This window comes from Brachycentrus maculatus, unplaced genomic scaffold (assembly GCF_059751285.1).
Source record: "Brachycentrus maculatus isolate JH-2025_06_01 unplaced genomic scaffold, ASM5975128v1 h1tg000026l, whole genome shotgun sequence".
Taxonomy (NCBI): Eukaryota; Metazoa; Arthropoda; class Insecta; order Trichoptera; family Brachycentridae; genus Brachycentrus; species Brachycentrus maculatus.
Genome location: NW_028280780.1, coordinates 1,259,635 through 1,403,813, shown reverse-complemented (window position 1 = coordinate 1,403,813; position 144,179 = coordinate 1,259,635). Strand labels below are relative to the sequence as shown.

Here is a 144,179-nt window from a genome sequence, read left to right as displayed (position 1 = left end):
GGCCATTTAATATTACTTATTTAAAATACTGAAAACTTTGATGAAACGAAAATAATATAATATTTAAAGCACAAAATTATTATCAACCTAGTCTGCTGTATTTGGTATAAATAAATTTAAACAAATTATATTATAATGTATAATTTATACATAATTTGATCCAGTATAACATATTTATGTAAGAGTGTTATTTATTACACTGCAAACTACCAAAGCAACTTGCTGAAAATCAATTTTCGATAGACGAATTTTATTATATCGTTTTATACAATCTACGATACTTATTTTTTGACCAGATTATTTATACAATTACATTTTCTACCACCGTATACGATATTTAATAATGAAATTGAATATATAAAAATTCGTGTCATGATAAAAGTGTATAAGTAGTTATATTTACCAAGTATGAGTTAAAAAATTCGATAAATAGTAGGACAAAGTAGGAAAATAATCAATCAATGAAAATATGAAGTAACTTTATAAAATAATGTTGAATAATTTTTACGTCCTAACGAATTTTTTATTTTATTTTTAGGGGGAAAATATCGTCTCCGAAAGACTTCAGATTCACCATAGATGGTGTGATTGACAGCCTCAAGCTTATAGGACAATACAGTATGAATGGGAAAATACTTGTCTTACCAGTGAAAGGCGCTGGAGCTTGCAACCTTACATTAGGTATGTATTTTTTAATTTTATTATTGTTTACTTGTGATTTCATTGTTTCTAGACTTCCTAAAAAGTAAAATATTAAAAATAGTAACGAACCACCCTGTAGTTAGTATAAAAATAAAATAGGTCAACATTTAATGAACTAAAATTATTTACAATTGCCTAGATAGATTTTTAAAGTAAAAAAATGGGTTTAAACATCATATAAAATTTAACCTTATTTATAATTTAACAGCCGAAGAAAGATAAAATCTATTTCAACTAAATCATAAACGAAAAACGTAATAGGTATCAACTTAACCCTTACACGCTGACACTCAATCTAGAATGAATATTTCGTTGAAATTCATTTTATCTTCTATTTTTTTTCTTCCTAAAAACATAAGTACAATAGCGCAAATACTAAAATTTAGTTTAATAAATAAAATAATAAGTGATGATAATTAATATTATTTTTTGATTCGGCATAAACTTTGTGGAATGACATTTGATTATATAAAAAAAAACACTTGTAATGAACCACTTAATGAGTTAATTAATAATATACTGTTTCAAAATATGTCACCATTATTATCTGTTTCCTTTTACTGAAAATCTGTTCCTTAACCCCCCCCCCCTTCTCTTTATTTATCACCCTATCAACCTCTATAAATAGTTTTAATTTTCACCTGTTTTCAAAACCAATCGTGTATAATAAAAAATAAAACTCATTAAGTGGTTTATTACATTTTTTTTAAATAATCATATAATCATCATGTCAAATAAACCTACGTAATATCATCTTAAATTCCTGTTATTTGTTCATTCAACAAGTAATGTATCCCTGGTATTTAAATAGTTGTTAAAATAAAAAATAATAAGCGATGGTCATTAATAATTCAATGGTTAAACATATCGTACACTCCTTTCAAGAACGTCATAAATCAAAAATCGTAAATTTTCAGTTGTGCATGTTTTCCGAATGCCCAGAAAATGTACTATATACCAGCAAAAGAGACATATTTTTAACTTCATATATACCCGCTACAGGGCAGAAAGTGTTGTTTTTGCATTTTGAAGAAAAGGTATTGTTTAATTATTTTTTTAAATATACTAAATATTTTTCAAAAGGAGAAAGAACCTTCAGGTTTAGTCTAAAAAAATCTGTTCCACAGTAAAAAGTTCAATAAGTGGCTTCATATTTATTTTTAATACATTGTATTACATTTTTAAACTTTAAAAACGTTCTCCTGAAAAATCAAGTTTTTTTTTATTTAAGACGTTCTTGAAAGGAGTGAGCGATATGTAATATCATTTTGAATTCCGGTTATTTGTTTATTCACCAAGTTATGTACTCCTGGTATTGAAATAGTTCATAAAATAAAATAATAAGCGATGCTCGTTAATTATAATAGTTAATATACATAATATCATTTTAAATTCCAGCTATTTGTTCATTATCTTGTCAGGATCAGATTTTTTTGCGATTCAATTATTATTATGTATTGTAGCTATCTGTAAACTGTTATCTGTACAAGTCCGGTTGAGGAAGTTCGCCGATCTAAAGAAAAATATGCTAACTATTCGTGTTTATATTTTCCAGAGGGTGTAAGAGCAGGAGGGACAATAACTGGCGAACCACTCATAAGGAATGGAAAGGAATATCTCAAAATAAAGGATTTCAAAATGTCCATTGACTTACAAAGGTAAAAATATAGCTGATTTTTTTATTTTAGTTTTACTAAGTAAATATCACAATATGTTGAGTGTGTCCAAATATTTGTTCACAAAATCTGGATAATCTCCAATTACATCTCACCAATAGATGTCTCTAGTGAAGTTCTAGTGATTCAAGAACAAGGTTTATAAATTGGTTCATATACATAGAACTTCCAAGAATTTGAGTAGTGTGGTTGTCAATAATGGGTAGAATTGGTGAATGTTACACGTGTGTAAAGTGATCACTTAAACCAGCCTATGACGGTCGTCAGCCCCGTAAATGCCCAGACTTCCATATTCTTCTTCATCTTTGATGAGATGTCAAAAAATAATATCAGAATATGTTAATTAAAATCTTTTGTTCCACGTGTTTTGATGCATACTGCATCATTTTTAAACTTCGTATGTGAAACTAAATTTTAGAGTTATGTCCTTGGGACGTTGAGGGATGGAGAAAAATCAATACCACCACATGTGAGATTGATTCTTTATAACCAATTAACTTAAAATTGAGTTATACAATTTTCTAAGTTGGTCTTATACAAGGGATTTATTTTTGCATTTCAAAAAAACATACATGAGTTGTAAAACTGTCTATTTATAATGAACAACCAATTAACTCAAAACAGAGTTGGCCACTTATAGAAAGTGGTCTTAAATATAAATAAACATCTAAATGTTTAAAAAGTTTTTAAAAAAACCGCCTTTGCACCATTTATTTTACAAAAAATTGACTACACATTGAGTAAGATATCCTAAAAAGAGAAATGAAACACAGCTATATTTTGAAATGAAAATGAAATAAAAATATACAAAATTATCAAGTTAATATGTTATTTTTTTCAGGACCCATTTGTATTTCGAGAAACTGTTCAGAGACAAAAGCATAGCCGACAGCATGAATCATTTCCTGAACGATAATTGGAGAGAAATCTACAGCGATTTGAGACCATCTATTGAAGAAGCAATTAGTCAGCTCTTCGAACTGTACACGAGACGAATTTTAGAAAGAATTCAGTTTAAAAACATATTTATTCTCGAATAAGGATCTCAATAGGATTAACATAGAAACGTAACTATAGGTATATTTAGGTCTTACGAATTAATAATTATGAAAATATTTATATACTTACTGTATAATTTATCGATTTGGAAATAACATAAAAATTAAACACTTTTTTAATACCACTTTTTGAGTTTATTAATGTAAACATGTTTTGTATTTTCAACGATTGATGAGAACATCTGTAATTCTCAAAACTGGTCGTGTTTACACTAATAAGCTAAAAAAGAGGTCTTATAAAAGTATTTTTAAATTCTGTACAGTTTGTAAAATTTTAAACGGATTTATTTGTAACAGAAAGCCAGTATCAAAGACGATTTATATAAATTAGTATTTTTATTATATAATTAAAATGTAACTTTGTTATGTTAAAGTTTAAGTGATTTTATAGTGATTTTAAAACAAAGTTTCATTTTAATCATAAAACGGAAAATCATAAAGTTAGTGCTTCAAATATAAATTATATTTTTAATTTATATTTTTACGAGCAATTAAATTATGTCACTCGCTCGGAGAAAACTGGCGAATGTTGTTAATATCACAAAGAAAATAAATATGCTTGAACTAGAAACAAATAATACACACAAATAATTTCCGATAGATTTCTATTCGAACAATAATAGAAAAATAAAATCTAAATATGCAACGTATAAAAAAAAAATACTGTGAGATCGTTTTTTCAAGGATATTTCACCATGTAGAATTTTTAAATGTAACGAAAATGTATTTTTTAAAACTTTATACAATAATACTTCGTGTTAATCATCCTTTAAAAAAAACAGTGTGTTAGAAAAATATTATATCTTGCATAAAATACATATAAGTATATAAGTTATGTTAAGTTTAGAAAGAAAAAGTATACTTATTTTCGTAGGTAGTTTAAACCAAAAATATGAAACCGGCAGTTTTATACGTTCACTATTTATTAAGAAAATTTTCTCGAGGGACTTTGTACGATACGGGTATGCAACCCCGAGTGCCCTAGCCATTACTGTTATTCTACTTTTCCCACCTAACATTCGAATCCATTTACTTTTCTATATAGCAGTAATGTCCTTCATCCTGATCTCCTTCACTTACGTTATCTGTATCCCATATATTCCACTCCTTAATCCAAGAACCTGGAGAAAAGGACTGATAGCCTTGCCTCCATATATAGTTAAGGATCGCTTCGACGCCATACCTTATGCACCATTTGTGTGCGTGTAGGATAGAATATAATATTTTATTTAAGAATGTATTGTGATAAAAATGTAAATATTATTATAAATAAATATTTATTATATTAATAATATTTTATTATATTTCTTCACCCATTTGTAATTCCCTAACTTTCTCCGTGGTGTAGCAGTTACGGTTTTCATCTCCCATGGATGATTATTCGGGTTCGATTCCAGTCTAGGTCATCATGAAGAAAAACAATTGACAATTTATCAAATGATTTCACTTGTTAAAAACGAAAAATGTAAAATGGGCCCTCAGAACGAATAATAAAACAGTAAGGTCACATTATCAAAAGATTGAAATTATAAATGTGTGGAGGATGAAAAAAAATAAAAAATACATCGCTCACTCCTTTCAAGAACGTCATAAATCAAAAATCGCCAATTTTCAGTTTTGCATGTTTTCGGAATGCTCAGAAAATGTACTATATTCCAACAAAAGAGGCATATTTTTAACTTAATATTTACCCGCTACAGGGCAGAAAGTATTGTTGCATTTTGAAAAAAGGTATTGTTTAATTATTTTTTTTTAAATAAACTAAATATTTTTCAAATGGCGAAAAGGCCTTCAGGTTTTACCAAAAAGATCTGTTGCACAGTAAAAAGTTTAATAAGTGGCTTGATATTTATTTTTAATACTTTGTATTTAATTTTGAAACTTTAAAAACGTTCTCCTGAAAAATCAAGTTTTTTGATATATGACGTTGTTGAAAGGAGTGAGCGATATATGCAATATACATATCTTCCTGCGTACTAAAAATACTTGTTTATTGTAGTTTTATACTGGTATTAAATAATAATAATTAATAATTTGCATTCCAAGTAACTACAAAGGAGCAAATTATAATGAATAAAGTCGATAAGACAGCGACAATTTATTTCATTATACTAACTAACATATAAAAAGGAAACTCCGAGATTTGCTCTTCATTTATTTATTACTCGAGGCATTGTGCAGTCGAAGTTAACTAAAGACGGAGTATTATAATAATTATGAACACAATGTCAAATTGGATAGCGTCAATTATTTTAATAGCTGTGATTAGTGACATTGGATACTCAATCAAATTTCGTAAGTGGGATAATTGTTTTTTTTTTAAATACTGATTTAGTCTGCCTCCATAGTGTAGTGGTTAGCACATTTGGCTACCGTGCTCCAGCACCTCCAGGTTAAGGAGTTCGCTTCCCAGGGATAATGGAAGCAGGTTATAAAATTTTATTGCATAGTATTAAATTTATTTTTCCAAACGTAGTAAGTTTTAGATTCTATGTGATGGCTTCTATGTTTTGAATCTTGTGGTTCTATGTTTGTTTTCATAATACACTTGGGTCTCTTTTTATGCGATAGATACGTTCCACGGGGAGTAACATAAAAATATTCGCAAACAAAAAAAGACTTAAACAACATACAAAACAAAGGTTCTATTATTTTAAAAAACGCATAACTTCAAATCAAAATGAAAGAATGTACCAAAAGACGCATTAAAAAAGTTTATAAAATAATCATAAAAATGAAAACAGAGGAGCTTTTTCCTTAATTAAATATCTACATATGGGAAATCGTTTTTGAGATAAATCTTCAATACGAACCACAAGTGCTTTTTCTGTTTTTTTTCTTTCAATAAAGCGTCTCTTAAATACGATGTAAGATTTGAGCTTAACTTTGTGCAAGTGACACAATAACACTTTAAGGGCAGTAACCTGCACTAGTCTAAATTTTAGATTTTTTAATACGAATTCACATAAAAAAAGAACTACATACAAAAATTAGGGATAGGTACCATTAAATTTGAAAATCGCATTACTTCAAAATCGCATAAAAAAGATCCGCATAAAAACAGACCCAAGTGTCTTTGTTAATGGTAATTTTTTGTGTTTTTTTTGGAAGTTAATTTCTTGTGTTACGTAAGTAAATCTTAGGTTCATATGGAAGGATAGTTTAAGCATATGGATGTTTGACAGTCGTAAGTTGTAATTCGTTGAATATTTTCACTGTGGGATTCCGTCTCGAAACTTTAAGGCCCTATAAACGATAAATCGCAATAAATCATTTTTATGTAATTGAAATTTTTGCTTAAAATACCATTTTGGTATTAAAAAATAAGTTTTTATTCGAAATAAGTATTTGGTTTTGAAATGAAAAGAGTTATTGAAAGGCGAGGAGACACGAAAAAATGATAAAATATTTTTCAATATAAAATAATATAAAATTTAAGAAAAGTCAGGCTTCTTGCGCCACCGATCACATACCGAATCATCCTGATAACGAGTTACCCTTTAAGCATTATTTTAAAATTTTGTGATTGGGATTTTAAAATAAAACGCTTTTTCAGCGGACTCCTTCAAACGATGCAAGGTTTCCCCTGAAACCGATGGCACGGTGAACCAATGCCTGACAGAGGCGGTCGGTAACGCTGTCAACCAGCTGACCGACGGGGGCAATGCAGAGCTCGGCGCTACAGACATGGACCCCATGACCATCAAGAGGATATTCATCGACAAGGGGACCGGTGCAGTGGCTGTCAAGCTCGATCTGACTGACAACATCCTCGAGGGGCTGTCTGGAGTAGTAACTGAGTCGATAAGGTCAGTGTATTTTTATATATATAAATATATATATATATATATATATATATATATATATATATATATATATATATATATATATATATATATATATATATATATATATATATATATATATATATATATATATATATATATATATATATAACGTGGTAATATTTTTCTTTATAAATTGGGTGTAAATAATATGTAAAGTGGGTGTATAATAATAAAATAAACAATGTGTTGCTTTGTAATTAAAGTTTATTCTTAATTTATCTTTATAATAATTTTTATATCTATCTATCTATCTATCTATCTGATTCTGACAGTTAATAATATTATCGGAAGTCTTTTGTTTTATTCTGAGCGACGCATGCGGCATCTGGTGGTAGAACTGTTTTATGTAGGTACTTTTTGTAAGTACTTAATAAAATGTATAGGTAGGTACCTAGGTATTTTATTACACATATATATATATATATATATATATATATATATATATATATATATATAAATATATATATATATATATATATATATATATATATATATATATATATATATATATATATATATATATATATATATATATATATATATATATATTTATATATATATATATATATAAATATATATCTATTTGTCCTTTCGCCTGTCGTTTTGACATGACATTCTGTTTGTGTGCTCATTTATTAAATATATTTAAAGTTCATGTACAGAAAAGAAATAAGTACATTGGTTGGCTTATTCCTAAAAAGCAATATCTTCCAACGAACCAAAAACAGACCAGTGATATTGATCAAAACGTTCGATACCATATATAGCTGTTTGCAATCAGAGGGTACATAGTACTTACAAAAACTTAAATTACAAATTGATGATAGTAAGGAAGGCAAAGGAAAAAGGGAGTTTATTAAAAAAATATAAAGGTTTACATGAATTTATTATTAATGATTTCAGTGGAAAGCTTTCGAGTCCTAAGGATTTCGTACTTCATATGAATATTCAAGCACCTAGAATTAACTTGGCAGGACCTTACAATGTACGAGGGAAGGTCCTTATTCTGCCAATTCAAGGGGATGGATTTAGCAACATGACTATGGGTATACTTCAAACATATATAAATATTTTTCAATTTATACAATTATAGAGCATATCTACATTACGGTTATATATGGAGAGAACTATGTAACATACATATAAGCTCTTTAAATACCGATTTCAGTATAAAAAAACACATTTTTTTATCATATTGTATAGTGCATTACATCGTATCCGTACCGTAAATGAATGCATAGACTATGAAATATTAAGATGTGAAATGTAAACAAAAATATAAAAAATAAATAAAATACAAGTGATATTTTATCCCTGATTTGATCATTACGTGCTGCTAATTTATTTTGCAATACACTTTAAATCATTGTTTTAATTTTTCAGTTAACCTGATAGCGAACATCACCATTAAAGGAGAACAGCTGATGAAAAATGACAAAGAATATTTGAAAATTAAAAATTTCAAAATCAAACTTCATCCAGGCAGGTGAGTGAATTCTTTAACCACACAAAAAATCACAATAATTATTTTTTTAACACCGTTTTAGGATTAAAACATTTATTTTTCTTCGAAATAATTATATGGTTTATTGAAAGATTTTTTCTACATATATTCTAAAATAGGCAGAGGGGCACTGTTCTAGATTCATATAAAAACACTTTTAAAACACTTTTTTTAAGTAAGGCAGGTAATCAAAAAATCAATTTTCATTCAATATTTTAACTCTCTTTTATAATATAATTATTCTTATATATATAATTCTTTTATATATAATTCTCCTATTCATATATAATTCTTCTTATATAATATGTCCGCCTCCGTAGTGTAATGGTCAGCACGCTCGGCTACCTTTCTGGAGGTCCCGGGTTCGATTGCAAGGGGGGTCAAATAAATATAAGTGATTTTTTCACTCTAATATTTATTCAATATCACCCTGGACTGGTACCTGAAGCGGAGGGCTGATCACCTTTCCTTCTCGTGTTAACGATCAAGATAACACTGCGTTTATATGACGCAGTGCCCTATGCACCATTGGATTGCGGATAAGGATTCGATTTTTTTTTATAATATAAACCATATTCGCATCTACATTTTGTTTTAAATATTATTTATTATTAGTATAAATCTGACATATCGCTCACTCCTTTCAAGAACGTCATAAATCAAAAAACTTTGTTTTTCAGGAGAACGTTTTTAAAGTGTAAAAATATAATACAATGTTTTAAAAATAAATATCAAGCCACTTATTTAACTTTTTACTGTGCAACAGATCTTTTTAGGTAAAACCTGAATATTTTTTCTCCATTTGAAAAATATTTACTTTATTCAAAAAAATTATTAAACAATACCTTTTCTTCAAAATGCAAAAATAACACTTTCTGCCCTGTAGCGGGTAAATATTAAGTTAAAAATATGCCGCTTTTGCTGGGATATAGTACATTTTCTGGGCATTACGAAAACATGCACAACTCAAAATTGACGATTTTTGATTTATGACGTTCTTGAAAGGAGTGAGCGATATGCGAGTCTTGAGATAATTAATGACACCAGCTTGAATTTCATTACCGTTTCATAAATTAAATTGGATTCCCTTGCGTGCAAATGATTTCTTAGTGGTCTGATAAATGCTGAGACCAATATGATTTAATGGAATACATAATTAAAGACTCGACATTTAAATATCAATTAAATCAATTATAAATGATGGAGAAATTATGCAATTTATTACAAGTTACAAATATATATTTACATGATTTTTCAAATGAAATGTTTAAATGTAGCAATATACGATAGACTTTTTTACATTAATTTATACTAATGTAAATTATCGAAAGATGATCTTAGGGTGAGGTTCTTAGGATGATCTTTAGCCTTTCTGGTCCAAATATGATGAAAATTTTGTATCGGGCCACAAATAAAATTCCACAAAAATAACAGAAACTGATATCGTTGAAAACACAATTTTGCATTTTTAAGAAATCAGAAATTAATATATTAATGTAAGCCTTATTAAGAAACAAAAAAAAAAATAGCCATATGAAATAAATAACAAACTTATTATTGAAAAACTTATACTAATTAAAACTGATATTTGACATATTACAGTAACGTAGAAGTAATAATGATTTTTTAAAAAATCAACTAATCAACTAACCATTTCACCGTTTTTCCGGTTACGCAGAGAGAATAGAATACCACACCAATCAGGCTTTCCAAACAATCGTCACCACTTCCACATTCATACGCTCCTTATACAAACCCGTCAATAATTTCGACTCCTGATCTGACCACTTTTAAGTACCTGATTATGCCAAGTTTTCCTCAGTCTTCCTCTGATTTTATTTCCAACCACATTCGCCTCATAAATTTGTTTTACAATTCTTTCTTCCCTCATTCGATTCACATGCCCAAACCATCTCAACACACGTTCTCAATTTTATCGATAATGTTTATATCAGCCTTGCATTTTTTTCTTATGTCGCAATGGAATTGAATTAGTTTTGTTTTATTATTGGCAAAATGGTGCACATTACACAAGTGTATAAAGAAACCGATAAGCTCTGGAATGCTCAATGATCTTACTTACTTCGTAATTAAAACAATAGATGATTTATCTTATTTGACAATCCTTTAATATGTATAATGATATGTCATCATTCGGGTGAAAAATCCAGTATTTAAATTTTTTTTTTCGTTTAATTTCAGAATATACATGAATTTTGGTAACCTTTTCAAAGGGGACAAAGCTTTGGGGGATAATATGAATAAATTCCTGAACGCCAATTGGCAGGAAATCTTCCAGGAGCTTCAATCCGCTATCGAGGGAGCTTTTGGTGCCATTTTCGAAGAATATTCTAGAAGAATCCTCGAGAGGATACAGTTCAAAAACATTTTCATAATCGAGTAATATGTTTCTCGTTTGTTTTATTTATATCAGAGTATTTTTCACAAAATATAATTAAAAGTTTTTAAAATATGTGCTTGTGTTATCAAAATGATTTCATTCATTATTGGTTTCATATTTGTACTGAAATAAAAACTTGATTTTCATGTTATCTTTATATTTTAAGCTCTAACGTGATTTTCGATTTTATGATTAAAATGTAACTTTATTTTAAAATTATTAAAAAAACACTTGTTTTTATAGCACTTGAGTTTATTTATGACTACTAGTTTCGGAATCTAAGCTTCCATCCTCAAAAATCATTCAAATAATTTTTAGTATTAATCAGTCTTGATAAAGAAGAGGTTAGCTTTGAAACCGTTAGACATTATAATGAAGTTATAATAAAATATTTACAGTGATTTTAAAACTAATTTATATTTTAATAATATCTTATTCTTAATTAAAGTTTTAACATTTAATTTATTTGTGTATTTAAAGATCAAAATAATAGAGCTTTTATATGATGCAGTGCCCAAAGCACAATTTGGTGCAGACAAAGGTTAGAAAAAGATAATTTAATGCATGCACTACGCACCATTTTAATTTTTGAGATTTGCTGTTAGGTTCATCCTTATGTTTTGTAAAAGTTTTTCTTAAATGCATACGTAAGAACAGTTTTAGCTTATATGTACACTGAAACCTTGATATTACGGACCTCTGTTTAACGAACTTTGGATATAACGGACGAAAAATCCAATCAAATGTTAACAAATTAAAAGAGGTCCTGTTAGTATTATACATGCTCAAATTCAAGTGTCACCGCATGAAAACAATTTTTAGCGGCTAATCACGTCGAACGTCTTACACTAGAATTTGAGGCAATGCTGTCTTGTTGTCGACTGTACCTAGCCGGAGTAATAGCACTTCCAAAAAAAGTTCACATAAAGTCAGTGGTAAGATCACATAAAACGATATAATAAAATTAATTGACGTAATTCAACTACATCATAACCTTTTCGTAATCTTAGAGAGTAGAATATAAATAATATATAAAAAACAGAAAATTTCAAAAGTGTAAACAAAACTTGATTCCTTTTTCAAAGCAGGTTTACCGAAAGCAAGCGCGTCGACATCAAACAGAAACGCCCATCACGAGTCTCCGACGACAATCGATAGAATTTGTTTTTGTTTTGTATTGTTTATTTACATATTATAAATACAGTGTTCATATATTCATCTCTAAAAACATACAAGTACTTCGCAAATATATGTAATCATCAACCTGTTCTATAATTTCCCCATTTACCAATATTTCACACCCAGATCTATGTATCCTTCTCTTTCAAAACCCAAAATGTTGGATTTGATAACATTCATCAGTAAATCACTTTCCTTGCATACATTATACATTTTTGTCATTAACGCCTGCAGGTGTTCTCTACTATCGGCAAGAAGAATATAGTAATTCCTGTAGTCGCTGTATTTTTGGATTAGTTATTACATCGTCTACTGCGAGAGAATTATGGCAGTATAATGTGGTTATCGGATGTTGGGCAATCGGATCCATAAAACATACAATAATTACAAGAATCAGCGTGCGGCGTGAGTGGACCTTGGTGTAACCGGATCGATGTTGGCGCCTTGCAGTAGTGGACTTGACCTCCGTAAATTCGGTCACTACCTACGACTATTTGCTACACAGCAAGTGTACACATAGATGTGATAAAATCTGTACGCAGCCATGGAGAATTTTTGACACGCGTATCACAATATGAAACTAAAACATTTTTGGTACCTATACAAATGATAATAATCTGTGTGCATACTAGTATGATCTATTTGCAGGGAAAAAAAACCTTTGACACGCGTATCACAATATAAATCTAGGAACATTTTGGGTACCTACCTATACAAAATGATAATAATCTGGATGCATACTAGTATGATCTATATGCAGGCAAAGAAAACCTTTGACACGCGTGTCATAATATGAATCTAGAATAATATTTGGTACATAAATGATAATGATCTTTACGCAGACATCGAGAACCTTTGACACGCGAGCCACAATATGAATCTTAAAATATTTTTAGTTTGTACTGACTTACTTAATTACCTTGGCCTTTTTCTTGTGTCCAGTACTGCACAATGGCCTCCCTCTTGGACTTGCACAGTTCTCTATTGGTGCGCGACTCTCTTTCAGTGCAGACCCGCCACTTTTTTGATATCATCGGACCATCTTGTCTGGGGCCTAATCACGTTTTTGCATCCTGTTATAAGCTCCCAGTCAATCACCTTTTTAGTCGATATATCCTCAGACATTCGTGCCACATGACCTGCCCAGTTTCACTTTTGTTCCTCGACCCTTTGAGCTACTTCATCTTGGTCTTATCTCTTATCCAAATTTAATAACTTGCAGGAAAAAAAGTTAAGGTATATGAGTCAATAAAAATCATTTATGTCTTCACAAAATTTAGATTGTATCCAAATACTTGTTCACAAATCCGGATTTTTTCCACTTATCTGGAGTTATTTTTACATTTTGATATCTCAACATAGATGAAGAAAAACATGGTTGTCCTCAGTTCTGAGTATTTAAAATTAGATTTCTTAGATTGAAAATGTCTACTTTTATTTTTACCCCCCCCCCCCTCTGAAATTAAATACTGTGCTAAGAAGGCTTTCTTTGAGTTTATTTAATATTATCATTTAAAACATGATAATTAAAAAAAGTTTTAAAACAACTGACGAATTGTCGACTAAAAAAGAATATAAATTTTTGTTTCTTTTATTTTATATTTTGATGAAAATGTATAAAAAATGGACTAATTAAAACACAATAAAAATACAATAAAAACTAAATCATAATCATATTTTTAAAAACGGTTTGCCATCTCTGATCTATGAAGAAGTCGAGTTATTAATGGTGCCAAGATCTTCTTCCTCACCTGCATCTATGTATTATCTATCGCACACTTGCCTTTTCACGCCTTAACCTCTTCACGCCTTTCCTTTTATTTCCTCTCAATTATCAAAACTCTAAAGCCAATGGCCTCTACAGTATGCTGTTTTTAATGCCACAATTATTTTAGTACTAGTTATTATTTAAGCTTTTATCCTTTCTTCTTCCTATATGGGAATAATGTGAATACTGTAATAATGTAATAACACTCTGAGCTCGCAACATGAGTGTGTCCAAATACTTATTCACAAATCTGGGTTTTCTCGATTTAGAAGTTATTTTTATAACATACATACATAGATTAAGAACGAGGACGACCGAAAAAGACTTGGCACGATCAGATCACCCAGAACCTAAAATCTGGCGGTGTCAAAAGTCTGCGTAATCGGAGGGCATGTGTGACTAGATGTATGGATGTGAAGGAGGCGAGGAGTGTATGTCAGGAGAGAAGAGTGTGGCGTTACATCCTCGCTGCCTACCCCTGCGGAGAAACGGCGTGATGGTAGTTGTAGTAGTAGTACATAGATAAAGAAGACTATGGTAGTCTGGGTATTAACAGGGCTTACGACTTATCATTGGCTAGTTGAGTGATCACTTCAACATTCACCATTCTACCCATGATTGACAAAGCATACTACTCAAATTTTGAAAGTTATATCATTTCTTACAAAAAATGTATTATTCTATAATGTATAAAATAATACAAAGGCGCATCTAGCGAAATTTTCCGAAAGCTTGGTTACGCGAACTAAATACTCTTTTAAGCTTTGAGAAAATGGTAACATAATGGTTGTGTTCTCCGCTAAAGTTATAAAGTGGTCAAATTCCATTTTGCATTGTATCGATGGCAAAAAGTATGTTTTGTTATATTTGTCAATAATTTAAAACATGTTTTCTATCATTTACACAATACATAATAATACACAATACATTTTTACAATAATGTAAAACATCAATGAAACGAAGTGCATAAAATATGATTTTTTTATGTACAGTGTTTTAGCAAAACGCGTTTTCCCATACCAATACATTTAAAAAATTATTTGTATAGCATAAAATGTGCTTCTGTAACATAAAAAAAGATACTCCCATTTTTTAGCTTAGTTAAAGAAGCCCTGCGCACCATTTATCAGTCCAGAATGGTTAAATAAATAAAATGTTTTTAAAAATAACTTTCATTTATTTTGACCCCTTTGGGATTGGAACCCCAGACCTCTTGTACAATAGACAATCGCGGACTTGAGTTAACTTACAAAAAATATTTCTTATTTATGTAGGTATCATAAATTCAACATTTTTTTTAGTGCAAGCCACATTACAAAGAAATTTTCTTTGATTTTTTTCTTCAAAAGAAAAAATTAAGCACATCGCTGATGGAAAATAGCTAGGGGTAGGTCAAGAAAAGGTTATTTTCAGCAAAGGATAGTATAAGTTGTGTCCTATACAAGTTTTAATATCATAGCAAACACAAGTGACTAAAAATTTATCATAATAATGTATTATATGTTATTTTAAGTCAATCTTATTGCCTTATAGGGAATAAGTTCAATTGAACATCAGAATATCTGCTAGAAGATAATATAGCATTTGATATTAAATTCAGAAATATCTGAATTTAATATCAAATGCTTTTTTTACATATTAATCAATTTTGAAATAAAGAAACGAGAAATAATGGTTAATTTTTTGCTGTTTGTTTTTTTTTATATTGTAGGAAAGTTTACAATTTTGATATAATAATTCAACTACTAATAAAATGTTATACACTTTTGCAGACGATCAATTTGTGAGGTCGTGAAGGACAGAATTGAAAAAAGGGTGAGATGTAACACATTTTAAAGGGAAACACCCTTAAATTCGGCCAAGGTGGAGAAATATATATAATTCCATAAATTGTGTAGAATCAGTAATGTTTTTAGTTTTAGTAAAGCCATTTCAAGGGTATTAGAAATTGGTGTTTCCGACCTACAAGTAGTTCAAGTACAGAGTTTAGTAATCTTGAACTAGTTTGGGCGTTTTCACAATATAATGCCCGCACAATGGTCTGACACTATTTAGTGCTATCGAACTCCTTTGGGGGAATCTCCCTTCGCACTAATGTATTATGCACGAGTATGTGTCTTCTGTCAGGTGTATAGAAGTATAAATAATCTCGTAACGAATGAAGTCCTGAATTAATTATCAGTTTTTCTTCATCGTTATAGGAGGTAGATTTTTTCTATTTCTTTAGAATTCACAATTATAACTAACCAAACAGATTTATTAATTTATTTATTCTTAGGTAAATGTCAAATTTTACATAAAAGGGCTGTCATCATCAGTTGAAAATGTATATAGTATAAAGCTTTCTCCAATTACACGTACGTGAGATTCATTGCGAATTATTTAACATGTATTTATTAAAAGAAAAAGAGCCTGAAATAATATTACACCTCTATTTCGACTAACAACAGCACATACACATAAAACAAATTTTAAAACAACATTTTTGGTGTGTCCAAATACTTTTGTATCAAATACTTGTACTTTTGTGTCAAATATCAAATTTTAAAAAATTGAGTACCCTATGGATATTCAATAACAAGTAGAATGGTGAAAAGGCAGAAAGCCATTCATAAGTCAAGTCTTAGTCAAAAAATGTTCAGACTTAATTTTTATTTCGTATGAAAAAATAGATGTTTCATATCAAAGATGCTAAATATCGAAATCTTCTAGTACACAATCATGATACACGATTTACCCATAACGACGGTTTGATAGTCCCAAGAATTAATTATAAATATGGGAGTTGAACACTGCAATATATCGTCCCAAACGTTTTTGATTTGTTGCCGACGGAGGTTAGAGGTCAAAATAAAATATGGAACAAAGGCAAAATAAAGGAATGAGTAAATGATTAAAAGTTAATTCCATAAAAATTGTAAAATAGTTCATATTCTCAATTTTTTTCTCTTTTTTTGTGTGTATATTAGATTTAAATGGATAAAAACAATAAAAATGTATGTAAAAAGGACCCCACCGACAAGACACAGAAAGTGGCTTGGTGGGTCTCAGCAATTTAAAAAAATATATGTTTATAATTGTCATATAAATAAATGTATACAATTTATGTAAATAAAAAATTAAATAAAAAAAACAAACAAAAATAAAATATCAAGTTCAGACATCTGTAATATTGTTAATAATTTTTTATCTGATATAATAAATAATATTTTAAATTATGATTATATTCGAAAATATCATACTATGATTATACAGATAAAATAATAAAATATTTTTTCAATTAATATTAATATTTTTACGTGTCTATTTAAACCCGTAATAAAACATAAAACACATCTGTTCATGTTTATTTAATTTTTTTTTATTATTTATTTAGTAAATCAAAATACGATATTATAATAAACAAGGAAATATGTTTTTAAGGAATAAAAAAATACTTATACTGAAATGTAAATGATATAATATTCAAAATATAATATAGCTAATCTTAATTTACGAATATTTTATTTAAATAAATTTGAAGATATTGTACAATAATGTATAATATGTACATAAATTGATCCAGTTTGACATATCCTGTGTTTTATTAAAACTTCAATCTTCGTTGGTCTAAAAACGAAAATGTTGGGTAACCCTGAATCAGTCAAAAGAAAGTAGGTCGATATAGGAAATTTTAAACGCATTATCATTGTGTTGCAACTGATTTTTAATCCTTTTATCAACACAATATTATGATGGTAGCATTACAAAACTTTAGAATGAAAATATTATAAACTTATTCCCGGCCACGCGTTGCTGTGGTTAAATGGAAAAGAAAGAAAAAGAAAGCATGTATTTCTAATATGTTTAATTTCATAATGCTTGTGGGTATTGAATATTTTAGCAGCTATCAAGAAGTACGCTTTTCACCAAGATCAATGTTTAGTTTAGAGTGCGATGCTTTTACATTGAAATAGATGACGTTGCCATCACGGTAAATAACTGTTTTATAATTTTTTTTAAATATGTTTTTTTGTCACGTGGAAAACTTTCGTTAAATGTATGTAAGACTATTCCTGAAATATTTTAAGTACTAAGATATGCCTGAAAACATGATTTTGAAATTTTATAAAACGTCAAATATGACCAGTTATATATTGAATAATTGTCAAATTTTACGTTTTATAAAAATTCAAAAGTATGTATGTTTGAAGTTATTTAATTTAAATTAGTAATTTTATAAATTCCTGATCAAAAGAAAAAAAACCGTTACTATGCCTGTCATGGATTTATAAATATCTTGTTCAGAATCAACCTTTTTTCACCGATCTGGGATTGTCCACATATAAGTTATTTGTATTGACATCTCGTCAAAGATGAAGAAAAATATATAAGCCAAGATATTTATAGGGCATACGTGATCACATAAACTAGCCAGTTATAATATCATAATAACCTGATATAATAACCAATCGTAAACCCTTTAAATACCCAGACTTCCATATTAATCTTTATTTAAGTTAATGTCAATAAAAATATTACGTCATACAAGTAAGTAATAAAGCAAAGACGTATATTTTCCGTCCCATTTTCTTGTATCGCTGAAATGAATAATAAATACAACAACTACTATTAAGGAACTTTTTCAGCAAAATGTCCACCCTCATTATAATAGCAATCAATATATCAGAACCCTTAGACCAATAAAGTACACATGACCTTCCATTTCATGCGACAAATTGTTTCCCAAATTTAATACATTAGAGCTGTATTCTCTTTCGAAGCAATAAATTATAATATCGTCCAAACCTCGAACATTGAACCGACCTACTGAACTCTTCACCGTTTTACCGAATTTTCAAGAGATATTGTAACACTTTCCGCGTAAACTAGACTCACACGTTTTCATTTTCAAAGTCAAACAAATAATGGTATTCAAGGGTGATGGGGTTTTTTGAATTATTTTCCAAGGCGATCTCGACTGGGGTCGATGATTTCCGGACTATTTTTCATGTGAATAATTTATCAAGGTTTTTTACTAAGAGATAAAACTATGTTAACAATTACCTTGAAAATGGGGATGATTATAGGGGCTGATCTATACCATCCACATCATCGAAGAATTTTTCTTTAAAAGAAAAACCCGTAAAGCCTGTATTTTAAAGGCTTGTCTGCAGGTAGGATAGTAAGGATAAGGAAGATAGGTATATAAAAATATATCAAAAACACCCAGGCTAATTGAAAATAAATTAACATTTAAGTTTTGCAATGATATTTCTCGTCGAACTGCATTGTATTACCACAGGTTTATTTGACCAGCGACCGGGTTTTTGTCGTAACCAAAATTATCAGACTGGTGTCGTAACCGACATCATTAGACCAGTATGATGATGTCGGTTACGACGAAACCCGGTCGCTGGTCAAATAAAATTCAGGTCATAGTTGTTATTTTATTCTATGTAGAAAAAACTTTACTTTACTCGAATTGACGTGATATTCTATTGATTCAATGTTTAAAAAATTGGTTCAAATATATAGAACTTCCAAGAATTTGATTAGTGTAGTATGAATAATGGGTAGAATTGGTGAATGTTACACGTGTCTAAAGTGATCACTTAACCCAGCCTATGACGGTCGTCAGCCCCGTAAATGCCCAGACTTCCATATTCTTCTTCATCTTTGATGAGATGTCAAAGAATGATATGATAAGGAGTCTGTTATATGTATTACCATACCACAGAGTTAACAATGCTTTTAATATACAAAATAGAAAAAGAAGAAATCAAACGTACACTTTGAGATTAAATTAACATTTCTGCATTTCAAAGGATAAATTTATTAAAAGACTGAGTAAACTGAAGGTAATAAAAATAAAATTTAATGAAAATAGCCTTAATTCTCGTATTGTAATTTCAGGCAATGATTTTAATCACCTAATGAGGTGACATTTTTGGATGAGTGTTTTATATGCTTTACGATGTAATGACCACTTGCGCAGCAGAAATAATTACAGAGCAGTGCTCTCTTGACACACATCCCGGGAACAGAGGGTTTCATGGTCACCTTGTTCAGTAATGATCAAAATATGTGACCCAATTTTTCCACAATTTGGTCAGCCCCTGAAAACGCTCAGATCTTTGGAGAAGAAGGAGGAATCCAAAAAAAATGATCGAGATAAAAATATTGCAAATAAATATTTTGCTACCCAGCCACGCGTTGCTGTGACTCAGTCGGCTCAAATGGAAAAATTTCACACCTTTCAAATATGCCTCAATTTATAATACAGTGCTTGTAAAGCAACGTAAATATATCGTAGTCGTACAGGAGAAAGTGACCAACTACCAAAACGTAAAATGTTCAGGAAGGCCATTTAAGTCACTTTTGCTTTGGAAGAAAATACAAATAAATGCAGTTAGTCATTTTAAACGAGCCAATATATTATACTTCCAAGTTTAAAATCCTATTGATTTTTTTCCAGGGCAATATTAAGCTAGTAAGATATCAAATAGTCAATGATCACTTTTTTGTAAAAAATGCACTTGGTCACTTTCTCCTGTATGACTACGATAAACAAAAAAATCTATAAAACAAAAATATAACCAAAAACATCAAAAATGCTTCGAAAAAGACAGCACCTGTCAAGAAGCATACTATCCGCCACGAGCAACGTTAAATATAGTGTGTTTTGACGTTCAACAGATGGCGCTGGCATTGCGATCGAAAAACTTATTTTTTCCTATCACCGATATATCAGAATACCAAAGTTTTCAATTGCAACGTAGTGTCAATATTTCAAAGCAATCGGTGAATTACTTAAGATAATTTAGATTTTTAAGAGACAAAATGTACATTTTTAATAATATACATAAATAGATAAAATACGTGCGAATTCGAATGAAACATACTAAAATCTCGAAGCAATCGATTAAAAAGTTTATGAGATTTAAGATTTTTCACTGACGGTAATTTATGTTACATATTCATTCACGTAGATTAAAATACTTTGACCGACTTTTTTAGCGGTCCTCCTGAAATAATGAAATACACTTGTGACGTGAGGCAACGTAGAAAATGGCCCCGGAACGTTAACTCCTCACAGTGTTATATTGCCACCCCGTAGGAACGGACGTCGATCAGTTAAATCGAGTACAGCCTTACGAACGAACTAACGGAAAACCTCGTATATTTTACACACGAGTCATACAAACTATAATATGAGCAGTTTCAAAAAGTGTTTGACTTAAGTTTTCTAAGTTGCAAACTATAATATTAGCAGTTTCAAAAAGTGATTGAACTGTGCTTTTTTAAACTGTATGAGGTGCTTTCATTATTTTTGGCTACAATTTAAAAACCAACCCTCGTTTGCACCCAATTGTGCATAATTGTATTTAAGCAGTATTATCCTCGTTGTAAAATAACGTATAAGATTAAAATCGAGTACAGATTACGAACGAACTAACGGAAAACCTCGTGTATATTTTTTTACACACGAGTTTCTTTCATACAAACAAATAAACAATTTTAAAAAGTGATTGAACTAAGTTGTGCTTTTTTAAACTGTATGAGAGTGAATTCAATAGTTTTGGTTGCAAATTGCCAAGTTTACCCTTATTTGCACCCAATTGTGCATAGGACACTACATCGTATATAAACAGTGTTATTCCGGTCGTTAAATATAATATAGAAAGTGATCAGCCATGCGCAAATAAATAATTTTGTTGAAATATTACTCATTTTTAATTAATTTTAACTCTTTGAGCTAAATACATCAATTTAAAAGTAATAATAATAATGCGAGAGTTTTGAGGATTTTTATGTTATAACAAAAGAATCAAAGTTTAAAAGTATTTGCAAGAAGTGTGGACAAATTTGGGTTAGGGGTGAACATTTGATGAGGTCAGAATGCGTCATGAAGAGGTGATTAGGGAGCACATGGAGTTCAGGAGTGGAGGGCTGCTTCTACCACCAGTAGCGTGAGTATATTTCAATTAAATGTATTTTCAATTGTATTAAATAAGGTTACCTAGTTATAGAATATGAGAGTCCAAAATTGTATGATGTATGAGGGTTTGAAAATGTATGAGGATATGCCTGAATGTATGAAGAATGAAAAAGGTCTGAAAGAATTGAATAAAAAATGTTTTGTTTGCTGTAAGAGGACGTAAAAAAGTAAATTATGTGTAAAAAATAGTTTGTATTAAATGAAACATAAGCTAACCAAAGAAAAAAAAATTGTATATGGGCATAAATGTACTTAAGGCTCTCTTTATCATTCATTGTTCACTTTGAGTAAAACCACTTAAAAACTTTACTTTACAACTACCAGTTTCACAATATCCATTTCTCGTCAGGTTTACTATAGATTGGTGAGAGAATGGTTTTAATTATAACGTTTGAATGAAATAATAGATACTCATGTTTAAAAAAATGAGAGGTGTGTCGGAATACACTGATACACATACAAATGTGTATCAGTGTATTAAGTGATTATTATACCAGCCTGTGACATGTACAAAGCTCTGTAAATGTCCAGACTTTCATATGCTATTTTTATCTATGTTAGATGTCAATTTTTAAATATCGTAAAATGTACCCTCAGCTCGAGAAAACCAATTCCAACAGACCTTCAAATATTTGAGAACCAATTATTTCAAAAACCTTGCTTCGGATATAAAAAAATAGAAAATATTATATTTCTTAAAAAATAAATTCAACGCCTTGTATACATACATGTCAATCGAAAATACAAATTAATACAAAATGAATACTATACATAACAAAAATAAAAATTAATTATATCATTAATACACAATAAACAATGAGTGTAAGTCCCTCTCCAAGCACAAGAGCTTAGTCTCTTTATTGTAGGGAACAGCATAACTAATATTAAGATATTTTGTATTTTAAAAGCATAGATAATTTAGTGGTATATTAACAAAACACCATCAGTATCATCCATTGTTTACTTTGTTTAAAACCATTTTTATAAACAATTATTCCTGACTCAAAATTCAATCATCAAAATTTTATTTTTATACAACTACTAAATCGTAATAATTTTTTTTAATGACCTGATGATGGAATGATTTTCAGAATCCGGTAGTCACGAATAAGTATTTATAAAAGTGGAATTACACAAAGTAAACAATGGATGATAAGGATAATATAATATTAAGATATTATATATTAAAAGTAGAAATTTCTAGCAAATTAATGAATTCATAACAATTATTGTAGTAAAATAAATAAATAAAAATGAAAAATGAAAAACTAGTTTGTATGATCCGTGCTACTTCCTCACTAAGCATCAAAAGTACGTTTTCTTTTTTTATAACCCTTACGTAGCATACTTTTCTTGAGTCATTAAAAGTACGACATTTGGTCAGTCCATATTTCCTGGAGGTACATTAATCACAATTCAGTTACAACTTCTTGCGTGCGACCCACTTCAGAACCGACCACTGCCCCTACATTCACGACCCCTCATCAAGGGCTGAACTGGAGGCTCTATTTGCATTTAAGGACAATTAACTCTAATTTAAAGAACAATACGTCAACTGATAGCGCCGCAATCAGCCGTATTTCTGAACCTATTGAAATGCTACACGCGCGTGAAAGGGATCCAAGACTATTGCATTTATGAGTATGTACACATATATACAATATATATATAAATATATATATATATATATATATATATATATATATATATATATATATATATATATATATATATATATACACATATATATATATATATATATATATATATATATATATATATATATATATATATATATATATATATATATATATATATATATATATATATATATATATATATATATATATATATATATATATATATATATATATATATATATATATATATATATATATATATATATATATATATATATATATATATATATATATATATATATATATATATATATATATATATATATATATATATATATATATATATATATATATATATATATATATATATATATATATATATATATATATATATATATATATATATATATATATATATATATATATATATACATATATTATATTTATATATTTATATGTATATAAATTTTAAAAATCGATGCAATTCAGATACAACATACTACCTTTGAAGATTTTAACTTTGAAATTTTATATTTTGAAATATAAATTATATTTTATATATTGTTGTAAAGATTAAGTATTTTATTATATCGTTTTAAATTTCAAAATTACTGTATATTGTCAAGCACCTTGAAGTGATTTCTCACGAAAAGGGCGATATGTAAATTATCCAATAAACAAATAACCAACTTACAGGGTTAGGCATGGAGTCTGTCTTTGTTAACAAAATTCGCCTCATCTACATTCATGCATCTCCTGACCTGACCACTGACCACAGCATTTGAAATATTTTCGCAATATGGATGTTCAACAATTGGCAAATGATGAACGTTACATAAGTATATAAAACGATCGCTTAAGCTAGCCAAATGCCAGGTGGTAAGCGCTGGAATGTTTAGACTTATAGTAAAAAGAGAATCCAAACATTTCTATCATAATATCTACAAGAAATATCATATGATTCACTGGTTTTTTAAAACAATAATATGTTTACTTTTGATTTTGAGTTACCAATTTGAGTTACTTATTACTGCACCCACCTTTTTCAGTTTTTATTAAATTCCTTGTCAGTTTATATTTTCTCTTGTTGATGAGAACATCTGTAGTTTTTAAAACTAGTCGTGCTTACATTAATAAACTCAAAAAGTGGTATCATACGAGTGTTTTATTTTAATTTGAAATATTTTAAGTGAATTTATCGGTTTATTTGATTTAATTCAGCTCTGTTGCAAAGCTGTCATTGTGCTGAATAAATATGGAGAACTAGTAATAAAAATACGTAAAACTTTATTTTCCTTGTACCGTGTCTGGATAGCTATGACTGAGAAAGCGAATTTTCTCTTGAATTATAAAACATCCAGACTTCAGACTCCAATTGAATTCAAATATTTAACATGGTATGCAGGTGTCATAGTAGCTATGTGTACTATGATGACATCGTTCTAAATAACGTCATTAGGTTTTACCGATAAATTTTTATAAATTCTCTTTTTTTTCAATAAAAAAGTTTGGGAAACGAAATTCTTTCTAAAAAAATTATTCAAAATATCGAAAATAAAGTATAATGAAACAACAACTTTCTATCTTTTTTCACTTTTTATTTATTTGACCAGTGACCGGGTTTCGTTGTTACTATTTGATTAGTATTATACGATCATATAGAGGCAGTCAGTAGTAATGCATTGAAAATGCTAGGATTTGTTCTGCGTACTGCCAGGGTTTTCGAAAATACCCGCGTGCTGAGAACTCTTTATAACTCCTTGGTGCGAAGTAGACTCGAGAGTGGCTCGATGATTTGGGGGCCACACGAGCTGTACTCTCTTATGGTAGAGAAAGTCCAAAAGAAGTTTTTGAGGTATCTCTACATGAGAGAGTACGGCTATTATCCTTGGCTCTACCCGACCCAGTTTCTCCAGGGTATGCTTGGCTACAATAGTTTAGAGACTAGAAGGAATGTGTATTTGATTACGCATTTTTATCGATTGTTGCGCGGTATGATCGATAATCCTGAAATTATCCAGAGCATTGGTCTGTATGTTCCCGATAGTTACCTAAGACAGCGTCGGCATAGATTGTTTCACATTCCTATACACAGGACCAACCTGCCGATGGTTATGCCTGTAGGAAGAGCTACCGCTATGTTGAACAATATCACATTGGATATTGATCTGTTCCATGTGTCCGAAGGAGTTTTCCGAAGCGAGATTCTTCTACACATTTAACAAGAGTCTTCTTGCGTAATTTTTAATTTGTTTTTTTTTTTAATGTATACGCCTTAAATGTTTGTTTGTAATGTATATATTAATTATTGAATAAAATTAATTGAATTGAATTGAATTGAATAGTGGAGAACATTACAGCTTAACAAAATTCTTTGTTATATACACAACAAGGCAAGGGCTGGTAAATATACATAGATTTGTAAAAACTTTCTGAGAAAAAGAAAAAGAATTTAATTTAATTCAATATTTATTACAGTATTTGAGCGATTAAAATGTTCCTTGGCGATTGCAGTGTTACATTAAAAATTGTATACTACCCCCATGAAAGAGAACTAACAATGCATAAAGTATAATATGGATGCAATATTTCGTGTAACTCCATAACAGTGTACCCTTAAACAAAGGTAGTTCCAACCCGTCAAAAATGCCATGTATTTTTCTTCGTTTTCCTCACGGCATGCGGTCATTTTCTGAAAATATCATGTTGCCTGTTCCGGTTGTTAAAAGAAACTCGTGGATTTTAATGTGTGTGATTACTTGCAAGTCACACTCTCAATAAAAATACGATCAAAACATGGCAACGTTTGAAGGCACCGAATCATTCATCTATGACATATATATCGTAGTCATACAGGAGAAAGTGACCAAGTGCATTTTGTACAAAAACGTGATTATTGACTATTTGATATCTTACTAGCTTTATATTACCCTTAAAGAAACCCAAAGCGATTTTAAACATGGAAGAACAATATATTGACTTCTTAAAAATGACCAACTGTATTGATTTTTATTTTCTTGCCAAGCAAAAGTGACGTAAATGGCCCTTCTGAACATTTTACATTTTATTAGTTGGTCACTTTCTCCTGTAAGACTACGATATACATACACACACACACACACACACACACACACACACACACACACACACACACACACACACACACACACACACACACACACATATATATATATATATATATATATATTATCTATTTTCATCTTCTGTATTTCACTCACATAATCTGTATCTTAGCAAACATATTCCTCTCTTAAAATAATAAATCTGAATTAAAGTACTTTTTAAATGAAAGTTGCATTTATTATTTACCTTGCATATTTCGTACAAGATTTATTGACTTTAGTGGATTTTTGTTTCTTCTAACTTAAAAAAAATGTTATTAGTGACTGCTGACTGTCTTCAACAGAACTTCCGTTTCACTAGAAGAGGGTCGACAATATTTGTCCTAGCTTGGTTTATGAAGAATAATACTGGTCTTCTTGCATTAATATAATTACCATCAAGGTAATACTGCATCGATTCGTTACACTACCCGATGCATCATTTTACTGCGGGTAGTGAAATATTCAGGATAGTGATCAAGAGAGAGAATATTTTCTTTTTACAATTTTTTCAAAGAATAAAATTAATATCTATAAAAACACACCGTTGCGACGGCCCTTAATTGATCGCCACATCGGCGTCGAATAAAAAGCATTTAACCCTTAATTAATTATATCGCTAATATTTTTTTCAGGAAAATTACAAGAACTCATCGTTATTCCAATTAAAACGTTTTTGACATGAAATACCAACTCACTGAAATATTACTGAAAAGTAAAAACTGAATTTCAGTTTCTGCGAAGAGCTTGTAAAAAGCTTCGCCTGTAATCCGCTAGAGTACCTTTAACTACCCACAACGGTGCGGTCAGACAGTCAACAGCCAACACTGACCGCCAATTATGTTTCTCCAAATAGTCGATAGGGCAAAGAACCGTAGGGTGACCATTGATTCATAAAATTAAAGATTTAAAATAAAGCATTTTGGTCATCTGTGATATTTTTGTAAATCATTATCTGTAATGAGAATGACTAAGAAAGTATACTTGGTAAACAAGAACTGGAAAACAGAACGAGGACGGCCGAAAAAAACTTGGCTCGACCAGATCAATTGAAACCAAAAATTTGATGATGTCAAAAGTCTACGTAATCGGAGAGCATGTATGACTAGATGTATGAATGTGTAGGAAGGTAGAAGTGTATCTTAGGACAGGAGAGTATGGAGTTCCATCCTCTCTGCCTACCCCCGCAGAGAAAAGGCGTGTTGTTCGTAATAGTAGAAATCATCTGTAACATTTTGTAAAAAATTCAAAGCAATTGGTGATTTTTTTATACCTTTAGGAAACTTTGAGAAAAGATTTTGATCAAGCGAACATTTATTACAGGATTTGTTACAGTATTACACTGCATCAATCGAGTGCAGTGCCATAATCACATGTTTTTACGACTTCAGTCCTGTAAACGTTAATACTGACATTCTCAATCATCCTTCTATGAGTTCCCCTAGGATAACAAAATTTCCTATATTACACTTATTAGTATTAACTCACATGCCCCGCTGAGAGTGAAAAGAAATCTGAACGCATAAATAACATTTTTTAATTATTTGTCTTTGACCGCGAAATTTTTTGCATGATTGATTAACCCTTTCAATGCCGGAAGGTATTAATATGGCCGTACCCAGCAGGCCGTGTTTTTTCAACAAAAATAAAACCTATAAAAAGTATATTTTTTTATATACAGATTTAAAAGATATTTTGAAAAATTACCAAATATATACACCGTGTGGCGTTTGAGCTGCCGTTTACTCAGAAAAACACAATATAAATATTCAAAAAATGTCAGGGTTGTCAAAATTCGATACAGGAAATATATCCACTTGTAAACATAGCGGAATATAACTGTGTTTATAAAAAAAGGTTTATTCATTTATGTATTTGTGTTAACTGAAAAAATATTCTAATTCAATTCGATATTGGCTTGCGACAAGCTAAACGCGTTTACACGTTCGTTTTGTATGGCCGGCCTGGCGAGTAAGGAATTAGAGAGCGCGTAAACGCGCTCGTGGCAGCAAACCTGTTAAATACCGTAAAAAGATCAAAAAAAGTTTTTTTTTTAATGGATGGGTCCGAATGGAAACCAAGAGTTTCTATACCGGATCTGGGAATATGGCGGAAGCTTACAGAGAGTATCAGAAAGTATAAAGCTATGGTCACAATAATACGCACCCCCCACGCTGTCCGGCAGTGGCATTGTCCACTAGCAGTGGTGGCTGGCCATACCGCCAGTAGCCATGGGACCTCCTAGCGGACAGGAGCAAGCCGAGCGGGGGCCGAGGGGGGCCCAGAGCGAGGACTCGGGGCAGAGCCTCCAGTTCGACTTCAGGCTCACCGTGCCCCTCAACTCCCAGCCACCCTTCCAGTCCTTGTGGGACCTCTCCTGGTGAGAACTTGATACCACATTTGGAATATATATGTCTCGTTGAGAATTTGATACCACAATTAAAATCTGTATAAGTCTTGTTGAGAATTCGATGCTACATTTGGAGTTTGTATTTCTTGTTGAGAATTTGATACCACAATTGATATTTGAATATGTCTTGTTGAGAATTTGATACTACATTTGGAATTTGTATTTCTTGTTGAGAATTTGATACCATAATTGAACTTTGTTTATGTCTTATTGAGAACTTGATACCACATTTGAAATTTGTATGTCTTATTGAGAATTTGATAAATCATTTGGAATTTGTGAATATTCATACATCGTTTGTGAGGATTTGATACCACATTTGAAATTCATATTTACTTTTTCATTTATTTCATTATACGTATATTGTACAAATAAAAGATGACAATTTTACTAACTCGTTGAGTTTTCCCGTGCCGAGGACACATTTTACAATATGTATAAAATATAATGTAACAAAATGGTTTGTGCAATCAAATACGACATGTATATATTTCAGATCTGCCCATTTTTATTATCCACTATTCATTAAAATGTACCATGACACGTGTTCAACATCACATGCATCGAAATATGTGTCACAACGGATTTTAGAAAACAGTAAAATATAAAAACGTAGATAGTTATTACCAAAATTTATCAATTAATGAAATCTTAAAAAAAAATTCAAACAACTCACGACTTTGAATTATATTAAGTGCCTACCCATATGAATTATGTTAACTGAAATATCAACCCTTATTCCATTGCCAAGCAAAACGGTCAATAATGTTTTTCACTTGGATTTTTCGCTGCTCGTGATATTAAAAAATATGAATGACCTTAGGAGTCATTGATTTTCAGTACCTCGTGAAAAATGTACAAAAAATTGTAATACAGGTTACTTGTTTTCAAACGAACATTTGGTATTTTAAAACAACAGTATTTTTTTACAATCGTTGACATTTTTTAAAATTTTGACGTCTTTTTTTACACATATGTATACAAATCGGGAAACTTTTACTGCATTTAAAAAATAATGATATAGTTTAGCTATCAGATGTTTATTATTTTAGTTTTAATGATATTAGGTTTATTTCAATTGACTTAAAATTGTACATAACGTTCAATACATAAATAATAAGTCTTCATTTTATTTATTTTCAATTACTAGTAATTTTAAGTATGAGTTAATTATCACTTAAGTTAAAATTGTTTTGAGTGAGTACCTACTTCTGATAGCCTTCTAAATAATTATTATTGTTTATATCAACTAAAGTGTTTTTTGAATGAATATTGCATATTATTGTCATTTCATCTTTGTATGAAAGTTAATTTAAAAAAATATATATATATTTTTACGAGTTCCTTCTCTCAAGAAAGAAAGAAAGACTGTGTAGGAATTGATTGTACCTACTTATATTGCACTTATCTGATTAGTTCCGAATAACTTTACCAAAATAAACAACATACCCCTAACTTCTTTCTAATTCCATATAAATATTTAATTGAGATGAACGGTAGTATAGCTACACAAATGGCTCGAAAATACGTTTGTTTTTTTTTTTTAAATAACAAAAATAGCTTAAATAATGCTTGGAAAAATCTAAAATTTAGACTTTAATTAATGAATCTATTTGTCAAAGAATAAAAATATAATTGTGATCATTTACCATAAAAAAATATATTTTTGATTTTATAAACTGATTCGCCAGTTACTGTGTGGTATAATATCTATCTATATATAATTTATTTTTACTTAGTAAATACCTCAACTTTTTTTTAAAAAAATATTGTGATTCGGTGCATTTTGAGTCATGATCAAACACCTGCAAACACGTGTCAAAATATATTTTAAGAAAAAGTAGTAATAATCAAGTAAAATTCTAATAAAAAAAATTGAATATTAAAATAGATGGATATTGACACAAAATAACTGCCGAATCAATTTATGAAATTTATAATATCAATATCTCAACATACATTTAAAAAATATATATGAAAGTCTAAATATTTATAGGGCTTACGATCTTATATATCATAGGCTGGTTTTATTAATCATTTTATACACGTGTTACATTCGCCATTATCTACCCATGATAGATAACCACACTTCTCTAATTTCGGAAGTTGTATTTATACTTCAATTAACCTTCTTTCACATTCATGATCTCGGCACCATCTAAGGTAGAGATGAGTAAGTTTCTTATCAAGCAAAGACCTTCCTGAAATAACTCCTAAGTGGACAAACCCTGATTTGTTAAAAAAGGTTTAGACATATTCAAAATGTTGTGAATATTTATTATCACCCTGTAACTGGTAACTGAAGCTCAGGACTTCACCTTTATATAACTGGAGATCAACGTAAGACTGCTACCATACGACGCAGTGCCCTATGCACCATTGTGTGCGGAAAAGGTTTAGAAGAAACGAATATCTTAACATATATCTTTGATCGACTTTAATCAAAATAAATAAACACATAAAAAAAATATCAATTGAGATTAAACTTTTGGTTAATTTTATGTTTTGTTCTGACATTTCTTGGTGGAACTGCATTTTATACAATAAAATAACAACAACATAGATTTTCCCACATATATTTTATTTGACCAGTGACGGAATGTCGTCGTTATCGACATCATTAGACTAGTGACGTCAGTAATGACGAAACTCGGTCACTGGACAAATAAAGTATTTGTGGAAAACTACTTAGTTGTTATTTTATTATACCAAACTTTTGGGTCTACAATAGTGAGTTTCGGTCTTTTGGGTCTACATACAATGTAGGTAGCCAAAAATCCAATATATCATGTCGAATTAAGTGAATCTTACCATCCTTGTCACGTTGCCATTATCCAATCAACTGTAATTTTCTTTGTCTACTCTGGTTTGGTCATCTGAGCTGACAATGAACCAACAATTGGTTAAATTGTCATGTGGGCTAAATCATCCATTTCACAAGCACTAGTATATAATGAAACTGTTTGAAACTGGGTGTCATCGCTTTTTATCTTAATCATTCAATCGGCAATATATTTTATGATATTGTTTAGAAAACTATATAAAATCAAAATCGTGATTTGATTATTTTTTGTAAATAAACGAATACTCCCAACTCTTACGAGTAGAGAAAACCCAGATTAGTGAACAAGTAAATGCACAAGACAAGCTCAAAATGATGAGAAACTATTGTTAATAAAAACTAACTAACCATCACGCCGCTTCCCCGCAGGGGTAGGCAGAGAGGCACTCTGTCTTTGCAATCATTCTTCGCCTCTTCTACATTCATGCATCTCCTCATACATACTCGACGATTATTACGACTCCTGACCCGGCCGCTTTCAAGTATTTGGCATACCTGATTGTGCCAAGTTTTCCTCGGTCTTTCTCTGCTTATTTTTAAAATTAAATATTTTAGTGTAAAATGACCAATATTTATTTTCACCCCCGTCGGGAATCGAACCCGGGACCTTGAGGTCGAGCACGGTAGCTAAAGACGCTAACTATTACGTTAAAAGTGTCTAGTTCGTATAAAATGTTAGAAAATTTGAAATATAACCTATTTGCATATTTTCATTAAAATATCGATCGCAAAGGGTCAGTGCACCTACTCATTGTATATGCAAGGGAAAGCACACGTGTTTCCGTGAATAGTTTTCCCGTATGTTCGAGTGCAGTTACCACGATACTCACACAATACTATTGTGGAAAACTCATCAACAATTTACACATTCAAATATGATAACATGTTTTTAAGTGCAATGCACTTTAAAAATGAAATAGTCATTATTAAGAGTATCAGTTCAAAATAGTGATGAAAAATATAAGGAAATATAAGCCTGTTAAAAACACTGCTTAAAACTTTTAATTTAAGTTTTACTTAGTGAATACCACTATTTCTTAAAATCTTTTGTGACACGTGTTTCGATGCATTCCGCATCATTTTCAAATACCGTATGTGAAGCTAATTCTAAATTTTAGAGTTGGGTCCTTGGGACGTTGAAGGTTGAAGAGGGGTTTCGTGTCACAGTAGATTTTTAGAAACAGTGGTATATACTAAGTAAAACATTGATTAAAAATGGATAGATATTATTTTTCCTCAACGCTTTAAGTGCCAGGAGATATTAGTAAGACTGTTCCCGGTACGTCGTAACGTATGAAACTTAAATTAAAAATGGATAAATATTGCACAAAGTGACTGCCGAATTGATAAATGAAACGATCACTATTTTTCAACCTAAAAGGTAGTAAATTTTTTATTTAAGACAAATATTAAAAACGGAAAGTCATTTGAAAACTGAAACTTATTTTATCTGGAAATTACACCTCTTCAAACCTTAAGGTTAGATTTTTAACATTTCTCTCCGATATATTTTTTTTAAATTAAAATTTTAGTAGGTAGAATAAAAATAGTCTTTACGTTTCTACTTATGAGAGTAAAACTTAAGACAAATATTCAAAATAAAAATAAAAATATTTATGAACTGAAATCGGATTTATCTGGAAATTAAACCCCTTTCAAACCCTAAATATTTCCCATGGATAGATTTTGGAATTGATTTTTTTTAAACAGTTTGAGTGTGTCCAAATGGTTGTTTTCATATCTGGATTATCTCTAAGTAGGAGTTGTTTTTTGACATATCAACATTAATGAAGAAGAATATGTAAGTGTGGACATTTACAGGTTTATCAATCATGGATAGAATTGGTGAAAGTTACACGTGTGTAAAGTGATCACTTAAACCAGCCTATGACGGTCGTAAGCCCTGTAAATACTTGAACTTCCATATTGTTATTCATGTTTGATGAGATGTCAAGATATAATAATAACTCATAAGTAGAAAAACACCGTATTGTGAAAAAGGATTTCAACACACCCGACAATTTATTATTACATATTTTTAATTTTAAAAATGAAAAAATAAAATTTAATTCATATTCCTCTTCATCCTTGTTGAGTTTTCAAAACAAAATGTTAATTTTTTTGGATTAATTTTAACGAGGTATATTATTATTTTTATTATTTTATTATTTTATATGGTTACAAAAGTTTTTTTTAAATAATGATTCATTTTCTAAACATTTCTACTCACAAACTTAAATTCAAAACGCAGTACTTTCCAATAAAGAGACTAGCTCTTGTGCTTGGAGAGGGACTTACACTTGTTAGTGATGTTTCACGATAGAACAATTTATTTTCATTAAAATTTATTATTTTTTGTGTGTTTTTTTCTTTTTCTTTTTCTTTCTTAGATTCACATATATAAAATTCATTTAATTTATTTTTTAGCATTTTAATGTCGTATTTTTTTATGTATTATGAACATATATTTTTAATGATTGGTCTATTTTGTGTGTGTGTGTGTGTGTGTGTGTGTGTGTGTGTGTGTGTGTGTGTGTATGTATACATTTTGCCCCAAAACTTGTCGAATAAATAACTCAAGGGAAGTAATAAGTTTTATCTAGACAAGGACCAGTTGAAATATTTGAAATCTCCTAGCATTGACCAAGACCGCTCGCGGCCGTCACACTTAAAAAACGGCCGGTACCTACCCTAGTCTGTTTCCATGGCAACAAACAGTAAACAAGGGAATTTTCACCGCAAACAATGGGAGAGTGGCCCGGATTTTTAAAAGATTATTATTACATTAACATACATTCATTATCCGCGTAGAAGCGGGGTTCAAGAAACAAAGAAATTTGTCGGAATCCGGAGAGCGAGAGGTCGCACAAAATGGATGATTTTTTTCCCAACTTGTCGAGCTTTTTCGAGCCGAGCTTTTTCAGGTAGGTTATTTTAGATGTGAATTGCATTTATTATTTACCTTGCTTATAATGCGCAAGGTTTATAAATCATTCAATGGATTCATGATTCATCTAGAAAATTTTATTTTATTTTAGGTAGGTAGGAGAATACTATCATAGGTAAAATTGTAAATGAAAACACTTGTTATTAACCACTTGAGTATTGTATTTATTTCTAACGATCAGTTTCGAGAGCTAGATTTGCTTTCATCGATAGTAATACTAACGTGCAAAAAAATATTATGGTACGTATATGTATACAGAGGTTGGTAGGGTAATAATAGGTTAAGAGAATTTATGGAATATATTCGCATTTTTAGAGAAACTAACTAAGTAACTAACTAACGATTACGCCGCTTCCCCGCAAGGGCAGGCAGAGAGAATATAACGCTACCCCAATCTTCATTTGCAAACTATCTTCGTCCCTTCCACATTCATGCATCTCCTCATACGTACCCGCCGATAATTCCGACTCCTGACCTGACCTAAGTGGAGAAAACCTGATCTGGACACACCAAATGTTGTGAAACATTTAAGTAACTAAAAATATGTAAAACATGATTCGCGACCAAACGTGTGTATTGAATGATGTAATGTATGTTAGCTTCAAATGATAAATTTTCGTAACGCCTTATTTTTACAACATTTTGAGTGAGCCAAATACTTTTTCACAAATCTGGATTTTTTATTTATTTTTCATAATATTTTTTGACACTCAACATGAATGTAAGCCCCGTAAATGCCCAGACTTATATGAATGCCAGACATGCCCATATTCTTCTTTATCTATATTGAGATGTCAAAAAATAACATGACTTCTTTTTTAAAAAGTCGTTATTTCATTCGGTTTTTTAGTCCAGCTTTTAGTCCAGTACTTTTATAATATTTAAACATAACTTATAAGAAGTCTTGAACCTTAAACCTTTAACAAAATCAATATAATGGTGCGATTAGAGAGTGAAGGTATGAAAGAAGGAGGTTATTTCGGGAAGAGAGAGGTTATTTGTAGGCATTTAGGGGGGTCAATATAACTTACACTTTCTCGTAAAGAATCAAGGGCAGTTTATACGCCGGATAGCCGTAAACGTGATTGATAGCATTTTCCGCGGTGTATAATATTTACGAAACGTTGTAGTATATGTGGAACTTCAATGAAACCAACGTACATATAGCAAGTCAAGGATTTAATATTGAATTATCAAAGCACACAGTACACACATGCCCTTTCCTGGCATGGGTAGGCAGAGAGAATAGAACACCACGTCAATTTTATTTTATTTGGGCACGGCGTTCAAAGAGACGTAGCTCGGCAGTACATTTGAGTAGGAGCAACTTAAAGTTGTGTATTTTATTATACCACTGTACCCTGTCACCCTTTACACTACAGCACTCACAAGACGTTTTACGGACCCATCTGCGGTGTTTTCCCAATACAGCTACCCGATTTATTTTCCCCTTCTCATATTGGACACGGTGTTCAAAGAGGCGTAGCTCGGCAGTACGTTTGAGTGGGAGCAACTTAAAGTTGTGTATTCGATTACGCCATTTCTGTACCCTGTTACCCTTAACAGTACAGCACTCACAAGACGTTTTACGTACCCAGATGCAATGCTTCTCCAAAACAGCTACCAGATTTATTTGCGCCTTCTGATTAGACATACGACGTTATTTTTCCTTTACAATATTACAACAGAAATCCCAAAATTTTAAGATTAAAATGTAAAGTATCACACTGACGTAACTAAACCAAGCTTTTTTACCCACCACGTTTTAAATTATGTAAGTTCCTTAGACATGCAAATAAAAAGTAAAGTAGATTATTTGAAATGAGGCCTAATATTTATGGCTACAAACTAACTGCTTCTCGAATCAGAAAGTGTTCCTCGAAAGCACGCAATATATATTTTTTTTATAAAGAACCCATTCTTTGATTTGTTTCAAAATTATACGTTAATCGTAAATTGGTTACATAAATTATACCAAATTTATAACTTTGAACGTGACTTTATTGATTTGGAAAAAAATGTACCAATGTGGAAGAGGCGAAGAATGTTTGCGAAGACATAGTGGTGTGGCATTTTATAATCTCTGTCCACCCGTGTAGTGAAGCAGCGTGCTGTTTGTTAGTTTGCTAGCTATATTTATTTAATATTACCCGAGACCGGTACCCAAAGCGCAGGATTGATCATCTTGCCTTCAAGTAATTAACAATAATGTAACACTGCGTCAATGTGGTGGAGTGTTCTATGCACCATTTAACGCGGAGAGGGAAAAAAGAAGAATAACTACCTCGGTCAAAGAAGTCACAGTAAAATCGGGATGCAATTTTGTTTCACTTTTTCCATAAAATTCGTAACTTAGTTCATAAAAAAACAAAATTGCTTTTCAAAAGAAGGTCTGTCAGGAAGCCTAGATGCTTCTGTATCAGATCTGGGAATGCGGTGGGACAGCTTTCAATAAATATAATTCGTAGACTCTTGCCAGATATGCTCCTTAGAGTGTTCATTTCTGACACTCTTGGCGCGTTTTCTTGGCGAGTTCTACTGTACCTGTAAAATAGCTTCCCTGAGATCAACGCGCATTTGTATCTTTTTGGCATTCATTCCGGTTGCTGATGTTGGGAAGTGTCATTGTTCCAGTCCAACCCCAGGCCACGGGCTGCACCACATGGCGCGTATGATGGACTCGCTGCTGCTGGACAGCTTCCAGCCCTTCTCCTTCACCAAGATAACCACCACGCACCGCGGGCCGCGCGCCGCCCCCAGCAAGCGCGCCCCCTCGGGCGCCCCCACCAAGCTGCAGGCCACCCAACCCGCCAAACACTTCAAGAACGTCGCCAAAGGTATATCGTTAATTCTTCTTTCCCGTTTTAGTCTTCAATACTGAGGGTTGTGACCCTTGTTGAAGCAATGATTCTTCTCCAGTTATCCCTTGACTGCGCTGCGCGTAGCGCTCCAATCGTCGCAATATCGTTTGCAAATTATGACACCTGATTAATTTTTTCATTTTTATTGGCAAAGCACCCAAAATTGAGTAATACATTGAGTGATACACACTGATCAAATATGATCAGATGTTATAATTTGTAATAGTGAGCCAGGCAATTGCCAATCTTCCTTGAATACACAGCATACTCCCTGGTACACAGTCTATGACGCTTTCTTCTACAAACCCTTAACTGCACCCGATGGTGCATAGGGCACTGCATCATATTAACGCATTGTTATCTTAATTGTTAAAACATGAGGGCAAGATTCGTCCTCTTCAGATCTAATATTTATTCAAAATTGAAAATACGGTGATCGGGTTGTAAAAAATCTTTTGTTTTTGCAGAACAAAGGCCAGTTCACGTGCAGCAAGAAAATAATGTCGAAACACCGAAACCCGTCACCACTCCTCAAACAGATGTCGTTACAGACAAATGGATCGCATCCCTTAGAAAAAGAGATCCAGAGATCCAACCGACACTCCCGTCAATATTCCTTCGCGGGAGGACGACCTCTTCAAACTTGTCGAGAAAATCTAGATCCGTGGAGCGATTACCAAAAGCGTTCAAAGACAGAAAAATCGGAGCGCTCTTACCGATCAGGCAGCACGTGAAGAAGTCATCTTCCGGTGACGACTCCGGGATATCAGATGATAGCACCCCGAAGAGCATAAAGGAAGAAAAGATGTTCAACCCGATAGGGTTTGATGCTCACTTGATTGAAACTCTCGAAAAGGAAATATTGCAGAGGAATCCAAATGTTCAGTGGAATGATGTAGCCGGTTCCACTGAAGCAAAAGCTATTCTTCAGGAAGCTATGGTCCTTCCCACTATAATGCCCAAGTTTTTCAAGGTAAGTTATATATCCTTATTTAGTGTAGGAACAACCTTGCTTGAGGTCCTGAGGGACGAACATAAAACAGGACCCAGGACCCACTCATACCTGCAAGCGTTCTTTTAAGAGACATGTATAAAATACTGTCAACAGCCAGTGTTAGATTTACACACAAGCTAAATAAGCTCCATCTTAGGTCCCAAAATTGGTAGCCGTAATATTTTTCTCATCATTAATTTTTCCATTTAAATTTTATCGAGGAATATTTCACTAATCAGTATATTTCACACCAGATATTTCACGTGTTGATTAATTGAGAATAATTATCAGATGTATATCACCAGCGGATGGAGAATTAGTGGAAATATTTCTAAATTTTAATCCTCTAGAAAGCCACACGGGCAAATATCTGGCAACAGTAGTGTTGAAAAACCTCGAAAATGAATTATCCCGGTACAGTTATAATTGTTCAATATTTGTACAATATTATATTTCATGATAAAATCGAAACTGCGTTTGCTAATATTGAGATAATACTGAAATGTTTATAAAGTCTTATGATAATGATTTGCACACGAGAACGATCTTTCAGCCACCTTAAAAGAATAACAAATTAATCTCGTTCCACGTTAATTAAAGCAACGGAAGCCTTCAGATTTAGCGGTGCTGTGCATTGAAACTGACAAAATGACACAATCATACTTTGAAATCGTAACTGAGGATTTTAAAAAAAATTTTTTTTTAAAACTTTATGTACATAAAAGAAATAAGTACATTGGCGGGCTTATTACTAAAAAGCAATATCTTCCGACCAACCAGTTTTTTTTTCAAGGATTTTATTTTTTTACAAATTTTTCAAATTTTAAAGCGAGAATTTGAATTTGAATATTCATTACTTTTTATAAATTACATATAAATACACGAATAGGTAGCATTTATATTTTAGCTTAAAGCTGCCACTACTCTTAATCTGGCATTGTAAATAGCATAGAAGTAGATACTAAATTTGTAATTAAACTTAATATGGGCGTTTGTCCACTACACGGAATTACACAGAATTTTACCGTCCGGCACGTCAGTTAGCGTTTTAAAACGACGATTTTACGATCGAATTTACGCGCAACGTGTTCACGCACCGATCAAGAGCTCCGATCCGAATAAATATGGACAAAAGCACAAGCCAATCGTCATTTTAAAACGCTAACTGACGTGCCGGACAGTAAAATTACACGGAATTCCGGGTAGTGGACAAGCGCCCTATGTCAGAGCTTTTCAATGATTGTCTTATTCAATACATTTGTTGTATTTCAGGGCATCAGACGGCCGTGGAAGGGAATCCTTATGGTCGGACCACCTGGAACGGGAAAGACAATGCTCGCCAAAGCAGTGGCTACAGAATGTCGAACAACTTTCTTCAATGTGTCTTCTAGTACCCTCACTTCGAAATATAGAGGAGAATCTGAAAAACTTGTCAGACTTCTATTTGAAATGGTATTTAAATCATAATAAAACACTTAATTTTTTGCTTCGCTATTATTATGAATAAAGTAATAATATGTTTTTTTAACTTGGCACAATCAGGTATGTCAAATACTTGAAAGCGGTCGGGTCAGGAGTCGTAATAATCGTCGAGTATGTATGAGGAGATGCATGAATGTAGAAGAGGCGAAGAATGTTTGCAAAGACAGAGTGGTGTGGCGTTCGATTCTCTCTGCCTACCCCTGCGGAAAAGCGGCGTGATGGTTAGTTAGTTAGTTAGTTATGTTTTTTTCACAAAGTAAAAAGAAATATTAAAATTATAATTATACATGTGAGGTGTTGTTTAAATGTTGTTAAATGTGTTGTTAAACTTTGCACAATAGATTACTTATTGGTGTTTAATGAATAAAAAACAGAATTATCAACTTACAGCTAGTACTTGGCCACGCGTTGCAATGGCTCAAATTAGTGAGATAGAAAATTAAAAAAAGTAAGCACATATTTCAAATAAATATGTATTGAAGCAACAGAAATATCAAAAATCTATGAAACAATATTCAATCTAAAACATTTCAAAATGCTATTGACACCAGCTGTAAAAAGCATGCTGTCTTCCATGAGCTTTAGTATTGTGTGTGCGGCTATTATGTATTATGTTCAACAGTTGACACAGCCATTGAAAAACTTAACATTAAAAAACTGTTAAAAAATTACATATCACTTGTTACATAATATAATATAGTATTGAATCAATATCTGTATATGATTAAAAAGAAATATCTTATCTAAATAGTCCTGGTATTAGGGCTACTAGGGATACTAAGGCTTACGACCCATCATAGGCTGATTTAAGTGATCACTTTATATACATGTGACATTCACCATTCTACCCATGATTGTCAACCATACTTCTATTTTTGGAACTCATATATTCAAAGAAATCGGTGTGTAACTTTAGGAGTTTAAGATTTTGTATATGTGAATATTTACATTTTTAAATTTATATTTTTAGGCACGTTTCCATGCGCCCAGCACCATCTTCATCGATGAAGTGGATTCCCTGTGCGCAGCCCGAGGCACCGACACAGAGCACGAAGCCAGCAGGAGGTTCAAAGCTGAATTGCTCATACAGATGGATGGATTAGGAGCCGCCTTGTAAGGACACACATTTTAACCTTTCCCGTTCTGATTATCCAAAAATTACATGTGATTCGAAGCGGGGTACCAAAAGACCCCAGTTTACATTTGTATGGGGAGCGTAGTACGCAACTCGTAACACGCAGCGAGCTGGGTCACAGATCCCACGTCCTTTCTAGCGTGCAGCCGAGTGCCGACTCAGCGAGAGCGAGACGATAATTGAGAAGCCGTAAATCGGTTGAAACGAAAGCGGAGTAATCTTATTGTCTCATTCTCTCCTCGTGGTAAAACCACATTTATTAGAGTTAAAGAAATAACACAGATGAAAAAGAATATGGAAGTCTGGGATTATGACCTATCATAGGTTGATTAAGTGATCACTTTATTACACTCGTGCAACATTTACCATTCTACCTATGATTGACAACCACAATATTCAATGTTTGGAACACCTACATATATCATTAATCTCATGGGTAGAATGGTGAATGTTGCATGTGTGTAAATTGATCTCTTAACCAGCTTGTGGCAAGTCAAAAGCCTTGTAAATACCCACACTTCCATATTCTTCTTCACCTATATTGAGATGCTTTATTTTAATATTACGGTATTTAAATCATCATGTCATTGCACAAAGTAAATATCAAATCAATAAATAATATTACTTTTAGTTCATAATATGAACACATTATTGTTGGATGGTTTTCTCATCAAACCTGATCCTAATTAAGGTCGTATACTAAACACAAGTAACCGCAAACCAATTTCAGATCTGTACAATGTTTTTGGCATCTCTAGTGCTGTACCAAAAGTAATCAAATAGAACGCTTATAAGCGTCTCCCGCTCTTTACCAACAGTATTAAAAAGACATTTTTAACAATTTTTCGCAAATAATATGCTAATATTTTGTATGGTAGATATATTTACAAAACCAATTATTTATTTCAAGGACAGAATGTAATATATAAAATGAAACTTTTACTGATATCAAAACCTTTTGTTGTCCTTAGGAATGAAGATAAAGTGATTATGGTCTTAGCGGCAACTAATCATCCTTGGGATATAGATGACGCGTTTAGAAGACGCTTTGAGAAGAGAGTGTACCTTGGACTTCCCGATGGTAAGTAACCTTGTCTTCTTCATCCGTGTTCACTCCCTAGGTGGAGCACATGGCCACCACAAGTCGTCTCTGAGCCACCTTGAAGCCCCATAATCACCTTGTTTTCCTCCCAGTTCAGTCTAGCAACGAAAAATTCCACTGAGTATAGTCGGTAAATGGTCTTCAGTGGTCTTCTGGTGTGCTGGAATCCTCAGAATAGGAAGAAGAGACATGAGGGAAATTTAACTAAATTACTATGTTTTTTAATGCTTGTATCTTAAACAGAGTTCAAGCTACATGTCATTTATTTTAAAATATTTTAAAATATCTTAACATTATACCAACAACAACAAAAAAATTGGAAATTTATAATTTGAATTTAATATCATGTAACTCGATTAAAAATGCATACATATTTTAAAATATATTTATTCTCAAATAAAGAATGGAAGTATGTTTGGAGTTAGCTAATGTAAAAACTACTTAAAATTCTAAATAAATGTCACCCTGTTTTTAGTAAGCAATTAATAAATAATGGATAACTTTCACATCTTAATACTCTCAGGCAGCATTCTCAGGACGTGTCCTAGCGATGTCCATTTTCTGTTTTTTAACTTACTTTGATTTATAGGGGTATTTTTTAACTGTTAATAAATGCATTTCAGATGAAACCAGAACAGCCTTATTGAAGCTTTGTATGCAAGATGTTCGAGTAGAGGAAGGGCTTGATACAAATGATCTTGTGAAGAAACTGGAAGGATATACAGGATCTGACATCAGTAATGTCTGCAGGTAGGCAACCATATAAATTCAATAATAACTCTTATAAAATATTTGTAATAAATAAGACCAAAATTCAAAAAGTAATTTAAAAAAATGGATTTCTTAGATCTTTAATTCAATTTTAATTACATAACATTTGTTTATAGTTGGGTTCTTATAAAAAGCTGTTTATTTCCCGATTTATATTTTATTATGACAGGCTCCGTGACGTACTTTTAGGTACGTGCTCGGCTGCAGAACTATTGTCGTGGGTTTGATTCTCGCCGATTACAAAATAAATTCAAGAAATATTGATTTATAATTGGTCTTAGTGTTTGTTATGTTTGTGAATCTATGGTCTGTGTACTGAACTGTTGCCGCGTAGCCATGTTTCAAGTCTACACTATAAGAAGTAGAAATTTTTAGGACAAAAATCTATTTTACACTATTCACAACAATGAAAGTGTGTCCAAATACTTGTTCTCAAATCTTCTTTTTTTTTCTTCACTCAGGAGTTATTTTTACATTTGAACATCTCAACAATGATGAAGAAGAATATGGAAGCCTGGGATATTACCGGACGTATGATCTGTCACAGGCTGGTTTAAATAATTACTTTATACACATGTAACATTCATTCTTCTTCATAAATGGTGTCAGATGTCAAAAAATGTAAAAATAACTCCTAAGTGGAGAAACCCAGATATGTGTACAAGGATTTGGACACACCTAAAATGTTGTGAAGACAAAATATATCTTAAACGCAACTTTACAGTGGTTCGGTCTGCCTCTGTAGTATAGTAGTTTGTGTTTGATGTTTTTCACTTGAACACGGGTTCGATTATATTAAGCTTACAAATCATTTAAATTTCAAAATGTTTTTTAGTAACTTTGATATTCCTTTGATGTTTTAGAGATGCAGCGATGATGGCCATGAGGAGGAAGATCACGGGACGAACAGCGGAAGAAATAAAGCGGATAAAGATCGAAGAGATAGATCTGCCGGTCACGGCCAAAGACTTCCAAGAAGCCATGTCCAAATGCAGGAAAACCGTTTCAGACAGCGACGTCAAGAAATACACGTCTTGGATGGAGGACTTTGGGTCTTCCTAGGACGAAAAGCGTTTCCAGCAAAAAAGAAAGAAAGACTTTGTACACTTCCTCAAGAGCATTATTAAATAACTTGTAAATAAATTTAGTCGTAGCCTCATCATCACAACACGTCACTTTGTTACCAACTTATTAAAAATATGATGACATACTAAATTTGTTACCCCGCAGACAATATACCATTATCACTTGAGAGCATATAAATTCATCTAATTGAAATTATCAGTAGATTGCATTCTGCTACACTCTGTTTAATGTTAAAAATTATCTTAAAGACAAACTTTATATACTACTAGCTGTACCCGGCCATGCGTTGCTGTGCCTAAGTCTGATGAAGAGGAAAAGAAAGAAAATATAAAGCACACAGTTCTATTATATTTGATATTTCAATGCTTCTGAAGTAAAAAAAATATTTTAAAAATCCATGAAACAACAATAATATAAAAAATGCATGAAGCACTCTGTCCACCATGACAACGTTTAGTATTGCGTATTTTGCTGTTATGTTTAAAAAGATGGTGCTGCCATTGCAGAAAAAAATATGTTTCCAAAAAAAAACATGATTTTTCATCTGTCACAAGTATAAAAAATATCTATTCGAACGCAATATTGTGTTAAAATTTCCAAGCAATCGATGAATTACTTGTGCCTGGTACAGATTTAAGATTTTGAATAAATGACCATTAATTTTTTTAATATATTTTGGAAAGTGGAAAACACTCGTTTGTAAAAGTACTCAATCGTCCGATAGTTGTATCTGAACAATCCCCATAGTTGGTCATGTATATTGTCATTTTACTTATTCTTGATGACAAAATGTTTTATCCCAGATATATCAACTTTTTTTAAGGAATAACCTGCTAAAGCTCTATAATAGAGGCTTGTCTGCAGGTAGGATAGTAAGGAAAGGGAAGATATTTTAACCAATATTTTTTAAATAATACCGACAAGTCGCCATATTGAATTGCTTGGAACATGTATTCCTTCATGTACCAGGCTAAGTCGTTAAGAAAAGGCATAATTTTAACACCATGGAAGGACAGTTTGTCATTTAACTTTAACATAAACAGAGTGGTAGCAGAATTGAACTACGAGGGTGATTATATACACAAAGTAAATTTCTTTGAATTGTAAATAAAAGATTAATATAATCTACATTGCTGGAAACGCGTCATTAAGCACATCATTAATATACTCCTGCATAGTATTTTTTTATATTTTTATGATGGAGACATTTTATCATAAACTAATATAGAATTATTGTAGTATCACATCTTTTTTGACATATATATGAATTCATAAACAAATATATTTATCTCTTTGTACAGACTTTTTTTAGATTTGAATCATTAAATAAAGTATTGTATAAAATACATTCTTTTATTAATGTTGATGGTCGTCCCAAAAGATTAGTAACCCTTTTAGTTAATAATAAATAAATAAAAACACATACTATTTTTTGACATCTCATCAAAGATGAAGAAGAATATGGAAGTCTAGGCATTTACGGAGTTTTACGGGCATTTTAGCCCCGTAAATGCCCAGACTTCCATATTCTTGTTCATCTTTGATGAGATGTCAAAAAATAATATGAAAATTACTCCTGTAATTGGAGATAATCCAGATTTTGTGGACAACTATTTGGACACACTCAAAATGTTGCAAAAAAACACATACACTTATTTGCACAATTTATTTTTTATCTTGCATTACTTGAAATGGGTATAATGGTAAATGTTACATACGTGTACAAAGTGATCACCTAAGCCAGCCAAATGCCAAGTCATAAACCCTGGGATGCTCAAACTTACATCTTCTAATTTAAAAATACAATAGATGCTTCTTCTCAAGTTGACAGCTATAATATACAGACTACTAAAATCGAATAATAAGTAGGTATTGAAATATAATATTAATAGAATTATTTATACGATTTTTCGAAAAAAAAGGCTTTCTTTCACTGAAAAACATATAGAGCCTGCCGGATCACATCATCGCCCATAAATAAGTCAACATAATTTTTTGATACAATAAAACTTACCTCGACTTTTTATTTTCTTGGTGACCATTTTTTTCGTATCCACTTTTTGGTGCACTTTTCTCAATTTTGTATATGTTCCATGATCGAAGAAAAATTAACATGATATACGTATAAAATAATGTTATACAGTGCAAATTTTTGAAAACCTATAACTTTGTTCAATATCAAATTTTACTTTCTATTTTAACACCATAAGTAAGTGTATTCCTTTGTGTTTTCAAAACACATAAAACCGGCTATGAATCCTTATCTTTATTCAACACGACTCGCATTATATTATTTATTATTTTAGCGTTCACTTTGTGGTAAGACATGATTAAATTATAAATAAAACATTTGGTTTTTACCACTTGAGTATTATATTTTTATGACTTGTTTCGGAAGCTACAGATGCTTCCGTCTACGGGTTTAAATATTAAGTTTATATTCAAACCCGTAGAAGGAGATGGAAGCGTCTGTAGCCTCTGAAACTAGTCTTAAAAATATAATATTCAAGTGGTAAAAAACAAAAGTTTTATTTAAAACGACTCCTGTTGATGCGTGGCTACATTATTTGTATGGATACAGGAGCCGTGTTCGACGCACAGAATATGTTAAAGGGGATACAATTTTTCAAACGAAAGTAATAAAACACTCACTGGGTTTATAAGTCACATTTAATGTCTTCATTCTAGATAAAAATACAGCAATTTTCCAGGGATAAATAATTGTTAACCACAATATTACAAAGATATATAATTTAATATGTATTGTATATCATAGACAGAGGCACAACATCCATGTAAGGATAAACATCAGGGTATAAACTAGTGAGTTTTCTCACCTACAGGTCATTTTAAAGGTGTATAAATAATTCATTATTCATAAGACTAGCATGCATCGAAAGGTACACTATTTTACCCTTTTTCCATTCAATTAGTTCTAGTAACTCTTTCACAACCAATTTATAAGTTTCCCTTTTTTTACTTTAATTCTACGTCATTTCTATAGGGTGAACATTGCTTCGAGTATATTTGCAAGCGGGTACATTACTTCTATTAGCAAAGTACGACTACAGATTAACTTTAGTATTTATTGCGACACAACATTTAGGTTACACGTCGATGCTCCACAAGTTTATAATCTATGGTAAGTACTATCAATTCACAATCACAATTTTAGCAAAAACAAGTTGCGTACCTCTCTAAAGATAGCCAGCAGCTAGAATGCAAAAACTGACAAATTGAAGACATTACACAAACAACAATGAATGGCATATTTAGTGAAAAGTTTCTGACAAAACATATTTAACTGATCACAATTGGTATGAGGGCAGCCCATGCCGAAACATAGCAAATTGCTAAACTTATAAAGCAAATTGTGCGCATTTAAGATATAATGAACAATGAAAGATTAAAAAGGGGAGTATTATATGTAGTTGTTGCTGTAAGGTTGTTTAAATAAGGACTACTTGATGCGAGATATTAATGTTTTTAATAATTTTAAAAAATTGTGTTTTTTTAGCTATCCATCATATACAGGTGATTTTGCACCATAAAAAATATTACAAAGCATAAAAAATTGACACCATTCCCACTCAAATATTTTTCGAGACAAAGATTGAACAATGAGAATGGAGTGAAGAATGATGGAACCATCATTCTTCACTTATTCCTGACTACATTGCCACCATCAAAAGTATAGGATTCTCAAAATAATAATTAAAAATTTTTTAAAAACATGGACACTGGTAAATCATGCACATACTTTGAAGAATAAAGATGCAATTTCCATAAAATAAGAACCAAATGAGCAATGAATGTAGCAAATGAATTATTTGTTATATGTATCAATATCATAATTTTAGTTTTTTTCCAAAAAAATTATAATTATGTCATTCATCGTTGTCTTCAATGTTAAGTGACAAATTAAGGTGAAACTACGTGAGAATACATATGTCGTACTAACTAACACAATACAACACCGAAATACGATAGTGCTAAGAAGTATCGAGTAATATAGGTTCACCACCTGCGGCTGACACTGGGATTCAGATTATAATGACATCAACCGGCCGAGGTTATGAATATGATATAGTTGCGTAAGGCAGATGACTGCCTGTTTTCGTGTGGCAAATGCTCCTCTACAAGAAAACACTCGTCACGCAAAACAGAACAGCTGCCATATAGTTTCTACGAGCCTAAACTACTATTCAACTGATTGTTTCGACAATTCTTGACAATGCGGGGCATTGCCCCGTAAAGAGAAAAAAATAAGATACACAAATTAATCACAACAGCAAACATCTAAGTGGCAAAAATACTATTAGGCATGTATAAAATACTGCAGAATTTGGATCTTGGATCAAAACAAAGGATAATTTTCAAGTATTATTATGAAGTTTAATAAAAAAAAGCCCATCTTACGGATTGTACTGCCAAAAATGCTTTCTAAGGCTATTATAATGTATTATGTTGATATAGTCAATAATAATAAGTACGTCTTCCTCCACACATCTAGCTACTGCACTAGAAATCCCAGGTTCGATTCCCAGGGTAGGGAGGTAAAAATAGATGTGATTTTTCACAATAATATTTATTTAATATTACCCTGGACTGGTATCTGATGTGCGGGGCTGATCTATAGCTGATATAACGGTCAAGATAACCTTGCTTCTGTATGATGGAGTGCCCTATGTAACATTGGGAGCAGATAAGGGTCATAGAATAAAAAAATAGTTATTATAAAATATATAATGATTTTAAACTAACTTACATATTTTATAAGTTAAAAAATGGAAAATTACGGAGTACTTTGAATATTGATTAGCAATTTTAGTGGATGTATTAACTGACACAAGGTAAAGTAAAATAAACATCTAGCATTGAAAGCTTTTACTGATTAGTGATTAAAATATTACCTTTTAAAGATGAATTTATTTTGTTGCCAAATTTGTCATTTATAATTTATTTTAAGCAAGTTTTTAAAAAAACATGTTGCTAAAGTATTTTTGCCACTGTGAAATATAATTACACGACATTTAGATATACTTACATATGTAGTATAGACCTCCAGAAAATCTGATAATAATTATACACAGAAATACAAGAATGAAGAAAAAATAAACATGTATTATATTTGTAATCTAAATTGTAATACCTAATGAAAAATCAGTATACAGAAAATATTTCTAAATCCGATTAAAATATGCATGTAGAATCGAAATGGTTGAAGAATAATTTTAAAATTTAGAAAAGTGGTATTACACAAAGTATTATAAGTGATATAATACAAAGTGAACGATAAATGATAAGGAGAGTGTTATATTACCATACAACAAAGTTAACAATGCATTTGATATAGAAAAAAATATGATTCCAGAGGTCTTTAGTTGTTATTGTAGCAATTATTTCTTTCAAGGTACACAATGATAGATTTAAAATGCGTCAAGCTTAAAATTTAAAAAAAAACTAGCCGAGATTATATTAATAAACTCAAAAAAGAGGTCTTATACAAGTTTTTTGACATCTCATCAAAGATGAAGAAGAATATGGAAGTCTGGGCATTTACGGGGCTGACGACCGTCATAGGCTGGTTTAAGTGATCACTTTACACACGTGTAACATTCACCAATTGTACCCATTATTGACAACCACACTACTCAAATTCTTGGAAGTTCTATATATATGAACTAATTTAGAAACCTTGTTCTTGAATCACTAGAACTTCACTAGAGACATCTATTGGTGAGATGTAAGTATTTGGACACACTCAAAATGTTGTCTTATACAAGTGTTTAATTTTTATATTTAAATCATAATGTTATTCAGAAAAATTCATGCCAAATCAAAAAATTATGTAAATGAATTAGCGAATCAAAATATTTAAATACATACTAAAACATGACATTTATCAAATAACTTCTGCTTAAATATTCCAGTTATTAATATGTCAGAAAAGATTATTAATCCTTATTCAATATCATTTTTTTTATATAGCATACATTGTGTACCCAAAAAGAAATAATTTACATTTTTTTACTAATTAAGTACATATTATTCTTAAACCCTAATTATAATTTTCTGCTTATTTATGTTATTACTATGTATCCCTCAAGCAAATCTACAAATTTTAAAATTTATATAAACCGAAAAAAAACAGCAAAATAAATAGAGTGGGATATAACAATAGTAAAATATGCATATGTTAGCACTTTTTCAACACACTACAAACTCTGGCATAAAGTGAAGAGTAATGACACACGGTTTGACTACCCAGAAAAATATAAATAAAAGTAATCAAATGGTAGTGAATATCAACAATAAAAAAGCATTAATAAAAGTAATTTCGATTTAGATTATGTTGTGCTGATAAATTAACCTGTATGGGGGTTAGTTTCTGCGGACAAAACTGTATCTGGAGAATGAGATTTTTTAATCTTTTTTTTTACTTTTTATAATTTTATATTATATTCAATTCTGTAAGCAACATATTTTCTTGAATAAAAAATATGTATTTAGACCAATGAACATGATTTATATAAAAATAATCAATAATAATGTTTTGTTTCATGGATTTTCTTTGACAGCGTCATTACGATGACATCACACAGACTTTGTTTTAAGTAAAATGTCATGGGTAGAACAGGAAAATAATCTAAGTGTGGTTTTAGTGTTTAAATATAAGAACAGATGATAGTACAAATGCCATTTTAGAAATGTCACTGATCTTTAGTTATAAGCGCGTCCGTTCACGTGCGCCCGTACTTCTTCGAGTTATTGTTTGGACGTCCATGCATGGCTATACTCCCAGATCGGTTAAAGGAAACATACGAGCAAAATATTAAGAGGGTAAATATATGTTACATTATAATTTTATGATATATTTTCTGTAAAATTCATTAATATTATACTAGATAAGACATGTATTTACAGTTCAAATGGGTAATATTGCTCTTTTAATAGTATAAACCCCACAATGTTAGTGTTAAAACACATATGTACAGGTCACATGGGGGGGTTGTCGTATATAACACATTTATCAAAAGGGATATAAATAACTGCTACATCAAACATTAGCTCATTCATATTATAAATACTTTTACACGTATTCTACTATTATCTGAAATTAATAGTACAATGGGGTCTTTTAACAAAGAGACCTTGTTATTTTAAGACAAGAAATTCAAATATTACACAAATTTCTTTCAATGAATAGCTCCTAGAATGTAAGATTAGAGTTTTTTCCATTTCAAAATACTATCTGTATTTTGAACTATGGTTAAAAATTTGTGATTTTTAAACAAGCATATTTTTTAATGCAATTTAGAAGTCTCATACCTACTAGTGCGGTGCGTTTTGTAAGGGATGTAAGCAGAACCTACTCTAGTTTTGTAGAAAAGAAATATGTAACATATAAACCGTTAGCACTTACTATTTTGTAATTTTTTAAAAATAAATTACGTAAATTAGTAAATCGATTCACAAAATAAATTAAAAAGGTGTCTAACATTAGTTCTGTATTGGAACATGTGGAGCCAAAGTCGACATGAGAGTTGGCGTAATAAATACAGTCTTGAGCCACACTCTACATACGAGTGCTAAGGGTTAATACTTATGTGTATTATTTATACTTTTTAACTTTTGTCTTGGCAAAGTATAAATTGGCATAGTGGTGGTATCAAATTAAAAACAAAGAAGTGTTTTTTTTTAAATGCTGATGAAAGTGCATAGTTTTTGGGTTATTACAGCATAATATTAAGAAAATGGTGCGTATCATTATTTCACAGCTTACAACTTACAACTTTTCAGAGGGATTACGGATGTATTTTGAATCTACAAGAAAAGGTTAGTACATAGACCATGTTAAATGTAAAAACTTTTGGCTTTTGTCGAACATACAATTTATTTCCAATGTCAATATAATTTTTGAGAAAAAGACCCCATCGTCGGGAAGTTATGTACAAAGAACAGTTAATTCATAAATTCGCATACATCTAACACATTCTTACGCGTAGTTAAACATGTATTACTATTTCCTACTGAAAATTATTGAGTGGGTATGCGTAATTGCTTTTAAGTATTTTTTTTATTTTGTATAAATTAGTAAAGAAAGGCAATCAGCCTTTGCGAGTAAAAAAATCTAAAAATTCAACTACACATTAAATTAAATACTAGTGATGTTCAATATCAACATACATCGACATGTCTGACGAATGTCAGATCTTCAGAAAACCGGGATACATGAGTTGTTGATCCTACAATTTTAACGATCATTAGTACTTTCAAGTGATAGAGACATCTATTTATTTACGTCACTCTTTGAATACAAAAACTCTGTATTCTATTTTTTAACTCAATCTATAAAACACAGTTGTACATTCTACATATTGACTAAACAAACGTTGCTACATTATTTTTGTCAAAAAAAAGGTGTAGAATACATCAACTCACCTATAAAGTAATAATTCTGTTGATCTGACTCAATTTTCTAGACATGTCGACAATTTAAATAAATGTGCAAATTGTCTATAGAAAAGTTATAGTAATTCAATAATTTTTGGTTGCAAAAAAGCATTCACCGAAGAAGACTTTTCGACATGTAAATTATTTATTAAAAATTTCAAATTTCAAAAAGTTCATCCGATTTACTGGTAAATTTGACAAAAATTACAATTTAGGCCAACAATATAAAATCAATATTTTTAATGATCATTTTAACTATCAAACGAGTAGTTTTTTAATGCGAAAATTCCATTGTAATAAAGTAAGATTCGTACGACATTAGGATAACATTATATAATACAAACATGAGGAAAAACGAGGAACAAAATAGCATACAAACATGCTTACAGTACAATATTCAAATAACACGACATATACTTTAAATATTTTTTTACATAGTGAGAAAACAGTTATTTAGAAATTGCAAAAAATCGTTGTAATTAAATAAATAACTACACATTGCGGTAATTTTACGACTCACAAAAAGATGCGATAATTCTATTAAGTAAAATTTGAAGAGGCATTGAAATGCGATGATGCATCGTGTACGATAATATCGAAAATTTTGAGGTGGTTAAGCTCGAAAAATTGTTGAATATCAAAATATTTTGTGCAATGATCTAGGTTAACTGTTCCTACTGCTCTTTTCTGAGTGCTCCGCGGGCTTTCCAAGCGTTGACTAAATTCCACGCAAAGCACATGGAGAAGCTGTGGACTTGAGAGGCCAGAAGGACAAATCCCATCCAAAGCAGCCCGTAAGGATAGCCCTGAAAATAAAGTTGTTCAATTAATAAATTGGAAATAAAACATGTAAGCCCATTGTTTGCGGGAAACATTTGCAAGCGTATTTTACAATCTTTTCTTTTCTAGGTCTGGCTCCTACAACAATGTAAATGAGTGAGAAAAAACATATTAGGAAATAATAAAAACATTTGTGAATTTGGTCTATTAACACATTGTTGGCGGGAAATGCTTAAAACCGTCTTTAACATACTGTCAGTAGAGAGCGGAAGACGCTTAAAAGTGTTCTATTTGCTTAATTTTGGTAGAGCGCGAGAGATGCCAAAAAAACATTGTACAGATCGAAATTGGGTTTGCGGTTACTTGTGATTAGTATGTTGAGGGCCGGGCGGCAGACTGTCTGAGTATAATTAGGGTCAGCTTTGATGAAAAACTACCTAACAACAATGTGTTAAGAGAAACTCCCCCCATATCCTTCTTTTAACCTTTATCTGCACCCAATGGTGCAAAGCATTATATTGACGCAACGTTATGTTGATCATTACTTACATGAAGACAAGGTGATCAATCCTGCACTTCAGGTACTACCAATTAAATATTTATGTAAAAAAAATTAATGACTCTCCTGGGTATTGAACCCGGGGCTTCTAGCATGGTAGCTAAGTGTGCTACCCATGACACCGTAGAGGCAGACCCATATTAAGGAATTTAAAAGTACTGTTTTTCAATGGGTACTTTTATTAATCAAAGTAAGTTTATCAATTAGTGGTTTGTGACTTTAACTACTGAAAAACTACTTTAAAAGATGAACGCGTACCAAATACCATGATTTAATGAAAACGACAATTGTAAAGGGAGGACTTTAATAAAAATGGGTACTTTATTAGAAAAATTATATAACAAACCTGCCACATCTGGATAGAATCTTCATCTGAGCCATCCTCTTCCGAGGAATCGTCTACATCGCTGTAGTCTCCGGTTAGGTAGCGCCAGCAGTCGGAAGAATAATAAAACAAGCAAAACAAGATGGGGAGGTATCCGAACAGAATTATTCCCAGAAGGTACTGCTTCATTGTGGTAACTCTATTGCGTTTGATGGCTGCCAGCCCCAAGTACGAGGACAGTAGCGATAGACACCAAATGTATTCCCATAATAACGGCTGAAATTGTGCAAAACATACATTTTACTAAACAAATAAAATATTAAATGTAATTGGAAAAAGGAGCAGAGGAAGACCGAGAAAAATATGGCACAATCAGGTATGCCAAATACTTGAAAGTGGTCAGATTAGGAGTCGTAACAATCGGCGGGTATGTATGAGGAGATGCATGAACGTGGAAGAGGCGAAGAATGTTTGCAAAGACAGAGTGGTGTGGCGTTCTATTCTCTCTGCCTACCCCTGCGGGGGAAGCGACGTGATGGTTAGTTAGTTAGTTAGTTATAAAAAATTAGCAAGTTCCCATTTAGGCTAGTTTCCCATTTTATTTATCAACACATTTTGTGCGAGAAGGGTTTCTGTACCCGCGCGGATGACTGGTGCTTATCTGCGCGGTGGGTAGTTTTGCAATTTACTCTAGCTGCACTTTAAAGGCAGGTAAGGTATTTCTACTTGATTTTGTTTGTATGAGTATTTTAGCGCTTGAAGACATTCCAAACTATGCACACATCTACTTAAAGATATGATAACACATCATTCATTTTACATACACACAAACCCTTGTGATGCTCTCTGCGTAAGAAGGTGATCAATTATTAAAGCCAATAAATCAGTGAAAAAAATTCCGTTGACAATGACATTTTTCATTTTAGAGCCATCTTTTTTACATATCGCTCACTCCTTTCAACAACGTCATAAATAAAAAATCGCCGATTTTCAGTTGTGCATGTTTTCGGAATGCCCAAAAAAAGTACTATATACCAGCAAAAGCGGCATATTTTTAACTTAAAATTTACCCGCTAAAGGGCAGAAAGTGTTGTTTTTGCATTTTGAAAAAAAGGTATTGTTTAATTAATTTTTCATAATATACGAAATATTTTTCAAATGGAGAAAAAACATTCAGGTTTTACCTAAAAAGATATGTTGTACAGTAAAAAGTTCAATAAGTGGCTTGTTATTTATTTTGAATACATATCATTATAATTTTAAACTTTAAAAACGATCTCCTGAAAAATCAAGTTCTTTGATATATGACGTTGAAAGGAGTTAGCGATATGTGATTATTCTTTGATGGGTGAGCAGAAAGGTGACACTTCTCGAATGCATTTCTCATACATAGTTTGTTCATTGTACTTGTAATGTAGTATATATAGGCATTTATTTTTATGACTTTTTTTAAAAGGAATAACGAACAAAACTTCCACTTTGAAGAGGTTTGTCTGCAGGTAAGAAAGTAAGGATAAGGAAGGCAAACGTGAAAAATATATCACAAACACTCAGACCAATCAAAAATAAATCTTTCTTGAATTTATTTTGCAATCGGCAGGAATCGAACCCGCAACGCCAGTTTCGCAGTCGAGCGTCTACCTAACTACGCCATGGCGCCTGTCATAAACATAATATCTGCTTTCTTCTGATAATGATATCTGCCTTCTTCTCGCACTCTATTATCCGTACATGAAAGAATGAGAAGACAAAAGTTCGTAAGCGATCTGATACGTAATATACTACGACTTGTCTCGAAAATCGGTATTGAAGAAATTAAATATAGGTATTTTTTTTTTAATGTAGTTTCGGTTTACATTTGGTACTTTTGCTAGTTTTTACCTGCTGAACGTACCAGTGAGTATGCCGCAAAGCCCGCAAAAAATGTGATAAGATAAATATATACCAAACTCAAAATTTTTGAATCCATCACCCCCATTACCTGACTATAGTGATGTATATCACTAAAGTGACCACTAAACCAAACATATCATATATTATCACTACCAAGACAACTGATGAACATAAAACTGTTATTGATTCAATGACAATGAAAACATTCAAAATTATTTGTGACAATATGAGCGATTTAAAAAATAAATAGATATATAAAAAATCACTTTAAAAACTGGGTCAGTTATACCAGTTCATATGTGCAATCTGTTTCCATTATCCATAAAGTCATCAACCACTGCATGCTGGTTTCTTTTCTTCAAAAACAAAGAACTAAAAATATCGGGGTATGTTATTTTTAATAAAAGATTGGATAACTTTTAATAAGTATATGTTAATTTATTAAATAAATAAAAAAATTACATGAAATTTTTCGTTCTATTTTTGTGCAAAAAAAAAACAGCATCAAGTGGATAAAAAACATATTGAGAAATATGATATGTTAAGTATAATATGTTCTATTAGAGAAGTAACTTGTTTTAGGTATCTTAAATTGGGATGAAACATCTATCGTTTTTTATACTTACTCTATCTGCTATCTGACTTTTTCTTTTGTGTTTTACTTTTTTTCTTCATAAATTTCATTATTTTTATTTGAACTTATTTTTTTTAACTATGTCTTTTAACCATGCCCATGTATTTGCAATTGGCCTTCGGCTTTTAATAAATAAACAAATAATTTGTATTGTGAATCACGTCAGTTAAACACAATAAATGTACATAAAATATAAATATATTAGCTTGAAACATAATTAGCATTTAAAATATAATTTATATTTTATGAGAGGATTTAAGGTTTTCAAATATATTACAGGTTTTAATTGAACATGCCAATCAATTGCTTAATGTAACCATTCAATACATGATTCATATATCATATTTAGTTCTATCACTAAGGGATCTACAAAATATAAAAATATTCAATTTCACATACATAAAAATACTATATTTTATTATTTACAGATATATAGGTAGATGAATGAAATATCTAGAACTAGTCAGGAGTATTTTTTGAAAAAAACTATTATTTAAAATTATCATAGATCTATTTTGATTTCAATAACAGCTGCTTCACTTTGTAAGGGTATTAAACAGATTCAATTGAAATTAAAGGGTTGAAAAAATCTTTTTTTTCAATTATAATTTTTATTTTGTTATTAGAATGCCAACTGGTATAAACGAGGAAAGGAAAAAATGTCTTGCCAAAAAAATATATGGAATACAATGAATATACTATTTTGTCATGTCAGTTGTTGATAAGGGGTAATGTCAAAAAAACTTAAAAGTAATAAATAAAATAATATTATAAACTGTCTGTTTACCTGGGGAATTTGTAGCTCTTCAATTTCTAACACAAATATATCTAATCTGTCTAGAATATCTGCAGATAGTTTGGCAAGCATAACAAAAAACAGAAGGTGGTGAAAAAATATGCAATATTTTAGTCTGGACTTGTTGAGTGCACTGAAACAAATCACATTTCCTCATTACTTCTACATAATGTATAAATATGCCTAATGTCAAAAAAGAAAAAGCTGATAATAAAATAAGCCATGGTTTCTATGAGGTAAGACTAAATTAATTTTTCAAGTTTTCCGAGCACCTTGTATTCATGACAACTGTCAAACACGTTTACAAAAATCCATATTTCATGTCTGGTACCAGATGATTTAATATCTTACCTGACTTGATACTGGGCTGCTACTCTCTGACGGTGCTCAAAATCGGCGCCGTCCGTTCCGACAATCATCGGCCCGCCTCGTGACGCCATTTTTTCGTATTATTTAACTTATAAACCGTAAAGGCATTCGCACATTTAAAACTATTTTAAAACACAGCCCAGCTTTAGCTACATAATTATTATTCGACGTACGCCAACGACACCCTTCAAGATCGAGTGGCTGTAACTTTTTTCGGCTGAAGTCTCGTACAGTTCTATTCTCTGATTGGCTGCTGAATTATTTTATAGCCAATCAGAAAAGAGAACCAGGCAGAGGAAACCAAATGTCAAAATATTATTTTACTCAATATTTATTATTTTGGCCATAAATTTATGGAAAATAACACATATTAATTGTTCAAATATTATTTAAATAAAAACTTTATAGTTATCTTCGTTAATTCAGAAAAACACAGAATTAAAGCTTTTCGAATTAAATCATTAGATTATTTAAAAACAGTCCTTATTCTTCTTAACAGTAAGAATTATTTTGGTAAACAGTTTTAAACGTCAAAATTATACGGAAAGGTAGGTACTAGGATTTTTCAATGAGTATGCATACATCTTCGAAATGTTTTCCCATCAACTATTTGTTCTCTATCTTCATTCCCACGTTACAGTAATACTCTTCCCATAAGACATATTGTCATAAAATATATGTGTTTTCCCCATAGTATATATTCAACTCCTAAATCCAAGAATCTGGAATACAGGACTGATCATATTGCCCTTAATATAATTTAAAAACAATTTAACACTGTGTCAATCTTATTTAGTGCACCTTTTGGGTGTGGTGTCAAATACCATTTTTTTTAATGGCACACCACATACAAGAAACATATCGTAGTCATACAGGAGAAAGTGACCAAGTGCATTGTTTAAAAAAAACGTGATCATTGACTATTTAATATCTTTCTAGCTTAATATTGCCCTGAAAAAATCCCAAAGGATTTTAAACTCGGAAGTATAATATATTGACTTGTTAAAAATGACTAACTGTATTGGTGTTTATTTTCTTGCCAAGCAAAAGTGAGTTAAATGGCCGTCCTAAACGTTTTGGTAGTTAGTCACTTTCTCCTGTACGACTACGATATATAGCTTTATCATAAATTACAGTACATTTTTTGTGAGTGATGCTTGACCATTCGGCATTGAGTGGTTAACCTTTCCTTTTCAGTGCTAAAATAAAACGCGCCGCCCGGTGTTGGTAGTCACTACACAATAAAAAATTATCGATTTTAAATCGGAAAAATACGGACATTCATAGCTAATCCCCTTAATTAATTTTAAATGAGATAATATTTTTAAATAATTTAGATTTGTTTGCTGAAAACATTAAAAAACCATCTGGCAACGCTCACGGAACAAGCATAGGACCACTCTTGTCCAAAGCTCAAGAGCTACTGGCGCTAACTCGCTATCTAGCCAGAGAACATTGAGCTTTGAGCTTCTCACGCTTCCACAGTGCAAATATGCAAGAGTGAAATGCGAATATAGTATCACGGTTACCACACACTCTTCACGCGGTGTTTATACGTGAATTTGTTTCCGATATTCACAAAATACCTCCGATGTACCCGATCAATTCTGATTATTATTTTAAAAAAAAATTAAATCAATGCGTAAATATGTTATGGAGGAATACCGAATATCTTAGCCTTATATTTACTTTTATTACTATTTATTTTTATTACTATTTATAGAGATTATTATACTATACTATTTATAGAGATATACTTATTTTTATTACTATTTATAGAGATATTAGAAGCAATGAGATGGTTATTAGAAGCAATGTGTACGAGGTACACAACAGTACACAACAGGGAGGGTTAGTAACGTAATGTTTTTTATGGATTATCCAGGGCATATTAAAACATTATCAATGTGTAAGTTTACTTTAATATATTATTTCAATACAGCAATAGACCATTTTGATTTACCAATAGATTAAAATTATACATAATATTACATTTAGAACATACATTTATAACTTCAATATTCTGATTTATATATGTAGTGAATAAGAAATCTTGATTATCAAAATATATTTATAGAAATAAAAGTATATTTGTAAATCTTTTTTATCCAATTCTTCGAATCCATTAAAAAAATGGATAAGTGTATATTAATTTAGGTATATAACTGGACGTGTTTTTATTTATTATTATTTTACATATTGATGATTTGATTGCACAGTTATACATAAATTGATTCACAATATGTTTATTATAAGCATTAAAAATAATATAATTATTTTTGAATCATTAACGACTCATTTATATAACGTTTTAATAAATATCTAAATTAATTTGCATAAACTGGAAGTCATGATTCAATTAAATAATTTTTAATAGTAAAAAAAATTGCTTAACTCTAATAAACTCGGATAGATATACATATATTTTTTTAAATGAACACAAAGAAAATTCTAGCAAAATCTTTTGTGATCATTTAAAAATATTAAAGTACTTTTTATACATAAAAATATTGTAGGTGTAACATACTAGAAATTAACACTAATACATATGATAATAAATGTGAGTGCTTTGGTATTAGAAAAATAAACTACATATAGTGTATCATTAATGAATGATATGCATTTGCAAACACAAAAGTAATGGAAACTGGTAATAAAATATACAGTGGAACGTCAAGTTATGAACGCTCGGGGTGACAAATAATGTGAGCATTAAAAAAATCTTGAACAAAAAATGTCTCACATTAAGATCAGCATATTGGGTTAATCCAAATTCCGAAATTCTGTTAACCGGATCCACGGGGCTCGCATAACCGTATGTGTTTTCACAAAACATTCCCCGTACGCGGCTGACATAACCGTATGTGTTTTTACTTTGCTCCAAGTTTCGAACCTCAGTTCAACTTGGAGGGATTTTTTCATGGTGTGGAACTTTGGATAAAATAATACGTCAATCCTTGGCCTTATGACATCTGTTGAAATATCTGACTAATAATTTATAACATCACAAGGATAAATAAAAGAACAGATCCCTGATTTTTCTTGCGGTCGGTAATTAATCCGCGCCATGATCATGCCCTATATCTGTCTCACTCTCGACGCTACGCATCGCCAGTGGGTAAGAGTGACACACGATGCGTGCTTTGATTTATTTATGTTACGATCTTATTTGTTTATATTACGATATATTTCAAGAATAATGTGACGTCAGTGTACTATAGAGTACCAAAAAGGCACAATGAATCCCATTGAACGTTTTTGTTTAGGAAAATAAATCATTTCTTAACTAAATACATGATAAAAGTAATCATTTAAAAAACGGCGAAATACCGCAGCGCACGGGCGTCTCTCAGGAACAAAGTTAACGCGGTTAAAAGGTTAAATAAAGTATTGCATTTCATAATTGGGATTTCTTTCACAACTCAAATTGTTTGCAATCATAATCTGGGTTCCCTGTATTTTTATTGATAATATTTATTTATATTATATTAACATTACCCAAAAACGGTTAGTCATCAAAATGTGAAAATAATATTACTTCATATTACGTTGACAAGTTATATTACTTCTTAAATTTAGCGGGTGTTTGCAAATATTTCTATAATACATATAATGAAATTATAAAAAAATGACAATTTTTTTTATCTTCAGACATTTCTAGGTAAAATTGCATATAATTCTATAGTAAAATATGAGACATTGTCTAGAGGTTTCTACCCACAGTCTGTGATCCGATTTTTGAATACATGCATCTCTGTAACCTATAGGTGCCCATATAGGGCTGCTGATCAGCTGCATTATTGGACCGCATTTCCAAATACCTCTCACAAAATGTCTGTTTTTTCCAAAATATAAAACTTAGGTAATAAAATAAATCATATCACTTAACAGATTTAAAAAAATTGGTTTATGGGTTATAACATGTGAGAAAAAGGCAATGAGAACTCTGAGCGAGTGTTGTTCTGAGGAACATAAGGAGGAATAGGCTATAACACTTATAATATTGGAGTGTAAGTTGGGCCATTATAAGTGGTGTCGCAAAGGCTGTAACTAGATTTCAGAGTCACTTGAAATTAGGTAATAAAAAAAATACGATCTCTCCGGACAGAGATTGCATCGCATTCCAAGAACACCTAAATCTAAATTGATTTTTAAATTAGATTGTAGTCTGTAGGGTTTTAAATAATATGCTAAAGTTTACTACATATATTGATGGTGATTTAAATTTTATTAGATCTTTTATATACATACGTCAAAAAATGGAACGAATTCATAAAACCTATATCACTTCAATACAATTTGATTATGCATAAAGAAAATTATTTTCTCATTTACAAATAATTGCAACCTAATTAATAAGCATATATAATATTGGTGCAAATTACAATATATGTATTGTTTTTAAAACCCAAAATGGGTATTTTCAATAGTACAAAACTAATTACATAAATTCATAGAAATAAAAATAAAAATAATTACTCTAATGAACACTTACAATAATCCAAATTAAATAAGCAAAAAATAAATAAATAAAATAATTAAGTATGCATCATTAAATAAGCAGTTAAGTACGTCAGAAGTAAAATTATAAAAAATAAATATAATGAGTAAAAAAATATTTAAAAAATAAAATAAAATCAAAACAAAAAGGATGAATTTAAAAAACAATATTATAGCAAAACTCTTCAGTATATTTTCAAATTGAAAAATATGTCTAATTAAAAACTTTATGCTACTTTTGGTGAAGAAAAAAAGGGATTTGAATTTTAAAAATGCTCTTCTCTGTGCCCAAATGATGCATAGGGCACCGCATCAGAATGACACTGTGTTAACTTGATCGTTAATTAAATGTCGGCAAGGTGATCAGTCCTATGCTCCAGATCCGAGAGAACATATGTATTTGAAAAAATAAGACGAAAACTCTTCGTTTAATACCTCAGTATATTTGGTGGCTCTTTTTTGAAAATGTTTATATATTATTTTTAGCATTATTGTGAACAAATAATGTAAAAATATGTATATATTTCAAAGATGTATAAATAAAAATTTTGACAGATATTCATGGATGTTTCCGTTAAGTGGTTTTCTGAGTGTTTGCATGACATAAATCAGCTCGAATATTTTTTTTTCCTCTATATTTTTGGTTGGTACTTGACAATGTTATATATATATATAACATTCAAAGGAAGAGGTCCACAATAACAACGATACTTTTACAAGTCCCACGAGAAAAGGTGATGTTTGACGAGCATATCTCGAACTCCATCCTTGAGTGGTTGGCTTTGGGTTTCCTTCTTGGCCGGGAGTTCCCAGTCGGGGTTCAAATTGAAGGCAAACTGCGATAGTATGCGGAGTTCACACTTGATCTGCACCCATCCAGGGGAATTCATGAAGGACCACGGGTGATACCTGCAATATAAAAATGTCAGTTGGTTAAATCATTCTTCTTATCATCAATCAATGGTAGAGTAATCACATCTTGATGTCGAACTCTTTATTTGTGACTGATACTGTCGGTCATGAATGAACAAAAAACAATAATAAATGAGCACATGTAAGTCTATGATAAGAAGTGAAGAGAAGAAAAATATAAGTTGATGCATAAGTAACGTCGTATTTTTATGTAATCTGTGGCATATTTTTTTTACCAACTGTGTTAACAGTTGTTTTTGTATCATGTAAAGGAGGGTTTTTTTCTAAAATTTTATTCAGTTTACCGTTAGCGGCTGCGCTATATAGTAAATATAGCGCAAATATATATTTTTTTAAATATGTCATGTTTGATAGATTTGAATATGCCAATCTTTACTACTTAACCTAGGTAGGTACTGTATAATTTATTCATGCATTCATCAAACAGATAGCATTTTTTTTATTAATTGAATTTGGAACAAAATTTAGTTCAAAGCAAATGGAGTGATATTCTACTGTTTTTTCAACTATTAAAACAGTAAAATATCAAGAATAAAAGGTTTTAAATAATTTTCCAATGGGCAAATAAATAATATGTGCAAAAACTTTGAGGAAAAGGTAAGTGAGAAATGCGTGCTTTATAAATATTATTTTTTTCATTTAAGCACACTGAGCCACAGTACAGTCAGCAAATAAGTGAATACATATAATATATGATTACCATTTTTGGATAACGTCCACACATGAACAGAGCACCTCCAACCATAAATGTAAGGCTTGTTCATTTAATCCAAGACACACGAGAGATCTCAACTTGACATCCATCTGAGCGTGTGCGTTATCGTGAGACAAGTTGATAGATTGTACACATCTGTATAATAACTGTAAAAAATAAGAGAGATCACATAAATTTTATGCGTGTATTCATTACATATTTCGAATATATGTACACATTCAAAATTATAATTTTTAAAAAATACACGTGAATTAACCATGAAATAAGTAAAAACAATATCAACCATTTTTGTGTTGAGATTTCTTCTTATGTATGCTAAAATTGCTGAAGGCTTTTTTTACAAAAAAAAAATACCACTATTTCTTAAAATGTATTTTGACATGCATTTCGATGCAATCCGCATTAATTTAAAAAACCGGCATTCAAAAATGGTGCCGAATGCATCGAAATGCATGTCGAAATTGATAAGAAATGGTGGATTTTACCAAGTGAAATTTAAATTCAAAATGCAAAAATGTGACTGTCAAATCAATAATGAAATAGATTTTTTTATCACTTTTAAAGAGATTACACTTTTTTTCTATTAAATAGTAATGATACTTCTTATGCACACTGTGGCAAAGAAGTTGGAATATACTTGTCTGGGCATTAACAGGGTTAGCGACCTGTAAATTTTAAGCCATAGATGTCACCGACGACACAACATGCAGTAAATCTTTTCAATTATAACATAAAAAAATATTTACAAAATTTATTTACAATATTTTGAGTGTGTCCAAATACTTGTTCACAAAATCTGGATTATCTCCAATTACAGGAGTCATTTTCATATTATTTTTTGACATCTCATCAAAGATGAAGAAGAATATGGAAGTCTGGGCATTTACGGGGCTTACGACCGTCATAGGCTGGTATAAGTGATCACTTTACACACGTGTAACATTCACCAATTCTACCCATTATTGACAACCACACCACTCAAATTCTTGGAATTTCTATATATATGAACCAATTTAGAAACCTTGTTCATGAATTATCCCAGACTTCCATATTCTTCTTCATCTTTGATGAGATGTCAAAAAATAATATGAAAATGACTCCTGTAATTGGAGATAATCCAGATTTTGTGAACAATTATTTGGACACACTCAAAATGTTGTAAATGAATTATCTGGTCAAATTATAAGCTTAATAATAGAAATGAAAATGGTATTTTCTGGCGTTTCTCATGTGTGTGATTATAATCCAGGATTCGGATCTCACATACTAATATAAGAGTTTCTGCTTAGTAAGAAGCTTCTTTACATCTCACCAATAGATGTCTCTAGTGAAGTTCTAGTGATTCATGAACAAGGTTTCTAAATTGGTTCATATATATAGAGATTCCAAGAATTTGAGTGGTGTGGTTGTCAATAATGGGTAGAATTGGTGAATGTTACACGTGTGTAAAGTGATCACTTAAACCAGCCTATGACGGTCGTAAGCCCCGTAAATGCCCAGACTTCCATATTCTTCTTCATCTTTGATGAGATGTCAAAAAATAATACAAAATTTATTATTTTTGGTCCTTTTCATTAGGTGTGTACAAAATCAACAATATTTTTTTCAAATTTTAGTTTCTCAGATTTTAGTTTTTCAATCTGGCATTAGTGGAGAACATCAAACTACTCAGATAAAATAGCATAGGTACTTCCGATTGGTAAACATTCCAATTTCATTGTCGCTTTCATTACTTTAAGTAAAACATTTAATCACTATTGGACGAATCCGACATTGTAAACAATATCGACTTAAGTATACTTTTGGCAAAGTATTCTAGAGTAGATATTTTGATTCTCTATCTGGATGAAAAAACTTAAAGTTTTAACCGGCGACAATTTAATAATAACAAAACGAAAAAAAGTTGATGGTTTTGCGCAAAAAACCTTTTCATTCCTTGCGCCAAAGATATTTAAATTGCTGCCCATAACCATTAAGAATTTCAGTAGTGATCATGTATTTAAGAACAGTGTCCGTTGATGGTTGCTTCTCGTTGGAAGGGACAAGGTAGAAGGTGAATTAATTAAAGTCCAGGTGTAATTATTTTATAGTAAAACCATTTTACTGTAAATTGTTATTGTATCTATTATATGTAATGTATATAATCTAATAATAAAAAAATAAAAAAAATGATTGTATAGCAACATGCAAGTATTTCGGCTCAACACAGACCATGCCTAAAGAGCCGTAATACATATAATAATTTAAAAAAATGTATGTATCTATGAAATAAATAAAAAAAAATAAAAAAAATATTATTAAAAATACAAACCTCTTCGGGAGTAAGAACTTTTCCATCTTCATCCAAGCGATACGTTTTACATAACACCAGTCGGCTATAGACAGAGTTGAAGTCTTTTTCCACTTCCCTCGAAGCAGCTTCTTCGATGAAGAGCCAGGGGTGACAAGGTCCACCTGGAAACAGCGATAAAATTGTCACAAGATCAGTAAATCGCTGATTTGATATTTACAGTCAATCAAAGTCATTTTAATCACGCAATTCAAAAGAACTACATTTGCATTTTTGTCATTTAGAGATATCCTAAACTATTTTTCTTTTTATTTTATTTCAAGTATTTTAAAAATTATTATAGATGTCTCAACTCAATCTATTGTTTTTTTGTTTATTATTATATGAAGGAAGATGGAAGTCTGAGCATCTTACGACCTACGACCTGGCATTTGGCTGTCTTAAGCGATCATTTTATACACTTTATTTATTCCATCGTAGCAGTTTAATTTATATAAAAATATACCATTGTGGTCAAGAATTTTTTTTATATTTTGTGACCCCCTCTTCATCCTTCAACATCTCAAGGACACAACCCTAAAATTCACACCTAGCTTCATATACAGTATTTGAAAATGATACGTAATGCATCAAAGCACTGGTCACAGTAGGTTTGAAGAAATAGTGGTATTTACACAATAAAATTTGAATTAAAAATGTACAGTTATTACCTGAGAATGACTTTCAAATCTATTAACCGGTTCCCTGACTTGAGCAAGTTTACGCAGTTTCCAACGCCAAGCTCGCCAGGCCGGCCATACAAAATTAGCGCTTATATTTGTGCTTGTTTCTCCCAATGTCAAGCACTATTTAAAATAATTCGAAACGTGGAACAAATATGTACATATTTAACACCACACAGTATTTATATTTGCAAGTCTTCATAATATCCTTTAAATATAAAAGTAAAACCCAACAAAAAAAGATTATTTAGTTAGGTTTTACGTGATTTTTTCACTATAGTATTCATTCAATATTACCCTGGACTGTTATCTGAAGCGGAGGGCTGATTGCATTTCCTTCATGTGGAAACGATCAAGATAACACTGCGTTTATATGACGCAGTGCCCTATGCACCATTAGGGCGTGGATAAGGGTTTTATTATTATTATTAGGTTTTACTTTTTTCAAAATGTTACGGCATACCGGGAACAGTCTTACTAATATCTCGTGGCACTTAAAGCGTTGAGGAAAAATAATATCAATCCATTTTGAATTAATGTTTTACTTAGTAAATACCACTGTTTCTTAAAATCTACTGTGACACGAAACAAATCTTCAACCTTCAACGTCCCAAGGACCCAACTCTAAAATTTTGAATTAGCTTCACATAGGGTGTTTGAAAATGATGCGGAATGCATCGAAACGTGTCACAGTAGATTTTAATAAATAGTGGTATTTACTAAGTAACACTAATTAAAAATGGATGGATTTTACCACAAAGTGACTGCCGAATCAATTGATGAAAATAATATCTACCTAGGAAGGTGGGGCGCCGGATGCCGTGCGAGAGGACCTTCCGGAAGGCGGGCGCCAGGCCGCCGCGCACCAGGTGCGTGACGCGCTGCGAGACCGCGTCGTCCCCCGCCGTGCAGTAGCGCTTGCTGCGCTCGTCCAGGGGCTGCACGAAGCGCGCCGGGAACCAGCCGCGCAGGCCATTCAGCTCGCCCACCCAGCAGTGCTCGTCGCGGTGGGACAGGATCGTGATCACGTCGTTCTTGCGGAATCCCAGTTCATCGTCATCATGGCGCTCAAAATCTATATAAATAAATAAAAAAATCAAATGAACGGGCGAAAACCATTTCAGGTGATACTTATAACATTTCAATGTTAACAAATACTATTTTTTGACATCTCATCAAAGATGAAGAAGAATATGGAAGTCAGGGCATTTACGGGGCTTATTCATCTTTGATGAGATGTCAAAAAATAATATGAAAAATACTCTATAATTGGAGATAATCCAGATTTGTGTATTAAGTATGTAAGTATTTGGACACACTCAAAATGTTGTTAACAAATACTGTTTACTTTTGCCGGTGTAATTTCGAATCTCATTAGACATGGATTTTTTCCTTGTAGGTCCCATGTCAAATTTCATTCGACATTTTTTTCATCATTAGTATTATCAAGTAAAAATGCGAGCTCACATTTTTTTTTCACTTGTATTTATTACAACAGTATGTGGAGTAGAGGACAAATGAATTTTTGCCCATTGGAATGCTACCTAGATTTTTTTTTTAAATTTGGGGTCTGGAAAGGGTTAATGGTATACACAAAGTTACAAAGTGAAAAAATCACTTATATTTATTTGACCCTCCCTGGGATTTGAACCCGGGACCTCCAGAACGGTAGCCAAGCACGCTGACCATTACACTACAGAGGCGGACAAAATGATGTCTGAAAAATAAAACATTACAAATATAAATTATGCCAGTGACTTACCTAATAGAGCTTTTGCCCGCCGCTTTCTGTTGCGTGAAACATTTATGAAGTTATCGTGGTCTTTGGCATGACTGTGCATGTTATAATCTGCCACAAGTGACACTTGACCAGACAATTGGGGTTCTATTGTCAGGAAATGCCTTGAAATCTGAAATATACATGAATGAATGCATTTAAACATGATGAATCTGAATCACTGCTAAATTTAAAGTGTGGTAAGATAGTTAACTAGGTAAGATTTTATTTCAATAGTGGTTGTAAGACTTAGATAGGGGTATTTTTTATAGGCTGGTCTATCCTAGGATTTTTTTTGGAGGGAATAACATGGGGCCTTGACTACAACAAATACACATACCTGTAAAATAGCTTCTCTAAGATCAACGAGCACTTCTGTCTGTTTGACATTTTTACACTTGGCATCTTCATCCCCATCCTCATCTCCAAATAACAGCATCTGTATCATTGATTTGGTTTTTTTAACTTGCCTCCTGTAAAGGGAAAATAGATATTGCATTAAATTAATATGTTTATTTTTTATACTCATTTGGTCATATATATATGCAAATATATACAAACTAGCTGATTTAATATGGTGTGGCATTCTATTCTCTTTACCTCTGAGGGGAAGTGAGGTGATGGTTAGTTACAAAGTTAGTTTATGTACAACTATTAATAAGGGAGTATTTTTTTATCCGGAAGTGAGTTTTTGCGGACAAAACTGTATCTGGGGAGCGAGTTTTTATCCCTATTTATTTTAACTTTATTTATATCATAGTCAATGCTACAAGCACCATATTTTCTTAAGTAAAAAAATATTTACTCATCTAAACAAGATTTATTTTTAAATTAGCCATGTTTTACAGGCATCGTGGGTAAAATTGTGGGTTTTAGTGTTTAAATACAACCACAGATGGCAGTACAAGTGTCATTTTAGAAATGAATGTTACTAGGTTTTAGTTATAAGCGCAGGCATTCATGTATACCCATATTTCTTTGAGGAAAGTTTTGTTTAGGTGACCATATACGGCCCGGGCAGATTAATTACGAAAAGGAAGAGGAAAATATTAAATTACCTTGCCAAATGCTGTTTAGGTAGGTTGGCAGAAAGACCCGGATCTCCTCCCAGCATGGCACCATAGTCGGCCATCAGGTACGCCAGATGTCGTCGCCGCTGTGTGTCGATGAGGATCTGCGTCAGGTTGCCGGCGCCCATCTCGTCCGACATGGCCATCAGCTGCTCCACGTCATCCAGGCGCCCGGGAATGTCCGACAGAGAGTTGAAGATCTGGGCGGAGTTTGAGCATTTTTCTAGGTCTGGCTCCTACAACAATGCAAATGAGTGAGAAAAAACATATTAGGAAATAATCAAAAAAAAAAAAACTAACCATCACGCCGCTTCCCCGCAGGGGTAGGCAGAGAGAATAGAGCGCCACACCACTCTGTCCTTGCAAACATTCTTCGCCTCTTCCACGTTCATGCATCTCCTCATACATACCCGCCGATTGTTACGACTCCTAACCTGACCACTTTCAAGTATTTGGCATACCTGATCGTGCCATGTTTTTCTCGGTCTTCCTCTGCTTCTTTTCCCGCTAACATTCGCCTCATAAATTTGTTTTACCGTTCTTTCCTCACTCATTCGTTCTACATGTCCAAACCATCTCAACACACCTTTCTTAATTTTATCGATAATGCTTATCTCAGCTTTGCATTCCTTCCTTATTTCACTATTCGCACATCTATCATACATCGTTTTGTTACACATTCTTCTGAGAGATCGCATTTCGACTGCATTCAGTCTACTTTCATCCTTCTTTTGCCAACTCCATGTTTCACTTCCATACATTAGAGTTGGAACCAGGACTCCGTTGTGCACTGCCAGTTTAGCTTCCGCTGATAGGTTTTTATTTGCTATAACTGATTTCAGTGCACCGTTCACTTTGTTCCCAGCATTCACTCTCCTTTCTATCATCATCATCATCAGCCTGTGTCCGTCCACTGTTGAACGTAGGCCTCCCGCATGAGTCTCCATCTTCTTCGATCCTCCGCCTTTCGCATCCAGGTCACTCCCGCTATTCTTCTTATATCGTCAGTCCATCTTGTAGGGGGTCGGCCGATGCTTCGTTTGCCAGTTCTTGGGCGCCATTCCAATACTTTTCTTCCCCATCGACCGTCGTCTCTTCGACAGATATGTCCTGCCCATTGCCACTTGAGTGTGCCTATTCGTTGGGTAGCATCCACTACTTGAGTTCTTCTGCGTATTTCCTCGTTTCGGATTCTATCTTTTAGCGATATTCCGAGCATGGATCTCTCCATAGCACGCTGGGTGACTTTTATTTTATGAGTAAGACTTGCTGTTAGGTTCCACGTCTCTGCGCCGTAAGTTAATACAGGGAGGATGCATTGGTTAAATGCCTTAGTTTTTAGACATTGCGGAATTTTCGCTTTAAAAATGTACTTTAGTTTTCCAAATGCTGCCCATCCCAGTTGTATGCGCCTGTCGATTTCTTTTGAGAAGTTATTTCGCCCAAGTTGTATTACTTGTCCCAGATAGGTATAGTCGTTTACAACCTCTATTTGTGTTCCTCCAATGGAAATAGGGTCAAAGGTCTGGGAAATATGACTATTGATCATGGCTTTTGTTTTATCCATGTTCATTTTCAGACCAATTTTATTCGATACTTCATTAAGGTCGTAGAGCATGTCTTGAAGCTTGTCGGGTGATTCGGCTATTAGCACTATGTCATCTGCAAATCGGAGGTGAGAAATGTACTCTCCGTTAATATTTATTCCACGTTTCGTCCAGGACAGCAGTTTAAAGATATCTTCTAGGGCGTTTGTAAAGAGTTTTGGAGATATGACATCTCCTTGTCTAACACCTTTGTTTATAGATATATTGTTGGTGCTATCATGGAGCTGGACCATCATTGTTGCAGATTTGTATAGAGATTTTATTATCTCTATATACCGATAATCTATTTTGCAGCGTTGTAGTGAATCTAGTACTGCCCATGTCTCGATTGAGTCAAATGCCTTTTCATAGTCTACAAAGGCAAGGCAGAGTGGCTGATTATATTCTTCGGTTTTCTGTATGATCTGTCTTAGCGTGTGGATATGATCGATAGTACTAAAGCCTTTCCTAAATCCGGCTTGCTCTCGAGGTTGGAATTCATCAAATCGACCCGTAAGCCTATTTGTTAAAATTCTGGAGAATACTTTATATACATGGGAAAGAAGGGAAATGGGTCGGTAGTTTTTGAGTAGTGATTTATCCCCTTTTTTGTGGAACAATATCACAATACTCGTACTCCATGTCGCCGGGGTTTCTCCATGTTCTATTACCTTGTTGAATAGTTTTTTAAGCTCTTTCAACAGAGGGGTTCCTCCTACTTTCAGGAGCTCAGATGTAATTCCGTCTTCTCCAGGGGCTTTGTTGTTTTTAAGTTGTTTTAGGGCCGATTTAATTTCGAATATACTTATATCTGGGATGTCTTCAGACCAGTGCTTTGTGAGAGTAGCCCTCTTGTCGTCCGCAGCTCTGTCAATAGGACTTGGTATCGTAGATGAATACAATAACCCATAGAAATGTTCTATTTCCTTCAGTATATCATTAAGATTTGTTGTTATCTTCCCATCGTGTGTCTTTAGTTTGGAAAGTTGGGCCTGTCCTATAGAGGTGTGTCTGCTAAATGCATTTGACCCTCGGCCTTGTGCAACAATCTCCATGATATACTGTGTGTTTGAACGACGAATGTCAAATCTCATGGATTTTTTCACTTTTTTGTTCAGGGTATTGTAGTCTTGGATGCTTCTGCTTTTACGACGTTCGTCCATGAGAGCTATCGTTTTGTCTGAGAGTTTTGACCCTTTTTTCTTTTTGCACTGCTTTATGACTTTTTTGGCAGTTCTCCTTTCTATATCTTTATCAATCTTTCCATCCCTAGAAAACATACTACCCAAATACACGAAATCATCTACCTGTTCCAGAATCTCTCCGTCTACCAATATTTCACATTCAGATCTGCATTCTTCTCTTTCAAAAACCATAATCTTGGATTTGCTAACATTCATCAATAAGTCACTTTCCTTGCACACATTATACACTTTTGTCACCAACGCCTGCAGGTCTTCTCTGTTATCGGCAAGAAGAACAGCATCGTCAGCATACAAAAGGCAACAGACAGTCAAATTATTCATTCTGGCTCCAACATTTAAATCTTTCAGTTCTTTCATGCAATTATCCATGTATAGGTTAAACAGCCACGGTGACATTACACATCCCTGCTTAACACCTTTAGAGATGCTAAGCCAGGATGAAAATGAACCACTTACCCTTATGCATGCAGTGCTATCCTCGTACAAGGATGCTATGCCTTGGATAAGTTTACTGCTTACCCCATACTCAGATAACACCTTCCATAGCTTCGTTCTATCAACTCGGTCATACGCTTTCTGCAAATCCACAAAAGCACAGAAAAGCTTTTGGTTTTTGGCCAAAAACTTTTCAGTAATGTTGCGCAAGGCAAAAATTTGATCCGTACATCCTCTCCCATTCATAAATCCACTCTGGACATCCCACACTTTGTCCTTTGTTATGGTTCTCACTCTTTCAATAAGGATTCGACCATACATCTTGCCAACAGCACTCAATAGACTGATTGCTCTATAGTTCCCACATTCCACCCTAGAACCTTTACCCTTGTAGAGAGGCATTATAACTGCCCTTCTCCAATCCACCGGAGTATAACTCTCCTCCAGACAACGGTTAAAGAGCCTATGCAACCATGTGAGAACTATTTCGCCACCATTCTTGACGTATTCTGCGGCAAAATTGTCGAATCCTAGAGCCTTTCCATTTTTCAAAGATTTAGTGGCATTCTTAATTTCTTCCATACTTATCTCTCTTGAAACATCATTCACACATATTCGGGGAAATGTACTTACGTCACTAACGTTATTAATCGTATGTGTTTCATACACCTCCTCGAAATACTCTTTCCATCTCTCTTTTATATCTTTTTCATTCGTCACCATTTTTCCATCTTTCGCTGCAATCGATTTCGTACATCCATTCAAGCTTAGACTTCGGGAGTTTTTGACTTCTTTCCAGAAAATTTTTATATTTTCTTGGAAATTTTTTGTCATTTTTACTCCTTCATCCTTCCTCAACAAACGTTTTCGTTCACTCACCCCTTGCTTAACTTTCATTTTACAATCCTTGTATACTTTTTTAACCGATTCATACTCAGCGGAGCTTTTATTCCTCACTGCCAAACACTTTAACCACGCATTCTTCTTCTCTTTCACTAAATCTTTAACATCATCATCCCACCACGCATCGCCTTTTTTCCTTCCTTGTACCGCTGTACCACACACTACCTTTGCGGATTCACACACACTACCTTTCAGATGTTCCCACATTTCATTTATACTAAGTTCATTTACATCTTCCGCAATCAACCTGTTGCATACGTCTGTTTCAAACTTAACTCTTATGTCATCATTCTGTAGCTTTTCTACTTTGACTCTAGAAGGAGCCGCCACCTTGTTCGTTTTGGCCCTCCACCCTTGTAACAGAATCACTTTTGAAACCACCAAAAAGTGATCTGTTTCCATTTCGGCCCCCCTGAACACTCTTGTGTCTACTGTGGCGGATCTCAATCTAGAGTCAATGACGACATAATCGATAATAGACCTTTCTTCACATCTCTCCCAAGTATATTGATGGATTCCCTTGTGTGCAAAAAAAGTATTTGACACAAAGAGATTCCATTCCAGACACACCTCTAGCAATCTTTTCCCATTATCATTCACTCTCGCATCTCCATACAAACCGAGCGCTGATTCAAAACCGTCTCTCCTTGTACCAACCCAGCCATTCAAATCACCGGCCAGAATTACCTTTTCATTATTCATTTTTCCATTCATCACACTCATTACATTCAACCAAAACTCATCCTTCTCAGACTCGCTGTCGGAGTTGACGGGGGCATATCCTATTAAAACAAGTAGCTTTGTTAACCCGACTTTGAATCTGACAAACATGAGTCTTGCGTTGACGAACACATACTCTTTCATACATTCTACCATCCTGGGTGATAGAAACGCGGCGACGCCCCGACAAGCTCTATCTGACTCCGGGAGTCCAGACCAGAGAATCAAAGTGCCGTCACGTTCCATCGATCCACTACCTTTTTTCCAGCTTTCAGTCACACATAACAAATCCAAACACTTACTTTCCATTACATCACACAGTTCATTCATTTTTTCATCCATACGTCCTCTTACATTCCACGTAGCAATCCTGCATTCATGCGCTATCCTCTTCTTTGCGCCTCCACGGGAAAAGCGGCCAGCTGGGTGGCGAACCTCAACGTGGCCATTTATGGGCATTTTCCCGCATTCCACAACTTACTAACTATTATATACTACATACTAATTGAGTCACAGCACACACACAAACACCACTGGGTAATACCCTGTCACTAAAACCGAAAACGAAACACTTCCAGGAAACACAGAGCACTGTAATGACGGGTAAAACCCGTACTAATCGTAACGCGGGTGAAACCCGGAGCGTATCGGCACGCGACTGTTCCCTTCGGCGGTCAGTGAGCGACTCCAAATAATCAATACATTTGTAAATTCGGTCTATTAACACATTGTTTGCGGGAAAAGCTTAAAACCGTCTTTTATATACTGTCAGTAGAGAGCCGAAGACGCTTAAAAACGTTCTATTTGCTTACTTTTGGTAGAGCACGGGAGATGCCAAAAAACATTGTCTAGATTGGAATTAGGTTTGCAGTTACTTGTGATTAGTATACTGAGGGTCGGGCTGCAGGCTGTTTGAGTATAATTAGGGTCAGCGTTGATGGAAAAAACTGCCCGAAAATAATGTGTTATTTTTTTAATTCGCAAGCAATATCTGCATATAATAAGCCATTGGATTTTTCCCTATACACATTTAAAAATTTCGTTTTGAATGACACCGTTGCTTGAAAAATATGTTTTAAGACCCATGATATACTTTATTGCGATCTATCTGTGCATTTGATGCAGTAAACCCTTTGATACTGGTAATGCCCAGCACCTTTTTACAAATGATGGAACTGCTGACGGTAACATTGCTAGCTACCAATCTTTTAATATCTCTTTCAGTTTGTTGTACTGTGACAACTTATCATCAAGCGTGCGTAACTCACAAATTTGGAATATTTTCAAAATTCTAAAATACATATATAGGAACTGAAATAATTATATGGAATTGGCAGAAATCATTAAATGTACTCATGTAATATAATGACATATACTCCAGGTTTCACTATCCATACATATCGCTCACTCCTTTCAAGAACGTCATAAATCAAAAATCGTCAATTTTCAGTTCTGCATGTTTTTGGAATGCCCAGAAAATGTACTATATCCCAGCAAAAGAGGCATATTTTTAACTTAATATTTACCCGCTACAGGACAGAAAGTGTTGTTTTTGTATTTTGTGGAAAAGGTATTGTTTAATTTTTTTTTTTTAATATACTAAATATTTTTCAAATGGAGAAAAAACCTTCAGGTTTTACTTAAAAATATCTGTTGCACGGTAAAAAGTTCAGTAAGTGGCTTGATATTTATTTTTAAAACATTGTATTATATTTTTAAACTTTAAAAACGTTCTCCTGAAAAATAAAGTTTTTTGATTTATGACGTTCTTGAAAGGAGTGAGCGATATGTCGGACATACTAGTATTTTTATTTACCTTAATTTTTAGCATTGCGAGAGTGACTTGAAATAATACAATGGAGCCATCGAGAAAGAAGAGATCCCATATCCTCAGCAATATTTTCATATGTACAACATTGGCAAACAGCGTCAGGAACCAGTGGATTGTTATCAGTGAAAGTTCAATATCATGGGAAATCAATACTTGATCCATTGCAGTGAGGTAGTTTGATATTAAACTTCTGACAACCCTTTGATCAGCCTGAATCCCTGTAAAAAATATATATCTTAGAAAATAACAACAACGAAAACCCTTGTGCTAATGCAAAAACAGTAAAAAAATTGTCAAGTATATATGAAAACTAGTTTACAAAACTAGCATTATAGGCCATAAGAAGTCAATGGTCACATTTCTTTCTTTGTTATTTTTAATCATAATAATTTTTTTAAGAAAAAAAATTGTGTATTTATATTACTTGTATAAATATTATGTAACTGCAATAATACATATTTTTTTTATATATAATTCACCATTCGAAATTTTTAAATATTTTAAAAATAAATGTAAAAAGTGTGAACAAAAATAACTAGACACTGACTATAACACTCTTAAAGGGTGAGAAGCCATAAAAGAATAATAATAATTTATATTAAAAATATATTTGTATATACAGTGTAAATAGGTTTTGACCTAAAATTGCTCAAGTGATGAGCGATTAGCTTAATTTTTTAATAATAATGACTTCTTATACATAATTTTTCAATTTGATTTTTGAATTAGATCACTTAAAGCTAAACACGCCAATAAGATATGAGAATAAAGAATAAACAATATTTTCGAGAAATTGGTATAAAAACTTAAGCTGGAAAGAAATATGGCCTAAGAAAAGTATTGAGTAACATCCCAATGGGGTAGCTAAAAAAAATTATTATTACGCATTAGGAACATCTATACTGGATACCAGATTAAAATGTATAAAAGAAAAAATGTTAAGTTTATTAAATAGTAATTGATAGCGTTATATTATTACCAAGAAGATTTGGAGAATAGTAAGATGCGGGTAACAAATCTTCCACAATAGTCGCCAGCATCCAAAAAGCATCTTCTTCTTCCAACAGCAGCAATAAAGAAGCTGCAATAATGCCTATACCTTGGCAATACCTACAATCAGAAGGGTAATTAAGTTAATTCAATCTTATCAATAATATTTCTTTACTTTGCTGACAAATTGCAATTCACGCTTACCCAATTTCAGGGTATAACCAGGCTAAGCCTCTGAGGACTCTTCTCAGACGTGGAATTCCTGTACTGGTGAGATGTGAGAAGCAGGCATTAGTTGGGAGTGTTTTCACAAGATCTTTTTCTATCTGCTTGGACGTCATGAGATTATCGTCACTGGAGGCTTTCTCTATGTCCTTGTAAGATACATCTGACTGATTTTTCTTCTGAAGTGCACCTGATAAATAAAAAGCAAAGTCTATTTTGTATTTTAAAAGCATTATTTACTTTGTGGTATGGTATATAAAACTCTCTTTATCATTCATCTTTAACTTTGCGTAATACCACTCGAAAATTCTGATTCATGATTACCGGATTCAGCATAATCATTATCTCATCAGATCATATAGATTGTCTATAGAGACTAGTGGAGTATAATGAATAATAAAATGATAAGGAGAGTGTTAAAAAGTAGTATTTTTAGAGAAATGTGTAGTAAAACAATGTACAATACTGCCATATAGAACCTAAAGATTAGTAGCATTTACTAGATATTTAGGAGAATAACTCAAAGAGGTATTCCAACAAGAATACAGCAAATATTGACATTATTTTTAGGATTTTTACGATCTAGCATTATGTATGAATTAAATAAAAACTAAAAATATAATTTTACCTGATAGTCTCATCCACATTTGAGGTCTAAGTGAGTGTGGAATACCCTGCTTAACCATGCCCCTAAGTTTCTCTGTTTTCGGGAGACATCCATCAGCATTCTCCGATGCTATGTCTATTTGCTTATTTGAAAATTCTATATGCGCTACCCATTGCAATCTGAAACATCATCAGAATTATTAATGAGAATGTCAATAGAAAAAACATTAGAAATAATGCAGTAATATCTTACTTCAGTTATTATAAAGGTAATCCTAAAATGTATATTAAAAAAAATATTATTATAGTCAGATCCCTAAGTCAGTGTACCTATATCTTATACACTGTATTTTTGGCTGCAGTTTTCTTCTAACTGGGAAGCATTTAAGCAGTTAATTTGGTTGACAATAGTGGAATTGATAGGTTAGGAAAATTATTCCAGCTTTAATTAATTCTAATGGAAAGGGAGTCATATTTTTAATTTGGGTGGAATTAGTGCTTGTGTAATGTTGGTACACCTTTTTTAGGGGGGAATTAAAGTAAAAATTTAGGATCTTATGATAAAAATAATAATGTTTTTATAAAATATAAAGCGCCATTTTCCCGAAATATCCTCTCAAGGGTGCTTTATAATTTTCTCATTTACTATATCTTATGCTATGTATTATGTACATGAAATATAATTATAATCTTAATGTGGGATCTAAATGCTGATCTAAATATTATTAATAAATTATACTCCACTGAAAAAAAGGAGAAATATTGCTTGAAGGAAGAAGGCTTAAAATTTATAATTTAATTCAAATTTAAATTTTATTGAAAGGATAGGAGATTTGAAAAAGATGAGTCTTCAGTTGTGATCAAAACTGTTTGGGATTTTGGGTTATCTTCAAATGAGAAGGCAAACGGTTACAGGCAGCAAGGCTTGCCACTTTTAAGGCTCGGTGCTGGGTTAGAATCTGAGTTCAGAGAGTTTTCCTCTACTTGACTCGGAAGCCGACCAAGTGAAGATTGCCTAGAGTTAATATTCTTTCACACAAAGGTCCGGTAGATCTTGTACGTTGAAAATACCTGTGCTGGTCATCTTCCACAAATGCGTTGGCGAGTAATTTACTGGAATTCTGCTCAGGGCCGTCTTCCTCCTCTACACGGAAACCAAACTCATCAAACTGGTAATCTGGTGGTTCATTAGCTGCTTCAGCCTGCAATAAAACAATTATTCAAATAATTTGAAAAAAAATCAGAAAGAATAATCAATCACTTTGCTTTTTTTCAGTTACGGAGTGTCAGAATAGGTAAGCTATTGCAAATAATTTTTCATCGACTTGTTTGGTGCCTTAAGTGAGTTTACTTGTAGCTGTGGGGCCGGCCATACAAACACTCAGTTTTAAGTCTCTTAATCATTTCTAGTACGAATTTGAATAATCTAAAATATGGAACATATAGAGACATCTATTGGGATAATGAATGAACACTATTAATGATATTACAGTTTATTGATATTATCGATTTAACAGTGATTTACCTAAAAGCTTCACATGACAGCTGACATGTGGCTCTAATACAGTATTGTTAGTTTTCCTGTATTAACATTTTACATATAACATTGAGATAAAAATAAACTTGATAGAGTTATAAACAAATTTAAACATTTCAGTTTGGTGCTAAATCGATTTATGAAACGAAATACTTGATACGCCATAGTTGTCTGCTTTAAAATATAACAAAATTTATAGACAATTTAAGTATATAAAGAATAAATAGATTAACAACAACGTTTATTATCAAATTCGGATCATTCTGCAATTAACATCATCGAAAAAAATAACATATAACATCTTTATTTGAGACACTAGCAAACATGTTTTAAATGGAGCACTTTTGGACTAAGACTGAAATTATGGAATACAATGCAGTATTTTGCCTACCTCTGGCTGGCTTAGTTTAGCCAGAAGATTCTGCGGCCACATGCTGGGTGTTAGGGCTGAAAATGGACCACCAGGAGACGGGCGAAGCTTCTCGGATAAATGTAAACCTTCCACCATATCCGCGAAGTCTTCGGGATCATCTTCAGACATAGCAGCATGTATTTTACGCTACGAAAGATATGATATATTATAATTTACATCTAATCAACCACCAGTTCACAAAAAACCACAGCATTCTATGTCACAAACAGGAATTGTATCTTTATTATATTGTGTACAAACGCAGCATATTGAACAACTTACATCATGGTCAACTTTCCCGACGTATCCTTCGTGATCTCGGGATGTAAACAAAGATTTTGCTCGTTCCATTGTTAATTTAAATATTAAACTAGGATAAATTACGATTTAGAGAGCCATTTAATTATCCTAAACACAAATTTTCAGATCTTTTTAAATGAAAGCATCTGACAGGTGACAGATGTGGATAACGTCATGGAATAATGTTACTTGGGGTAAAAACACGAACCTTGAAAGTACTTACTCCAAAGAATTTTGAAGCTTGGCAATAAACATTGAAATGGCGGAATTTTTGAAAGCTATACATAAAAATGCACGATTTCATCACGATAATTTCCTAATTTTGAATGAAAAACATAGTTTTTTATTCGAATTTTAAAATTTGTTTATTTGTCTTTTATGTAAGAAAAAATAGACCATTCGAAAACTGTGGATGATATGGTAATATCCAATAAAGTAACGTGACAAAGTTATAAAAGATAAGATCAAAAGGTTTTTTGTATTAATATAAAAACTCACTTTTATAATACGCCCATAATAGCTTAAAATTATAACTTTAAAAATAAATACTTAGATAATCCCACATTCATCGTGTGTGTATATTTTTTAAAATGTAATTATATAAACATTCCTAAACGGCTGGTTATAAATATTTTTGTTTGTTTTCACAAGCACTAATCCGTATAAGATACAAACCCTGATTTGTATCACCAGTATGTTTTTGGTTGGTTGTAAGATATAGCAATATACATTTCTGCACAAGAACTTTCATAAAATAAAAACGAAATGTTGGCAGCGTTCTCAATTATTTTCTTACTTTTTAACAGATTATAGAATGCACTACTATGTACTCCGATAAGTAGGTACTTCAGCAAACAGATTACAGCTCACGCATCATTCAATTATGCATATTAGGTGCACATAGGATTTAACAATACATTCCAAGCAAGTTATTCAGAACGGATTAATAAATTATGTGCATTATGCACATGTCTCTGTCTGATATCTTCAATTTGACACCTCTTTAATTTGATACCAAAGGGCATCCGAGGGTCATCGGTGAGAACATGAACTTTCGCAGTTATCATGCCATTCACAATACAGTTCTTAACCCTTAAAAACTAACCTTATTTTTTTAAACACAAAATACTAATCAAATAATTTGCTTTTTTGAATACAAATTCAGTAATAGTAACTTTAACCTCAATCTGCGTATGACGGTTGCACGATGTTATATTTCCAGTGCTTCTTTGTGATGATGAAAGCTGAACTCTCACCTTATGTACCACAAGAAAGATGGAACCTTTCTTAATGTGGTGGTATAGAAGAATTACCAAAAAATCAAAGATTTAGGGAGTCGAAAACTGAAATGTTTTAAGACATTACAAAAGCTAAATATGTTGTATTTTATAAACAAGTACAATAAATTCTGCCTATCTTAGAACAGGTATTTACTATAACTTGTGAGAGTAGACAGAGAATTTTACTTCAGCTGTTGCAAAGAGAACATATTTTATTATTTATAAACGTCGATTTTCGGTACAAAACTGAAGAAGTACAGGAAAAGAGAGAGAATTTATGGACACTATAAAGAAAAAAAAGCTGAATAATTATTTCGGTCATTTATTGAGAGGAGAGGAATCTAAAGTAATACACATTGATAAGGGAAAGTAAAAGGTAAATACTGCATAGGAAGAAGACGTTCATATATCCTGGCTTTTAAACTTGAGAGTGGTTCCATAGTAGCGCTAATTCGATGTTAAAGCGACTGCAAACAAAGTAAAAATGCCATGATAATTGCCAGCCTTCATCGTGGAGAGGAAGATATTAAAAAATATATATATATTCAAGAATGCAGGCATACGACGACATCTTTCTGATACATTTTTTAAGTAAAATAATCAAGCATTGAAAAAAATTCATATTTTGATTATTGTCTCCCAGATTATCTAAATGCATCTATTTTAGTAACGGTTCGTTCTAAGATTTTTTTTAATGTTTTTCTCAAGATGCACAGAAATAGAACGAGTGCGTAAATCCGGAAACGTAATCGGATTTTCACAAAAACATATATTTAAAAAAAAAAATTTTCATGAGTTCTCCAAGCAAGGGTTAAAACAAACCCGTGGCGACTTACCAGCAATTGGCCAGAAAATCGATCAATTTTCCATTGAGTTCCTGACAAAGAGTGATAAATTGTTTAACGACATCAATTTGGGATGTTAAACCCACTGTAGTAGGTACCATCGTAGGACTTTAGCGAGTGTTGATCCGAATATTGTGATACATTACGTGTGTTTGTATTATATGTATAGTAAAATCCTGTTATTCGTTCGCTTCTCTATTCGCATTATTTCAGTTGTGGTCTTGTGTCCAATCCAAGCCAATTCAAATAATGCTATAAATTTTATACACATTCATACAGCTCATTATACAATGCTGGTTAGAAAATGTGTCGGGTTGTGGTCCCGTAGTTAGTGTCGCGGACTATTAAGTCAGAGTTTCTCGGTTCGAACCCACTCTACCACAATTTGATACCTATTTCTAATAATGAGCCTCTTAGGCCCACAGAAATAGTATGAAATTGAAATATTTGTGTTAATAATAAAAACACAAATAATTCGCTTTAAATTAAAGAATTGATAAATAAAAAAAATTAAAATAAGTCACCAAAATGTAATATCAAAAAATTGGAATGGTCATTAAGACTATCAGCTTGTCCATTGTTTATGCTTTTTAATCGTTTAATTAAAAAAATACATGATTATTTAAATAAACCATGATTACGACATTAAAAATTATGAATCTATATTTTGACTCCTTAGGCACAGCCTGTGTTAAACTGAAATATTTAAAACTTGAATACAATACCATACCTTTATCGTTTTAAAAATACTATAATTATAAAAACTATATAATACTATAAAAAATAGTTAGGTATACAAATTGTCAGAAATACATATAAAATTCATTATTATTAAATAGGTATATTTGTATTATGATTTTTTATGCAAACATTGATTCGGTATCCATTTCATACGACTCGCAATTCGAACAGTCTGGAACGAATAACGAAATTTTACCGTAAGTGCTCACATATAACGTATTATAAATGCAATATGGCCACAAATTCTAAAGTAGATAAATTATTTGAATTTCTGATATATTTATTGTTAGGTACCTATTTCTCTATTTCGTACGTTCAATTTTTTGCCTGATTGTAATGAAACAAATATAAATTATTTATTTTTCTTTTGACCCTTATCACTATCAAGTAGTGCATAGGGCAGCAAATTAAATCTGTTTGTATTAAAGCAGTGTGATCGGTCCTACGCTCCAGACTATTGGATTAAGGAGTGGAAACAGTTGACATTACTACTTTTTGCGAAAGGAAAATAAATGAAGGAAGAATAGTAGGTTTTATGGGAGAAGGAAAAGGGGAATAGCAGCAATGGATACGGCACTTGATGTCGCATATTCGGAGTCGTACATGCTTATGTATGAATGTGCTTAAAAATATAAATCAACACCTGGGTAGTATTTGCAGCATGAATCCTTTAATGAATACATTATTCACAAAAGTCGGACACAATCCAAAAAAAAAAAAAATCAAGTACATTTGAAAAAAAAAAAACAATGAACAAGCTTGAATCACCTGCGTAAATTTTAATGAAATAAAATGCACTTATTATTTTTGTTGTTTGAAAACCAATAAGACCCACATTTTCCAGTGTCTGTAATAAGGTTCACGCTTCAAAAAGATTTTTCTCATAAATACACAGAGTTGAAGAGTCTTCTTCTTCTTCTAACCCTTATCTGCACCCAATGGTGTTATCTTGATTGTTACTTGCATGAAGGCAAGGTGATCACTCCTGGCTTTAGGGACCCGTCCAGGGTAATATTAAATAAATATTCCAGTCTAAAATCACTTATATTTATTTTCACTCCCCCCTGGGAATCAAACCCGGGATCTTCCTACCCAGCACGGTAGTTAAACATACTGTCCATTACACCACGGAGGCGGATAATTGTGCTGAAGCCGCACTAAAAGGTTAAAGACCCGCACGTGGCTCCGGAGCCATACCTCATTAAACATTAACATTATGTAACTAATCATTAAAATAAAAAAAATATTACAAATTATTGTTTTTCAATTGCGTAGGTATTGCATTCACAAAGCGCTACTGTCTTTGATTAGGTACGTACTAAAGTATGTAGGTAGTTACATTAAGTATGTAGGTATCCCTATATAAAGAGTTAAGATCCTGAAGGATTTGTTTCATTTGATTTGTTAGCTCGTGGGTCGATTTTTGTGGTACGATTTTTCCGTCGTTAAAAATGAATTCTCTTTGCTTCGTATTTGCTGTTTCCTGTTTGATTGCAGTTCACGTAAGTTTTTACAAGTAGTTTTTTTTTTAATTATAATTATGTTCTGAGAATTTTGTACAATAGTAATTTCAGTGTGCTTCATGGTAACTAATGATAGGGTTTTATGTAACCACTTTTTTTTACAGAGGATAAATATATAGTAGGTACGTACTAAATATCCATGATTTATTTTTAAGTGATTTTCAGTATATTTATATGTAATATATATATATATATATATATATATATATATATATATATATATATATATATATATATATATATATATATATATATATATATATATATATATATATATATATATATATATATATATATATATATATATATATATATATATATATATATATATATATATATATATATATATATATATATATATATGTATATATATATATATATATACATATATATATATATATATATATATATATATATATATATATATATATATATATATATATATATATATATATATATATATATATATATATATATATATATATATATATATTATTTACGTATCCCAAATCGCTAAGTAAAATGTGCAGACCTCTTAGGTTCGTATAACGGATACATTATATTATTCTTCTTATAATCCATATTCGCACACAATGGTGCATAGAGAACTGCATCGTATAGAAGCAATGTTTTATTGATCGTTACGCGAAGACAAGAGGATCAGTCCTGCGCTTCATGTATCAGTCCTGGGTAATATTAAATAAATATTAGTATTTAATAAAATGACAACTATATAGTTTTTTCTACATATATTTTATTTGACTAGTGACTGGGTTTCATCGTTACCGGTATCGTCAAACTGGCCTAGCTGGTCATCACCAGTGATAAGTGTTCACAAAAACGTTTTTGTGATCACCTGTTCATAAAAACATCTGTAGTTTTCGAAACTAGTCGTGTGGAATAAAACTCAATCAGTGGTCTAATATAAGTGTTTAATTTTTTATACTCCAAATGGATCGGTCACGTGTTGCGACATGAGGGTTTCCTGTACCTGATAATAGGGATTTCGCAAAATAGACTGGAGTGGCGAAGGATGTGTCATTTATTGCTGTAGACCAATCCACAGGATTAAGACCACAGATTTTTTAAAAATTATAATTATGTTAATATGTTATTTTTTTCATATTTTCAGGGTCTCACCGATGAGCAGCTGGAAAAATTGCGTAAACATCAAGTGGAATGTCTCACGGAGTCTGATGTGGACATGGGCGCACTGCAGAAGCTGAAGCTGGGAGACTACAAGGTGGAGGACGAGTCCGTGAAGAAGTTCGCGCTGTGCATGCTCATCAAGTCGGAGCTGATGACCAAGGAGGGCAAGTTCAAGAAGGACGTCGCTCTGGCCAAGGTGCCCGTGGAGGCGGACAGAGCCCTGGTCGAGGCCATCATCGACGCGTGCCTGGCCAACAAGGGAAACACTCCGGAGCAGTCGGCGTGGAATTACGTCAGATGCTACCACGAGAAGAACCCCAAGCACTCCTTGCTCTGAGCAAACAGTCGACAAACTTACCGATCCATATCATACAAACAAGGGGAACATCAGATTTGAAGAATTCAGAGGCAAATAATTTCAAAATTTTGTTCAATATGCATTATTATAAACCGTCTTACCATCATTAATAAAAGTATACATGACTACTTTTTTTCTTTTATTTAATGTAATAATTATAAGGCTCTGTGGATTTATCTACCAAGCATTTACACATGTAACAGTCTCCTTATCATTCATCGTTCTTTTTGTGTAATACTACTTTAAAAAACACTACTTTGTGACTGCCAGTTTCGGAATAATCATTCCATCATCAGGTCAAATCTAGATTAAAATGAAATTGTTACAATCTGACATTTATACATAATACTGCAAAAAGTAAAAAATGAATGATAAGTAGAGTGTCACACCACAAAATTAACAATGCTTTTAATTTACAAAATATATTTACACATGTATATGTATATTTTGACATCTCAGCATAGATGAAAAAGAATATGTATGTCTGGGTATTTATAGAGCTTATGACCTATCATGGGCTGGTTAAGTGATCACTTTACACAGTGCAACATTCACAATTCTACCCATAAAATTAATGATTTATGTAGGAGTTCCAAATATTGAAAATTGTGGTTGTCAATCATGGTTGTCAATCGCACTACACAAATTTTCGGAACTCATAGATTTATTGATCGATATATCTATAGTATGTGGGATAGAAGTTATTTATGTGGGATCTACATTTTTATTACTTATTTTGGGGTGATATAACAAATATAATAAAAAAGGACTTAGAGCAGTTTATCATTAATCTAAATATTTAAAAAAAATAAAGTCGTCGGTTTTAAATTTATGGGAAAATATAAAACACCTTACCTACTTGGTAGAGGTTCAATAAACCTTTAATAATTACAATTCATTGAAAATTGTGTGTATTTAACGCTCCTAATAATGCTAAACACACATGCCTAATCTTGTTTACATAACTGATGATGCATTGCATACACCGCAGAACGTTCTTGAAGGATGCGTCAATAAATACAAGTATAATAAGAGTCTTACTCAGTGATGTGATGCCAAAATTTCATCAACCGGTTCGCATCTTGATGAACACTAGAGATATTATTGGTATTTGGCATAATATTTGGTTTACCAATGCAATGGTTTGCGGAAATAATGTTGAACGTATTCTACACCGTTTCCGCTCATATCACTGACGTACCTATAGACTCCTACATTATAGATATATAGAGTAGTATATGCAATTAAATAACACTAAACGATCGCAAGTTTTTACTTTATCAAGATCAAATCTAATTATTGTGATGGAGTGGAATATATATAATGCGATCCAAATGATGATGTACAGGAGATCCAGGTAATGGGTAGGTACTAGGTACGCTGCTATATGTTAAAGGAAATGGAGAAGGAAAAGCAGACAAAAATATTTAATTGATAAGGTTATAGGTCTTTTAAAAACATATTACATACATACGTCACATACATATATATAATATTCCCGATGAGTAATTTCCATTACTCATTTTGGAACATGGAAATAAGATCAACAAGACTGAAACACAAATAAGAAGTATCAAATAAGAAAACACAGGGCAAAATGTAAAATATAAAGCAGTAAAAGGACTGAAAATAGGCATACAAATAATAAGTGTAAATAAGGTAAATGAGAAAATATACCTTACAAATCGCTCACTCCTTTTAAGAACGTCATAAATAAAAAATCGTCAATTTTCAGCTGAGCATGTTTTCGGAATGCCCAGAAAATGTACTATATCCCAGCAAAAGAGGCATATTTTTAACCAAATATTTACCCGCTATAGGGCAGAAAGTGTTGTTTTTGCATTTTGAAGAAAACATATTATTATTTTTTTTTTAAATATACTAGTTATTTTTCAAATGGAGAAAAAACCTTCAGATTTAACCTAAAAAGATCTGTTGCACAGTAAAAAGTTCAATAAGTGGCTTGATATTTATTTTTAATAAATTGTATTATATTTTTAAACTTTAAAAACGTTCTCCTGAAAAATCAAGTTTTTTGATTTATGACGTTCTTGAAAGGAGTGAACGAAATGAGAAAATATACCTAACACAAATATCTTTCCAAAAAGTATTTTTTCAGTTCATTCATTTCGGATCTATTTTTTATATATCAGGGATCTGGTTAATTTTGTATTCAAATTGTGTCCACATCTTTTCAAAAAGTATTTTTTAAAGTTCTACGTAACCTAAGGGCATGTACGACTTATATGTAAGGATGTAAAGAAAGCTAGGGGTTTATTTATGAATTATTTATATGTGTCCCAATCAAGACGATGCATCTTTTGTTTGGTGTCTGAGCATTCCAGAGCTTATGAGCAGGTATTTGGCTGGTATAAGTGATCACCTTATACTTTTGTGTAATGTTCGCCATTCTGCTTATTAAAGAACATCCTTTTTGCAATAATTTTGAATTGGAGTCGTAAAGATTTAAAAAATCACGATTGGTACTCATTTGAAAAATATATTAAGCAATGAATATATTGATTTTCAAAGTCTTTCATCCATATTCCATTAATTTAAAATTGGTATAAGGAGTCTGATAGATTAAAAAAAATCACAATTGGTACTCATTTTTAAAATATTTTGAGCAACGAATAAATTGATTTGCAAAGTCTGAGTGCGCATGATAAGTCGCAGAATCCATTAAAATATTATTTGCTTTTTTTATATACTTGTACAACGCTAAAGTGGCATATTATGTTGTCAAGGAAGAACAAACGTACTTAAAAATTAAACGACCAGTTTTTTTGGCGATTATATTTAGCGACAGATTGGCTGTATATAAACCCTGGAGAATCTTTGAAAACCATTAGTAATTTTATTGTCCTCTTGCTGATAGTATAACATACATATTAAAATTAAAATGAAATTCTTTATTTTGGTTTGTATGGTTGCTGCTTCCATCGCGGTAAGTAATAATTATTCATCAGAATGTAGTTAGTATTTTATCCACCTGTACCCGATATTTCAATTTTTGCATTTTTTGGTACCTACCTGTTTATTGATGTAACAAACTAGTTTTCTATTGTATTTAGTTTTTTCGCTGTCAGATATAGAAAAAAAGAGGTGGTATTCATTAAAAAAATAGAAAAAACGGTGAAAATATTCCATTTCCTTAGTATAAACGTATCTAATACCTATTTTCTTTTACCATAATCAAGTACAAAAGGCATTGGCCAATCAGGTCAAAGATAATGATTTTATTAGCTACCAATGTTAACACATTTAAAAGGCGTTTAATTATAAAATCTAAATGCGTAAATATATTTTATTTTCATTTTTAATTCATTACGTATAAACTATGTGGCATGGTAATATTTACTATATAACATTCTATAGTTGAACTGACGAGGGAATGATTATTTCGAAACTAGTAATCATGAAGTAGAGTTTTGGTGTAGTCTTACACGAAGTTATCGATGAATGATAAAGATAGGCACCGTGGCGGAGTTGGGTAAATGCTCGACTGCAAAATTGGCGTCGCTGGCTCGATTCCGTCCAATTGCAAAAAAAAATTTTTTTTTTTTATTATTTTCAATTTGTTTAGACCAATTGGAAATAAATATTTTTAGAATTTATTTTGTAATTGGAGGCATACTTAGGTATATGTAATGTATTTTTCACATTTATATTCCCTATCCTTACTATCCTATTTACAGAAAAACCTTTTTAAGTAGAGGCTTTGCGAGTAATTCCTTTAAAAAAGGATTGTGTTATGTACATATATGTAAATACATATATGTGTGTGTGTACACACATACACACACACACATGCGTTTACTAAAACTTTATTTAAGATTAAAATTAATAAATCTATCATTGACTGACTACTAGTATTTTTTCTCAATTAATCCGCTAGAGGGATGAATTACATAAAACATTGCTCTCAAAAAGAGATACATAGATGCCCGTTATGTGTTTGTAAAAAGAGGAAAGCACGATGATTAGTATCTAAAAAAAATTTAAATTCGAGGACAGGTGTGGAAGCAAACATTTCAGCAATTTTTCAAAATGTCCGCCATTAATATTATTTATTACTTTTGTATTTATGTATTGTGTTACTCGTTAATATTTTATTTTATTTTTGTGTTGGAAAACCAACAGTATATTAAACAAAAATATCATCACCTAATAAAATAAAAAAAAATAACATTCCAATTAGAGGTTTTCACTTAAGTAATCTAAAAATAAAAATAAACTGTCATGTACATAAAAGTATAACTATATAAGTATATATTAAACTCACATTACATGTTTTCACCAAACAATAGAAATTTTCTTTATCAACTAGTCAAATAGACATGAACAATATTTCTCTTAAACGCATTAAAAGAAACATTATTGATGTCTATTTCATTAAGCACATTGCACATATCGCAGACTCGATTTAAAAATTAATTTCGGTAGGACTTGGTGTGCATTTTAAATGAATTTATAAATCTGTTTCGTTAATTTCCAATTTTTTTTCTTCTTATTTTAAGGCTTCTGGATCAGAAGAGAGAAAGGAAATACTGAAGAAGCACCATACGGAATGTTTGGCTGAAGTTAAAGTAGACGAAGCGTTGATAGATAAAATCCGCAAGGAAAGGGACTTCTCCAACAGTGACGAGAGCGTTCAGAAGTTCATCCACTGCATGATGATGAAGAGCAACCTCCTGAGTCCTGAAGGAAAATTCCAAAAGGACGTGTACCTCTCTAAACTCACCCCTGAAGATGACAAGGTCAAAATCGAAGAAGCCATCGATGCCTGCATTGGAGTAAAAGCCTCTGACGTTTACGAGTACGCCTTTCTCATGTGTAAATGCTATCACGAAAAGCGACCGAATGCCGATTTGTATTAAAAAGATGAATAAAATGCAATATTTTTCATAAACATCTCATTTTAACTGATGTAGAAATCTTGGAAACTAAATTTGATCACTTGAAATATATTTTTCACAAAATTTTGAAATATATTTTTCGCTCATTATCATCTTATTTTTTCTTCTTTATATTTTATGTCAGGTCACCCAATCACTTGAGAGTATGTGACCCAGTCTTAGGCAGCTCTAAACAGCGCCTCTACTGTTCTCAACCCTTAATCCAATCAATCTAAAGGTACCATTTTTCAATTATAAAATAACATCTTTAAATAATTCATATAAATCACGCCAGGTTGTATTTAAGAATCGTTTTTTTGGTCTTACTTAGACTGTCCTAGTAAAAAAAATATTTAAATTTTTATTTCTGGAATAAGTGTTGTCATATACAAAATTTTATTGTTACTGGTTACGATTGTTTTATGAAAATATAATGAATAAATAAACAAATTTCAATTTTTTTTCACACACATATTATTTTAAACCTTATCGACACCGAATGGTATAAAGGACATTACAATAGATTAGTGGAGTGTTAAGTTGATCAATAATCAAATGAAAGATAGGTGATCAGTTCGATACTGACTTATTCTTGTTTTGACCACATTTATGTTTTATAATGATTAAAGAAAACACTTGTTTTTTACCACTTGAGTTTTATTATAGACTACATGTTTCAGAAGTTAAACTTCCATCATTCAGGTCTGTATAATAACTTATTTATATTTATGTTTATTTATGTTTTATTAAGCTCGTTTAATAGTTCCTTATTTTTTAAAATTTAAATGGTTTAAATATAAAAATAAAACACTTATGTGAGAAATACCAATTTGTTTAGTTTATTAATGTAAATACGGCTACTTTCTAGAACTCTATCGTTCTGAGAACATCAGTATTTCTCGAAACTAATAGTGTTTACATAAATATTAATTTAATGTGGTCCTATACAAATATTTAATTTTTATAATTAAGTCGTCATCTTATTAAATAAAATTAATGCCAAATCAATAAACAATATTCTTGAAGCTACATTGGGCATTGGCAGTTGTAATACATCTTCATTAAAAATATGTAATTAAAATGTCGTTTTGATTCGAAAAAAATATTGAAAATATTCAAAAGACGGTATTTGTATTTTTCTTCTTCTTCAAACCATTATCCGAACCCGATGGTGCATAGGGCACTGCATCATATAAACGCGGTGTTATCTTGATCCTTAACACATCAAGGAAAAGTGATTAGCCCTCACCTTCAGGTACCAGTCAAGGGTAATATTGAATAAATATTGTAATGAAAAAAATATATTTATGTTAGCAAAAATTCTTAAGAACGATACTGAGTGATAACGCTTAACACATTAAAATACCTTGTATGTTTGTCTAACAAACTTTGATGGCCAGTAAAGAATTCGACAAATTATCCGTGCAATTTACATATTTTATTGTATACTTATATGTATTATACAATGATATTATCTATAGAATTACAACAAGGTATTAGAAATTCCGGAGATTATTATGGTAAATACCTTTCGTTCGATAGTATAAAAGGGCATGGAAACCTTTGTTTCACATTTAGTAACTAGAATAAAGAATTTCATAAAATAATACTAAAACGACGTAAATGAAGTCATTTACGTGTTTAAAGTCACTTTTGGCTCTCTCCATCATCGGATTGTTCACAATAGTGGTATGTAAAATGATAAAAATAATATTAGATGGCACATATTTTTAATATAACTATTAGAGTGTTGAGAATCGATATATTGACTTTTGTATACTTTGCCAAAAGCGCTGCCATCGGTATAAAAACTATGACGCCAGTGTGTTTTGGCGGTTACTCATGAATTACATGAAATTACATATAGTAACTTAACATATAGTAATTATATGGTAAACATAAAGAGTAAATCACTCACGAGTAGGCATGGGCTATGAAACTTAAAAATTTGAAGCCTGAGTAGGGTCATGATAAGCGGTGTTGCATAAGCCGTAGCTAGATTTCAGAGTCACTTGGACGTTAGGTAATTCAAAAAATATATATATTGGTGTTTAAGCTATTTCTGTATACACTAAACCCCCCTATAACGTTGAGATAAGTATCGGTTATCGGAGGGAACGATATAGGGGAAAATGTTTTACAGATTGTATTTTAATTTAATAATGACTCATCTCAGTCATATTCAAAATGTAAAAAAATTCAATTGAAAACATTAACCCCCTATAACGTTCCTTCCGAAAACGTGGTACCTTTCTCAACATTATAGGAGGGTTAACTGTATATGTATATGAGGTATCATAAATAATGAAGATGGAATTTCGATTTTAAAAAAAATATTGAGAAAAGATTGCATTTCGATTTAAAATAATTAAAATTTCAAGAATTGAAGTTTGATTATTTATAGGACTTACGACTTGTCATAGGCTGGTTAAGTATACAATTTGAGTTATGGTTAAAAATAAAATATCTGGTCAAAGTATAAGCTGCATAAAATGTGAAAATCAGGTTTTCAGGCGTTTAGTAGTATGTGTAATAATCCGGGTTCGAATCATGCATAGAAATAAAGGATCTCAGCTAAATAAAAGCTTTCTAAATTTAGTAATAGATGGTTGTTGTGAACTCAATCATGGAACGTCATAATATTGATCATAAATGTATGACTTCGAAAATTTGAGTAGTGTGGTTGTCAATCATGGGTGGAATAGTGAATGTTACACGTGTATAAAGTGATCACTTAAATCAGCCTTTGACGGGTCGTAAGCCCCGTAAATTCTCAGACTTCTATATTCTTTGTCATCTTAGTTGAGATTTCAAAATGTAAAATTAACTCCTAATAACAAGGATTTGAACACAAAATTGCTAAGTAATAGATCCAAAATTAAACGCGGTTAGAGGATTGAATTTTACTTTTATTTACATACTTATACTTATTTGATAATATGTGACGCGTTTCGTCTTATTAAGACATTTTCAAACACTGACTTAAAATATTTACAAAATGTCCTTTTATACTAACAATAATTGCTATCATTAAATATTATTAGGTCTTGGGGTATATGTAGCAGCCAAAATGTTGTGCGCATATCGCTCATTCCTTTCAACAACGTCATATATCAAAAAACTTGATTTTTCAGGAAATCGTTTTTAAAGTTTAAAAATATAATAAAATGTTTTAAAAATAAATATCAAGCCACTTATTTTACTTTTCACTATGCAACATATCTTTTTAGGTAAAACCTGAATGTTTTTTCTCCATTTGAAAAATATTTAGTATATTTAACAACATAATTAAACAAAACCTTTTCTTCAAAATGCAAAAACAACACTTTCTGCCCTGTAGCAGGTAAATATTAAGTTTAAAATATGCCGCATTTGCTGGGATATAGTACACTTTCTGGGCATTCCGAAAACATACACAACTGAAAATTGACAATTCTTGATATATAACGTTGTTGAAAGGAATGAGCGATATAAAGTATAAAAATATACAATTATGCGTTTTAAACTCTTTCAGTTCGGTCTCTCAGAGGAACAAAGAGAAAACATGAAGAAAAACAATGATGAATGTATTGAAGAGACTGGGGTTGACCAGGAGTTGGTCAATCAACTGGAACAAGACGACTTCTCCAATGAACACGAGGATCTTCAGAAATACGTCTTCTGCATGATGCGGAAGATCGACATCATCACCACAGAAGGGCAGTTCAATAAAGACGTCGCCATGTCATACCTCGAAGGCAACGAAAATAAAGAAGCCATAGAAGATGCTTTAGATGGTTGTATGGACCAAAAGGGAGCTTCTCCTCACGAATCTGCATGGGTGATAATGAAATGTGTGACTGAAAAATATCCCGACTATTCTTTCCTATTCTAAAATCGGCTATTACTAGATATTAATACCATGGACCGCCTTTGAAAAAGATACTTGTTATAATTTCCCATATAATTTGTCTTCTATGTATGTACGTGTATGTATGAATATTTTAATTTGTTTCTGTTATTTATTTAATATTGTGATCTTGTAGTTTTAAGTATAAAACGTCAAATAATATTACAATATATCATTAAAAATTATGAATTCATAAAAAAAGTGTGTTATTTTATTTATTATTTACCAGCTGTACCCAGTCATGCGTTGCTGTGGTTCAGTCTGGTTGAATCGAAATGAAAAATATGTATATTAAACATACATTTCTCACTTATCTAAGAATCATGTACCTTTTCCTCAAAGTATTTTACGCATATTTTTATTTATTTTGAAAACTGTTTTTGAGAGTTGAGAAATACATTGTAGAAGTCTGTTTGTGTGGGTGTAAAGAAATAACACGATATTTCGATTTTATTGTGCAACTTTATTGAAAAGAACTAGCGATAAAACATAACAATAAAACCAGCACAGAACAGTGCAAACGCAAGCGCAAATGCAAACAAAAAATATTATAAGAAATTTTGATATGCTTATTATGCTGGTTTGTAATAATTGTCATAATACTGCATATAAACAATTATATCGCATAAACAAATTCGACGTTATTATTATTTACATTATCAGACCTGATAATAATTTTAACATTTGAACAAAACATTACCATTCTTAGATCAATAACAGCGAGAAGTCCCATATCTTGTTTTGTCAATATTCAATTTATTAATAAATATTATTTCAGTTTTACAATTGAATTTTGTTTGTTGATTTTTATTATGCATCGTTGTCATCAGAGGACAAATTTACATTTGAGGCCAGGTGTACATTGAGTCAGTAACTGACTTCAAACACAAGGCAAGTCAGTGCTGACTCGATACTACTCGATCTGGTGGGATATTCGTTGAATCATCCATTATGAACTGCTAAAACCTGGAAATACGGTAAATGTAGAGGTCTACTGTCAACTCTCAAGGCTTCATGAGAAATTCATCCCAAAACGATAATAAAGTGGTCAATAGAAAGGACGTGATTCTGTTGCACGACAAAGCTCGGCATCATAATGCCAAAATGACTTGACGTCTGCCTGTTGCGTCAGTGCTGACTTCAATATTCCCGGTGTTTATTTTAAAGTCAGTCTACTCCCCTGCCACCCTCACCAGCGGTACTAACATCGTCGAAACACCAAAATTAGTAGTTAGTCAGTCGCTGACTCAGCGTTATGTCCATCAGAGTGTTCATCATTTATCCATTTCCTTACCCAAACTCCTTTCTTTTTAGAAAGAGATATTTATCATTTCTTCTTATACAGAGTCATCGAAAAATAATGCCAACATTTGAAATCAATAAAAAAGTTACAGGTATTTCAATAGTTTTGATCGTTGCAATTCGTCGATTTCTACATTCATTTATGTGTAATACCTGCAGGAGCGAATTTCTGCCGCTATATTGACAGTTACTCCTGAAATGATTGCACGTACCTTGCAAGAAATTGTCCACAGCCTAGGCATCTGCAGAGTGACGAACGGTGCACACATCGAAACATACTAAAAGTACAATTTTTTTCAGCTCATTTCAAGAACAAAATCATTGAATTACCTGCAATAGTTTTTTTGACAGATTTTTAAATGTTGGCATTTTTTTCGATAACCCTATACATATGTGAACTCTTCTAATGGCTGATGGGAAACATTTCTCAGTCGACTCGTATTAATCTCTACCATTTTGGAGAATTACTTTTCCTCGCTGACTTTAATAGTGTGTAGGCACCGTGAAATATGAACCTCGACTGATAACTACGTGTAAACAGTGTATATCAGTTTTAGATGCAAGTACTAACGTCAGCAACTAATTCAATGTAAATACGCCCTGAAGTTACCGGTACTTTTTAGTTCCAGGCAACATATATAAACGATCCAAAAACAAGGCTAAAACGTATTTGTATCATGAAATGATATTTTGATTATTCCAAGGATGCGATTTCATATGAAAGATAAAACTTTAACTGTATAATGTAGGTTCATTCAACTTAACTTTTCAATAATTTCTTCTTAATTGTGATCGACAATCAGTTTTCCAATGCCCTAGTCGTTACATAGAAATAAAAGTCTAAAAGAATAGTTATAATTATCTGCACTACTTAGCTAAAGCGTCATATTTTCACTTTAATATCAGCACAAGAGCTCAGACTTACACAGACTTACTTTAATTAGGAAATCAGATTTAATGTATCGTAAATGATACAAATCAAATGGACAACGAAGCCTGACAAAAATGAAATGTATCAAAATAAATAGGGTTTGTAAAGGGAAAAATAATAAAACCAATGTTTTTTAAAAGGGTGTATAATGTGAACTCTATGCTGCAATACAAACGAGTATAATACCTACTCGGCCCTGATTAACATCAAGTAAAATTTTAATTGTCTTTTGCAAACATTTTGTGACAAATTTTATAAAACTTAATAAAATAAAACCAAAACATTGTTCTTAACCACTTTTATTTTTTGTATTTTTCACCAGCCGGTTTATACATATCCATCCCTGAAGATGACAAGGTGCTTGTCGAAACCGGTTGGAGAAAAGTACCAAAAATAAAAGAGGTTAAAAATAAGATTTATGTTTTATTTTATAGATCAAGCAATGCTGATAGATTAAATATTTTATTGATAACGTTAAAAATATGAGAATCGTATATATTTTTTAATCATTTAGAATACCGCATGATCCGGTTTCTCCTTGTGGTAACACTGAATGTACTTCCACGCGATTTCGTCTGTTACAACATCTCCGTCCGTGATGCATTTCCCAATGGCCGTAGAAACCCTGTCTCTGTCGGCTTCCGGCACCTTGGACACTGCGATCTCCTTGTGGAACTTCCCCTCCCCATCGACCAGCTGGGTCCTCTTGAGCATGCACAGAGCAAACTGCTTGATCTTGGGATCATCGGTGGAGAAGTCTCCTCCTCTGATCTTCTGGATCAGCGCCTTGTCGACCGAGGTCTCCTGGCTGCACACTTTTCCGTCGTTTCTGAGTTTCTCCAACTGTTGTTCGGTCAGACCCTGGAGGAATAAAACGAGTATTTAAACTGGCTGTAAGTATTTTATATTTCGTATATTAAAAGCATAGATAAATTTGTAGCATGGTAATATAATATAACACTCTCCTTATCTATTATATATCCTTATACTTGTGTAATACCGCTTAAAAACACTACTTCGTGACTAGCGGTTTCGGAATAATTATTCAATCAACAGGTCTAGATTTGACCGGAAGTAACAAAGTAGTGTTTTTTAAAGTGGTATTACACAAAGTGAATGATGGATAAAAATGAGAGTGTTAGCTGTAAGTATTTTAAACTAGCTATGACATTTAAATATAAAAATAAAATAGCGGTACAAGATACAATTTTGAGTTTATTCATATAAATACAAAATACTGTGTTCGAGAACCACAGATGCTCCCATCATCTCATCATGATAGTATCTTTAATTTTCGAAACTAGTCGTGTTTACATAAATATACTCAAAAAGTGGTCTGATAATTTATTTGTTTTTATTTTATTTTTATATTTAAATCATCACCTTATTTCACAAAGTTAATACTAAATCTATGAATCATATTGTCGTGACTTAGTGCGGTAAAGTGGGAAAGAAAGAAAATAGAAATCCAAGATTCCTAATGCGCATAATTTTTAAACATTGTGCTTATTTTTACTTGCAAAGCAACGGAAATATTCACCAACAGCAATGCAGTCGAAAACATTGAATAATGCTAAGTGACAGCAATTGTCGAGTCTGCTGTCTGCATAGTATTGTATGCTTAACATTCAACAGATGGCGCTGCCATTGGGGTTAACAAAGTTGTCTAAAATATATGTCCCATGTATAATATTTATGTCACTGTAGTAATAATAATAGTAGATTCTCAACGTGAGTGACTGGAGTTGCTTGAGGGAGGTGATTAAAAATTTGAGGTAATTTTTTACCTAGTAAATACCACTATTTCTTAAAATCTATTGTGACACGTGTTTCAATGCATTCCGCATCATTTTCAAACACCGTATGTGAAGCTAATTCTAAATTTTAGAGTTGGGTCCTTGGGATGTTGAAGGTTGAAGAGGGGGTAGTAGTTGTTTCTTATTTTTATTTATTAATTTAATTTTAATTTTTAATTTTAATTTTAATTTCTTTTCAGTAGACAATTGAAGGTGATTAAAAATTTAAAATGTTTGAGGGGTGATTTGAATTGCTTTTGGTGGCGATTTTTATACAGCAGAGGCTGAAAACCGGTTACCAGGAAATTAAAAGGTTTTAGTAAAAAGATTTCTCAGAAATTTTGAAAGAAAAGGCGAAAAAGGAAGAATTCGATTCCTAGTATAAAGAAGTGAGCAAAGGAAAAATAAATCCCTTACAACAAAATTTAACAGAATATAAAAGATGTTAACATTTTTTTAAACTTACCTGAGCCACAGCAAGAAGGGCGAAAGCCACAATGAAAACCTTCATCTTGAATCGTATTTTATCAAACACCTCTCGAATTGGTGATGTAAGAAATAGAACTGTCAATGATATAAATATTGTCGTTATTATATAGGTAATAAAAACCACCACAAGACTGCCCTGTTCCGAAGGAGGGGGTATCTTGAGTCGATAATAAATAATAACTTTACTACTATCACGAATCAATATACATATCTAAATAATATGTATAATATATGGATGGATATGCATTCGAGGTCGTTAGAAGCAAACTTACAATTATCCACAAAAATCAAATGCATTTATAATTTAATTTTTACTTGGTAAGTATGTACAACTGTTTCTTAAAATGTGTTGTGACACGTGTTTTGATGGATTCCGCATCATTTTCAAACACCGTAAATACGTTGTTTGAAAATGATACGGAATGCATGGTACAATTTAGTAAGTTTTAACTACCACAGACCTTTTTTTATGAAATTATTATACAAAAACTCACTGAAAATATTGTATATATATATATATATATATATATATATATATATATATATATATATATATATATATATATATATATATATATATATATATATATATATATATATATATATATATATATATATACATATATAAATATATATATATATATATATATATATATATATATATATATATATATATATATATATATATATATATATATATATATATATATATATATATATATATATATATATATATATATATATATATCACGCCGATTCTCTGGTAGAAGAGAATAGAACGCTTCTTCTTCGCCTCTCCCGAATTCATGCATCTCCTCATTCATACTCGCCGATTATTCCGACTCCTGACCTGACCGCTTTCAAATATCTAATCGTGCCAAGTTTTTCTCGGTCTTCCTCTGCTTCTATTTCCATCTACATTCGCCTCAATTTATTTACTTTAAATTTGTTTTACTCAGCTGGAATTGACATATCAATTACAGGTCGTACATCTCGTGAATGTCTAGAATTCCATCTTCCCTTTGTACAGAAAGATGCTTCGTCTTTGTTAAGATACATAACAAATGTTAAAATTAATCATCTAAAACCACGCGTGTTCTTTTAAAATGATTTATAGTTTTTCGTGAATATCATAGAAACTCGCTTAGAGGAGAATTCTAATTTTGCATTTAATACACTTACCTATTATTATATTCATTGTGTACTGATTTAATTTCCATGAAGTCAATGTTGTTATTTGTGTTTAATCAGATATGGGTATAATATCATAAATGAGATATTTAACAATTAATAGAAAAAATACCAAGTTTCTTACAAATAAGAATAACAAAAGGACCTACAACGAAGTATTTTTATTAATGGGAACACTGATTACTTACAATTTTACTTTTTATTTTTGCTATTGTTGAATATTGTTTTTTGATTTTTATCACCGAGACAAACATTGTATGGAATATTTTCAAAGAATTTACCCTTTATTCTTGCTTTAAATGCGAATAAATGCCTCACAATTTTTAATAAAAATCGGTAGTTTAGGCATTGAAACATAATAATTATTTTCATAATGAATAGTAAACCTACTGGAAATCCCTTTTTGCAAATCCAGACTCATTCAAAGACAATCGTTTTCATTGCCCCTATACTGCTTTATTAGCCACTAAATTTAAATTCTATTTTTTTTTCGATTTAAAATTTTGCCGAAATTATTAATTAAAAAAAAAAGAGATTCAAGAAGCTTCTTTTTTTAAACTTATAACTCTTGCAGTTTTTGTTTTCTGTTAAAATCAAATATGTAGTTGTAATTTGTATTAGCAACTTTAATCTATTTTTATTTTTAATATCTGTTGTATTATTTCCAGTACCTTTTATTATAACCTAAAATAAAATGTAGGTATACCCACACACAGGCTATGCCTTTGTAAGATTTTTTTTGTATTTAAATACTTGTATTTAAATTTTGTATTTAAATAATTTTTTTAATTTTTTTATTTTAATTTATTTATTTGTTTTATATAATTTATTTTAATTTATTTAATTTATTTTAATTTATTTAAGTTTTGCACTTTTAATTATATTTTATTGTAAAATGTATAAGAAGCAAATAAGTATTTCTTATTTTTAATTTAAGTTTTTTCTTGGTAAATACTTTTATTTCTTAAAATATATTGTGACATGTATTTTGATGCATTCTGCATCATTTTCAAACACCGAGCATTTTTTGAAACAGTGGTATTTACTAAGTAAAATTAAATTAAAAATGAATTAAAAATCGATATCTCGAGTTCGAGGAGGTTAATGCAATAAAGGAATATTGGTAGGTATCTTTTTGTAAATTTATCTGTATGTGTTGGTACTTAATGGTATTGACTCTTATTGATATGATATATTACTAATTATTTAAATATTATGTACCATTATCACATATGACAATTATAATAGAGAGGAAATTATGTAGGGAATGATTTAATAATTGAATAATTCATGCGCAATAAAAATAATCCAAATATATATTGATCTTTTATTGACTTTACTAAAAAAAATACATGTTTAATCATTTTTCGTAAGCCTTTTTCCTACTAACCTAAACTACCGTTTTTTATTGTGAAAAATCGCGACTATGACTACTTAAAAAAGGCTATAAAACTTAAGCTAAAGTTGGAGCCAAAGTGGAAACATAGACGTGGCTGGATTTCTGAGTCACTCAGACCAGTGTTCCATAAAGTGTGTGTCGTGGCACTCTGGTGTACCGTGGTGTACCGCGGAAAAAAAACCGTCTAGTTTTGTGAAGATAACATTCCTAGTAATAGCTGAAATCAAAGCGAGTGAGGCGCTTAGCAATAATTTGTCGGGTTGTGGTCGCGTGGTTAATGTCGTGGACTCTTAAATCACAGTTTTTCGGATCGAACCCACTCTACCACAATTCGATACCTATTTCTAATAATTAGCCGCTTAGGCTCACGAAATAGTCTGATATATTTGTGTAAATAATAAAAAAAAAACACAAGTATTTCTCTTTTAAAAAAAAATCTTTTTAAGTTGGAGCCTTAGTAGGAACATAGAGGTCGCTAGATTTATGAGTCATTTCGATGTTAAGGGGGAACTCGCAGACTTCAAATTCAGAACGCGAACGACCGCGCTAGAGGTCGTTCGTGCTTCCGTACGCGATTTAAAAAAATGTATATCGGAATTTGACTTTTTTTAACAATAAATTTTAAAAACATGAATATAATTTTTTTAACTCCTTACCTTTCAACGACTCTTCTTTTCAAAACCATATATTTATTTCGAAGAAAAACTTAATTTTTTCAATTGAAAAATTAAAACTCTTAGGTCCCATGTCGGATGTTATTCAACATTTTTTTCATCATTAGTTTTATTTATTTAAATTCCGAGCTTACATTTTTGTCACTCGTATCTATTACAACAGTATGTGGAGCAGAGAACAAAAGATTTTTTTCCAATCGGAATGTAACTGTCTACCTAGATTTTTTTTTTAATTTTGGGGGACCGGAAAGGGTTAACCGTATATTTGGCCTAATTCCATGCAGATGAGGCTAGGAGTGTTTAACAGGACAGTCAGGCTTTCTACCTTTCATTCTCTGCCTACTATATTGCACATGTATGGTAAAACATCCGGATAGATATTGTCATGATTGTATCCAATGCCTTCATGACAATTACATATCTCGTTGTTATTGAATAATTTAATTGGAAGGTGTAAAAATAAACTGAAGGTAGGAAACTTTTCTAAATAGCCTTAGACCCCAGAGAGATACATAAATGATTTAATCAATTCCAACACAGTTAAAATAAATGGAGATACCATATTATTTATATTAAAATGCAAGTTATGAAATATTCCGATCATGGTTCAATTTTTATAATGATAGTGGTATATTATTAATATATTAATACAATTAATTTATTACAAAATATATTAATAAATATATAAACTTATTTGTATGTTTATTTTAATTTCAAACCTTGAGGTGAAGTGTGCAAGACTCTTAGGTTCACATGGTATTAACATTATATAAAATACTTGTATGATAAAAGATATAAGAACATAACAGTTTCCCAGTATGTACAAAAATCACATTAAGATCATGCATATATCCAAAATATAAGGATCTCTTCTAAATAAAATTTTCTCAATCCAACATAGATGGCTCTAGCAAACTCACATGTACGGTGTCATGAGATTAATGATATATGTAGGAGTTCCTAAAAGTAGTGTGGTTGTCAAGGGTAGAATGGTAAGAATTATATGTATTTAAAGTGATTATATATATATATATATATATATATATATATATATATATATATATATATATATATATATATATATATATATATATATATATATATTTATATATATATATATATATATTTATATATATATATATATATATATATATATATATATATATATATATATACATATATATATAAATATATGATTATATATATTTAAAGTAATGCTCGAAATCTTATAAACCTAAAAAAGTAATTCTATTCCCTGTCCTTTCCTTTTCTTCATTTCCTATCACTGCCATCTCCTTTTCTCTTTATCCCATCCTTGTTTCATGTCTCTTCCTTTATATAGACCTCTCTTATGCATAGTTGTGAAGAACTATAATTGGAACTCATGATTTTATTTTTTGTATTCTGTATGTCGCTCACTCCTTTCAAGAACGTCATAAATCGAAAATCGACAATTTTCAGTTGTGCATGTTTTTGGAATGCCCAGAAAATGTACTATATCCCAGCAAAAGCGGCATATTTTTAACCTAATATTTACCCGCTACAGAGCAGAAAGTGTTGTTTTTGCATTTTGAAGAAAAGGTATTGTTTAATTATTTTTTTAAATATACTAAATATTTTTCTAATGGAGAAAAAACCTTCAGGTTTTACCTAAACAGATCTGTTGCACAGTAAAAAGTTCAATAAGTGGCTTGATATTTATTTTTAATACATTGCATTATATTTTTAAACTTTAAAAACGTTCTGCTGAAAAATCAAGTATTTTGATTTATGACGTTCTTGAAAGGAGTGAGCGATGTATCATTTATTGTAACTGTTATTCTTCCTTCCAATAAAAAATAAAATAAAGTTATCACTTAACCAGCCTATAAACAGGTCATAAGTCCAAAACTCCATTTTCTTTATCATCTATATTGAGATATTTAAATGTAAAAATAAAAATTAATTTATATGAAAATAAAGGTAGATACACAGATCATTCTAGTTATGCATTGTACGTACATTAAACTTCATTTACATAGTGCGATGTCATATGAGAACATAATAAATATTAAATATTTTGTCCGAATAACGTAATTTAAATTAACTAAAATAAAATTGTTCGTAAATACACTTTGGTATGATAATAAAAGAATTGGTCTTATCAAATGCCAAGTGACTTTTGACCTTGATTGTGATTGAAATTAATCACCAGTTCGAAGAAATGTGGCATATAAATAATTATTATAAAAGTGGTTGCCAGATCTATGAGAATGAATGAGAATGAATTATCAAAAATGTGTGAGGAAAGAATGTGAAAACAAAGATTGGAGGCGAATATAGTTGGAAATGAAAGCAGAGAAAGACCGAGGAATACTTAGCATTAATATATATATGTATATATATATATATATATATATATATATATATATATATATATATATATATATATATATATATATATATATATATATATATATATATATATATATATATATATATATATATATATATATATATATATATATATATATATATATATATATATATATGCCAAGTATTCCACCCGCCTACGTAGTGTAATGGTCAGTATGCTTGACTACCGTTCTGGCGGTCCTGAGTTCCCAGATCCCAGGGGGGGTTAAACAAATATAAGTGATGTTTTCAATCTTATATTTATTCAAAATCACCCTGGACTGGACAAAATCACCTTTCCTTCGTGTGTTCGATTGAGATAACACTGTGTTTACATGATGCAGTGCCCTATGCACCATTGGGGTGTGGATAAGGGTTTGAAGAACGAATATATATCATTTACGATTCATTATAAATCATAAAAACATAATGTGATATTAACCTCAAGGTAAATGCATTTTTATAAATTATTAATGTTGTTATATCAACAAGGTACTTAAAATGATATCTACAAACCATACTGTCTAAAAGTGTGTGTACACGATTCATATACCTATGCACATTTATAGATTTTTAAACAATTAATTTTATTTGTTTGAACTTGTCATTATGTAGTTGAACTTTTCCATATTATGATAACTGTCGTCTTGTTTAGTAAAAAAAAGTGATAAACCTGACATGAAATGTAGATACTTAAATAAGTGTAAATCGCATTTATAAAATTTAGATATATCATTATAAAAACACATATTTTCAAATGATATGCTTAAATATAGGTATGTTTGGTTTTATCACATAGTTTGGTGCTTTTAAAACAAACGAAAGAATAATTATGTCCTAATTTGTCCGCCTCCGTAGTGTAATGGTCAGCACGCTCGGCTACCGTTCTGGAGGTCCCGGGTTCGATTCCCAGGGGGGGTAAAATAAATATAAGTGATTTTTTTACTGTAATATTTATTTAATATTACCCTGGACTGGTACCTGAAGCGGAGGGCTGATCACCTTTCCTTCATGTGTAAACGATCAAGATAACACTGCATTTATATGACGCAGTGCCCAATGCACCATTGGGGTGCGGATAAGGGTTTTATTATATATTATTATTAATGTTGTATTATGAACTGACAAAAATATGGGGAAATATGTTTTTTTTAATTACAAAGGAACGATTTACCAATTCTATATCTAAGAGACTTGTCTGCAGCTAGGATAGGAAGACTAGAGAAGACAAATATGAGAAAAATAATAATAATACAAACACATTAAAGAGTCTTGAATTTGGTTTCTGATTTGGCATTTGGCAAAGATAGTTTCGCAGTCTAGCGTTTACCAAAATACGCCACACTACCGGGTTTAAAATAGGTTATTTTAACACAAAAATACTTATTTATAATATAAACAGAAATGAAAATAAGCAAACTATGAGTATCAAACACCTGTGTATATGAAATCAACAAAATCATGCACAATTTTGGGGAATATTAATATTGTAGCGTTATGAAGATCTTACTGTATCTACTATTCAATTTAATTCTGTATGATATAACATGACATTATATTTAAAGTTAGAAGATATAAAGTAGTAGGTTTGAATACGCTGTAACACAAACAAAGGAATCATTTACAGTTAAACCATACTCTCAGGTAAATCCAAAGAACTTTGATATATGTTAATATGTACAAACTTATTATCGTGCTACTCCATGCTGAAGATTGGCTAAAGTTTTACCTCCCTCTCAAGTTTTTAAGCCAGGATATATGTCATTTACCTGTGCTGTGTTTACCTTCCACTTTGCTTGTAACATAATAAATATTACTTTGTATTTCTCTCCCCTAATAAAATGGCCCAAGTACTCTAGCTGGTAGGTCATCAGATATTAATAGTATGGATTTATCAGAATACTCGGTCAATACTCTGGCCGTCAAATATAGTCGCAGAGACAGTCAACAGTCGATTTTTCTGAGGAGTTTTACGTGGTTTTCTCCCAGCAATCAGCAAAAGCTGAGAAGTTCCTGACTGGCCCACACTAGTTTGTCCTTCCTATTCCCAACACAGATTTCAATGAAACATGTTTTAGCTAGAATAAATAATAATCCACTAAATGACTTACAAACCTTGTAGATAATAAGCAAGGTAATTAATAAATGTATGGTCGCAGAGAACTGAAAATGTGCTTTGTGACCAGAAATGTTATGCATTTGCGAAGGAAAATCATGTATGATAAAGGAATACAAAAACTATATTCAAGCAAGATTAGTTTTATTAGTAGTAATAAAACTAAGTTACAGTAAGGTTTTTATGTGATTTAAAAGACTGCATGTCCAGGGTATTCAGAATGATAACATTTAGCGAACTCGTATGCCGTATCTGTGTTTACAGTGCCAACTTGTTTCTCGCATTTGTCAAGGACTTGGGACACCTTTTCCTTTTCCGATTCCTCTACCTTGCTGACTGACAATTCTTTCTGATATACGCCATCTTTATCCACAATGGTCTTCTTCATCATGCAACTGGCAAACTTCTTGATATTGTCCCCATCATTTGACCAGTCTCCAGCCCTCAGTTTGTCCAGTTCTTCCTTGGTAACTTCATTCTCAGAGGCGCAGACCTTTCCGTGGTTTCGTACAGCCTGCTTCACTTCTTCAGACAGAGCCTAGGAGATAAAATAAAACAAATAAATACATTTTTATAGAGAAACATTTGTGCTCTCATTGTATGCACAAATATTTCAATTTAATACTATTTTTGCAAGCTTAAGAGGCCTATAATTGAAAAATAGAAATTGTGGTAAAGTAGGCCTTCACCCAGAAATTAGACCCAGAGTGCGCAGTACAAATCATGTAATTACAACCTGATTATTTTATTTGCACTGTGAATGTTGCTACGGTCACAGATCTCTAAAAATGTGTTCTGTGACCACATTGGTTGCTACATTTACCAAAACTGTTAATGGGTAGATAAAAAAACCCATACCAAAACAGTTATAATTTGTAAAAGTAAAGCTTATTAAGTGTAATATTTAGAAAAAATAAATGTCTAATATATAACTTTAAAATTTTGTCAACAATAGTGAAAAACAAATAAAATTTTATTGATATTAACTGCAGTTTATAATATGATACACTGTTTTTTGTTGGTTACAGTACCATAAGTTATTTTCATTTCTTATTGCAATAAAAATATAATCGAAAATACCATCTATCGGATATCACTTTTTATTTATCAAAATATATATTTTACCGTGCCCCACAAGATTTTTGGAAAAATAAGTAGAACTAGAACAAATTACAACACTCTTTCAGAAGAAATAACATTGACTTACGTTAACCGCTACAAAAAGAGCAAACACGAGGAATAATCCTTTCATTTTGACAAACTGTTTGGTTACGCTTTGGCTGAATATATTAAACTAATTGACTAACGGAAAAATCCTCTTTTATATTGGTGAATTATGGTCCAGATAGAATATACTCAGATATTAAGCATTATTTTAAAACAAAACGTAATATCTAACAATTTGCAGGGGTTATCATTATCAACATGCTGACAAATTTAATTATATGCTGTTTATTCAATTTTTATCAGAGAGTAGAAAAAACATTTATTACCCACATAATCAATGTTTTCAGTACAAACATGCAGTATGTGAATCGAATTATAATAGGGTCAATATAATACAAAAGTAATTTTCACTTCATCTACCTCCTTTCCACACTCATGATTGCACAGAATGGGATCAATTATAAATATTAACACAATTAATTACGAAAAGATAATTGATTTATTGGTTTAGAATAGTGGTCCTGTGGTTAGTAAGTGTCATAGACTTTGCATCAGAGGCTCTATGTTTGACCTCAACTCTGCCATAACTTGAATCATTATTGAACTTTTTACTGTGCAACAGATCTTTTTAGGTAAAACCTGAAGGTTTTTTCTCCATTTGAAAAATATTTAGTATATTGAAAAAAATAATTAAACAATACCTTTTCTTAAAAATGCAAAAACAACGCTTTCTGCCCTGTAGCGGGTAAATATTAAGTTAAAAATATGCCGCTTTTGCTAGGATATAGTACATTTTCTAGGCATTCCGAAAACATGCAAAACTGAAAATTGTCGATATTTGAAAGGAATATATATTGAGGAAACAAATGTTAATTTTTATAAAAAATCTATAAACGATGGGATTAAAGTGAAGGAGTTCAGAGTGACAGACATTTCTGCTACGTAAGAAAGAAAATGGAGGAGAAATAGTAGTAGAAAAATAATATTTGCAACAATAGTAAGTTTGCAAACCTGTACTCATTAAAGCTTGTGTAACATATCGTAGTTATACAGAAAAAAGTGACCAAGTGCATTTTTTACAAAAACATTGATCATTGACTTTTTGATATCTTACTAGCTTAATATTGCCATGAAAAACGTCCCAAAGGATTTTAAACTTGTAAGTATAATATATTGACTTGGTAAAAATGACTAACTGCATTGATGTTTATTTTGTTGCCAAGCAAAAATGACTTAAATGGCCCTCCTGAACATTTTAAGTTTTGGTAGTTGGTCACTTTCTCCTGTACGACTACAATATGTGTCAATGGGAATTTGTAACCTGGTGTTGATATCAACTGAAATTTGAAGGTTTTAGTAACCATGATGGTAGAATGCAAAAACCCTAAAAATTAATTATATAAATAAGTCTAGTGATTGGCTCGGAATGGCAGAAAAAATCAGCAATATACTTATATGGTAATAAAAATCAAGATTACAAAGTCAGATGATAGATGACGTGTTGATGATCCAGGATTTGAACTCGTGACCCAATGGGGTGATTGGGTTATTAAAAGAGATTTTTCAGCATTTCTTTATCTCTGTGGATAGATTAAGATGAAACCATACAGTGGAACCTCTCATAACGAGCATAATTCGTTCCAGAATCTTAATCGTTTAGCGAAACACTCGTTATGCGAAAGATTTTTTTCTGTTGACAGGCGTGGAAGTCCCCGCTTACAAGTGAATGTCATGAAAAAGGGACCTACCCTTTCTCTATAACTCGCTATACGAAATTTCACTCGTTAAGGTAGCAAATTTTTCATATATTTTCTGCTCGTTATGCGAATTACTCGTTATAAGAGGTGCTTGTTATGAGAGGTTAAACTGGACATTTATAACATATTCCGTGATTATTTTCTTATTCAATACTACATTAAAGTTAAATCTTCAACTAATTGTGAAAGAGATATTCTTCATACATGAGGCTTAAAATAAATGTTTCAATAACTCGTGTGTTGTAACAATCCTTGACATTGGTAACTAGCTCATCAAGGTTGAGAGTTTCAAGTACTTGGGAGTGTATGTAACAGAGAAAGGCAGCCTTTATAATGAACTGAGAGTTCATTTAGGACTTGCAGGCACCGCATTCAATGCTATAAAGACTGTCTGGAGATCGGATTTACACTCGGTGGAGACCAAATGTCGCCTATATAATGCCTGCATCGCTCCTATTCACTTATACGGCTGTGAGACCTTAAAAGGGCTCAGAGCAGTCTCATATTTTTAGCTTTGAGAATAGTTGATGCGGAGAATTTTAGGTGTGCGTTGGTGTGACTTCATGAAGAATGAGGAAATACGGCATAGGACGCAGCAACCCATGATCACAACTGTTGTTAAGAAGAGGAGATTTAGGTGACTAGACCATGTACATACTTCCCATGCCTTCCAAGAGTTTTAATCAAGCTTGTTTTCTTACGAGGCATCTTGTTTCCGCAGCCCAGGATGCCCGCTGACAATTTGTCAGCAGTTCTCATCTGAACTTCGGGACACACACCAGACTAGAGAGGATGCAAAAGAGCTGGCAGCTGACAGAAAAATCTGGAGTCAGTTTGTGGATTTAATATGCTCCACATGGGGAGAGAATATTTCTTAATGACTGAATAAAAACGATGATTAAGGGAGTTTTACTCTATCCAAGTCAGAAATCTTTTTTGCTTAGATTTTTTTTTTTTAGATTTATTTATTTTATTTTTATAAATCACAATTTTTAACATATATTAAAAATAAAAATAAAAAGTTATTTTGCAGAGACCCACCAAGCCACCTTGTGTGTCTTGTCGGTGGAGTTCTTTTTGCATACATTTTTTTATTGTTTTTTAACCATTTTAACCTAATATATACACACAAAAAAGGAGAAAAATTAACAATATAATCTTTTTTACAATGTTCATAAAATTAACTCTTGATCATTTACCCATTCCTTTATTTTGCCTTTGTTCCATCTTTTATTTTGACCTCTAACATCCGTCGGCAACAAATTAAAAATGTTCGGAACGATATATTGCAGTGTTCGACTTCCATATTTATTGTTGATTCTTGGGACTATCAGACCTTCGTTTTGTGTAAATCGTGTATCATGGTTGTGTACTAGAAGATTTCGATATTTTTGTCTAGTTTGTTGCTCAACGATGATACTCATCCACAATATTCCACGTACCGGCAGTAATTTTAAATGTTTATATAACAAGATTGGATTGTCCCTTTGATTATATATATGACTGGGTACAATTTTTTTGATTATGGAATATTGCAGATTTTGAACCATTTTTAAATTTGTTTTCGTCAAATGTCCCCAAGACTTAATTCCATATCTTATTAAGGATTCTACTAAAGAACAGTTAACAGCTTGTTCTCAAACTACTTTGCATTTTTTTTCAAATAGCTAAGTGACAGCTATTTTTATTATTAAAATGACAATTTATAATTAGGTGTTATAAATAAATACTATTTATATTATAGAATACTTTTGATCTTGATTATAAATGATAAAATATTCAGAGCAAACATATGAAGGTGAAGGACACCATACTGACAATCATACAGATATCCCATAAAAGGAAATACTTGCGTATTAGCAAATACATATTATGTAGGTAGTCATGTAGTATTTATAATCATTCATTACTTCTTAAGAATGTAATTACTTCCGTAGTTTGTAATCTTTTCTGATGCAGGTTAAAAATAAAGTAAAATTGTATAAGATTATACTCGTATAATGATATAGAATGAAGTTATGAGAAGTAATTTATAGATTTTGGATGTCTATTATTCTAATAGGTAACTATCTATCATAGGTGGATAAGATCCGGGAATTCAGAAAATCCACACCAGCTGATTATTGTCACTTAAGGGATCCGTTCACTAAGACCAGATCAGTTGAAAAATGGATCAATAATATTCGACAACAAAGAAAAGGAAAAATATTACGCTATTATGAAACTATGAAACTAGAAATTATGTTTTCCGAAAGGAAATTCTGGCGCCATATTTTAAAGCCACCAGTCTTTTTTTTATTATTTTAAAACCTATTTTTTGTGCAACTCAAAATCAGTGAATTGATGAATCTGTGAATACATAGCTGACCAGTAAACAGATCAGCGTTAGCAAGCGTTACTCATGGAGAAATAAAGTTTAAAAAAATCATTTGTCTTTCTTTTTTAAATTGTTTCTTAGCCTTACCAAATAGTGCAAAGGGCATTGCATGAGATAAATAAACTACTATGCTAAGAACGCAGACACAAATTCAAGTGTAAAAAAGGTTTTTAAAAAAAATTGGAGTTATAAATCACCTGACAAAATAAATCAAATCTGTTAGCCGAAGTAGGAATTATTATATTCAGGTGCTCATATAAAATACTTCTCTGAATCCATCTCTCATAACAGAGAATGCTTTAAATGGTTGGCTCCAATCAAAGTTTTGCCACTGATGACTCCGTCAGTTCCGTAACCACATTGCTCCATCTAGTCCTTTTAAGGATGAGCTAAAAATCAAATGGACCCGTCTTTTGCCATAATTAAAAGTCATTCTTGTATACTAGCACTTGGATAATCAGGGCATTTGTATGCCTGGCTGTCCATGCAATACACTTCATAAAATCACACCATATCAAATATGAAATAATTACCATTTATCTTCTGGCAATATTATGTAAATTGACATGTTGAGCCAGTTGTGATTATCTTTTTGTACATATTAACTAAATGACTAGCGCCTGTCTTGGTGGATATGCAAAGTAAGTCTAATAAAAAAAAGGTAAAAAAAAAACTATACCTTCAGTGTTTCTCAAAGTTCAAATTGATAATAATTGTAAATCTTTATCAAAACTACTACAAAATAAATAAATTACAATCATGCTTAGGGACTTACTTGCATGTTATAGTTAAAAGTAAAAAAAATCTAACGAGCACTTTAGATAATCAGCTATGTGGGTCTTTTACACATAAGTCTTCAACAATTAATTTTGAAGAGGTAAGATATGCATCTTTGTAACGTCATTTGTCATCAATCTGTTATTTTTCATGTAGGCATTACATAAGTTTAACATATTCAGAATAAAAACTATGCTATCAATTTATATTGATGACAAGTCATAAAAAAACAATTATTTGTACTAAAAATACTTTCCCTTAGTAGTGTAATAGTTAATGCTTTAAGCTAACGAGCTGACGGCCCAGGGTTCTATTCCCAGGGGGGGGATCAAAAAGAATATGTAATTTTTCACTTCAATATTTATTTAAAATTACTCTGGACTGATACCTGACACACAAAATTGATCACCTTGGATTCATGTAAGCAACGTTTAAGATAACACTGTGTCAATACGATGCAGTGCCCTACCATTCGATGCGGATAAGAGTTGGAAGAATGCAGAATAATCTTAATTGAATATCAAAATTACGTTTCTCTATGAATATTATTAGTATCGCTTTGCAATCTATTAATAAAATTGTAAAAAAAAATATTTAAATATTTATTTTTGAATTACCTAACGTCCAAGTGACTCTGAAATCTAGCTACGGCTTATGCAACACCGTTTATCATGTCCCTACTCAGGCTTCAACTTTATAAGTTTCATAGCCTATGCCTACTCGTGAGTGGATTTACTCTTTATGTTTAAAGTTACTATAATTTCATGTAATTCATGAGTGAAAATTCTAGGCAAAAACACTCGCGTTAAATATTTAGGTGTGTCTGTAGCGTCTTATAGTTTATGAAATATTATTAAAGTGCTTTATGACACAACATGATTAAAATAAAATTGACTCTAGAATCTTGGGAAAACCGTGGCAGTCAATGTGTTACTTATAATACTTTTCATTGCAATTTAGTTAGTAACTATCAAATTATCCTCAAATTTGCTCATTTCATAGTACATCCTAAGTTAATAACTGTTACATATTTTATCACACCAGTGTAGATACAAGTTTTCTTAGTACATGTTGGGGATCACTGGATAGTATTACAGATTGGGGGTCAAGCAATCAATAGTAAAACAGTTCTATTAAGTCTTATGCAAATTTATGCAAGAAATGTCCTTGACATCTCCTGCTACATTAGCCATGTTGATTTACAGTAATAAGAATAATTATTGTGAAAAATGCAAGCGTAGACTTCTGGAATGGAATAAACATCAGTGGTGTTGCACAAATCCAATGATAAAAAAAGATGTGAACTTATCCTTATTCAATGACTTAAGTGTATAGAAAACCCCTCAATAAATTTGTTTTGATATATGATTTCCTTCTAAAATACTGTTAATTTTTTGTGACCTATATGGAAAATGGCAGGCGTGTTTAGCTACCATACTGATGGTTCCAGGTTTGATTTCCAGGGTAGGAGTCATAATAAAAATATATATATATTTTTTTATATTTATTTTAATATTACACTGGTCTGAACTGTGTGATTGATCACCTCACCTTTTTGTAATTAACGATTGTGATAACACTGTGTTGTTATTATGCAGTTCCCCATGCACTATTAATTGCGGATAAGGGTTAGAAAAAGAAGAAGTTATATGCAATGTATCGTAAGTAGAACTTTATTTAAATATATGTATTTATAGATATAGCAAGATACAACTACTTCCATGATGTATTTTATTTTTCTCAAAATGGATAGTTGATATAACTTAATAATTTTTTGAAAATTTATTATTATTTACAATTTGAGACACCTAAAATATTAATATATCATATATATGCTGAATAGTCCAATGTCTGATACTAAAAATAATAAATTGTTGATAATCAACTGGTCAAATAGAAGTATTTAAAAATTGAACTGATATTTCGCGTTTCTCTCTCTCCAAAATATATGTGTGAACTAATTCAGAATAAGTCTCACCTTTGCTCAACTGGAGTAAGCTATATATGCTTCGAGAATTTCTCAAAGGATGGCACCGCTATCAGCCATACTTCCAAAGTGATTAAATAACTACTCGCCTATAAAATGAATCCAAGACCAGTGCATATACACAACTTAAAATAATGCAAATGGATGTTCAATACTGGGCAGAATGGCGAATGTTACATAAGTGTATAGTGATCACTTAAGCCAGACAAATGCCAGGTTGTAAGCCTTAACATGGACAGACTTTTAATTTTTTTTTGTATAAAATAATAGAAGTTTTATCTCAAATTGAGACACCCATACCATTAATATTTTTTTATTTATTACACACAACGGAAATGTTTCAACTGTTACACATTTTCAATAATTATAGGGTGAGAAAAATATGCACAACACTGGAGGAGTCAAAGGCTTAAGAAAATTTGTACGGAGTCAAAGTAGTCCACCTTAGAAACAAGTAGCAATTGAAGCAACTTTGCGATGGATAAAACATTGAGTAATTGTATAAAAAGGTAGATAATGACAAGGAGTTATGCTAGTACCTGCCTAGTTCTCACTAAAGTAATACCTAAGATGAAGTTTGTTGTGTGTTTTTTTGTGCTAGCTGTTGTCATAACAGCACATGTAAGCTCCATTTCAATTCTTTATATTAAAATAATTATAAGTAAAAAATTTAAAAAAATAGCAATGTAAATTTATAAATCTTGAAACATTTCAAATTTACAGTGCATGTTTTGTATGTGGAAAAGAACTTTTAAAAAAAAAAATATTATTCTTCATAGTTGTGCTTCACCATGCATAGCTGCGGCTAAGTCTGGTTTACAATATTAGTGAAAATAGAAAGCACACATTTCTAGTATGTTTAATTTCACAATGTTAGTGAAGCAATAAACATATTAAAAATATATGCAACAACAATGCAATCAAAACCATTGAAAATGTTAAATGATAGTGCTGTTGAAAAGCACTCTATACGCAATAAACAATATTAAATATTGCGTGTGCTGTTCAACAGATGTCACAGGTTTATGAAAACACGAGCGTATTTGAGTGTGAAATTTGAAAGCAATCCGTGAATTGTTTAAGGAGATTTAAGATTTTGAAGAGACAAATACTAATATATTTATTTATATAGATTTGAAATATAAAGGTGATTAGTTTAACTTCCCCGGTGTTAAAATCAAATAAGCAAAAAAAAAAGATGAAAACTATTGGATTCCACACATTATTACATATGAACGGGATTATCATATGTAATGTGTAGATTAGAGTATATATATATATATATATATATATATATATATATATATATATATATATATATATATATATATATTTATATATATATATATATATATATATATATATATATATATATATATATATATATATAAATAATTTTGCATTTATTGCAGAAATGCAAAAATTAAAATGCTGAATTTGTGTAACTTAATTAAAATCTATTTGTAAAAATAAACACCAATCTGACTGAAAATATTTGCCATCAATAAATTTATACAGAATTCTACCTTAATATATTCATAGATCATCTTTAGCTTTGAGATGCTAGGTAATAAAACAATTATTTGATGTCTTAATTACTCCATTGTAGAAGAATTACACAACAATGAATAAATTAAATTAATATCCGTTTATGACTCAGAATTATGAAAAATACAATTATTTGAGTTAGGTAACAACAAAGTTAAAAATAATTTGATTTGCATCTAATCATGTAAAGTATGTATTACAAGCATACAAAATAACATGCGAATATTTTTGTTTTTAATATACGATTTAAAATGTACAGATCGTATGAAAATACTAACAATTTTGATGGATATCTCTTTTATACCCTCACAATTTAGAAAACATTACTCTTGAAATTTTTAAAACGAGTAATTATAAACTGGAAAAGACTTTTTTAAATTTATTTTAGAAGCTTGTTTGCAGGAAGGATAGTAAGGATAGGGATAATATAAAAAAATCAACATAATCACTCAGACCAATTGAAAAGAAAAAAGTAATATTAAATAAATATTAGAGTGATAAAACACTCATACTTATTTTAATTCCTTTGGGAATCGAACCCGGAACCTCCAGCATGGTAAATAAACGCGACGGATATTCATATAAATAATTTTAATTATTTTTGTTTATATTGTAGATGTCTCAACTTGAGATAATTTTTTTATATGCAGGATGATGGAAGTCTGAGCATTCCAGGCTTACGATCAGGTTGGCTGGATCAGTTACACAAGAGTATAAAGTGATGACTTAAGCCAGCCAAATGCCATGTCGTAAGCCCTGGGATGCTCAGACTTTCACCTTCCTTCATATAAAGAAACAATAGACGTTTCATCTCAGGTAGAGAAACCTATAATATTGATATGTCATCCGTAGCATGAATAATCCAGTGTCTGATTGATTAGATAATAAGAGTTTTTCCTGAAATTCAAATGGTATTGTAAAATTCAGGCCACCAAGGAGTTTCTCCAGGGTATGTTTCGCTATAATAGTTTAGAGACTAGAAGGAATGTGTATTTGATTACGCATTTTTATTGATTGTATGCGCGGTATGATCGATAATGCTGAAATTATCCAGAGCATTGGTCTGTATGTTCCCAATAGTTACCTAAGACAGCGTCGGCATAGATTGTTTCACATTCCTATACACAGGACCAACCTGCCGATGGTTGTCTGTAGGAAGAGCTACCGCTATGATGAACAATATCAAGCTGGATATTGATCTGTTACATGTGTCTGAAGGGGTATTCCGAAGAGGGATTCTCATCTTTAACAAGAGTATTCTTGCTTATTTACGATTCTTTGTTAATGTATACCCTTTAAATTTTAGTTAGTAATATGTGTAAGTTAATTATAAATAAATTAATTGAATTGAATTAAAAACAATTATAAATAATAATATTTTTATTGCAGGCTTTGACATTGACACCAGAACAAAAGGTCAAAGTGAAGCAGTACCATGCTTCGTGTTTGGAAGAAACGCAGGTGAATCCTGCCGTAGTGAAGAAGGCTCGTAAAGGAGAGTTCTTGGACGACCCTAGCCTCAAGAAATATTGTTTCTGCTTCTTAAAGAAAGCAAACCTCGTGAACAACAAAGGACATCTGAACGAAGAAGTTCTAATGGCCAAGATGCCGAAAGATACAAATATAATCGCTGCAAAGGTTGTCACCGAATTGTGCAAAAGTCAAAGAGGCGTTGACGCTGCTGATACGGCCTTCCAAATTTACAAATGTTACTACGAAGCCACCCCTCATCATGTCTCCCTGATATAATTTTTATTTATCTATATGCAAATTGTTAACTATTATATAATGATATATATTTATTTATTAAATTGTTTTGTTTTCCAAAAAATAAAATAATTATGGAATAAAACCGTCATAATTTTATTGACTTATATAGAAATCAAACAAACTTAATTCTGTTTTCGTCCAGAGAGGTATTTCTAAACAAAAAAAATGTGTAGTAAACATCAAAATTCAAGAGTGTTATTTATCCAATGATTAAAGTATAAAATAGAGATGTTAGTAATGTGTAACCGTTGCATTTTCAGTTGTACGATTGGGATAGTATTCTAAACTTTTTGTCCATTATATTTCATTCTAGTTTACTTTTTTTTGTCATGATGTCAAAAAGTTAGATATATTTGACTAAATTTGTGGACTGATCAGCGTGATTAGCTTTAAGTGATTGAATTCAGAAACCGAATTAAGTAACGACTTCCTTTAAATAAGATAAATATTTTTTTTTCTTCAAATTTGATCGTCCATCACAAGAATAAAGGTATTTTGGCAAAGCAGATGACATAAACAGATAATGTGAGCAAAAAATATGTTTTAAATAAGAAGAGTACTGATTGTCTTACTGTAGTACTGTCATAGTATTTATTAATAAACAAAAAAAGAAAACAAAATATAGCCTACAACATTAAAAAATATATATTAAGAGCAAGAAAAAATACAAATATAAAGTATTTAAAGATATAAATGTTTCAGACATTCACTCTTCTGGAGCAAGTTTAAGTTTTAAATTTTTTAACTGAACCAAAGCATCGCAAATTCCATCAATTTGTCTTTGAATATTTACAGATTCAGCAATGTGTTTGAAAGCACTCAGGAACGAAACCTGCGCATTGTAAAGATTTTGAGGTACCAGGACTCCAAACCATCTGATTGGGTTGATGTACTGTGTTTCTACTTCAGCATTTCTCATGTTGATAGTAACAGAATTATCGTTTACTGTGTTTTCCGAATCTTGCGGATGAATAGTCGATAAAGCTAAGAAATCTGGTGTATTTTCTGTAGGAAGCTGCACCGATGAAACACTGTTCTGCCCCATGATGTATCGAGACTTGGCCAGATGCATATTGCCTTGATTTGTGATCTTTCCAATGTTAATTTGACACTTTACTCTGTCTTCCATCAACCTTAGCATTTCAAGAGTCAGTTTGTCCATTAAAACGCAAACCTCGTGTTGATCCATATTGACTTATTTGAAAAACAGTCGAGGGGCTATGAAACTGAAAAAAAATAACCAAATTGAATCAAAATAAGCAAGACTGATTTGTATTTATGAATTGAAATGATGGAGATAATAAAGACTTACAGAATTAAGATGATCGATGGTTAGGTTGGATAAATTGGTTTGCAGTAATTAAATTTGTTATTACATCTATTATTGAATTTTGCAAGTATTCACTCATGTAACGTAGTTTATCACATGACCAACTATGTAAAACATATTCTGCAAGTTCTTTTCGATTCTTATGTCAAATTGACAACGAATTAATGTTGCTGCTAGAAAAAAAGTACTCGTGGTTGAGAGGTAGGTACCCAACTACATATTTTTGAAATTTTACAGAAAAATAGCGAATCTTTACAATAAGTTAAATCAGTTATCATTAATAATTAAAATGTAAAAATACCACATTACCGAGTTAACATATAGATTTTTAAAAATGATTTTTTAATGACATCTATGGTCCAACACAATAATGAAATATTTTTTAGTACCAAACAACGTTAATAGAGTTCGCTAGTAGTATCTTCTCGAAAAGGTTTGTTTGGTATTTCATTTCTTTTGTAATTTAAGGACAAGTGTTTGTTGAATCACAACTTTCTTTATATCTAGGTAACATTTTACGAAAGTGTTTTTTTTTCATAAAACATAGTTTTTGCATTGAAAACAATAGTTTTTCTTCGTTTTGAAAAGAAAAGAGTTATGAAAACGTAAAGATTTTTTTTAAATATGTGTACTCTAAAAAACAAAAAATATTTTTAAAAAATCGAGCGTAAGGACACGTCGAGCCCTGAGCGCGGCTTTGCGCATTCTGATTTTAATGCTTGAGATCTGGGTCTTAAAAAAATCATAAAACATTATTTGTTAATTGTGCTATAAAATACTTAACATTATAGCATCTTTATATATTATTTGAAATAATTTCGGTAGAAAAGTTATTGAAAAGAAAACATTTTTTGTTGTTGAATGTAGTAGATAACTACGTATCTTAATGAGGGTAAAATGATCATTTTGTTACAAATGTTGTTCATTTTTTCAATTATTGTATGGTAATAATTTTTCTTAATTTCTTTTTGTTGAAAACACTGCCAGTTTAAAAATGTCGCGAGGGCTACGAAGCCAGGTAAAAGCTTTTTGAAGAGTATTATATTTAGCAGGTATTGCGTTGTGTAAAGAATAAGTAATAGCGGATAATATTTTTGTCGATAAAGAAATGAAACTTCAGAAATGAATATGTGTAAGATGTTACAATAAATATTTTAAATAGGTACGTCTAAAGTTTTTTTACCGATGCTGGATTTAACACCACTACATTGTTTATTTAGATTTTTAGTAAAGCATGGGTATGAAAAGCGCTTACAGGAAGTGAAGGAGCAACTTCTGACAGTGAGGGCAAAGAGACTGACTCGGGTAAAAAAAAGTGGATTGGATGATAGAAGATTGGAAGAGAGTCCAGTTTTCTTTTGAGAGCAAAAGCAGAGGAAACGAAAGCTCAACTTTTCTCACATTATTCAAAACACCAAATACCCTCTCAAAAAATGTTTTGAGGGTGTTCCTCGTATTATTGACCAAGGCCGCTTGTTTCAGTGACTGAGATGATGAATAGTGAGAAGTATCAGCCAATTCTACTGGAATGAACGCTACCAGAGATACAAAAACGAAGGTCAAATGGTAATGGAATATTTTACCTGAAAAATGATGATATTCTTTATAGAAAACCAGTTAACTGTGTTGGACTGGCCAAGAAATTCACCAGACACAAACCAAATTGAAAATCTATGGGCAATGTGTAAGCATCGGGTCTCCAAAATTGATTGCAATACGGTGGAAAAGCTTATTTTGTCCATAATTCAGATATGGTTTCGAGACAAAAAAAATGACATCCACGTGCCAAAACCTCTTGGAATCGAAGCCAAGAAGAGTAAAATCTTTGATCAAGGCCAAATGAAATCATACTAAATATTAATTTAAGATATAACTAACAAACAAAAGATTTTACAAAACTTTTTTTACGAATATATATATATATTTATATATATATATATATATATATATATATATATATATATATATATATATATATATATATATATATATATATATATATATATATATATATATATATATATATATATATATATATATATATATATATATATATATATATATATATATATATATATATATATATATATATATATATATATATATATATATAACGTGGTAATATTTTCCTTTTGAAAATTAAGTGTAAATAATATGTAAAGTGGGTGTATAATAATAAAATAAACAATGTGTTGCTTTGTAATTAAAGTTTATTCTTAATTTATCTTTATAATCATTTTTATATCTATCTATCTATCTATCTATCTGATTCTGACAGTTAATAATATTATCGGAAGTCTTTTGTTTAATTCTGAGCGACGCATGCGGCATCTGGTGGTAGAACTGTTTTATGTAGGTACTTTTTGTAAGTACTTAATAAAATGTATAGGTAGGTACCTAGTTATTTTATTACATCTCCCCCCTTGGGGATGAAAATTCATAGTAAAATTTTCACTCGTCCTCCGGATCATCTTCTTGTAGTGAAGGGACTGGTATAAGTTTAGTGATATGATAAAGTTTTTTTTTTTTTTTCTTTCTTTCTTTTTTTCCTTCTTTTTTTTCTTTTTTTTTTCTTTCTTGTTTTTTTTTTCTTTCTTTCTTTTTTTTCCGTTCTTTTTTCTTTCTTTCTTTTTTTTTTGTATTTTTTTTTTCTTGACCCTTTTAAAGTAGACACAGTTTTTTTCAATCCATTTGTTTTTTTCTTTTGAATTCCTTCATTTTTATTCAGATCTCTTAAAGTATCTTCTAATATAACCAAATGTACAACTTTTAATTGTTCATCTGCATTTTCATTCGATTCTAAAACTGGATTCCTGCTTAGACAATCTACTTCTAAATTCTTCTTTCCTGGAGTATATTTTGTTTTATATTTTGTAGTATTTTTTTCTACTTTATTTTTATTTTCATTCTTCAAGCACTGTTTCTGTGTTATTTGTATGTCTTCATTTTTATTCTGATCTTTTGAAATATCTTCTAATTTAACCAAATTTACAACTTTTAATTGTTCATTTGCATTTTCCTTCGATTCTAATACTGGATTCCTGCCCACACAATCTGCTTCGAAATTCTTTTTTCCTGGAGTATATTTTATTTTATATTTTGTAGAAATTTTTTCCACATTATTTTTATTTTCATTCTTCAAGCACTGTTTCTGTGTAATTTGTAAATCTTCATTTTTATTATTAATCTTATCATCCTCCTTTGTTTTAAACCAGCACGTTGCTTCAGAGTGATATCGAGTTCCCTTATTTAAATTTTCACAAATCTTACATGGACTTTTATCTTTAATTTTATCACTAGTTCTTAGATTTCCACGTCTTCTTTGATTATCTTTTAATCGTTTTCTTTGATCATCTTCTAATTTTTCTCTCTCACTCCGAACATATTGTAGTAATTGTTTTAATACATCTAATGTTTCATAATCCATTTCCAATAAACAAAATTGTCGTTTTATAACGTGGTAATATTTTCCTTTTGAAAATTAAGTGTAAATAATATGTAAAGTGGGTGTATAATAATAAAATAAACAATGTGTTGCTTTGTAATTAAAGTTTATTCTTAATTTATCTTTATAATCATTTTTATATCTATCTATCTATCTATCTATCTGATTCTGACAGTTAATAATATTATCGGAAGTCTTTTGTTTAATTCTGAGCGACGCATGCGGCATCTGGTGGTAGAACTGTTTTATGTAGGTACTTTTTGTAAGTACTTAATAAAATGTATAGGTAGGTACCTAGTTATTTTATTACAGTTTCAGTGACTGAGATGATGAATAGTGAGAAGTATCAGCCAATTCTACTGGAATGAACGCTACCAGAGATACAAAAACGAAGGTCAAATGGTAATGGAATATTTTACCTGAAAAATGATGATATTCTTTATAGAAAACCAGTTAACTGTGTTGGACTGGCCAAGAAATTCACCAGACACAAACCAAATTGAAAATCTACGGGCAATGTGTAAGCATCGGGTCTCCAAAATTGATTGCAATACGGTGGAAAAGCTTATTTTGTCCATAATTCAGATATGGTTTCGAGACAAAAAAAATGACATCCACGTGCCAAAACCTCTTGGAATCGAAGCCAAGAAGAGTAAAATCTTTGATCAAGGCCAAATGAAATCATACTAAATATTAATTTAAGATATAACTAACAAACAAAAGATTTTACAAAACTTTTTTTACGAATATATATATATATTTATATATATATATATATATATATATATATATATATATATATATATATATATATATATATATATATATATATATATATATATATATATATATATATATATATATATATATATATATATATATATATATATATATATATATATATATATATATATATATATATATATATATATATATATATATATATATATATATATATATATATATATATATACCTTATCCGCACCCCAATAGTGCATAGGGCACTGCGTCATATAAACGCAGTGTTATCTTGATCGTTTACACATGAAGGAAAGGTGATCAGCCCTCCGCTTCAGGTACCAGTCCAGGGTAATATTGAATAAATATTACAGTGAAAAAATCACTAATATTTATTTGACCACCCTGGGAATCGAACCCGGGACCTCCAGAATGGTAGCCGAGCGTGATGACCATTACACTACGGAGGCGGAGGCGAATTTACGAAAATACAACAAAAATAGGTTTGTTTCAATTAATCTGTTCGATACTCTATAAATATATACACATTTGTAAATTAACATCCTGTGAAAATAATAATGATAATTCATCATTCCATCTCATTAAGGTTGACCGCAATAAAGGGTTAAATTCTGACGAAAAATGCATGGAGCGTCAGGCGACAGTAATGAAAATAAACAATTTTTGTAGTACTCCCGCGGCGGTGAGTTCTAATTGAATCTCCGCGCTACGCAGATTCGTGTAAATGTTTCCTGTCAGAGTTTTACTGTGCTTAACTCATTTGCATAGGCACTTTTGATTAAGCCTTTGGGAAAAAAGAAAAACAATGATTTCAGTTACTTCAACATATATGTACTTTTTATCAATGTGTCAACGTAAATCATTTATATACATACCTTCTTCTTCAACCTCTATCCGCACCCCAATGGTGCATAGGGCACTGCAGACCATATTATTATCTTAATCGTCAACGAATGAAGGAATGGTGATCATCCCTCTGCTTCAGGTACCAACTCAGGGTAATATTGAATAAATATTAGACTGAAAAAAATCACTTGTATTCACTTCATATTCTATACATACTTTCTAAATCTTGGTCACTTGACTAGCCTGTAAAATGACTGGTCAGAGAATTATGAGAATTGAACATCAGATTTTTAGAATTTTAAATAAACATATGTATCATAGATGACTGTTGTGAACTCAATAATGGAACATCATGAGATTGATCATATATGTATGACTTTCAATAAAATTAAAAGTGTGGTTGTCAATCATGGTTAGATTGGTGAACAACATTTTGAGTGTGTCTTAATACTGCTCAATAAAAAGCTTCTTTTCAATTTACCAATAGATGTCTGTAATGAAATTCTAGTGATTCAATAACAATGTTCCGAAATTGGATCAAATACATATATACGTAGAACTTTAAAAAAATTGAGTAGTGTGGTTGTCAATCAAGAGTATGTGTGTAAAGTAATCACTTAAACCAGCCTATGACAGTTGTAAGCCCCGTAAATGCCTAGACATCCATATTATTTTTCATATATGTTGAGATATCAAAAAATAAAAGACTGGTGAATGTTACACGTAAAGTAATCACTTAACTAGATTAAGACAAGACCCAGACTACCATATATTCTTCTTCATCTATGTTGAGATGTCAAGAAATGTAATAAATTAAGTCTTAAGTCGATAAAAGGTACCCCGTAGATTTACTAAGTAGTCCAATTTCACGTTGTGGTTTCAGGCTCCACACTACCTATACGTAAGAGAAAATTCACCCTACATTCGGACGCGGGCGGTCGGCTGTGTGGCAGTTTCCTTCAATGGGGGAGGTTTTCCCAAAAGTGTCCTTAACGATATATTCAACTCAGGGTCTATCGTCCTTTATTGCTTCGTTACCAGCCTTATATGTGAGCGAGGCTTTGTGGGTGTGAATTCAAATTCAATTTCCTCCGCCGAGGAAACTTTCCATTGAGGCTTTTGTCCAACTAGGAAGGTTCTAGTTAGTGGTACACGCCTCCTTAAATTGTTCCGCTGAAAGGTTGTAATAATTAAGATGGTCTAGTGCGCGAATAGGCTGAACCCGGGATGAATCCGGTCAATATTCTATTTTATACAGGTAAAAGCACACCTTCACAGCTTACAAAAATATAACAATCGGATTTAAGTTTTGTACAGATACTTCTTAGTGGAACTGCATTTTACATATATATGTAATTATATAGTTTATATTTTAAATATTAAGATCAAACACTGATTTTTAGGGACTGTTAAGTTATATATTTTCAACAGTAATTTAAAAAGGCCCTAACAAGGCGAAACAATTGTCACGAATATTTATTTTTTTATTTTTGTGTTTTTCAAATAATATGTTTACCCTAAAAAGTCTTCAAAATTGTGTACCCATAAAATGATTTTAGTAGTAAAAACTGTATATTTCAGTTTTTTATTAAACAATGTTAAAATTATGTAAAAAGTTGTGTGAATCTGTCATTGGAAGGGAAAAAGGGGTGTTAATAAAAAAAAAACTCTTAAAAGACTTCTTAATAATTCTATATATGTCGGGTAAAACTTTTTATGGCATGATTATGTAAAATCTACGTACTTCATGTATTTTTTGTAGTTTAAAAAAATATCATTCGACATTGAAAACGAGTAATTGATTGAAAAAAAAACTCTTCAAAAAGGAATAAACATTTTGAATACTCGCAAAAAAAGCATTCCCAATTTTCTCGGCTTTTATAAAAACGAAATAAGAAGTTTAAAAGTATTTATCGAATTGATATTTACTCTGTAGAATTCCATGATGAATGAACATCTAAAACATTTAATGTTTCTATTGATATTAATTATTTTTATGATAGCTGTTTTGCCATGCGAATTGGCATACTGTGTTGAAAAAAATGTACGACGTATTCAATTAAAAAATAAATATGATAGCAATCAATAAATTTTGATTTTTATTACATAGCGGATGCAAATGACTAAGATATGAGGTCACCACGTAATAGAAAAATAAAACGGCGATTTACTAAAAAAATATAAATTTAGTACTTAATTACGTGTAAGACCAAGAAGCAGAGGGAGACCGAGGAAAATGTGGCAAAAAAGGCATTGTGAAGTATTAGAAAATGTGTTCAATTCAGCAGTAGGAATAATCAACGGATATGTGTGATGATATGCATGAATGTTGACGGGGAGAAGATTGTTTTCACAAACAGATTAGTGTGGCGTTCTATTTTCCCTGCGTTAAATATAGTTAGTAAGTAAGTTCTATTTTTCTTAAGACAGATTTTTCTACAGTGTTCTTAACATATTATAAGCCTTCTTATATTTATACATATAAGCTTACACACATCTCTCTCAAGAAACTCTTTTTTCCCTAAAGTTTTTTAAAAATACAATCCTTTGCATACACAAACACACACACACATATAAATAATAATAATAAAACCCTTATCCGCACCCCAATGGTGCATAGGGCACTGCTTCATATAAATGCAGTGTTATCTCGATCGTTTACACACGAAGGAAAGGTGATCAGCCCTCCGTTTCAGGTACCAGTCCAGGGTAATATTGAATAAATATTACAGTGAAAAAATCACTTTAATTTATTTGACCCCCCCTGGGAATCGAACCCGGGACCTCAAGAACGGTAGCCGAGCGTGCTGACCATTACACTACGGAGGCGGACATAAGAAGTTTATATATATATATATATATATTTATATATATATATATAAATGTTATATATATATATATATATATATATATATATATATATATATATATATATATATGTTCGCCTCCGTAGTGTAATGGTCAGCACGCTCGGCTACCGTTCTGGAGGTCCCGGGTTCGATTCCCAGGGGGGTTTAATAAATATAAGTGATTTTTTCACTCTAATATTTATTCAATATTACACTAGACTGGTACCTGAAGTGGAGGGCTGATCACCTTTCCTTCATGTGTAAACGATCGAGATAACACTGCGTTTATATGAAGCAGTGCCCTATGCATCATTGGGGTGCGGTAAGGGTTTTATTTTTATTTATATATATATATATATATATATATATATATATATATATATATATATATATATATATATATATATATATATATATATATATCTATATATATATATTTATATATATATATATATATGTATATATATATATATATATATATATATATATATATATATATATATATATATATATATATATATATATATATATAATATATATATATATATATATTTATATATATATATATATATATATATATATATATATATATATAACAATTATAATAAATTTATATTATACACTTCGTGATGGAATTGCATTTTTAATTTATTATTAGATTAAACCAATATTTTAAGCTTTTCCACTTTTTTATTTGACCAGCGACCGGGTTTCGTCGTTACCGACATCATCAGACTGGGGACATCATACCCCAGTCTGATGATGTCGGTAACGACGAAACCCGGTCGCTGGTCAAATAAAAAAGTGGAAAAGCTAAAAATATTGGTTTTAATCTAATAATAAAATAATAATAAATACAAAATAAGGATTCACAAATTTGGCAATGATTTTGAAACTACATGTAGGTAATAACCTCTTTTATGATAGCAATTAAACTTTTATTACATAAAACCTTGTATCGTTAATATAATCCTGCAGGTTTGTTTGTTTGTACCGTATAATATACAAACTTATTATTTGTACTGTTGTAATCTTTTTGGCGACGGACAAAGGGCCGGATTTACTGTCCGCTAAATGGGCCATAACGCAAAGCCCTCAAGTCGACGACTCCAAATAACATATTTAAAGATCTAGATACTTTAACCTGCTTCTAAATCGGATTCCGCAGGTCGAGAATAAGTAGTTTTTGTTTTTTTCTCAGTACCTATAGACTTAATAGAGGTGTGACTAATAACTATTACTTTTTCGGTTACCGGAAAGATGCCTTCTTCTTCTTTACGGGTCATGTCGGATCCCCCCGACGTTGACTATCACTTGTGAGAAAGTGTCTCTATTTTTGGGCAGTCCGAAACAGCTCTTCCACGCTTCGTACTTCTGTCCTTCTTCTTCTAACCCTTATCCGCACCAGATAGCGCATAGGACACTGAATTTCGATATATTTTGACAATTTTCAGATTGTGATTATATATATATATATATATATATATATATAAAAATATATATATATATATATATATATATATATATATATATATATATATATATATATATATATATATATATATATATATATATATATATATATATATATATATATATATATATATATATATATATATTTTTTATATATTTATATATGTTTATTTATAAATATATATATATATATATATTTATATATGTATATTTATAAATATATATATATATATATTTATATATGTATATTTATATATATATATATATATATATGTATGGATGTGAAGGAGGCTAGGAGTGTATGTCAGGACAGAAGAGTGTGGCGTTCCATCCTTTCTGCCTATCCCTGCGGGGAAACGGCGTGATGGTAGTAGATTAGTTTAGTAGTATATATATATATATATATATATATATATATATATATATATATATATATATATATATATATATATATATATATATATATATATATATATATATATATATATATATATATATATATATATATATATATATATATATATATATATATATATATATATATATATATATATATATATATATATATATAGATATATATATATATATATATATATGTGGAAAATCATTGTAGGATAGAATTAAAAACGAAGATATAAGAAAGGGATGTAAAGCTGATCGAGGAATAATTGAAAAGATTAGGAAGAGCTCTTTGCGGTGGTATGGACATGTGGAGCGAATGGATAGCGAGAGAATGACTAAGAAAATATATGTAGTGAATGTGAGAGGGAAAACAGAACGAGGACGACCGAAAAAGACTTGGCACGATCAGATCAATCAGAACCTTAAATCTGGCGGTGTCAAAAGTCTGCGTAATCGGAGGGCATGTATGACTAGATGTATGGATGTGAAGGAGGCTAGGAGTGTATGTCAGGACAGAAGAGTGTGGCGTTCCATCCTTTCTGCCTATCCCTGCGGGGAAACGGCGTGATGGTAGTAGTAGTAGTAGTATATATATATATATATATATATATATATATATATATATATATATATATATATATATATATATATTATATATATATATATATATATATATATATATATATATATATATATATATATATATATATATATATATATATATATATATATATTTATATATATATATATATATATATATATATATATATATATATATATATATATATTTATATATTATATATATATATATATATATATATATATATATATATATATATATATATATATATATATATATATATATATATATGTATATATATATATATATTTATCAAACAATAATAATAAATAAAAAATAAGGATTCACAAATTTGGCAATGATTTTGAAACTACATGTAGGTAATAACCTCTTTTATGAGAGCAATTACACTTTTATTACATAAAACCTTGAATCGTTAATTTAATCCTGCAGGTTTGTTTGTTTGTACCGTATAATGTACAAACTTATTATTTGTACTGTTGTAATCTTGTTGGCGAAACGGACGAAGGGCCGGATTTACTGTCCGCTAAATGGGCTATAACGCAAAGCCCTCAAGTCGACGACTCCAAATAACATATTTAAAGATCTAGATACTTTAACCTGCTTCAAAATCGGATTCCGCAGGTCGAAAATAAGTAGTTTTTGTTTTTTCTCAGTATCTATAGACTAGATAGAGGTGTGACTAATAACTATTACTTTTTCGGTTACCGGAAAGATGCATTCTTCTTCTTTACGCGTCGTGTCGGGTCCCCCCGACGTTGACTGTCACTTGTGAGATTTTTGTTGTTGTTGACATATCATCAAAGATGAAGAAGAATATGGAAGTCTGGGCATTTACGGGGCTGAAGACCGTCATATCCTGGTTTATGTGATCACTTTACACACGTGTAACATTCACCAATTCTACCCATTATTGACAACCACACTTCTCAAATTCTTGGAAGTTCTATAAATATGAACCAATTTTGAAACATTGTTCTTGAATCACTAGAACTTCACTAGAAACATCTTTTGGTGAGATGAAATGAAGCTTTTTATTGAGCAGAAACTCTTTTATTAGTATGTGAGGTCCGAATCCTGGATTATAATGACACGCATGAGAAACGTCAGAAAATATCGTTTTCATTTTTATTATTTAAGCTTATAATTTGACACATTCAAAAGTACAATTATTTGACTTCTTTTATACATCCATAATAATATTAGATATATTTCCGGTGAAACGCAGAGGTCTTTGAACGTACATGGGATTTTAAATATTTGTTTCTCTAATAAAATTATAAAAGGCTCAACGTAATTTAAAACGAAAACATGGAAGCCCATTAAAATTTAATGGAAAAATATATATTTCTGGCAGCAAATGGACGATCCATCTATCGGACAACACACTGGAAGTGTCCATTTTAATTAGCATCCCCGAAACAATGGTCACCGAAATAACCACAATCGATTTGCGGAGTTCCTCTTATGAATATTACATTTGTGTACTTCCTAAAACGTGGACATCCTGAAACCCCAATAATAAAATGCAATAAGCATTAATTGCTTTTGAAGGAATGTAGTTATTTTTATCTTGAATGTTTTTTGCAGATACTTTGTGGCACATTTTATAAACTTTATGAAATTAAACAACTTTGTTCTAACCACTTTTTATTATCAGTACACTTTAACCTACCGGTTGGTTAAAGTGTCTCTGCATTAAAAAAATGTTAAATTGTGATTTAAATAAAAATATACAATTTATGTTAATAAAAATTAAATAAAAAAAATAATAACTGATTTTAGTCTATCATTTATTCTGCGTTTCTTAATAATATTTCCATCCCATGAAAGTTAGAATAAGCGTTCACAGTGTTGAAATATAGGTGTCCTAGCTTAAGATGAAGCATCTTCCGTTTGAAGATGGAAGTAACAGCATCCCAGGATTTGACATAAGAGATCAGATTTATAATCTTCTTCTTCCTGGATCCATCCCAAAATATCGTCCTTGTAGTCTACTGGGGTCAGTTGAGAACCTTCTGTCATGGACAACGACGCTAGGCCATGCCTTCGTATCATGTTTTCTTTCTGCAGCATCCAAGAATTCTTAGGTCTTTCTTTGGATATCTTTCGAGGAAGATTCATGACGATTGCTTCGTTCACAATATGATCAGGTTCTCTGCGCTTTATGTACCCATACCATCTCAATTTGATCACACATATGATCAGTGGCATTCATAGAAAATACATAAAGGTTGGCAGTAGAGGTAAGTAGTAAAGTAAGCTAGGTACTACTTAGTAAGGTAGCGTAGGTACTGGTTACGTTTTTATATGTCACGCGGGTAAGTTAAGATAGGCACTGCTTTCTGCCTATTTGGAAAGCACGCCCCTGCCTTTAATATATACTTATTGATAGTTTAAAAAATAGGTGTTTATAATAATCATTGGTATTTTTTTTTTAATATAAGCAATTGATATAATTTTTTTCTTACAAAAAATAATGTAAAAGTATATAAAAGAGAAATCTTGTCACAATTGATTTCACACTTCGGTAGTTACATCATATGGAAAATGGCAGAATTACGATGTGATATTTATTTAATCGTTCAAATAAAAGCTGGAAATGAATGCGCTGTCTTCTGATACTGGAAAATATTTGCACACAAATAAATTTGTCTCGTATACTTTAAATGAATCGTGTATTTCGAAATTGTTATAAGTCCACCAACTCCAATCTATGTACAGAATATACAGTATCTACTCAATGAATTAGGGCCACGCAGAATTTCACGCAATTTCTCAATTCAAACAGGAATAACTCAGAGAAAACCTTAAATAAAACAACATTGAATTTTATTTACACATGAACACTTTATTACGCTTAAATTATGCATATATTTTCATATGAATATAGTTAGTATTTAGTATTTCCACCTTTGGCAGAAATAACTGCCTCAATTCTTTTTGGCATACTTAAAATGCACTGTTTTATTATGTTTTTTATTTCTTCGTCTTCTGACCAATTTTTTTGAATATTTTTTTTTTGACAGTCTACTGTCGGATTTGGAAATGAGTAAACCTTATTTTTTAACATGCTCCATACGTTTTCTATAGGATTAAGGTCCGGAGAATTTCCAGGCCAGGGGAGCAAAGGCAGATTTTTGTTAGACAAAATTTTTATTATTGATTTAGCCCGGTGGCAAGGTGCCCCATCCTGCATGAAGGTGTATGGACCTTCTGTTGGGTCGAGTGTATGGTAGAAGGGCAATAAAATTCGTTCGAGGACCTGCTTATAGGAATTTTGGTTCATTGTTCCTTCCACGAAAAACAACGGCCCAAGTAAATTGTTAATAATACATGACCATATCATTGTTGCAGGGGGGTGTTTGATAACTTTTACCACACAGGCCTCATTGTAACGTTCCATTGGTGCTCTCCTGACGAATCGACGGCTCTCTGTCACGGCTTCTAACCGGCACTCATCACTAAAGATGACCTGAAAAATAATGAAAATTTAAGTTTAATTCAAATATATAAGTTTATTTACTAAAATGATATGTTGAAAATTCAATTTAAATAAATACCTTTTTCCAATCATCTACCGAGTAATTTCGATGTAGCCTGGCCCATTTTAATCGATCCGCTTTCATTCGTGGTGTCAATTTTGGTACTTTTACAGGGCGCCTGCATTTCAGATTTACTTCGTAAAGACGTCGCCTCAGTGTTGATACCGATATATTTATACCCTCTTCTTCCAATTTTATTTTTAATGTTTTAACTGATGCACTACGGTTTTTTAACGCACTTTGAACGATTTTTCGATCAGTCCTCGGTGTTGATTTTCTAATCCTACGACAGTTCTTTCGCCGATTGCTGGAGGCGGGTGACTGATTTTTTATTGATTTTGAAATTCTGTCCACTGTTTGATGAGAAACGTTTTCTTTTTTTGAAATTTCTCTATTAGATAGTATTCCTAATTTCAGTAGCACTATAACACTAGACTTTTTTTCCTCAGAAATGTCTTTACTTTTTCCCATTTTGTCTTTTTCAAAAAAAACACTTGTGTTTACAAAAAAAAATTATACTTTATGAACTAAAATTAAAAATTAAGTTTTTTTCACAAGACACGATAACTATATAACCTCTCTGAACAAAACAATAACCAGAACTCAAGAAACTTCACTAATAAATAAGATAGGACTAATTTTTGAACTTTCAACTATCTGTCTACCTGTGCTAATTAGGGACCTTTCTCAGAAAAAGGGTTTTAAATTTTGTAAAGGCTTAAATAATCCAGGTATATTTTACATATTATTGAAGGTAATATACATGATATTAGATGTCGATAGAAAACTTAAAGTATTTATGTAAAATAAATATAATAATCCAAAAGATTTCAGAGTATTCAAAAAAATAATGGGTGGCCCTAATTCATTGAGTAGATACTGTATTTCGAAAACTTTGAAAATGCCAAGTGACAGCAGCGTCAAGAAGCACGCTGTCTATCATGCGTAATATTTAGTATTGCGTGTATTTTTAATTCTTTAAACAGATGGCTCTGCCATTGAGGTTTAAAGAAACGTTTGAAAAACGATTAAATTTTATGACGCCAATAATCCTTATTCACAAATCTGGATCTCTCCACTTAGGAGCTATTATTACATTTTGACATCTCAACATAGATGAAGAAGAATATGAATGTCTGGGACAGTATATGGTTGTAAGCCCTGTAAATATGCATTTTCCCATTTTCTTCTTCATCTATGTTGAGTTATACAAATTTAAAAAATGCTCCTTAAAGGAGAAGCCCTGATTAATGACAAAGGATTTGGACACCCAAAATGTTGTAAACTCATTTAAAAAAAGACTTGTAGTACCTACTTTTAAAATGAAGAGCTCGAATGAAACATTGAATTTAACGAATTTGACCTGTAAATACTCAGACTTCCATATATGTTGGAATGAGGAAAGCATTTATTGAACTGAGACTTTTCCATTTGTATGTGATGTCCGAATCATGGATTTTATTCGCATTTTTTAAAAACACCCAAAATTCTGTAAACTCATTTATAAAAACAGCTTATAGTACTTTTGAAATTAGGAGCTCGAATTTAAAGGATTTGCCCTGTAAATACATAGATTTCCTTAATCTTCTTCATCTATGTTGAGATGTCAAAATGTAAAAATAACTCCTATATGGAGAAACTTAGATTTGAACATACCCGAAATGATATAAATTCATGTAAAATGACTTATAGTACTTCTTAAATAAAGAGCTCGAATGTTACATCGAATTTGAAGGAGTCGTCGTTTCTTCTGCTCTAGTCTTGTATCGTTCCCACTTAAAGCGACACGACTTTTGAAAGGAATTTCTTAAATTATCCACGTCGACGATTTTGAGTAGGAAACCTCCATTCTCCCATCTCTATTATTATTTCTCGGCAAACAAATTCATTTAACCCTCTCGCGCCAGGATTCTGTAATTTATTGACGCAAATAATATATTTCGAGAGAAATTTTCCATCTTGTTAAGCGTTATATCTTTTTGGGAACGGCAGGTAAGAAAGATTTATCTGCCATAAGTTATAACGCATGGATATTCTCATATATCAGCAACAGGGTAGTATTAAGATTCTTCTATCTACATATATCAAGCTAGAGAAATTTCTTGACACACATCTTTAAAAATATTTAAATTTCATTCAAGCAAATTTATATTAAAAACTTTTTTATGTCAGTACACTATATGGCCCAAAATATGCATTATAGCTTTCGTCTAATCTTTATTCACACCAAATGGTGCGTAAGGTACTACATCGTATTGATGCAGTGTTATGTTGATCGTTTCTGACACGAAGGCGAGGTGACGAGTCGTGCGTTTCAGATACAGGGTAATGTTAAACTAATTTTAGAGGGAAAAATCAGTGATATTTATTTTACACCCCCGTGATAGGTTTTGTAGCCTAATAAAATGGGCCGAAAACAACATTCAGCTTGATCCAACATTCAGCTTGATCCTCGTTTTCAATGAAAAATTTTGTTCACCGATGAGGTATATTTTTGGTTAAATGGTTATCACAATGAACATTGCCGAATTTAAGAATGAAGAAAACCCAGAAGTCTTTGTCGAAAAGTCCTTACATTCATTTAAAGTCACAGTTTGGTGTGCTTTATGGTGGAATCATTGGCCCTTATTTTTTTAAAGACAATGCTAGCCAGAATATTACAGTCAATGGAGAGCGCTACAGAACCATGATTACTGACTTCTTCGGACATCAGTTGAAATGGCTTGAATGAAATGGAAGGAATGTGTCAGAGCTGTAGTCTCAACAAGATGGCTCATATGTCACAAAGCGGGTGCCACCATCAATTTATTGCGGGAAATTTGAATTTGTGTACCTCTAAAAAAACATCGCATATAAAAGGAAGTCGAATCGTTCTTATTCAAATAATATTTTGGATTTATTGTAACTGCAGACAGACAAACGCGTCACGTATCAACAAATGATACGTGACGCGTTTGTCTGTCTGTTGGATTCAATCCAACAAACCTTGTTTTATTTTGGATATATTACCCAACAATATTTTTGATAAGAAAATCAATGTATGTATATTATAAAATAGAAATCAATTAAGCTTTTCGTCACCGCGTATAGGGTCACAATGTTTCCTTACCATCCTAATCATGCTTTCTGGTTTGTATATTAATATACTAAATACCCTGTTTTATAATATTATCACAAACAAAAGATACCAGAATCCACCCCTTGAGCGAAAAATATTAATTATTTCTCTCACACCTGTTGCGATACGACATGGAGAATAACGCAAGTCTCGCGAAGGATAATGGTAATATAATAGGCGTATGAAGCTTTCTACCTTGCTTCCTATTTCTTTTTTCTTCTTAATCAGTCTCTCAGGGAATTTATCTTCTATTCCATTTCCTGCTGAAAAATTCGTTTCACGGCCTGAAATTCTGAAAAGAAATTTCTTCCTGAAGTGTGATACATGACGTGTCGGAATCAAATTTCTAATGAAAACGGCAAAAAATGTAGATGATGGGATATTTATTGTTATTTATTTATTTATTCTGGAATTGTACAGCTTAACATTAAAGAAATATAATAAAAAAAAATAGTTACATTAATAAACATTACATTACATTACATTAACAAAAATAGTTACATTAACAATAATAAAGGCAATTAAACAATTCCACATTTATGTTAAAATTTTAAATTATAATAAAAAAATCATTCCTGAATATTAAAAAACAAATATCCAACGGAAACGGCAATTATTATATTTTGAAGTTATTATTTAAATATTTATTAAAACTTCATTCACAGAAAATAAATTAGTTGATTGCTGGGCTTATTGCTAAAAAGCAATATTTTCCAACTAAGCAAAAACAGACTAGTGATATTGGTCAAAACGTTTGACACATTAAACTGTAAAAATTATACTTTAGCTATTTGCAAACAAAGAGCATATAGTGCTTGAATATTAAATAAAAACAATTACAAATTCATGATAATAAGGAAGGCAAAGGAAAAAGCGAGTTTAGGGAAGGAGGTAGAGAGAAAAACTAGTGGAAAAATGAAATATTATATATATCCTATAATGGACACGTTCTGATATATGTGAGTTCTTGGCAGTATCTATGGTTGAGTTGAGTAGGTTTATTTTTACGCAGAGATCCTTAGCTAAATGTATGTAAGATTCATCCCGTATAATTAACATACTTGGTGACGCCTGAAAACACGATTTTTAATTTTAAATAAGCTTATGATTAGATCTGATTTAATACGTTCGTTATTTATACGAAAGGAAATGGAAGTCTGAGTATACCAGGGCTAATGACCTGTCATTTGGCTGGCGTGTTGGATATAAAAGGGATTTTTGGTTATGATTTAAAAAAAAGTTTAAGTAGTGTTTATATAAACATTTTAAATTTAAGTTTTACTTAGTAAATACCACTTTTTCTTAAAATCTATTGGAAAAACGTGTTTCGATACATTCCGCATAATTTTCAAATACTACGTGCATCGAAACACATGTCACAATAGATTAAAAAAAAAATAGCGGTATTTACTAAGTGAAACTTAAATTAAAAATGGATGGATTTTACCACAAACCGACTGCCGAATCAATTAATGAAAATTTTATTAATAAACTAAATAGTAGCCTTATACAAATCTTGTATTTAATTTAATTTAAAGCATCATGTTATTCCACAAGTAAATGCCAAATCAATAAATAATGTGATTTTAAAATTATTCCTTATTTTATATGAACGTATTTTACAGAAAATCCGAACTTAATTTTATATTCTATGAAAGATAGCTGAAAAAGCTTAATATTTGTATTAATATTTTGCTAGTTTACAAGTTATTTGTTTATAAATTCTATCACAAAAACGACTTTTGTCTCAGTGAAAGAGATGTTTGAAGGAAGATACGAGTCTGTAACGCAAGTAAAATAATAAATTCTATATTTTCATAAAGGAACGTGATATACCTTTCATTTTTTTGTGTAATTTTCTTGAAATAAAACTTGTACGTATGCTTCGCGTTGTGACAGGACGCATTGCTAACTTGTAATGTAAATTTTGCGCAATGTTCGTAAAGTCCGTAATGCGTATACTGAGATGAGACACGATGGCAAGAATTTTTATTTTTATTCATAAAACAATCACTTTTTTGACATCTCAAAAATATGACGAAGAATATGGAAGCCTGGGTATTTACATGGCATACGACGTGTTATAGGATTGTTAAGTCATCACTTTGCACACGTGTAACATTCACCATTCTGCCAATATTCTGACATTCATTCCCACATACATTCTGATATATCAACCATACCTACTCCTATATGATATAATTCATACGCAACTTCAAGTGTATTTTCGTGGCAGAATATAGATACGGTTCATTTGAGTAAGCTTTTTATTTAGCGAATATCCTTTAATTTTTAATTGCATGCATACCATATATAAGTGGAGAAACCCAGATTTGTTAAAAAGGATTTAGACACAACCATTTTTTAAAATAATTCATTCATTCAAACCCTTATCCGCACCCTAATTTTGCATAGGACACTGCATCATATAAACGCAGTTTTATTTTGATCGTTAACACATGAAGGAAAGGGTAATATTGAATAAATATTGGTGTGAAAAAAACACTTATATTTATTAGACCCCCTCTGGGAATCGAACGCGGGACCTCCAGAACGATAGTTGAGCGTGCTGACCATTACACTACGGAGGCGGACAATTAATTTATTAAAACGATCAAGATAATACTGCGTTTATATGATGCAGTGCCCTATGCACCATTGGGTACGGATAAGGGTTACAATAATAAAAGATTTTTTATTGGAAAACGTGTTTCACGTAAAGAATATCTGCTCCTGGAACGAATTAATTTCGTTAGCCGAGGCATCACTCTATTTCCAACAATCGTCATTATTTTAAATGGTTTGGCGAAGAGTTCACCAGCGTCCATTGCCATCAAGTTTTAGCGCGAATACGTGCCCACGTGAGCCTAGCCGTCTCGCCCCCAACGGGAACAGGAAACTGGCATTTCCGTCAACCTTCCCTCACCATGAATATTGTAATGAGCCGCAGCGGCCGTCCTCACTGCGACTTACGAGCGCGACTCGCTTGCTAGGGTGGCTCGCGCAAAATATGACAAAACTTTTGTATTTATTTGATATACCATATTATTTGTTAGATAAAAAAAGTATAAAGAATGTGAGTATATTGCTGACAGTAGTGATAACAGCATCCCGCAACCGTGTGAATACCCAAGTAGTCTGGGAAACGGTCATACTAGATTCTTCTTCTTCTTCTTTCAATGCCACTTCTAACGAAGATCGGCGATCATCATGGCTATCTTCACTTTTGATGCAGCAGCTCGGAACAGAGATTTGGTGCTTCTGCCAAGCCATTATCGTAGGTTTTTCAGCCATGATGTCCTTCGGCGTACTTGAGTTCTTCGCCCCTCAATCTTTCCTTGTTTGATTAGGTGGAAAAGATGATATTTTTCATTTCTCATGACTACTAGATTAGACTCTCCTTAAAAGCAGTACGTATAAAGAACTAGCAATCTTATACTGTTCATCGTAGACAACCCTTAATTTACAACAATAAATATTATATTTAATTACATTCTGAAAATGTATTTATGATCTTTACCTCTTTTTTCTTCTTTGTGTAAGTCTTGTGGTCTGTTTTTAAGAAAAAAATTCCTCCTACGTTGCCGATTTTAAGCTCTTAATCTATCTCTTTGGTCTGCCCGGGGTCTACCTTGGGGCTGGTCGTGTAATACAATATGCAGGAGTCTGGATGGTTCCATTTATCTCACAAGCGCATATCATTGTCTTCTTCTTTGCCTTCTCTACCTAGTGACATCTTCGATCTTGCAAATATTTTCTTATCCTGGTGCTCCTTAATCTCGTAGACTATCGACAGATGTACTCCGTAGAATCTTCATTTTTGACACACTTAGCGCGTTTTTTGTTATTGCGGTGTCCGCCCTGCATTTAATACAATATGTCATGATGTTTTAATGTTGCCAATATAAATTACCTTGGAATGATAGTCTGTTGGTGTCCGTCAATGGTAACTGTATACAACTATACAGATCGAACGATGCTGCATCCAAATATATTTGGCGGAAATATCCCCTCAAATGAAAGATACGAGAGAACATATTTTATTTAAATATTTACATTTTTAGCACACCCCACCCTATCTTGATCCCACGACTTTCGTATTATTTATACTCCGATGAGTTACGTAGCCATGTCTTAAATATTTATAATACACCGTGCCTTGGGCAATACTTGGCCAACTATTGAACCGTGTGTTTCGCAAGTAAGTCATACTTCATACCAGTTGAATTCAAAGAGAAACTACCTATCTCTTCAGCACAAAAGCTTCGTAGTAAATTTCTTGAAATATGCTCGCTTATTGCCTCACAGTACCGGGTACATTTACTTTGTCCGACATCACATCCCTTTATGTTTTATTTAATTAAAATAAGCACAAAAGTACCCTTTGTACTATGTGAGGTAAATTATTGTACATTTAAAGCGGCAGCGACATCTTTTGTGATTATTTATTTTCAGAATTAGAATGATGTTCATTTCGAGTGAAAAATGGTTGGAAATTTGGTATCCTAAAACCGTCAAATTGTCAGAGAAATGGGAGCACAAAATTTAAGTAATCTCATAAATTCCGCGTTTGAATAAATCATAAATAACGAAATGATATAACCGTTTAAAGCTTCATTCTTTAGCATTTTCGTATACAGTTATATGTGGCTATGTTTAATGAGTTTACTTTGAGTTAAAACGAATAAGTTGAGGAGTTTTTGTTTTTTAAACTGACTGTTTTATATATTTGTAATAATGCCATTATTATGATATTGAAATATTGAAATTATCAAAAGATTAAATTTTATTAAGTCTTCATTAATATTTAAATACTATTTTAAAGTTTTTCCTAACATTTTCATTAAAATTTTCAATACGGCTTTCAATACGTTTTATTAGGAAGTTAATGATAATAATTAACAATTAAGCCCTCAAATGCTCGGACATCCATCTTCTTTCGTATAAAAACGATATATGCTGCGTCTTAGTTGTGATATCCATATCTATAAAGTAAAAGTTATTTTACTTTTATTTACTTTTAAGTTATATAGGAATCGATGGTGTGGAACCTATTTGAAAGCCACGTAAAAGATGAAGGCCAAATATGCGTAGGTATTAAATTTTAGACAACAATTTAATTTTAAATATTAAATTCAAATTTTTCGGAAGGACCATTGTGCTTGAACATAAATTCAAGATTTACAGGGTGTTGAATTTGGATGGTAGAATAGATTGGCACGAAGTAAGACGGAGGGTTTAGGGGAAGTTTCTTAAGGGAAGAGAGGGAAGTCGCGTTAATATTCAGCAGGGTTTATTATTTCCATTTCGCCCCCGGCACTGAGTATATATGGCGAAGATCACGTTTGCCAAATTGCAGACGAGTTTCAACCGCAAAGTCAACGGACCTCTATTAATTTGGTTGATTCAAGCTGTTATATTTACAATTCTATAAACGGATTTCAAATATTAACGAAATATTCAAGTTTTGTACAGACATTTCTTGGTGGAATTGCATTTTATTCAATAAAACAACACCTGCATATATGGTTTTTTATATATGGCTTTTATTTTATTTCACGAGTAACTGGATTTCTTTTGTACAAAAAAACAGTAATCTAATTATGTTGGTAACAATAAAACCTAGTCATTTGTGAAATAAAAAAGTAGAAAAAAACTCTTTTATTGTTGTTTTATTATATAAACCAACTAATTATTAACAATACAGTATTTTAAACTATCTACTTAATATGTGGTTCATGAAAAACATGAAGATTTATTTTAAAAAAAATATATACTCGTTCAAATATTATTTTATAAAACCACTTTGTAATATAACGGAATGCATCAAAATAAGTGTTACAATAGATTTAAAAAAGGCATTTACCAAGTAAAATTTAAATTAAAAATAGATACAGATTACTACAAAATGACTGCCGAATCAATTAATACATTAGGATTGTTAGATTTTTTTTACCAATATTGGTAGATAAAATACCTATGTGCAATAAAGATCTTTCCATTGATATGTAGAACGGTTCACGAATGATCGATTTTTTAGTTGGAAAAGCCAAGAAACAAGATAATAAACCACAATTTATATTGACAAGAAGTCCGCAATTATTTATGGCCAACCCCAAAATGTAATCTTACTAATGTATTATAATATGTATACAGAATCGCTAAAGTCGTAAATATTTATGTTCTACGTGTGTATACAATGATACTCTAAATTGAAATGTCCGAATGTTTTTTACTATTATATTAGCCAAAGCATATATTTTGCTAACGGAAAAATTCGAGGTTATGAATCGTTTTTACTTACGATATTTGGACTTTATTGAAACATTAATGAATTTTATTTATTTAAGGTCTATAATTGTGATCACCGGAAT

The 144,179-nt window shown here is 31.4% G+C and overlaps 11 protein-coding genes across 13 annotated transcripts in view; 6 read left to right on the top strand and 5 right to left on the bottom strand.

Moving 5' to 3' along the window:
* LOC148313020 (protein takeout-like) overlaps positions 1–4,725 on the top strand; it is an 11,203-nt gene extending 6,478 nt beyond the window's left edge. Inside the window, exons 3-5 of the mRNA XM_088269883.1 lie at positions 539–681; positions 2,258–2,360; positions 3,220–4,725. Of these exons, the coding sequence (XP_088126009.1) occupies positions 539–681; positions 2,258–2,360; positions 3,220–3,418 (445 nt within the window). The 3' untranslated portion in view covers positions 3,419–4,725. The remainder of the gene's footprint in view (positions 1–538; positions 682–2,257; positions 2,361–3,219) is intronic.
* Positions 4,487–11,343, top strand: LOC148313019 (protein takeout-like). Its single transcript, XM_088270129.1, has 5 exons — positions 4,487–4,523; positions 6,993–7,245; positions 8,188–8,330; positions 8,668–8,770; positions 10,991–11,343. The coding sequence occupies exons 1-5, from the start codon at positions 4,487–4,489 to the stop codon at positions 11,190–11,192; spliced, it is 738 nt and encodes a 245-aa protein (XP_088126255.1). The 3' UTR covers positions 11,193–11,343.
* Positions 11,344–29,103: 17,760 nt separating this feature from the next.
* Positions 29,104–45,853, top strand: kat-60L1 (katanin p60 ATPase-containing subunit A-like 1). 2 transcript variants are annotated; one of them, XM_088270302.1, is made up of 8 exons: positions 29,104–29,259; positions 37,713–37,915; positions 38,407–38,912; positions 40,206–40,385; positions 41,386–41,528; positions 42,522–42,631; positions 43,276–43,402; positions 44,287–45,853. In XM_088270302.1, the coding sequence occupies exons 1-8, from the start codon at positions 29,111–29,113 to the stop codon at positions 44,483–44,485; spliced, it is 1,617 nt and encodes a 538-aa protein (XP_088126428.1). In that variant the 5' UTR covers positions 29,104–29,110; the 3' UTR covers positions 44,486–45,853. The 2 variants fall into 2 exon arrangements, with proteins under 2 accessions (XP_088126428.1, XP_088126437.1); XM_088270311.1 differs by lacking the exon at positions 29,104–29,259 and adding an exon at positions 34,869–35,055 and having other exon boundaries at positions 44,287–44,930.
* A 6,534-nt stretch (positions 45,854–52,387) lies between these two features.
* On the bottom strand, positions 52,388–58,501 carry jagn (jagunal). Its single transcript, XM_088269872.1, has 4 exons — positions 58,305–58,501; positions 57,945–58,086; positions 54,652–54,906; positions 52,388–53,772 (listed from the first exon to the last, which is right to left on the bottom strand). The coding sequence occupies exons 1-4, from the start codon at positions 58,391–58,393 to the stop codon at positions 53,641–53,643; spliced, it is 618 nt and encodes a 205-aa protein (XP_088125998.1). The 5' UTR covers positions 58,394–58,501; the 3' UTR covers positions 52,388–53,640.
* Positions 58,502–63,288: 4,787 nt separating this feature from the next.
* Positions 63,289–81,223, bottom strand: LOC148313016 (small G protein signaling modulator 3 homolog). The gene is made up of 14 exons (XM_088269859.1): positions 81,062–81,223; positions 80,759–80,926; positions 79,902–80,032; positions 78,853–79,010; positions 78,204–78,414; positions 77,989–78,119; positions 76,995–77,227; positions 70,318–70,565; positions 69,600–69,732; positions 69,245–69,392; positions 68,279–68,557; positions 66,782–66,924; positions 64,456–64,616; positions 63,289–63,731 (listed from the first exon to the last, which is right to left on the bottom strand). The coding sequence occupies exons 1-14, from the start codon at positions 81,128–81,130 to the stop codon at positions 63,536–63,538; spliced, it is 2,409 nt and encodes an 802-aa protein (XP_088125985.1). The 5' UTR covers positions 81,131–81,223; the 3' UTR covers positions 63,289–63,535.
* Positions 81,224–82,272: 1,049 nt separating this feature from the next.
* LOC148313015 (B2 protein-like) lies at positions 82,273–87,103 on the top strand. 2 transcript variants are annotated; one of them, XM_088269829.1, is made up of 2 exons: positions 82,273–82,302; positions 86,601–87,103. In XM_088269829.1, exons 1-2 carry the CDS (start codon positions 82,273–82,275, stop codon positions 86,952–86,954), a joined length of 384 nt encoding a protein of 127 aa, XP_088125955.1. In that variant the 3' UTR covers positions 86,955–87,103. The 2 variants fall into 2 exon arrangements, with proteins under 2 accessions (XP_088125955.1, XP_088125946.1); XM_088269820.1 differs by lacking the exon at positions 82,273–82,302 and adding an exon at positions 85,335–85,447.
* A 2,719-nt stretch (positions 87,104–89,822) lies between these two features.
* Positions 89,823–95,762, top strand: LOC148313014 (uncharacterized). Its single transcript, XM_088270118.1, has 3 exons — positions 89,823–89,922; positions 91,496–91,848; positions 95,375–95,762. Exons 1-3 carry the CDS (start codon positions 89,878–89,880, stop codon positions 95,745–95,747), a joined length of 771 nt encoding a protein of 256 aa, XP_088126244.1. The 5' UTR covers positions 89,823–89,877; the 3' UTR covers positions 95,748–95,762.
* Positions 95,763–98,233: 2,471 nt separating this feature from the next.
* Positions 98,234–100,360, bottom strand: LOC148313013 (B2 protein-like). Its single transcript, XM_088269840.1, has 2 exons — positions 100,258–100,360; positions 98,234–98,856 (listed from the first exon to the last, which is right to left on the bottom strand). The coding sequence occupies exons 1-2, from the start codon at positions 100,300–100,302 to the stop codon at positions 98,506–98,508; spliced, it is 396 nt and encodes a 131-aa protein (XP_088125966.1). The 5' UTR covers positions 100,303–100,360; the 3' UTR covers positions 98,234–98,505.
* Positions 100,361–108,185: 7,825 nt separating this feature from the next.
* LOC148313012 (general odorant-binding protein 56d-like) lies at positions 108,186–109,350 on the bottom strand. Its single transcript, XM_088269849.1, has 2 exons — positions 109,262–109,350; positions 108,186–108,592 (listed from the first exon to the last, which is right to left on the bottom strand). Exons 1-2 carry the CDS (start codon positions 109,304–109,306, stop codon positions 108,245–108,247), a joined length of 393 nt encoding a protein of 130 aa, XP_088125975.1. The 5' UTR covers positions 109,307–109,350; the 3' UTR covers positions 108,186–108,244.
* Positions 109,351–113,658: 4,308 nt separating this feature from the next.
* LOC148313011 (general odorant-binding protein 56d-like) lies at positions 113,659–119,848 on the top strand. Its single transcript, XM_088270107.1, has 2 exons — positions 113,659–113,706; positions 119,057–119,848. The coding sequence occupies exons 1-2, from the start codon at positions 113,659–113,661 to the stop codon at positions 119,414–119,416; spliced, it is 408 nt and encodes a 135-aa protein (XP_088126233.1). The 3' UTR covers positions 119,417–119,848.
* A 152-nt stretch (positions 119,849–120,000) lies between these two features.
* Positions 120,001–120,882, bottom strand: LOC148313010 (vacuolar ATPase assembly protein VMA22). Its single transcript, XM_088269808.1, has 2 exons — positions 120,750–120,882; positions 120,001–120,663 (listed from the first exon to the last, which is right to left on the bottom strand). The coding sequence occupies exon 2, from the start codon at positions 120,624–120,626 to the stop codon at positions 120,144–120,146; it is 483 nt and encodes a 160-aa protein (XP_088125934.1). The 5' UTR covers positions 120,627–120,663; positions 120,750–120,882; the 3' UTR covers positions 120,001–120,143.
* Positions 120,883–144,179: the final 23,297 nt, after the last annotated feature.

Bases quoted from the DNA above. Each gene is read 5' to 3' on its own strand.
- LOC148313019 (XM_088270129.1), top strand. From the start codon at position 4,487: ATGTCCTTCATCCTGATCTCCTTCACTTACGTTATCT. The intron at 4,524-6,992 runs GTATCCCATATA...ACGCTTTTTCAG, and splicing joins CTCCTTCACTTACGTTATCT to CGGACTCCTTCAAACGATGC. The intron at 8,771-10,990 runs GTGAGTGAATTC...GTTTAATTTCAG, and splicing joins ATCAAACTTCATCCAGGCAG to AATATACATGAATTTTGGTA.
- LOC148313012 (XM_088269849.1), bottom strand. From the start codon at position 109,306: ATGAAAGGATTATTCCTCGTGTTTGCTCTTTTTGTAGCGGTTAAC. The intron at 108,593-109,261 runs GTAAGTCAATGT...TTTATCTCCTAG, and splicing joins CTCTTTTTGTAGCGGTTAAC to GCTCTGTCTGAAGAAGTGAA.
- LOC148313016 (XM_088269859.1), bottom strand. From the start codon at position 81,130: ATGGAACGAGCAAAATCTTTGTTTACATCCCGAGATCACGAAGGATAC. The intron at 80,033-80,758 runs GTAGGCAAAATA...GTTTTATTGCAG, and splicing joins CTAAACTAAGCCAGCCAGAG to GCTGAAGCAGCTAATGAACC. The intron at 69,733-70,317 runs GTAATTTAATAT...TTCCCTTTACAG, and splicing joins CCTAAACAGCATTTGGCAAG to GAGGCAAGTTAAAAAAACCA.
- jagn (XM_088269872.1), bottom strand. From the start codon at position 58,393: ATGGCGTCACGAGGCGGGCCGATGATTGTCGGAACGGACGGCGCCGAT. The intron at 58,087-58,304 runs GTAAGATATTAA...GATTTGTTTCAG, and splicing joins GCAGCCCAGTATCAAGTCAG to TGCACTCAACAAGTCCAGAC. The intron at 53,773-54,651 runs GTTTGTTATATA...CTTTATTTTCAG, and splicing joins ATTCTATCCAGATGTGGCAG to GGCTATCCTTACGGGCTGCT.
- LOC148313014 (XM_088270118.1), top strand. From the start codon at position 89,878: ATGAAATTCTTTATTTTGGTTTGTATGGTTGCTGCTTCCATCGCG. The intron at 89,923-91,495 runs GTAAGTAATAAT...TCTTATTTTAAG, and splicing joins TGGTTGCTGCTTCCATCGCG to GCTTCTGGATCAGAAGAGAG. The intron at 91,849-95,374 runs GTATTAAAAAGA...AATTATGCGTTT, and splicing joins AAGCGACCGAATGCCGATTT to TAAACTCTTTCAGTTCGGTC.
- LOC148313015 (XM_088269820.1), top strand. From the start codon at position 85,397: ATGAATTCTCTTTGCTTCGTATTTGCTGTTTCCTGTTTGATTGCAGTT. The intron at 85,448-86,600 runs GTAAGTTTTTAC...TCATATTTTCAG, and splicing joins CCTGTTTGATTGCAGTTCAC to GGTCTCACCGATGAGCAGCT.
- LOC148313013 (XM_088269840.1), bottom strand. From the start codon at position 100,302: ATGAAGGTTTTCATTGTGGCTTTCGCCCTTCTTGCTGTGGCTCAG. The intron at 98,857-100,257 runs GTAAGTTTAAAA...TTATTCCTCCAG, and splicing joins CCCTTCTTGCTGTGGCTCAG to GGTCTGACCGAACAACAGTT.
- kat-60L1 (XM_088270302.1), top strand. From the start codon at position 29,111: ATGGGACCTCCTAGCGGACAGGAGCAAGCCGAGCGGGGGCCGAGGGGG. The intron at 37,916-38,406 runs GTATATCGTTAA...TTGTTTTTGCAG, and splicing joins CTTCAAGAACGTCGCCAAAG to AACAAAGGCCAGTTCACGTG. The intron at 38,913-40,205 runs GTAAGTTATATA...GTTGTATTTCAG, and splicing joins TAATGCCCAAGTTTTTCAAG to GGCATCAGACGGCCGTGGAA.
- LOC148313010 (XM_088269808.1), bottom strand. From the start codon at position 120,626: ATGGATCAACACGAGGTTTGCGTTTTAATGGACAAACTGACTCTTGAA.
- LOC148313011 (XM_088270107.1), top strand. From the start codon at position 113,659: ATGGTTGGCTCCAATCAAAGTTTTGCCACTGATGACTCCGTCAGTTCC. The intron at 113,707-119,056 runs GTAACCACATTG...TTTTTATTGCAG, and splicing joins CTGATGACTCCGTCAGTTCC to GCTTTGACATTGACACCAGA.